Here is a 144,179-nt window from a genome sequence, read left to right as displayed (position 1 = left end):
TTGGCAATAAAAAGATCATGGGCAAGGGATGGGAACTGGAAGGGACAATAAAGGACACGGAACAGAAAATTCCTTGGAGAAACTATTTTTTCTCACTTTTAAAAATGGCAACTATACAGATGGAAATACTTAAACCAGCGTAATTTGCTACTATATTATTCACTGATGACCATGAGTCGGTTAAAGGATAAATACTATGAGAACAATTAGAATGGCAAGAATAGGACCTTCTGTTAAATGATTCCTAATAGTAGCATTTACATATTCAAAACCTTGCTGCATTGATGTTGCCCTTAAAAAAAACTAAAGTCATTTTTAAGTCAAATAATCCCAATCTAGTTTGATTTTGAATAAGTGATTATTTTAGGTAAAGAGCTACTGTTAGTGTAATATCACATAATTTAAAGAAAAACTTTTGAAATTGTTGTGGTGAGAAGTGATCATGGGATAAACTTAGTTGAAGATATTGCAGGACAATTTTGGTTTCTGAAAGATTTTTAAAAATAAATTTATATGGAGATTTTTATAGTGTAGTTATAGATATGAAGACAGTTATGAAAATACATGAAACAATAGACAGTGTTTAGTTCTGATGGAGGGAATTATATATTTTTATTTGTATTTTTTGTATTTATATTTATTTAAAAAGAAAAAAAATCTCATTTTAAATTTAAAAATCTTCTTTCTCTCAAGTTATTAGTTGAAGAGAAACAGAGGATGTAACAAAACACAGGTGTGCACTTGATCTGCACTTACTCTTGTGTCTTTCAGAAGCAGAGGTGCCTTTTAGCTGTAAAGATCTTTGGCTCCTGTAATCCCAGTGGCTTGGGAGACTGAGGCAGGAGGATCATGAATTCAAAGCCAGCCTCAGCAACTTAGTGAGGCCCTAAGCAAATCAGTGAGACTCTGTCTCTAAATTATTATTTTTTTAAAAAAGAGCTGGGGATGTGGCCCCTGAGTTCAATCCACAGTATCAAAATCTAAAAAATAAAATAAAATAATTTTTTAAAAAGGGTTAGGGATGTAACCCAGTGTTCAGACACCCCTGGTTTCAATCCTTGGTTCCTAAATAAATAACTAAAAGGTCTTTGTTGTCATCTCTATCTACTGTGAAGAACAGGGGTTTCCCAAGTAAGTATAAGATTAAAATGGTGAATGAGAATGATTATGACAAGCTTACCTGTGTTTTTAGGATAACTAAAGGAATTACATAAACTGAAGAATTACATAAACTGAGCCTATTGGAGAAGTTGGAGAAAGATCCCATTAAGTAGAGCCTGAAAAACTGAGTTTAGAAGTTTTTTCTTGAGCAGAGTTGGGAGAATGACACCCATGGTTGAGAATGACACCCAGGTCTGAACCCAGGATCAGAGCAGTGCAATCCTGACTGGGAAGGCTGTAGATATTCCTGTGGGGAGAACCCAGGCAGGACATTGACTGAAGAACAAAGGCCCTGCTCCCGAGAGCTGGGCAGTTAGGAGAGAAGGAATGTGGGCAAAGTATAGAGGTCAGCAATATCAAAGGCGGAGGCCTAAGAAAACTCTCTAGGTGGAAAAACACCGTCTCACCAGGGAAAAGCCAAAAGGCTCCAGAGTGCTTCATATGGAAATATTGTGAAATGGTTCTTAACTATTGCCCCAACAATATAACTGTATAAACACACACCTCCATATTTCCCTGTATATTGTACCTGTTGGGAAAAGAAGTTTAGAGATAAGTCAGAAAAGGAGGGGTCCCATTCTCAATAGAGGAATGATGCTTCATGAAAATAAGAACATTATGAATGCATTATTTCCTTTTACTTTTCAAAAGAACCCTGCACAACTAATATTATTCCAGTTTTATAGATACAAAAAGATGGATGTTTAATAACTTGTGGCCAAGCTAATCAGCTAGCTTAGGACCAGGCTCTCAATTCCCACCTTGCTCCACTCATAAGTGCCCTCTGATGTGGAAATGGAGAGTTAAATCTAAGTTACTCAAAATAGATCCCTCCAGTGGAAAGAAACATCTGTTTAGAGCCTTTTTCCTAAAAAGTGTGATAAAGTTTTAGCATTGAAACTAATTTCCTAAAGTTGCCTAATTTCCCAAAGTTTTCAAAAGTATCCTTACCTCTCAAGACTGAGAAAAGTAAAAGCGGGCTGGGTTTGTGGCTCAGTGGTAGAGCGCTTGCCTAGCATGTGTGAGGCCCTGGGTTCGATCCTCAGCACCACATGAAAATAAATAAATAAATTAGAGATTTTGAGTCCATCTACAACTAAAAAAATAAATAAATAAATAATAAAAAAGAGAAATTAAAATAGTAGTGGTCAGGGTGGGGGCAGGGGTGAATGAGTAATTGTTTAATGGTATAATGCTTCAGTTTTGCAAGATGAAAAGAATGTGCAGCAATGTGTATGTACTTAACAGTACTGAATTGTATACTTAAGAATGGTCAAGATGAGGGCTGGGGTTGTGGCTCAGTGGAAGAGTTCTCACCTACATGCATGAGGCCCTGGGCTCAATCCTCAGCACCACATAAAATAAAATAAATAAAATAAAGATGTTATGTCCAACTACAACTATAATAATAATAATAATAAAAGAATGGTCCAGATGGTAAACTTTACATTATGTTTTTAAATGTCAATACAGTAGTTGCCTTTGGCAAGGTAAGATAGGATTTGGACAAGGAATGGGCATATTTACTATCATTTTATCCCTTTACTATAATTTTAATGGGCTTTTGGGAGAAAGTGTGACAAAACATGAATTTCAAACATTGTAGAAAATTTGTCTTTGCTTTTTGACATTTTGGTTTTGTTTTAGGAGAAAATACCAAGAACCAATATGTGAAGGATTAGACTAAAATCAGGGAACCTGATTACAGTAGATATCAATAGGGAATGGTTGTAATAGTCAAATTTAAACACACTCAGAATCCATCTCCCTCCCACCCCTAGTCTTCATTTTGAACAAAATTCTTCATGTTCCTCTATTAACTTGGCTGGTAGCTTCTGTCCCCAGCCGTCACAAGAGGTCCAGAGAGACCATGATAATGGATCCCTCTGGGGCAGTTTCACTCTCAGGATTGTGGAAACACATCAATAAAAAAATCACAATGTGAAAGTTTAAGAGTTTGTTTGTTTTAACTTAGAGATTTTCAAACAAGGCAGGTGATGAGAGAGGGGCAGTTCCAGGTGCCCTGTAGCACTTCCCTATTTAAGGGTCACTTGGGGTGGGATGTCTTAATTTTTAGGGATTGTTTTCTACTAGGTACTTCAAACAACTCTTGCAACAAGGGCAGCTGAGCAGTTTGGTACAAAACTATGTCAAAACAGGACCCTACATCTATCACCAGGCCTAGGCAGCAATCAACAGTTATTTATCTCCTGCTCCTAAGACACATCTCTCTGCCAGCACCTCTACAACTATACAGTACACCAACAACCCAATCTGAAGAATAGTCATCTTGGTATGTTCACACTGCTGTGATTCTAATGATCTTCCAAATTATAGGATCTCACTCAGTTTCACTTACATCAAATATTGGCATTTGGCTTTAATTATTTTCTTCCCCCAAATTTAGTTCAGCCTTAATCTCAGATTAATATACAGCATTATCCAAACTATGGGTTAAGACAGACAACAAGTAAAGCTCAGGTACATGTTACCTGTGGAAGAGGATAGGCTGTAGAAAACTGGTAGATAGGAGCTAAGGCTGTGGCTCAGTGGTAGAGTGCTTGCCCTGCACATGTGGGGCACTGGGTTCGATCCTCAGCACCACATAAAAAATAAATAAATAAAGATATTGTGTTCATCTACAACTAAAAAAAATATTTTTAAAATCACAAAAAGAAAACTGGTACAGAGATGGAGGGAATCAGCATGCATTGAGCACATCTGTAAAGCTGTGCTATTCATTATAAATAGGTTATGCCATTTAATATTTGTGACAACTGTATGAGGTGTAAATGACCATTTTCTGTTTTGTAAATTAATAAGCAGAGGCTTGGAGATCTTTGATAATCAAGTTACCAAAGTTGGCTAAGTTATGCAGAATAAGGGAATATTTCCGAACATAGATAGTCTCTCTGTCTGGACATTGTCTTGTCCTTCCTAGGGTGGTTGGCTCTGAGCTGCTGAAACTTGATTGCAACCAGAGTGAAGTCAGAAGTCAGCCTTTGCTTGAGATAAAACTGTATAACTGGCACTTCTCACCCTTCATGTGCTTTTTACCAGTTGCTGTGGCAAAGATGCTTCTCCATACAGAGAACAGTTCTACAGTTTACCAGCAGGAAACAGAATTCTCTCTCAACATTTTGGCTCTGGGTCCTACATTAATTCTAACAGAAGAAAAACAGATTCAAAGTCTGTATTTTAAAATTCAGGGTTGCAGAATAAAACATCATGAATTCAGTGATGATTATGTTTAAATGTTAAGTTTATTCTCGCTGCCAAACCACAACACAAAATAATGATGATCATTGAGTTTGCATCAATCCAGACTTTGTGCTTACTTATTTATGAATGCTACTCTGATTTCCCCTAACTCATAAAAGGTTTATAAGCATACAAGAGGGAACATACTAAGGCGTTTTTAAATATTTAGTAATTGAATGGCAAGTTTTCAAATTATGCCAGAAAATTAAAGTCATATTTTTTGTTCAGAATAATAAACCTGCGTTAATGTTGAAGTGGTTGGTTGCTCAGAAAAGGTTAACATCCCTGTTTATTTCTTCAAAATTTCCTTCCATTTTATGAGAATATGAAAAGAGTGAATATATTTCTAGATCTATGTAAAGAAAATCTTAGCTAAATATCACTTCCTACAACTTCTTCACCCCAAGATGACCTACTTAGCCATCCTTTAATCCTACTTATTACAAAATGCACCTGATCATTTAGATGACTGTTAGCTCCTGGAAGATAGTCCCATGCTTTGAACTTTATTCCTTTTGATACTATAATAGTGGTTCCCCATGATTGTTGAAGGTAAGAACCAGCTGTGATGATAATTTTACATGTTAACTTTTCTGGGTCATGTGCTGTTTAGATATTTGTTTAACATTACTTCTGGGTGTGTCTCTAAGAGTGTTTCTGGATGAGATCAACAGGTTTTTTTTTTTTTTTAATGGGAATTGAATCTAGGACTTTGTGCATGCTAGTCAAGTCTCTATCAATGAGCTACCTTCCTACCCAAGGTCAACATTTGAATCAGCAGCCCAGGTAGAGCAAAATTGTGGGCTCATTCAATCCACTGAAGACAAGAATAAAAAAACTAAGTAAGAAATCTCTCTTTCTCTGCCCGTCTATCTTCAAGTTGGGCCATAAATTTTCTCCTGCCTTTGGACTTAAATCCTTTGGATTGGAAAATGCACCCAGCTTTCCAGGTTCTGATCTCTTCAGACTTAGGCTGTTTATACTGGAACTATACCATTACCTTTTATGGGTCTCTGGCTTATAGTCTGTCAATAATGGACTTTTCAGCTTGTGAGTCAACTAACACTTAGACACTCAAATCTGCATTATGATATTCCATTAGGATACATAATAATCTTGTGATTTTCTGTCTGGATGATCTGCTATTGAAAGTAGGGTTATTATTAAGGTTTCCTATTACCATTGTATTGCAGTCTGATTCCTTCATATCTGCCCATATTTAGGTGCCCTGATGTTAGGATCATATATATTTATATTTGTTATATCTTCATGTTGAAGTGACATTTTTGCCATTATATAATGCCCTCTTTAGTCTGTGACAGTTTTTGTCAAGTTTATTTTATCTTATGTAAGTGTAGTTGCCCCTGCTCTCTGGTTACTCTTTATATGGCATATCTTTCTCTATCCATTCATTTTCAGCCTGTGTATAGCCTTAGAACTAAAATGAATCTCTTGTAACAGCATTCAGTTTGGTCTTATTTATGAATCCATTCAGTCATTATATATATTTAATTGTGGAGTTTAGCCTATTTGCATTTAAAGGAATTATAGATAGGCAAGAACTTACTGTTCATAATTCTTTTCTGTCTTTTAGTTCCTTTATTTCCTTTCCTCTTTGTTTGCTGTCTTCCTTACTGATTTGATGATGTTTTGGTAGTGATGTTCTCATTCTTTTCTGTTTATAATTTGTGTATCTATATAGGTTTTCTCTTTATGGTTATCATGAGGCTTGAATAAAATAATGTATATATAATAGTTTATTTTAAGCTGATAACTTAAATTCAATTACATTTTTAAAAATCTACATTTTTCCTTCTCTCCCTTCAACTTTATTCTATTAATGTCAGGTTTTATTATCTTATAATATTATGTTCCCTTAACAAGTATTGTGGGCTGGAGTTGTAACTCAGGGGTAGATTACTTGCTTAGCTTGCTTAAGGCTTCTCAGCAGCACAAATACACAAACTGATTATAGTTATTCCTATTACTTCTTCTGTTTTTTTTTAAACTAGGGTCAGACGTGATTATGTGTCATTATTACATTATTCTGTATTTGCCTATATATTTACCTTTAATGGTGAGATTTATACTTTCATATTCTTTCATTTTGCAGTTTGACATCTTTTCATTTTAACTTAAAGAACTCCATTTAAGGGGCTTGGGTTGTGGCTCAGAGGTAGACGCTTGCCTACCATGCATGAGGCACTGGGTTCGATCCCCAGCACCACATAAAAATAAAATAAATATATTGAGTGTACCTATAACTGAAACATAAATATTAAAAAAAGAAGAAGAAGAAAAGAACTTCATTTAAAAATCCTTCTAACACAGATCTAGTAATAACAAACTCCCTCAGTTTTTGTTTGTTTGAGAATCTTTTATCTTTTTTGCATTTAAAGGACAGTTTTGCTTGGTACAGTATTCTCAGAATGCAGTTTTTTTAGCACTTATTTATTTATTTATAACTTTTCCACTCTTTTTTTAAATTTATATCTTCCCACTCTTTCATGGCCCACAAGGTTTCTACAGCGAAGTCCACTGATAGCCTTATGAAAGTTTCTTTGTATTTGTGGCAAGTTGATTTTCTCTTGCTGCTCATAAAATTATTTGTCTTTGACTTTTGACAATTTTAGAATAACATGACTCTATGTAGATATCTCTAGATTCAACCAAAATTGGGATCCTATGGTCTTAATGAATCTTGGTGTACATTTCCTTTCACAGATTTGGAAACTATTTTCAACCATTTTTTTTCTTTTTTGAACTCAGGGGCTCTCAACCACTGAACCACATCCCCACAAAAGTAAGACCTCACTTTTGCTGAGACTGGCTTCAAACTCTCGATCCTCCTTCCTCAGCCTCAGAGCTGTTGGGATTACAGGTATGCACCACTGCATCTGACATCCACCATTATTTATTTATGTAGCTATTCTTCTCATTTTCTTTCTCTTTTTCTTTTGAAAATCCTATAATGCCTATGTTGATTTCTTGATTCCTTTGATGGTATCTATAAGTTCTATAATTTTTTTACTCTCTTTAAATTATTTTTTTCATTTTGCTTCTATGAATTAGAAATTTTAGTTACTTGTTTCAAGTTCACTGGTTCTTGTTTGATTGAATATGCTGTTGAGGTTCTCTATTGGATTTTCTTTTTCTTTTTTTAAAAATTTTTTTAATATTAATTTTATTTTAGTTATCAGCGGATACAACATCTTTGTTTGTATGTGGTGCTGAGGATCGAACCCGGGCCGCACGCATGCCAGGCGAGCGCGCTACCACTTGAGCCACATCCCCAGCCCCTCTATTGGATTTTCAATTTGGTCATTGCATTATTTAGCTCCATTATTTCTGTTCAATTCTTTTTTAGTGGTTTGCATCTCTTTGTTAAACTTATAACTTTTGCTTATGCATTGAACATAGATTGTCTGTTCTCTTGTAGGTCAGTGAACTTCTTTAAGATGATTATTTTGGGGCTGTGGATGTAGCCAAGTGGGAGAGTGCTTATCTAACATGTGCAATGCTATAGGATTTAATCCGTAGCACTGCAAATAAAGAAAAAAGATTATTATTATTTTTTAAAAAAATTTATTTTTTTCAGATAGGAGATCTCCATTTCTAAATGGGCAGTGACTGGAGCCTTATTACTTTGGTGGTGCCATGTTTTTCTAATTCATCATGATTCTTGCAGCCTCATGATAATGACTGCTTTTGAAGAAATAGTCATTTCCTCCAGTCCCTAAATACTTGTTTGGGCAGAGAAATCCTCTTTGTCCAGCCAGAGACTCTGGATAGAATCTCTATGGAATCAGAGAGTCTGCTTGGCAGCATCTATTAATAAGATAACTTCCATGGTCTATAGTTAGGCAGACACACTGTTGAGATTCATAAATGGGTTGACCTCTGTCAAAAGAACTGGGTTAGACAGCCACTGGGGTGGCCACAGAACAGCTGTTTGGATCCATGTTCTAACGGTTGAAAGCCCCTGACACTTTTCTTTCTTTTCAGCTACATCCCAGGTAATCTAACTGTTCCTGTGTTCTCAGTGTTCTGGATCATGGTGACAGAAATGGAAATCCTGAAAGGCTGAGGAGGTTGAATATTTCCTTTTCTCTTTTACTTATAGAAGAATTTAGAATACTAAGGATATTTTTCTCAGAACCATGCTCAGGCTTGGGGAAGGTGAAACATGAATAAAGTGAAACTGCTCTTGTTACCCTGTTCAATAATTATTTTCTCAGGTCTGTATTCATAAGGTTACTTTAACTGATTACCTGTATCCATGAGCTCTTCAGAGGTGTTTTTGGTTTGTGGATTGCCGTCACGTTGGTGTTTCTCTAGAGAGATGTTATGGTTTGTATATGAGATATCCCCCAAAGCTCCTGTGTTAATACAGGAATGCTCAGAAACAAAATGATTAGATTATTAAGGCTATAACATAATCAGTCCATCCTACTTTGAATGGACTGACTGCATAGGCAGGTGGGGCATGGCTGGAGGAGGTGAGTCACTGGGGGCATAATCTAAAAGAGTGCATCTATGATCTCTTCCATTGTTCCCCATGTCTACTTCTATGACCCCACTATGGGTTGAGCAGCTTTCTTCTGCTGGGCCCTTCCCCCGTGATGTTCTGCCTCACCTTGGACTCACAGAAATGGAGCCAGACATCTGTGGTCTGAGACACTGTAAGTTGCTCTTACTAGGTGTTCTGCTTATGGCAACACAAAGATGACTAACATAAAATGGTCCTGAGAAGTCGTGTCATTGCTCTAACCTGACCATTTGGTTTAAGAAGTCTTTGAAAATGGTTTGCAGGAGGAGTTTGGAAAAGTTTAAAAATGCAGACTGGAGAAGGCTTAGCATGTTATAAGCAGAGCTTAATGGGTGAGTGTATTAGACCAGAATGCCGATGATAAAAAATGCAGACAGTAAAGACTGTGTTCATGAGTTTTCAGAGGGGAATGGGACTCTATTAAGAGGTGGACTGGAGGCCATACGTGTTACATTCTGGTAAAGAACTTGTCTAAGTTTTGCCCATTTCTGAGACTTTGTGTGAAGCAAAATTTAAGGTAATGACCTAACTAACTTGGAGGGGAGAATTTTAAGGCAGCACAGCACTGAGGCAATGGCATAGAGTTTGCTGGAAGCTTTTAGTCAGGTTTACCATAAGAACCAGGAACAGAAAGCAGACTTGAAGGATTTTAAAAACTTGCAGTTTGGCCAGAAAATTGCATGTAAAATTGGAGACAAGGAAGGTGGGGTCATTCAAGATAGCCATTGAAGAGATGCCAAGTACATTGCACAGACAAGAAAGATAGCTTGAGGGCATGTCAAGATTCTGCAAGACCATACCCACTGCAGGCTCAAGGGGGTAAAGTTAAAACTCCTTTAAGGGACCATAGAGCTTGGGGGGATGCTTGCACAGGGGTTCCCATAAAGTTGTTTTCTCCAGATTTATTTCACTATGTGCAGCCACTCAAGAACTCAGAGGCCATTGCAGCCTTTGTACAAGGTGCCTGATGCCCTCTAGAGCTGGCAGCAGAACTTGACATTATCCACATAGTTTTGATTCTGCAGGATGCTAGATTTGGGTGGGGGGTGGTGATTAAGGTTTCCACAGAGGTTTTAAAGGAAGGCCTTGGAGGCCAGGGAAAGTGTGGCAGGGTCAGAATCCCACAGGGATTCTGAGAGGGTGATTCATGAAGCTTTGAGAAGGAAACTAAAATTGCATAGACCCCCCACCTCCCAGATTAAGAGGTGCCAGTAACATGGCCTGTCCTCCGAGGAAAGTTACTGTCTGCAGAGAGAGCCAGAATAAGAGAGAGGCCATGAGCATTGCAAGCAGCAAGACCAAAGTCCTTTGGAGAGAACATCTTGCCACCATATGCTACAAATGCTGAATGAGGATCTATAGCATTTAATATATTCCTGGATGGGTTTCAGTCTTGCTTTTGTCCCATCCTTCTTTATATGCCCTTATTTTTTATTTTGGAGTGGGAATGTTTGTGCTATGACATTGTGTATTCATAGTAGGTAACTTGATTTTGATTTTCACAGGAGCTCATAGTCAATAATTTGCCCTGAGTCTTAGAGGAGACCTTGAACTTGGACTTTTGGGCAATGTTGGAACTGTTAAGATTATTCAGACTCTGGAAAGTGGATTAAATGTATTTTGCATTGTGAGATCGCATGAGTTGCCAGGGGGTTAGGAGTAGAATGCTATGTTTTAGATATGAGGTGTTCCCCAAAAGCTCCGGTGTTGATGCAGAAATATTCAGAGGTAAAATGATTAGATTATGAGAGTTATAACCCTCTCAGTAAATTCTAGCTTAAATGGACTGATTGGTTGGTAACTATAGACAGGTGGGGAATGGCTGGAGGAGGTAATCACTGAAGGCATGCCCTGAAAGGGTTCATCTTTCCCTACAGTCCCTTGCCCTTGCTCTCTCTGCTTCCTGGCCACCATGAGTGGACAACTGCCTTCTACTATGATTTGTTGCTTCATGTGCCCAGAGAAACGGAGTCAGTTGACCATAGACTAAATCTCTGAAACTGTGAGCCACAATAAAATTTCCCTGCTCTAAGTTGTTCCTATCAGGTATTTTGGTCACAGTGACCCAATGCTGACTAATACAAAAGATGAGAACGAGGACCTAATATTCTGACATCTTGTTGATGCATTCTTAGAATTCCTTTTTTCTTTTAAGGTTGAATAATATTACTTTATATTGTCCAATTGGGGTCCAGGTTCTTGATGTCCTGAACAAAGAATTGAGCAGAAGTAAGTCAAATCACAGATTTAATAAAGGTCAAGGTGAAAGTGGCACTCTGTAAGGTAGGATGGAGTGGGCAGAGAGAGAGAAGAGGGGAGAGGCCTCCATGTCCGGGAATTCTTGTTTTATATGCTATGAAGAATTCTCCTCCCTATACAACCTGATTGATGACCTTGCCCCATTTGCTCTCATGGTTACCTTATAATACCTGATTCTAATATTGCCCAATTTACCTCCATTGTCTACTTTAGAATACCTAATTAGAATACTGTCACTTTACCCCATTGGTTACTTTAGAATACTGAACTTGTAGTGGTAGTTGTCATGGGTGATAAGTCCTCAATGGTGGGAGTTGTCATGGTAATATAACTTATTATAAACAGGAACATGATGACTCATCTCCTTGTCTTATACTCCAGCAGTATTTTTCTCATACCCTGCCTCTGTCATCTTGGCATCCCTGAACTCTTACCTAACATTTCCCCCTAAGAAATATGATCCCAAAATTCTTTTTGGGTGGTTGGGGGACTGAAGGTCTCATAGCTGCTTGAGGCTGACAATGAACTGTTGTTCCCTATCTTGTACTCCAGCTGCATTTTTCTTGTACCCTGCTTCCACCGTTTTAACATCTTTAAACTCCTACCTAACAATATGCATATACCACATTTTGCTTATATATTTACCCATCAATGGACCCTTGAATTGTTACTACATTTAGCTATTATGAACAATGTTGTAACAAATATCTCTTTAAGACTTGAATATTATGCTTTCAATTCTTTTGGATATATATTTAGTGTTGGAATTGCTTGATTACATGATAATTCTATTTAAAAAATCTTAAGGAATCATGCTGTTTTCCATAGTGGCTGTACCATTTTACATTTTACACTCACCAACTTGCATGTGTTTCAATTTACCACATTTGGGCTGGGGATGTAGCTCAGTCATTGAGCACTCGTCTATCATGTACAAGGCCCTGGGTTCAATCCCTAGTCTCACACACACACACACACACACACACACACACACACACACACACACAGAAATAATTTTGCCACAGTCTCACCAATTCTTGTTATTTTTTATTTGCTTGTTTTTTTTATATTATAGCATCCATCCTAATAGGTGTGGAGTGGTATCAGGTGGTTCTGATTTGCATTTCCTTAATGATTCATGATGTTTGTGGCCATTTGAATGTCTTTGGAGAAATGTCTAATCAAGTCTTCCAACCTCTTTCTATTTACCAATTCTAAAGTCTCCTCTATACCTTTAAGTATAATTATAGCTGTGATCCCACTCCTCAGAACTAATTTTCTATATTAGATTTCTGTCACAAAAACAAAATGTCTGCTATTTACAATGAAAAGAGGTTTATTTAGCTCACAGTTTTGGAGACTGAAAGTCCAAATGGCATAGTGAAGACTCAGCAAAGGCCACCTGAAGGCTGTATCACCTCATGGCATGGGCAGCGATGGCAATAGTGTGTACAGGAGTAAGTGAATGATTGTAGATATCTCAAACCATCAGCACAGAGAGATGGATAGGGCAGGTTCACTCCTTTTGCAACAACCTTTTCACAAGAACTAGAAAAACATCACCCAAGAAAGAGTTACACAAGAATTACCTTGTGTTCCTGTGACCTAAGGACCTCCTACTAGATCCTTCTTCTTAGAAGTTCCACCACCATTCAACACTGCCACCCTGGGGAAAAGCCCCCAATTACATGGACCTTTGGGGGACACCCAAACCAGAGCATACCATATCTATCATGAGCAGGAACAATTAATATCATGAAAAATCCAGTCCTCCAAAAATTAATGTATAAAAGAAATCCAATCTCAATCAGAAGTTATCAATGGAACAGCATAAAATTATTCATATGGAGATTGTATTCATCAGGAATCCTTAGAGTAAAAGAACCAATAGGAGAACCACTGGAGAACCACTGGTGAGAGTCTAATTTGGAAGAATGAAGAAGTTCTAGTCTGATGTCCTTGGGTGACAGGAGCAGCAATAGATGCACCAGCTCAAAAAGAATTGAGTTTATATCTGAACGCTTCTTCCTCCTTCTGCCTTTGTTTCACCAGGGACCTCAGATGATTGGACGATGCAACTGACATTTAGGAAGGTCTCTTCCCTCAGTTTGTCATCCCTCATGTCAGTTATCTCTGTAATCACCTCATTGACACACCCAGAAGCCTCTTAATCCAAGGAATCTCTCAATCCAAACAAGTTGATAATTCAGATTAACCATCACAGAAATGTTCATATGTAAAAGTTCATATTAAAGAATATCCAAAATATCATGGATAATAGATAATCGCCAAACACTACAAAAATTACTTTAAAATATGAAACCTTAAAACTACTTTAATCAAAACAATATGATATAGGTATTCAAATAGACAATTAGAACAATCGAGAGTCAGAAACTAACCTGTATAATAAATAAATAAACTAACCTGTATTTCAATTTGGATATAAAATGGTGATTTATTTAATAAGTTGTATTTTATAGCTCACTACAGAACAATATATCTCTTGTGATTAACAAAAACAAGTGGTGTGTGTGTACACGTATGTATCTATCCCTCCCCCACATGTTCATACATACCCACATACAGTTAAAACCTGGAAGCATGCATATAAATTTTTTTGGGGGGGTGGGTACCAGGGACTGAACTTAGGGGCACTCAACCACTGAGTCACATCCCCAGCCCTATTTTGTATTTTATTTAGAGACAGGGTCTCACTGAGTTGCTTAGGTTGTCATTAAGTTGCTGAGGCTGGCTTTGAACTCCTGATCCTCCTGCCTCAGCCTCCTGAGCTGCTGGGATTACAAGTGTGTGCCACTATATCCAGCCTGAGTTTTAATGGTGATAAACTCCAGGAATTGAGATGTGAAAAGAGAGTAGGGAGAGAGAGAGCTTTCATTTTTTATTTTAAATGCTTCCATATTGTCAGTTTAGGTTTTGTTTACAAAGAGAGCAAGGCACAGTTTGACAGAATCTATAGCATACTAAGAAACAAGCATTGAATTAATTTGACTGTTTTCTGTTGAAATGTGTCACCTTGGGTCTAGCTTATTTTTTAGCACCTGCATTTGGCATATTGTTTCTTTAATAAAGACTTCAGCAATTCTAAGGTTGTCTCCAATTCATCAGTTTTCTCCAATATGACCTTTCCAGGGGACTCACGTGTAATTTAGGCTACCCTTACATTTCAGTGATAAACAATCTAAACTAATTTCAGACAATCAGTTGGTTTTAGACTGCTTGGAACAATCCATGTATAATATTTTTAGCCATTATTTCTCTATCAGTGATATCTTCATATACACGACATGTCTCCCTAATAGGTCACTAAATGCTTCTCAGTTTAGCTTTTGCTCTCTACCTCCTGGGAGTTGCTCTGAGTTAGTCAATTCATCTGAGCCTTACTTACCTCATTTCCAACTGATGTTAATGGTGGTTGTACCAAATAGAATTGTGATAAAATACTTACCATAGTTTTTGGCACACAGTAAATAAATTGTGAATATTGTGAGTCTTCTGTTTTATAGTATCTGACAAAGGTATTTTTCTTCAGAATCTTCCAAAATAATCAGCAATCTCTTTATTGAATAACAAAAATAATTAAGAATTAGGTACAAAAATAGTAATATATAGTATGAGAAAAAGAAAACAGTAGAATAGTATCCAAAATTTTATTGTGTAAAGAACTTCCATAAAAAGCTCTTTTTAGGTTGAAGGATTAGTTTATGTAAAGGAAATTTTTATGACTGATACTCTACCCCTAAGAAGATTATTTTTTAACAGTTATAGATGAAAGACATAGAACCATTTGATTGAGCCACATTAACATTTGTCTGTAAATTCTATTACTGAGTTTGAAATACTGACTTAAAAATTTGTATTCATCGTTTTTGTTGACCCAAACTGGCCACATTTAAATTTTGAATGGTTCCCCTATCAGATAAAGTAAAGGATGGAAAAACATTTTACTATCAAATGTGTCATACTCCAGGAGTTTCATCAAATTGTCCTTGCCCACCAGCAACAATAAAGCTAAAGCATTTACTCACATAAAATAGTGTACTGGTTTTGTTGAGGTTTATTTACTATTCTAATGATTATTTCAGAAAAGCCAGAGCTCTAAATGACAACCACATGGATAATTGCATTGTAATGTGTTTTCATTTCAATTTAGTCAGGTTCAATTTTGAATCTAACTGAACTAAGCCCTTACCAATGTTGTGGTTGGTATAAGATGAATAGAAAACAAGTGATTTATTTGTAAAATGTTTGCCCTTATCAATTTCTACTACCATCTACTGTTTTCATAGTAATAATGTCATTTCTTTTTTCACTTGATTAACTCATATCTGAGAAGGAATATTATACATTTATTATAAGTCCCTGTGGAGGGGAAAGGTAAGATTGTTAAATAAGATTGCCCTTTGAACTTTGAACTCTGTGACTGTTATCTTTTGAAAATGAAACTACATAGATACAAGGGCCTTGCTGAAACTCTTAACTGTCAAGAAATTGTCCATTTGGAGTCTAAAGCTTTGTTGCTTCCAGCTTCCTTCTCTTTGATATCTATTGATGAACAGAAGATCTTTATTACAATGCAGTCAAGTTTATCAATCTTCCATTAGAGCTAGTGGTTTTGTATTCTAAAAAAACTTTTTTATATACCCCAAAGTCATGAAGATATTATTTTATATTATTTCTCAAAGTTTTATTTTTTGGTTTTTCACATTTATATTTACAATCCACCTTAAATTATTTTTATGTACATGTGAGATAGGGTGAAGTTCCAGTGTTTTTTAATTGGATGGGCTTCCTTTTCCCTTTGATCTATAATACCATCTTTCTCATAAATCCAGCGTCTACCTATGTATGGCTTTGTTCTGGGCTTCCTAATTCTGTTTTACTGTTTTGTTTAAGGAGTCAGCAAACTTTTCTTTGTAAAGGATGAAGGTAGGTATTTGGGGCTTTGTGGGCCAAGAAGCAAAAGGAAGATACTGTTTATGTTCTCATATAACTAAAGAGAAAACAAATTTTTACAAATTGGTTGATGAAAATCAAAATATAATCATAAAAACTAAGTGAAATTTTTATAACATTGGTCCATTTATAATAAGAATGTAATTCCTTTTTAATCACAGGGATAATATTTTTGCTAAATTGAGTTAATGTTCTCTCTCATAAAAATCAATTGTAAATGCTCATCTGCTAATGGTGATTTAAAAACAGATTTTATGTATTTCATAATTTAAAATATACTTCCACCTATATGACTTTTTGTTGTTTTAGAACAACCATTTTCATTGCAAAGGGAGCAACAGCAAAGAAGAGTTACAGGTCCTAATTAAGTCCAAAGTTCAACAGGGCCCACCCATGATTTAATTGAGAATATTCATCAAGTGGAAGATGTTTATATAATTTTATTAGATTCTTCTTTTAAGGTGTTTGCCTTTTAGTATGCCATTACATTGGAGGTTAACTACTTCTAGTTAAAAGAGTTAGATGAAAGCTCCTTAACAACATGGTTAGATGGCTTTTGAAATACAAAAATTTTCTTTGTACAAGCATCAAAGTCCCAAACACTCTGCTGGAAATGTAGTTTGAAATTAGAAAATTTAGACAATGCAAATTTGTGTAGTAATGGAGATCTTATTTCTTGTGTTAACTTTTCACAGTGTGGAAAATATATAAAGTCACTTACCAATTTTTGTGATTCAAATTGTCAAAATGACTTCAAAATTTCAGTATAAATTTCACATGTAAGTATTGTTTTGCCTTATAATTTTAAGTTGAATTTTTTAAACAACATTATCAAGTTTGCAGCAAAAGCTAATTTCAAAGCCATTAAATGTTTAATATAGTGTTGAGATGTTTCTTTTCATTTAGAAAAACTGCATTCTCAGCCCTGAACTACCCAAAAACCACAATAAAACTTTACCATTGCTAAGCTGTAGAATTGCTGTTTGGTAGGGGAAATCTGAATATTTAATTTCTATTTCTGACAAAAAAAAATTCTTAGAAGTGATAATAGGTAAGTCCACAAGAAAAAATGAAGTTCAGTTATCCTACTAGTTCAATATCACATGATGGATTCCAATATTTTCCTCCAAGTACCTGTGGATGAATAACATAATGAAAAAAAAAAAAAACATATGTTTAAACAATTTGTATTTTCCATGTTTGCAAATTTGTCCACCTTAGCTATTTCCTTCTTTGCATGTTTTTTATCACCCTCAGTTGTTTATATCTTAGTAGATTATACTTCAGGTTTTACTGAATTAGTGTTTTCCCAATTTTTAAGCAATTGTGCACACCAAAATGCTAGTAATTTTAAAGAGATTTATTTTCTGTAGACACATTTCTTTGTCTTTCCAATCCAACACAATTTATTAACCTACCACTGGTAAATGACTTTCCTCACTTGGTTAATAAATGAGCCACTTGGAAATTTACTTTAGTTGACGCTTCCCTGTTTATCTTTGTGAACAAATTATGCTGTGATTTAATATCCTGTTTTAAAATTTTGAATTTTTTCCCTTATCACTGCTTTCCTGAGGACTGGAAATATTGTGATGAGTGCTTAATCTGATAAGCAGATATATATTATATTCTTATAGTACAACTATAGTGTTATATATCACATCAACAACATATTCCACTCTCCTTTGTGCCTTTAGAAGATGACATTTGAAGTTAAACTTTCTCTTCCTTTCTTTTTATGACATTATGACTATTCACTGATTATAATAAAATAAAATGTGGTGTGGAGGTACCATGACACTTGAAATACTGTCCAGTTAAAATGGCATCACTACAATTTATGGTGCACCATGCAGCTGTGTGAAATTATGAGAGTGCCACATACAACAATCTCTGTTGCAACTATTCAGCTCTTCCACTGCAATGTGAAAGCAGCCACACAGAATATGTAAATAAATAAGTGTAGTCATTCCAATATAACTTCATTTGTGGTCAGTAAAATTTTAATTTCATGTAATTTTCAGGAATTCTGAAATACTCTTTCCATCTCTCCAACTCCTAAAAAATGCAAAAAACATTTTTAACTTACATGCTATTCAAAAACAGGCAGTAAGACATATTGGACCCAAAGTGGGCCATAATGCATCAATTTCTGACATAGATGATCATCCAGAATAGTGTTTACTAAGATATCTTTCGAGGAACTCTATTTCTAAAGTAATGCTGACAAGAATACACAACAATATAGTCCCATTTGGAAAATAGTTTTGCAGTTTCCTTAAGAAATAAAAATATGCTTACCATGTGACCAAGTTATTCTGTTCCTAAGTATTTACCAAAGGTAAATGAAAGCATATGTTTATAGTACCTTATAATAGCTAAAAAAAAACCCAGTTATAACTTGTATTTGGTTTTCTGTGCAATACAACAGATTCTTACAAATTTAGTGGCTTAGAATAGATATTTCACTTAAATTTATTTTTTCATAGCTAATTCACAGTTTAAAATACCAAATACATATAAGAGTATAAAATGAGAAGTCTTCATCACATCCTAGACCTAAGATATCTACTTCACCTTCCTAATGGAATTCTTGTTTCCAATATTTTGAACTTTCCAAAGCTGTTTATACATATAAAGCAAATGTCTGTGTGTGTGTTGGGGGGGGCGGGGGTTGGAGGAGGAGTGTATATGTACATTGTGTACACTGACACATACATACGAATACCAGGAATGGAAGGGTATACCCCAAGTGTGGTTTGGATGTATTAGATAAGATATAGGGAACCGTGAAATGAAGGAAATATTTTAATCTTTCTTTATATATATATATGTATCATTTAGCTGGAAATAATAAGCACGTATATAATGTAAAGTGCTCAGGCTTTTGAGAGACAGGTGACCTATGGTTACCTTTGGCTAAATTCTTTTTCATGCTATGCCTAAATGTTCCCATTTATAAATGGAGATATTTATCATTTCTTTCTCATAGGGTTTTGGGAAGATTACAGCAAGTAATTGATGTAAAGTATTTTATGTCTTGTGTCTGACATGTAGCAAATGGTTAGTGAATGTGAGCTATAAAAAAAATCACCTTAGGCTCATTTTTAAAAAACATGAGTGATTCAAAACAAACTAAGTATAAAACATAGAAAATAGAGTAAAGAAGACAAAAAAAACTATGTAAATAAATCCTGTTAGGTCAAAAATCAGGTAAATTCAATACTTTGAACTCTCCTCCTGTTCTATTATGTGAATTATAGATTGAATTAAGAACAAGAAAAAGCTTTATGCATCCTCAAACATAAAATAAACATTTCTCTGAGAAACAGAAGGCAACAGAGAAGTGGGGTGGCAGAAGCCACAGCCCTGTAGATTTCCAGGTTTAGGAAGCAGCTAGAAGCCCCTGTAAGATTTTACTCCATTGATGTACCAAAAGCACTGTGTATATGGCAGGGAACCACGCGACAGCCCGGCCCTCCAAGGAAAAACTGCAATGACTGCTGTCTGAAGTTACTGTTCATGTAAACCTGCATAACTTCACTGTTAGGGTGGCACAGAGAGAACTGCAGAGAGACCTGAGCAAAGCTACCCATGGCCTCAGGTTCTGGTCCAGCTGTTACTTTGGGGAAGGAATTTCTAACTACTGAGGCCTAGTTTAGAATTAGGTTCCTGAACCACTGAAGGGAAGAAATCATGAAATTACTAGAAAGTGAGAGGTGAGCACAGAAAGAAGGAAAGGGGAAAATTTCCACTGAAAATCAATCTGTAAATGAAAATTTACAGATTTTCAAATTATATGATGAAAATAAACACTAATAAAGAGCCAAGAATAGAACTCACTGAAAATAACAAGAAATATTTTTAAATATTCCTGATTCTATAATCTGGAAAGAGAAACAAAGGTCCGGAGAAAAATGTAATGAAAGGAGGAATCCAGAGAGATGACTTTTGTTTTGAATGTCTTTGCAGAACTGGATGAATCTCAACATCAGTTTTCATAGTGCCTTGTCCCAGAAGATGGAAAATAAGATTTATGCCTATTAAAAGAATTTTGAACAAAGCAGAGACCACAAGGGTCTACTCCTTGGTGTAAGAATGAAGTAGAAATACTCACATTCTCCAACTACTAGGATTACAGGAAAAATTATCTGTCAAACTTAAGCGTATTCAGGGAAATGAAGATTTCTCCTGGCGACTTTCAAGCATGTTTTCAACCTAAATTCATATTATTTTTGTAGTCCACAAAACCTCAAATCCTGAATTTAAAGTGGTAGTGAACTAATAGTGCCTTCAGGTGCTTGACACAACCTAACCCTTTTTGGAGAAGACTTTCTTCATTCCAGGTCTCTAAGAATTACCATGTAAGAAAAATTAATACATTAGTTTACAATACAAATCAACAAACATTGGGGCTGGGGTTGTGGCTCAGTGGTAGAGCACTTGCCTAGCACGTTTGAGGCATTGATTCCTACCGCCACAAGAAAGAAAAAGAAAGAAAGAAAGAAAGAGAGAGAGAGAGAGAGAGAGAGAGAGAGAGAGAGAGAGAGGGAGGAAGGAAGGAAAGAAAGAAAGAAAGAAAGAAAGAAAGAAAGAAAGAAAGAAAGAAAGAAAGAAAGAAATTTTGTCCACCTGCAACTAAAAAAATACTTTAAAAAATCAAGAAACAGAGTGAAGAAGAGGCGAGAAGGATCCCTGGACTGACCAAAGCCGCACGCCGCTGCATCCATCGTCCAGTGCCTGTGTCCCAATGAACCACAGAGAAGATCTGCAAGGTTGTCTGCCAAACCTGCTCCTCCAAAGCCAGAGCCCAAGCCTAAAAAGGCCCCTTAAAGAAGGGAGAAAAGGTATCCAAAGGGAAAAAGGGAAAAGCTGAGGAATAACCCTGCAGAAAATGGAGATGTCAAAACAGACCAGGCACAGAAAGCTGAAGGTGCTGGAGATGCCAAGTGAAGTATGTGCGTTTTTGATAACTGTGTACTTCTGGTGACTGTACAGTTTGAAATACTATTTTTTAACAAGTATTATAAAAATACAGAATTTTGATTTACTTTTTTTTAAGCTATGTTGTTAGCACACAGAACACTTCATTGTTGTTTTGGGGAGGAAGGAGCATATGTCACTAGTAGAATGTCTCCAAAGCTGGAATGCTGTCGGGGAAAACACCTTTCCCTTCTAGTTTTGAGAGACTTCCTCTTTGTTCCCAAGAGGAAGGGATTCCCTGATGTTGGCACACATAGCCACCTTGGCACAAATGCCTTCTGGTATGGAAAAACTCAAACTCATCTGTATGTCCTCCTGTCCCTCTCTGCCATCGACATAAACTTAACTCCCCTAAACTCAGACCTTTTGGGACCTGATTCCCAATGACTGGTTTTACCAGTTTGTAGGGCAATCTGGACTTTCCAGTGACATCATTGAGAATAGTGTCCTTCAGAAGAGCAGCAGTTCCTTTTCTAGATTGTGGATCTTCAGATTAATAATTTTTGCCATTTTCATTTCATTTCCGGAAAGTCAGGGTCGCCTTGTGAAAAGTTGTTAAACAACATGCTAAATGTGAAATGTCAACCCTCACTCTATACTTTCCCTATTCAGAGCATCAAATGAAGACTTCATTGGGTTTTATAGTGGCTTTCTGATTTTGGTAGTCCATCCAAGAAGGGAGTTTGAAAGTTGTTGTATACTGTTAAGGATTGTCTGCTCATGTCCTGCCTGAAATACCATGATTGTTTATGAAAAGTATCTTTAATAAAGCTGGATACAGTTTGGCTTGGAAAAAAATCAACAAACATTAAGGAAATGAAACCTCATATGTGAAAACCAGCAGAACAGATATTGGAATATTCAGGCATAAATCAAAATAGTTTTGCTTAGTATCTTTTGAAAAGTGATGAGCTTGTAGGCAATAAGTAAATTATAAGCAACACTGAAGAAAAAAATCAAAGAGAATAACTATAAATAGATATGTAAATTAGAATTTTTCTTTTCTTTCTTTCCTTCCTTCCTTTCCTCCTCCTCCTCCTCCTCCTCCTCCTCCTCCTCCTCCTCCTCCTCCTCCTCCTTCTTCTTCTTCTTTTTTGATAATAAGGATTGAACATAGAGAAATTTTGTCACTGGGCCATATTCCAGCCCTTTTTACTTTTTAATTTAAAATAGTGTCTCATGAAGTTGCTGAGGCTGGCCTTGAACCCATGAGTCTCCTGCCTGAATTATAGGCATGCACCATCATGACCGCCAATAATTGAAATTTTAAAAATTCAATGAATGTACTCAACAACAAGTTAGATAATGAGCTAAAGATAACATATTAAAAGAATTAGTAAGTTATGCAGAATGAACATGAAAAAAAGGTTAAGAGTCATGGAGAAAGGATAACAGGAACTTAATCAGTTTTTTAAAGAGAATGGAGCAGAAGTAGTATTTGAACAGAGTGGCTGAGAAAGTCCCCCAAAGTCACCATTTCACATATTCAAACACCTTAATAAATCAAGCAGGAAAAATAAACAGAAACACATACCTAAATATATCATTATGAATCTACAGAGCATATAATAACAAAAGATCTTAAAAGAGCCCCAGAGAAAAGAATACAACTGGATAGACAATAAACATAAAAGACATAAGAAAGTAAATGGTACTTCAATATGCTGAAAGAAAATCACTGTTCAATCTACAATTCTATACTCAGAGAATTTCTTTCCCTAATGAAGACTAAAATAAAGGCATTTTCAAACAAGCAAATGCTGAAAATCTACAATTGAAAACTCCCATTAAAGAGCATTATGAAGGATGTATGTATTTCAGGCAGGAGAATAAACCCAGATGGAAAGAATGAAGAAAAGGAAAATGATAAATATGATGGTAAATCTGAGGGAACCTAACTGTGATATTTTTATCTTTCTCATGGGAAATTCTTATTCTGGAATGACATTAATTCCTCTAAAGAGAATTAAGTCTGTCAAGTATTTGCAGTACTATTTATCAAGTGGTTAAAACAAGGGATTTAAAGCACAGGAAAATTGCAGGAGCTCAACAAACATTTATTGAGTGAATGCTTGGGTAGGTGGATATTTAAACTTTTCTTTAGTTCCTAGTAGAAGCTAAAGATTGGTTGTTTGCTAGTCATTTCTAGTTTGCAAATAGTTTGTTCAGCTAACAACGTATTGAGCAAGAGAAAAACAACTAGCCATCCAGTTCAGGAGATTTTATATCAAGCATTGAGAATACATTCCTGGTTGTCAATGGTGGATTAGAAATGTCTCATAGCTGCCACTGAGAGTAGTCATCTTCCATATACGATCCTTATTTGGGAAGAGCTTAAAAATAATTGATTACTTTTAAACATTAACCAGTTAAGTATACATGGTAAAATTTCTAGAGTGGTAAGCAGAGTCTAGCAGAAGTCTACACTTCTCTTATATGAGAAGGCAAAAAGCACCACACACATAGCACAAGCCTATAATTAGGTTTTTCTGTGTGATAATAGTTTTAACAATTACTGCATGAAGCCATGATGGAATTTACACTTTCTTGAGCTTAGCAGAGGCTTTTCACTACTGGAAGGTCAACATGTTTTTGTTTTGTCCACACATTTTTTGGAGCGCACACAAAAATGAAGAGATTTCATATCCCATCCTGAGCCTACATTTCTGAATGGCACCCTTGATTACAACTGGGTAGCAGAGGCCACTTTTAGAAGGAGAGCATGGCCTCAAGTAGAATTTAACTGTGTTTAGGCCCCTGTTTGGGAAAAGGGTAAATATAATTAACTTTAGATGTTAATTACACTGTGTCCTTAATAATTAATTAGGACACAGTGTAATTCCTGGAGTATGTGTAGGGGGAAATTACCATAAGAATAAAAGAAAAGGAAAAAAGAATATAGAGTGTATAACATCCAAAACCAATAGAACAACAACCAAAAGATGTGGAAAACAAGCTTCAAAAGAAACTGAGGGGCTGGGGATGTGGCTCAAGCAGTAACGCGCTGGCCTGGCATGCGCGGGGCGCTGGGTTCGATCCTCAGCACCACATAAAAGTAAAATAAAGATGTTGTGTCCACCGAAAACTGAAAAATAAATATTAAAAAATTCTCTCCCTCTCTCTCTCTCTCTCTCTCTCACTCACTCTTGCTCTTTAAAAAAAAAAGAAACTGAGAAAGAAGATAAAAATAAAGACAAAGGCAGGATGAATGGAATGTACAAAAGTGATCATTAAATATAGTAGACTAAATGCTATAATTAGAAGACAGATTTTTCTTACTGTATTAAGATGCATATCTATAGCTATATACATTTCAATCACAGAAAGGTTGAAAGTATAATAATATGAAATGTATATCATGCAAATATTAACCAAGAAAGTTTGTGTATCCAGTGAAATTAAGCTTCAGGATGGAAGATGAAATTAAAACCTTCCATGATAAACAAAAGTTAAAAGAATTTGCAGCTAGAAAACCATCTCTTCAAAACATCCTCGGCAAAATATTATAGGAAGAGGAAATGGAAAATATCAATGAAAACCAACAGCGGGAGGTAGTACAGTAAAGGGGGGGGGGATAATCAAAGAGGAAAACAAACCAGGTTTAGTAACATAAATAAACAAATATGGCTGGAAGAACAACCCATATCTCAATAATAACCCTAAATGTTAATGGCTTAAACTCACCAATTAAGAGACACAGGCTAGTAGAATGGGTCACAAAACAAGACCCAACAATATGCTGCCTTCAGGAGGCGGTTAGGGTTAGGGTTAGGGTTAGGGTTAGGGTTAGGGTTACACTCAGGACACAGTAGCAGGGAAGAGTGCCTCTCTTGTGTGGGTGCGCAGTACATGCCTCAGAGAAGGCAAGACTAACCCAAGATCACACAGTGAATACATGAAAAAGCCAGTATCTCCAAGATCTGGGCCTTCTCAGCTCCAACAGGCCTCCTGGGAGAACACACAGTCTCTTTAGCCCAAACTGAGAGCAACAGAAAGGGGGTAGGTGTTTGAAGGATCTGGGCTATCTCTGACCCCACTCCTACCTGCCTCCCTTCCCACACACACCCAGAACTGTGCAGATGAATTTGAAACTTCTGAAGTTCCTTCTAAATGGGTCACCTATTTCCCACAGTGTGAGATTCTGTGCTTTTCACTCTTCACCAAATTCCTGCCCATCCTATAAAACCCAACTCAGAGGCACAGAAAACTACCATGTACGAAGCCACAAAGGAAGTCACATGAAATTCCAAAGGATCTCACAGACCATGATCTCTGACCACAATGCAATATAAGGAGAAGTCAACAAGAAAAACATAAACCTCTCATAGGGTGAGAAACTAAAAACACACTTCTAAATCATCCAAGAGTTAGAGAGAGGAAATTACATTGAAATTTGTGAAATATTTAGAACTGAATGATAAGGAAAGCACAAGGAGTTTCTAAGTCATTTCCTCTGTGAAGTCAGCCCTGACCCCATGTTGACACTCCAGATCTCCACCCTCCATCCAGTCCTGTGCCCAGGAAACTGACCCCTATTGGCTGTAGCAACAAGTTCTCTTGTCCTTGGCTTCTGGTGAAATTCCACTAATGAGGAACCTGGCCAGAGATGGGAGGGAGTGGGGGAGGGAAGTGAGGTCCCTTATTTTTCCCCAGTCCTTCTCCATTTGATTGCTGTGGACTGATCATGCTCTTCCCCTGTAGGCCCCAATGCCTGTCAATGGCCCCCCACCCATACATCCTAATCTTACCTGCCCTGTGCACCTTCAGCTTAGGGCTGACACCTACCCACCACCTTTGCTAATCCTTGGTGTTATATATCCTCATGGTTCTCCCACTCCACAACTCTATCAATAGTTCCTTTATTAAACTCATATTGAGAGCTCAAAATGCCCAGTATGCCCCACATGGCGGCACATGCCTGTAATCTCAGTGGCTCAATAGGCTGAGGCAGGAGGATTGAGAGTTCAAAGCCAGCCTCAGCAAAAGCAAGACACTAAGCAATTTCAGTGAGACCCTGTCTCTAAATAAAATATAAAATAGGGCTGAGGGTATAGCTCAGTGGTCAAGTGCCCCTAAGTTTAATCTCCAGTACCCCACCAAAAAAATGTCCAGTTAGGGTGTTCTGCATCTTTCCTTTAGACATCCCCATTCTTACCAAGAATTCAGCCATCAGTGCTCAACCATATTCTCACTTCTGGATGACCTGTGTTATCTGTGGATGTGTTTTCCCCTTGCTGACCTGTCAGCACCTGAATTCAGTAACTGGATAAACATCATCATCCAATCCCCTGATCTCTGTGCACAATCATGCTCAATAAAAGGTATTGGTTAGGATACTAAATAAAGGAGTAGATTTGAATTCCCTCCATAGGTGTTTCTTATTGGGGACTTGGAGTACAATAAGGCCCAGACACAAAAATATAGAGAACTTCAGACACGAGAAAAATGGGTGCTCAATAACAGAATGGATCCTCAGTTCTAAGCTGGAACTCTCATTCCCCAGTACTGGGGATTGAATACAAGGCCACAACATACACTTGGCAAGCTCTCTACCATTAAACTACACCCCCAGCCCTCAAATCCCTAAGGATCTGGGGTTTCCATGCCATTGATTAAGCAGGTCCAGACCTAAGAGGAGCCCACTGGGACATCTGTGCCATGGTATGTGCCCATCTATGGCCTCCAGCTCTCCCCTACTTGTAACTGTTTATCTCCCACTTTCCTCCAGAATGACGTCTGCAGCCCAGCTGTCTGCCTTGGCCCTCCTGGCATGGAAGACCTCCAATCTTCCTTCCCATCCCAAATAGAGCCAGGTGACTTGTTCCTGGACCTGGATCACAGCATAATTGAACACTGATGTGAGATACTTATCTGTCTCCAAGAGAGAATCCATGTAGAGGAGTAGGCAGAGCAGATCAGGTCTGGAAGGATTTGGATTTGGTTGGAAGGAAGAAAGGAGCAAAAGAAGGTATTCCAAAGAGGAAACAGGTGTAACAAAGATCTGGAGATGGGAAATGGGTGACTTTAGGTGAGGAGTGAGAATCAGTTCAGCCAGAGGAAGCCACCCTATACCCCATGCCCTGATGGGAAAGTTGAAGTCTGTTGATTTGAGCACTAGTTGGGTGTCGGTCCTCTCAGGAGATGTTCACTTCATGGGTTCCAAGACAGACGACATTCATTCATTCATTCATTCATTCATTCACTGGAGTGGATTTTCAGCGCCTGCTCCCTGTGGATAGGGCAGACAGGATCTCTTATTGATTTCAGGGACAAGTGAGGCACCAAAGATTCCAGGAAGGCAAGGAAACCACTATTTATCTAGCAGCCCTTTTGTTTGCTCCAAAAAGGAAGCTGGACATGTCCACATTACAGTCTAAAGGGCCAAGAAGACCCCCAGAGGACCGACCCCTCAGTTACTGCCTTGCTCAGCGGGAAGCTGGGAGCCTGATATGGACTTTCCGGAAAAGCGCAAGTGAAGTGTTGTGTATTGGGGTGGGGGAGTCCCTGTCCCCGCCCCTCCCCGCCCCGTGGCCACGGCGTGGCTGGGCCCGGGGCGGAGCTGGCGTCGCCCTGTGGGCAGGAGGTCAGCCACAGCGGAGCAGGGCAGGCAGGCAGGCGAGGGGAGCTGTGGAGCAGAAGGACCCACAGGAGGGCGACCCAGCGCGCTGGCATGTGACCGCAGCCCAAGGAAGAGCTTTCCCGTCGTGGCGGACCCCTTGAGTGAGAGCCCGCGCCCCAGGGTCCCTGCTTTACTTCCACTTTCATTTCTTCCACGGTCCCAGCATGGTACGGTCCGGAGAAGACTCTGGCCTAAAAGCGGGGTGACCACAGTCAACTCGAGGCCAAGGCTCAGAGTAGCGAAAGTCCGGGTTTGGGGTGGCGATGGTTGGGGGGGGGCGTGTCCTCGGGAGCGGAAATGTCAGGCTGGCTCCTCTGGGTCCCACAACCTGCTTGCCCTGACAGCTGGTGAGAGGGGAGAGGTTCTTAGAAGGTCCAGGGGGGACTGGGGTGGGCAGGCTGGCCGAGCGCTGCCAGGAGAGTGTGGAGAATTCGACTTTATTTTCTCTTGGATATCTGTCCTGCAGGCCCCCCCCCGCCCCCCCCCCTGCTGGATTCTTAATTCACTCTGGAACTATCCTTTGACTGAGTTCCCTGGCCAGGTTCAAGGAGGGGTGGGTGTGGCCCCGGCAGGGGGCTAAATGTCAGAAAACAGGCAGGGTTACCCTGTGGTCTTTATTTGGGAGTCTAGATGCACATCCAAGAGTGAGCAAGCCGCTGGCCATTTGCCCAGCATTAAGAAATAGCGACTAAGAGGGAGAATGGGTAGTGGTTCAGGGAGAGCAGGGTGGAGAGTAAAGACCCATAAGGGTCCCGGATAAAAGGGTACCTGTCCTGCACTGACCCTCAGCTTACATTTTCCTAGTAAAAGTCCAAGGCCTTGAAATTCTACAGCAGGTAGGCGGGACTTTAGCTTCCTTGTCAGGACAACCAAGTTGCCAAGGGTATTGTCAGTGTGTTGGGGGGGAAAGAAATAGGTTGGTCTGATTAGTGGGGGAAGATGTTGCCCCTCTCCCTAAACCCCACTCTCTATCCTTGTCTCCACCAGGCCAGTGACCAGCCAGTGCAGGAAAATGGTCTTTTGCTCCTTGTCATGGGCTGAATCCCTCTTTATCCCAATTCCCAGTTCTGCCTATAACTTGTTATATGAATGCAGTGTCCTCAAGTCTCCTTTCTGGACCTCAGTTTCCCTATCTTTACAAGTGGGTTGGGCCAGTTGATTTCTCAGGGCTATTTTAATACTAAAACTCCCTTAAAAACTGAGCACCAGTTTTGTGCCAGCCCCTGAATTAGGCTAGGCATGGAGTGGAGAGAGAATGGCCAAAGAGACATCTCCATACAAAGAGGAGATCAAGCTTTTTAGAGGTAGGCTGCAGGAGGAGGTGGCATCCAACTTGGTGGAGTATGGTCAGGCAGGGTGCAGCTGGAGAAAACACACAGACCGTAGAATGGGAGGTGTGTTCAGACATCAGGAAGAAGCAAAGTAGTTTGTGTAGGGAAGAGGAAGGTGGGGCTAGAGAGGTAGGGTATGGAGTTGAATGCCAGGATGTCTATAACTCTCAGTAAAAGGGGCCATGTAAAAGCAGAGCACCCAGGAACCCCCACGTAATGGCAGTGTGTGTGAGTGATTCTGGAAGCACCTACCCCAAACAGAGTTTGAAATGGAGATGAAAACTAAAGCCTAGATACCTCCTCTTCTTTGCTTCAGGAAGCTCAGGTGCTGGACTGGGGATGTAGTACAGTGGTAGAATGCTGCCCAGCATGTGCAAAGATCTGTATTCATTTCCTAGTACCTGAAAACGAGATGAGAAAAGAAGCTCAGGTCCTGGCACTTCTTCAGGAAGAAATTAATGGGTCATGATGGATGAGAGGAACTTCCACATGTTCAAGGTTTTTTTCCCAGAGGGCAAAAGCCTGCTGGGAGGCCTCTCCAAATTGCCTGTAGTAACCATCCTGGCCTGCCTATTATGGGTATAAGGAAGGACCCTTGTTCCAACATCTCCTCCATTAGTCTGATTTGTTGCCCATATGTGGCATGCCTTTAGCTACAAACAGTTGTCACCTTGTTCCCACCCTCCCTTCCTCAGTCTTGTCCCAACAATTACCAGATATGTGAGAAAGGAAAATGCTCCAATGTCACTCAGTCACTCTGAATTCAAGACCAGGCTTTGTCTTTGACTGTATTCAAGCTTCATTGTGGGCCTAGAGTTAGGGCTCAGACTGACCAGGGTCAAGGCCAAGTCAGAGCCCTCCAGCTTCAGCCTGGAGCCCAAGCTCACTGATTAGCTTATACTTGGCCTTAGGGCTCAGTCTGGGGCCAGGGTCAGTGCTCAGTTTGTGGCTAAGTTCCAGTCTCAGCAGGTATCTCAGTCTGCATTTCCCAATAGCTCACACACTCACAGGGGAGATGAGATGATGCCCTCAGATGCTCAAAAATCTGGCTGTATCAAAGTGACACAGGAATTGAATGGGTTAAATCTATGGTGCTACAGGTGTCTCTGAGCAATCCAGTGGTGAACCCAGCACTCTTGCATCTTTGTCTGGAGCTGATTGCTGCCTCTCTCCCAAGTCTATTCTGTGTCTGAGATACTTTCATTGTAGGGGGCAATGGAAAAAAGCATTGCATGTCTGAACTCTAGAAGGGCTCAGCCGGGTAAATCTGACTGCACTCTCCTACCCTTCAGTGTCAGGTGCAGTAGATGTGGTAGAAATGTTTACAGTGTTTCAGGTGCAGGGGGAAGGCCCAAGAGACTTGATCAGGAGGAGGCTGGCTTGAAAGGAAGAACCTCCAGCCATTGTCAGAGGAAGCAGTGCTCTTATAGGCTGGCCACCCTCCCCCTCCTCCAGTGCCTGTGGCCACACTCAAAGGCCACCCAGCTGGCCACATGAGGGCCCTTTCCTATTTCAGAGTAAAGAAAAAGGAAAGGACATTTTTGGTAGAAAAGTCCCTCCTGCTCCCTGGGAATCCTCAGTGGCCAGATAAACTATCCCAGAGGAAGCGGAGGCCAGGGCCCTCCCTCTCTCCACAGCACAATGCAGCTAGGCTCTCCCACATTAAACAGGTGGGGCTCCCAGAGGTCAGTCATCTCTTCTAGGGCCCTGTCTCCTGTTGAGCCTTTAGTTGTCTCTATCTTTGGAGCCCAGACCCATCCCACTATGAGATGCAGAGGAAACAAAACAAGATAAGAGGTGCATGTGGATAGTAGAAGGAGAACAAGGTAGCCTGGAAAGGGGTGGGGCCCTAGGCCTGGAGGATGAGGATTTCCATTCCAGGTGGAGGGAGCAGATCTCAGGCTGAGAGGTGAGACCCAAATATTGTGTTGAGAAGTCAGAGCCCATTTGATAAGGCCCTGACCACCGACCCCCGCCCTTGTGCTTGGCAGAGCATCCTCATATCCCTGCCCCTGGACACCTGGCCCTACCAAGCCTAGCCATGGCTCTCTGCCTGAAGCAGGTGTATGCCAAGGACAAGACGTTCCGGCCGTGAAAGCGCTTTGAGCCAGGCACACAGCGCTTCGAGCTTTATAAGAAGGCACAGGCATCACTCAAGTCGGGCCAGGACCTGCGCAGTGTGGTGAGGCTGCCTCCTGGCTAGAACATCGATGACTGGATCGCTGTGCACATGGTGGACTTCTTCAACGGCATCAACCTCATCTATGGCACCATGGCGGAGCGCTGCAGTGAGTCCAACTGCCCGGTTATGGCCGGCGGGCCCCGATACGAATACCGCTGGCAGGACGAGCGCCCGTACTGGCGGCCGGCCAAGCTCTCCCCGCCACGCTATATGGCATTACTCATGGACTGGATTGAGGGCCTCATCAATGCTGAGGATGTCTTTCCCACGCGTGTTGGTGAACACCACCTGGTTGGAGGGTCAGCAGAGCCAGGAAGGGAGGGAGCCCCCAGGAGCCCAATCCATAGCTGAGGCATTTAGTTTCATATAGCAATTCTGGAGGGTAGGTTACTTTCATTCTGCTATCATACAAGAAGAGGTTGATGACAGTGTGCTCAAGCCAGCTATTTAACTAGGACTATCTGATTCCCTTTGGGGGCTCTTGACCCAAGCATGAGTGCCCCACCAGAGACCATGCCTGCAAGACCATGATTCTCAGAACCTTCCGGAACAGGTGCCCCAAGTTATTTGTAACAGGTTTGCCTTCTTGGGCTGATCTTACTCCATCCTCTGGGAGTTCCCTCTGATTCCTGGCCCCAGGAAAGAGAAGAGATTGGAACTTGGATGAATCTAGATGATATCTTTACTGTAGACCAAGGCTCTGAGGGCAGAATTTTCCCTTGTGCGGTATTTTCTTATCTCAACTGTGCAGCCTGGGCGATGAGGGCGGTGAGGGAAATGAGTGATGTCACCCTGGCTCTGCTTCCTCACCCAGGGGCTGAGCAGGCATGACAGTGTGTGCATCACAGCAGCCCCACCTATATCCTGGGCTCCTGCTCCCACCCAGCCTCATGCTCATTTCTATTAAGGCTATAAGACTCAGAGATGGGTGTGGCAGGGTGGTCAGGCCCAGAGGGGAGAAGTCTGAATGCTGAGGAAAGCCTGGCACTGAGTCACAATTCAATGCCCACAGCTCCTCCCCAGCCAGTGGCTGCCATTTCCTGTACTATCATGCCCAACAATAGTACCTTCATTTTACATAGGAGGAAACTGAGGCCAAGAGGGAAAGTGCACTGAATTAGGAAAGAGTCAGAACCAGAGTTAATGTCTTGTGTTATGAGACCAGGACCCAATGTCTTGATGGGAAGGATAAGTGTGAGGGGCCTGGGCTGAACCTGGAAGGCTTAATCCCACCAAGAGCAATGAGGGAGAAAGGGGACTGTGGGGCTGGATGAGCCAGGTATGGTCCTGAATCTGGGCTCTGTTCCCTTCCAGCTTTATACCCTTGGGCTTGTGAGATATCCATACCCCCAGATATCCATACCTTTAACCCTGGATGACTCTGCCACAATGGAGTAGAGGATGTAAACCACAAGACCTCTGCGCTGAGCATAAGGGAGCATAGGGGGCTGTGCACAAACTACCTTTTCCACAGGTCCAAGGGCAGGGTCTTTATTATTTACTTCTGAGGGTTGCTGCCATGTAGTATAAAGAGGGTTTGAATCCTGCCTCCAGTCTGTACTAATTAATAATTATGTGGCAATGGGCAAGTGACTTAATCTTTAAGCACCACCTCCATTTTTTCATATCTAGAATGGTTATCAGACCCATCAGCCAAACTGTAAGGATTTAGAGGCCTAAGGTTCAAAAGACCCAGCTTAGGGGCAGGCTCACAGATAGAAAGTTCTTTGTGCTAATGCATATTTGAAAAAATGAGGAATATATGAACTGGTTCTAGTAATTAGTAATTTTAATCATTGGGAGTCTGGGACTTGCTGTGTGAATGTTGAAAAGAGGAGGGATTCAAGATGAGGCTGTAGAGAGAGGTCAGAATCAGATTATGAAAGACCTTGTGCAATGCCATGTTGGGAAGTTAGGACTTAGTCCTGAAGGCACAAGATTTTAAAAACAGACCCAAAACTTTTTAAATATTTTTTAGTTTTAGGTGGATACAATGTTTTTATTTTATTTTGGTGTGGTGTTGAGGATTGAACCCATTGCCTCACAGGTGCTAGGCAAGCACTCTATCTCTTGAGCCACAATACCAGCCCTGCAGACCCAAATCAGCCCTCCTTGGAATTTATATACAAGGGTGTGATGTGAGCATCCCTGCAGATACACAACTTGCTGGGGAGAGTTTGAGCCATAACTGTCATCATGATCTGAGAAGGGTTGATCAGTCACCAGCAACAAAGGTGCAAAGCCCTGCTTTAGACGATGGGAAAACTTAGAAGCTGATTTACATTTCAGCAGCAGGGAGGCACAGTCATATCTGTGCTTCATTAAAAACTAAACTATGGGAGAGGCTGGGGATAGAGCTCAGTGGCACAGCACTTGTCTAGAATGGCCTAGCAAGCAGAAGGTCCTGGATTCAGTCCCCAGCACTGGGGAGGAAAAAAAAAAAACATGGGAGATAACAAAACATGTCTGTCTGTCTGACTGTCTCTGGCTCCCGCTCCCTGTCCTCCTCTCTCTTTTTCTCTCTCTCCGGGACAAATGTGCTGAGATATGTACTGGGGAGAAAAAAAAATAGCAAAAGCTGTCTGTGTGGGGAGGGTTGGCAAAATTTTGTCAGTAGAATGTTGATCCCTCTTTCTGTCCCTCTCTGGCCTCTAGGAGTTCCCTTCCCCAAGAACTTCCAGCAGGTCTGTACCAAGATCCTGACCCATCTCTTCCGAGTATTTGTCCATGTCTATATCCACCACTTCGACAGCATCCTTAGCATGGGGGCAGAAGCACACGTCAACACCTGCTACAAGCACTTCTACTACTTCATTCGAGAGTTCAGCCTGGTAGACCAGCGGGAGCTGGAGCCACTGGTGAGGCCAAAACTCCATTGCCTCCCCTGCCAAGGCTAGCTTTTGGGAGTTTTCAGATCCAAAGGCTGCCTACTATACAGAATTCAAATAGCCAAGTGAATACGTTAGGGGAAGCAATTTGTTCGACAATGGATTCCATGCTACAGTGAATCCAGTCTTCGGGCTACAGTTGGGGTCCAGGGTGGGAGGGGCCAGGCTCAAACAGAAGAATGGTTGGGTCCTATGGTTTGGGAAGTGGCTATCTGGCAAGATGAATTCAGACTGACCCCTCCTCACCTTGTGTCTCTACAGAGGGAAATGACAGAGCAGATTTGTCACTGAGCCTAGTCCTGGACATTGTTGCTCATCAGATGGACCATCTGCATACAGCGTGGCTGGGGGAGGGCATCCTTGGGAGTCTGATGTTTGAGGAATCTGAAGGCCCTAGGACCCCTTCACATACCCAATACCTGTGGACTTCTGGTTCTCAGAAGTCTGTCTACATGTCCTCCTCGCTGCTTGTGAATAGAGAAGGGAGGGCTTCAAGTGGGCAAATGGAAAGAAAGGAGGAGTCAAACCCCCTGGCATGAAGTCTGGGAGAAGGGTGGGCTATCCAGTTTCTTCTCTGACCTTTCCATAGTGGTTCCTATTTGGGGAATGTGGGTGTGACTGTGGCTGAGGTGACAGCAAGAGAGTAAGTGGCCTCTGTGTAAGTTGGAACACAGATGCCAGTGTGAGTGTGTGTGTGATCTTGACTATGGGATGCCTATCTGTGAGAGATAGGCCCTCCCTGGCACATAGTAGACTCTCCATAGATGTTGGGTGAATGGAGAGATGGATGGATGGATGAAGAGATTGGGACCATTAGACCATGACCACTGTTGCTCGGTCAAGGATCAAGGATGCCCATGTCTCCAGAAAGCCCTGATAGAGTGCCTCCTGGGGTTTGAGAATGATCCCTAATGTTCACAAAGTTCCCTTAGATTTTAAAACCAGGAATCCTGGACTCCATTCTAGCTCCCAGAATATTCAAAACTGACTCTTAGGATCTGAAACCCAGCACAAAATAATCCTCCAGTCCAAGGATCCAGTGGATTTGAACTGGGAAATCTGAAGTCCTCTCTCCCATCCCAGGACACTGAGGATCTTATAGCTGATGGAGAGACGCCATCCTGAAAGTACCTGCATCCTTCCCACCTTATTCCTGAGACATTCCAGATGATTGGATCTCCAAGCACAGCCATCCACAAAGAGACTGGGATGTTCATTCACTGCTCAATAACTTCTTGCCCAGCCCTGTGCCCACACAACACAGGTGGGGAAACTAAGGCAGGAACAGGATTCTGCCCTCCCAAAGCCTCTATACTGGGAGGCCAGGATGGAATACCAGAGGGACCTGAGAATAATCCAGTCTGTCTCTCATTGTACAAAGGAGGATACTAAAGCTGGGAGAAGAGGGGAAAACTGTCTTTCATGGACTTGGATTAAAGACCAGGGGCTTGCCTCCAAAATGATGACCTGACTGTTACACAGAAATGCACATGGAAAAAGGGTTTCACAAACCCTCTTCAGGACACAGCTGTTCCTGCTCTGAGCAAGAATTTCTAGCCAGAGAGCCCCACCACCCCTTGGGTTGGCTGGGTTGCCTGCTGAGCCAAGCCTCCAAAATTATGCCCTTCTTGACAGCCTAGAACTGCCTGCCCAATGGGGAAACAGATGGGGCTCTTGGGGCCAGCCATCTGGGCATGGGATTTCTGCCTTTGCTGCCTCCAGAGAAGTTCCCAAGGGAAACATGCTAGCCTGGCAGCTTTGACTGCGGCTCTGGAGGGAGGGGAGTAGGACCTTCCCCCAGAGTGGACTGCAGCTTGCACAGTGGATTCTAGACAGTGGCAAGGGCTGATGGCATGGGGGCCAGGGGGAGGGAAATCTATTTTTGTGAAATAGAAGGGAGACTTTATTGTTGTTATTTTTGGCAAAGTAAAAGAGGCCAACTAAAGCATCCACTTGTGGGAAGCTGTGGTCTGGGTGCCACATGGCTCTTGGCAGACCATGGAATGTGCCAGGCCAGAATGGGGCTGGAAGGGCTTTTTGCCCTGAGAGCAAGGGCCGCGTAGTGGGCTGGCTGGTATGATCATGTCTGTTCCAGCTCTCCAGTCCTAAGGTTCTCCCAGGACTCTGAGAATTCTAGACCCTTGGGAAGCAGAGGGCTGGCCCTTGCCTTTGGAGTACTCAAATCTGATGGTGAAATTTTCTTTGTTTTAGTTCAAGTTACCTGCCATTGGCTATAGTTAAGATCTCACCCCTTCATATGGGGATTAGGGGAACTAACAGATGAAGGAACAGTGGAAATAGAGTCCCAACCCTAATTATAGAAAAGGAAGCCATTTCACAAGGAAAGTGTTTGTTGTTGGCTAAATCTCAAAGTGGTGGAGGTAGGACATGGGGCTAACTCCTTAGCTTATTCTCCAGGAGACATCTGAATCTCTTGGCTCAGGTCTTGTTATCCCACTGAACTTAACCTACAATCTTTCCAGATAGGAGTTGAAAAACAGCTTGGTACTTTTTGTTGTTGTTAACCATCTTATCCATTTGGCTTGGTTTTTATTAAGTCAGCAAAGGCCCACCTAGAGCTCCCCTTCTACATGCAACAGTGCCAGCCTGGCTTTGTACAGAAGCTTGAAAGTAGAGACCTGGGTTCCAGTTCTATCCCCCACCAAAGTTCCATAAAAGTACCAACCCTCCTTTAGACCTGTATTCCTCAGCTATTTCACATCAGAAGTAGAAGTGAAGGATTGATTGATCTTTAAGCACCTTCATTAGACAGCCTATGAATCCTTCATAATAATATTAATAATAATAGCTAATGCTTGCTTTGTTTCAGGTACAGTTGTGAGTGCTTGACATATAATAGTTTTTTGAATCAAATTTGTCTTTAGCTAGCTGGCTTCCCTTGTGGACTCCAATATCCCTTCATCCTTTCACTGCTCTAGAATCTGAAAGGCCTACATTCTTCTGTTCCTTCTTCTGGTGTTCCAGAGGAGGTCCTTAGTCCAGCATTCTAAGAGGGTGCTGTTTGCACAAATCCTATGTCAGATTGCTCACTACCTCCACAATCATTGGACATATCAGGCTGTTAGAAAGTCCATGCGCTGGGTTCATGGTCATTTTGAAATACAGTGAAGATTTATCTCAGAACTGTGTGGCCCAAGGTTTGCACCATACATGGCCTGAGTGACTTTGGACCAACTGGCAATTAAGACAGCAGGAAGCCAACACAAAAATTGCTTTGAGAGATTCAGAGAGGGATGCTTACAGGAGAGAGAAAGAAAGAAAGAACTGGGGCTTAGTGACTTGAGAAAAGAGCCTGTCCTCAGCAATAGGGCAAAACCTAGCAGAACAGAGACTTAAGAGAAGCAAAGCATTAGAAGTAGAGTAACGGGCTGGGGTTATGGCTCAGCAGTAGAGTGCTTCCCTAGCACGTGTGAGACCCTGGGTTTGATCCTCAGCACCACATAAAAATAAATAAGTAAAATAAAGGTGTTGTGTCCAACTACAACTAAAAATTAAAAAAAAAAGAGAGATAAAGTAGCAGATTGGTTGGGAAGCCAGGCTGGACTTTGTTTTCCTGTTGGCTGAAGATCCATAATCATCTTGGGAACAGGGAACAAGGGAGTAAGCCATCTTCTTCACCCTGGGACCCAGCATCCCACTGGTGAGGATGCCCCACCAACCTTCGCTCCCAGGAACACTACAGCCTCTTTTAAGTGCATTTCTGCCACTCTATGCAGGGAGCTGTTGAATATATGGTAAAATGAACCCACAAACATGGCTGGAGTTCCAGCTGCCTTGGAGGAGCCCCCTTCCTCAGAGCCCCTCAGCACCCTCTTTCAATATTAACTAAACTTGTTTGCCATGTTGGGGCATAGCAACTTTGAGAATATGGATCACAACATAGGCCTGAGTGACTCTGGACCAACTGGCAATTAAGACAGTAAGAAGAACAGGCCAGCAAGACTCTTGAAAGGTGATGCGTGGGAGAGGCTGGGTTACCCAGGAGCTTTAAGGTTGGACTGAGGAATTCTAACAGAAGCTTGGGAGAAGATTCTATGTCCCCAGTTTTCACCCAGATTGGAAAATTTAGCAAAATCTTAATGTTCCCCACCTCCTTCCATCATTCAGGTGAGAAAACCTGCCCAAGAAGGGGAGAAGGAACAAATGTTGGGGTGGGGGGCGTGAATGATGGACAGTCCAAGAAGCTCTTTGTTTTTTTTTTGGTGGTGTTGGGGATTAAACCCAGGGCCTTGTGCATGCAAGGCAAGCACTCTACCAACCAAACTATAGCCCCAATCCCCAGGAAGCTCTTTCAGTAGCATTGCTCACCAGATATTCACTACAAGCTGAGTCAGGCAGGGAAGTTTTGTTTACTTCCATCTTACAAAGAAGGAAACACTGAACGTCAGAACCTGAATTAAATCCAAGGAAACACTGTCCTCTCATGGCACCTGCAGCCTACGGAAGTGTCGTGGCGAGGTTGGTTGCGGCATTAGTCCTTTTACAGTTGTTTTTCTACAAGAAACAAACTTTTTAAATTTTTGTTTTAAAAAAATTTGCTTTAGTTGTAGATGAACATAATACCTTTATTATTTTTTAATGTGGTCCTGAGAATCAAACCCAGTGCCTCATGTACTAGGCAAGTGTTCTACCACTGAGCCACAACCCCAGCTCCCTTATTTTTTTTTATTTTTTACTAATGGAGTTAATGTTTTACTCAAACACAGAAGTGAAATTCTAGGCATCCATAGTTTTAAAGAAATTTTACAGAATTGGCCCGTTTTAGAGAAGACTAGCAGCACTTATTCATATATAAAAATCATTTAAAATTCCTTTCAGGCATGCAGAAGAGTTCAGTAAATACTGATTAAACCTGCGTCTGCCAGGTCTCGTCCCTCCAGGCCCTTCAGTGGCTTCCGGACGCTAAGACTAGGAAAAGAAAGCGTGGAAATGAGCTAAGTCCCACCCCTTAACCAGAGCTCTCCCTGCCCTTCGCATGTCACGCATGCGCAGATATTCAGGTGGAGGCCCTCTTTGTGGCCATTAGGGTGCAAGCGCAGCACCGCCCCCTCACGCCCCTCTCTGCTTGGGGCCCTCCCCCCGTGTCTAGCACCGCCTCTTCCGCATTCTCGGCAGAGAGACCTGCAGGTGGGGGAGCGCGCCACCGCTCCCTCTGTGGTCAGCTAAGGTAAAAGCGAGACAGCAGATGTCCCTCCGAGCAACACGGGGCGGGGGTCTGGAGTGAGTCGGTGTTCCTGGGAGGGAGGAGGCAGTCAGGGCCTCAGAGCGGCTAGAGGTCACGACCCGATTCTGCTGCTAAAGGACAGGCGAAGGGGACGCTCTTTTAGGACGGGTTTCAGGGCTCATTTAAGACCTGTTGAGGCTACGTCTATGCTGAGACCAAGGCTCAGTTTATGTTCCAGTCAGGGCTCAGCCTGTGCCTAGGGTCTGTCGGGGTTTGGGTTGTGACAGGTCGGATCACTGTCGGTGTCTGAGGTTAAGAGCTCAACCTGTGACCGGTATTAGCCTCAATCCTATCCGGGGAACAGAACAGAGCAAGCTTATTGCAGGGCTCAGGGCTCAGGCAGTCCAACATCATGAATAGTTTTTCATATGAGGAATTTATGAACTGTGCTTATTACATTGTTTGAAATTTAACTGTTTTCATTTATTTCACAATACAATATTCAAAGCCTTGCCATCTGCAGCTGATTGTCCAGTGGGGAGTGTCATAGCGTCAGGCCCAGTCTCTTTCCTTAGAGAACTTCCAGGCTACCTGTAGGACACTCAGTGGAAGATCATAGGCCTTTTGCAGATGACAGAAATGACAGAAATGTTGAAAGTGCTTGGCTTTGGGATCAGGCAGCCCTGGGTTCAAATTTCACCTTTGCCACTTCCTAGATGTGTGTCCTTGTTCAGTCATTTCCCTTCTCAGAGCTTGTTTCTCTTCTCTAAAATGGGCATAATAAGGCCACTGTGAAGATTGAATAGGATTATATGTAAGTCATCTAGTATAGCACCTGTCATGCAATGGGTACTGAATATGTGATTCCTGTAAACTGGGCCATTTTGGTCTGGAGTACTCTAGAGAGGCTCTGAAAGAAGAGTTGATAAGGCCTGAGCCTTGAAGCCTCAGTGGGATTTACAGGTGTAACTGACCTTGTGGCATGGGGAGGGAATTAATACTTATTGACTGCTGCCCATGTGCTAAGTGCCTGTTGGGCAGTTGGTATATAGTGTCTCACTGGATCCTCAGCCATCAGCCAGGTGCCTTCAGCTGGCTATCCTTAGCTTCAGCCTCTCTAAAGAGAGATAGGCTGAGAGTAATGTGAAGAAGAGACCCAGAGTTTTTATATGGAACTGAGCTAGCCAGAGGATTTGGTACCCTCTCTCTACCTTTCACCTTTCAATCTTCCCACCTCAGTTTTGCTCTTCTGTATTGCAGAGAACTAGCTGGGATCTTGACTTTGGGAGTCCTGTTACTCTAATGCTTTAGCAGATTTTGGTTGTTGTGGGGCTCATCAACCCATATTGCATGAAGACAAACCATGGGAGAGAGAAGCTTTTCTAATAGGAGCTGTTGGATTGCAGCACATGATTAGAAAGTGTGTGGCTTCCTATTATGTGGTCCCATAATAATTCAGTAATATGGTTCCTTTTGCATCTTCTTCATGGGTGCCCATATGATCTCCTGAGACATTGTTCTGATTGTATCTCTGCTCAGAAACCTTTGTGGACTTCACTGCCACTGTACAGTTTAGACTCTTCAGCCTCATACACAAGACCCCATAATCTGTTCCCAACCTCTTTTATGCCCTGTTTCTCTTTGTTTCCTCAAACTTGCATCCTTTGCCCCAGTCAAAATAAACTAGTCTCTGTTATTCAAACACTCTCTGCATGTTACTGCTCCAGCCTTCGCTTGCATTCCCTGCTCCTTCTCATCTTTCAAGACCAATATCTCATGTGATCTCCTTGGTGAAGCATCTTATCCTCCTGCAGGATTAGTTGCTCCCCTTCCTGTCTTCTGTAGCAGAGGCTGAATTTCTGATTGAGTTCTTATCACAGTCTGCCTTTGGTATGTCACTCCATACAGACAAGGGACTGTCTCTTTCATTCCTCCTCTGCCTGGTTCAGGGCTGGCACACAGTAGGCATCTGCAATGTTGTGGTTAAGTGAGTCAGTGACATTTCCTATTTACTCACTTTGGTCTTTGTTTTATGAGCTTTCAGGTTCAGAAGAGTACTTTGTGTTTTCCTTCTCTTTGTGGCTAAGGAGGGCCCTAGTTTAGATTAATGATGTCCTAGTTACAGGCATCAAAGGCCTGAAAGTGCAGGGATTCTGCATGAGCCATTGCTGCTGTTTTTTCTGGCTCTTGTCTTGCTTTTTCTGTGAGTTTTGTTGGGAGGGAGGTCATACTCTGTTCTGAGACCCACAGAGTTGTTGCTATAGTTCATGCAGGGGAAAACTCACAGGTGGCTGACTAATCAGTTGCTCTGCCCTTGGCCTTGGTAAACAGCTTTCTGTCCCATCTGGGGACCAGCAACTACAAATTCCATTTTTCCTTGCCAACAGCCTCAGCATATGGAACCAAAGGTTCTTTGTTGATCACAGAAAAATATACATCACGTAGAAGGATCTTGGGAACCATCTGGTTCTATCACTTTCATTTTACAGATGGGAAAAGGCCCAGAGATGGGAAAAGACTTAATAGGGATTACATAAGAAATCAGTCATGGGGTAGAGATAATTGTAGAAATGAAATGTCCTCTTTTTTTCCAATTTACAACATTGAGATTTTTAAAAATAATTTTTAACATTTATTTATTTACTTTAGTTTTTTGAGATGAAGTTTCTATATGTTACCCAGGCTGGCCTCGAATTCCTGAATTCAAGTGATCTTCCTGCCTCAGCCTCTTGAGTAGCTGGTGTTACAGGCATGTACCACCACACCCAGCACTACATTATTATTATAATATCTATATTTATTGAGTGCTATGTGCTGACAATGTTTTTAGTACTTTAAACTATTTTGTAGACTAGGAATCTGAGGCAGATAGAAATCACCCAGATCTGTTTTCTGATCCCATGGATCTGATTTTTATAATGGCAGTCATCTCCTACCTAGTGGAGTAGACCAGTTCTCCAAAGAACTTGCTCCCAAATCTGCCTTCCTATGGGAATAAAAGACATCCTCCCAACAGTGGCTCCATGCATGCTGAAAAATATAATAACAGGAGTCCAGAGTGTGTTGGAAGAATGAAAAAGGGCCAGACTTGGTAGCACCTGCCTGTCATCCCATCTTTAGGAGGCTGAAGTAGGAGGATCTAAGTTCAGGGCTAGCCTGGACAACTTAACGAGATCTTAGTTCAAAACAAACAAAAAAGGGGATGCAGATGTAGCTCAATAGTAGAGCACTTCTAGCATGTGTAAGGCCCTGGATTCAATTCCCAGTACCACGGGGGTGGGGAAATGGAGAAAGGAATGAAGTAAATCCACATGAGTATTAGTGGATCTTAGTTCTGGCATATGAATAAATGTCAATTTATTGTATTGAGGCACATGGTAAATACTCAATAAATGAATAAATTTTTTTAAATTGCCTGTATAAAGAATCCCAGTCTAGGGCGGAGAGATCCAATTCAGCAAGAACATATTGTGCTCTTGCCATGTACAAGCCCCTGCTGTTGAGAAATATACACAGAGGACAACAACACATTTCCTGTCCTCTTGTAAGTAACTGTCTTCTCCAAGCCTTCTCTCTACAGTGTCATTGGGAAGATAGATAAGTACATAAATAACTGAAAACAGACTGACTGTGGTAAATGTAGTAAGGAATGTAAACAAAGTGGGAGTTTGAGAGAAGGAAAAATCAATCCCATCTTGACCAGAGGACTCCTGAAGGTGGGGAATTTATGCTGTATGGGAGAAGGAGCAGCTTGAAGGATGGTCTAGAGGCAGAGATGCCCAGTGTGTGTGTAAGTGTGCCAGGGGAAAGAAGGAGAGCTGGTGTGGAGGGGAAATAATGGTGGATTGTGGACAAATGTAGAGAGGGGTGGAAAGAACACTGATGTTTATCAGGTGTCTGCTTGGTGGTTTCCAATGTGCCACTTGCTTTACACACTATAATTTATTTAATCCTCATAATCCCTGCAATATCCCCCAATTTAAAGATGAAGAAACCAGACCTCAGAAAGATTAAAGTGATTTCCCCAAGGTCAGGTAGCTAGTAAGTGGCATAGCTTGGTTCAGACCTACGGGGGTTAGATTCAAAGGCTGACGATCTCTCCCTTTTGTTGCAGGGTTCTAGGTGCCATGACTGGGGCTGTCTGGAGCAAATAACCTAGAATGGGGACATCAGTGAGGGGCCTTAAACTGTGAGCCACAGTTTGGAAGGTTCCTGGTCTAGGTTTGCTTGAGTGGGTTAATAAGTGAGCATTTTGGCAGCTCCTACAATACCATAAGTCAGTGCACTCTCGTCCTTAACTAGTAGAATCTTAAAATGAGTTTAGAGAGGCTTTGAGCACCCTTGTAATTCAGGAAGGGTTCTGATGTACAATTGGGAGTTTGTTCCAGAAATCTTCTGGGGAAGCCACGCATATGACACATTGTATTGCATCATTTCCTCACATTTCAACAAGAATCTATAATGGAGGAAAGAGCAATAGGAGATAAGAAACTGGCATTCAAGCCCTGATCTGCTTATCCTCATCTCAGTCCTTAGTCTCAATTTCCTTCTCTGTAACAGGGGAGATTGGGTTTCACTTCTGAGGCCTTGTCTCCTGCTAACTGTCATGTATTGCTTTGCCCTTCCTGACTTGGGGCAGATTAAGGGAAGGAACCTGAATTCAGAGATCTTAAGGTTCAAGATCCAGCCTCTCTTCCTGTAGGAAGACAATAAGTAAGGTGTAGATTCTAGAGTTGGACTGCCTGGATTTGTGTCCTGGCTCTGTGTCCTGGCTCTGTCACTGTGCAGCTGTATGACTTCAGCAAGTTATTTAACCTTGCCTAGTCTGTTTCTTCATCTGTAAAATGGGGGAGGGATATGAATGCTACCTGGCATGTGGTAGGTACTGAATGAATGTTAGCTTTAATTATAATCATTCAAATTATATTAATGTCAGTTTTAGCACTGTTTTTATAGACAATATATTCATTAGGGCCATTTCTCCTACCATTTCACTCTGATGTCACTGCCTTCACTCTTTCCATTGCCCTATTAGTGAAACTTGGAAATGTTGGATTATTCTGTCACAGGGTTACAAATCATGACACCAGAAAAAGTGCCTGTAGGAAAAGAGTCAATAAAAAGTGTGGCTTGCTGTGTGCAATCTGGAGGCTGAGGCAAAAGTTTTGCCAGTTTTCATCCTTGACCACTTAATGAGAGCCTGTCTCAAAATAAATTTTTTTTAAAGAGAGAGTGAGAGAGGGAGAGAGAGAGAGAATTTTCATATTTATTTTTTAGTTATCGGCGAACACAACATCTTTGTTTGTATGTGGTGCTGAGGATCGAACCTGGGCGAGCCAGGCGAGCGTGCTACCGCTTGAGCCACATCTCCAGCCCCAAAATAAAAAAAATTAAAAGGACTGGAATACAGCTCAGTTGTAAAGCACCCCCGGTTCAATCCCCAATACTGAAAAAAAAGTCAGTGACTTATTAGAAAAATCTCACCTGACTTGGGTTTTCTGCCATGTCTCTCCACAGTAAACAGGTCCAGATGGCATATTTGTTTCCTTTTGCACAACTTTTAGCAAAAGTGCTAAGCAAGACTCCTCCAGTTCACTTGCCAAAAACAATGCTGTATCTCTGGAAAAATCGTGCCTAATCTCGTTCTTTTATCCAGGTTAACCCCCCCTGGTCTTATCTTAAGCTAGTTCTTATTATTTCCTTTTCTATGAATATGGAAAAGTTTCTTCTGATTATAAAGGGAAGAGGAGATCAAGATTTTTCTCATGAGAACCTTTTCTATACTTAAACCTAGAATCCAGTTAGGCCTCATCATCTCTTCTCCAGGCTAAACAGCCCGGGCTGCTTTCACCTCACCCCTAAAACCTATTTTCCATCGCTTGGATCACATTGGTTATGCTTCTTTTCTTTCTCTTTGGTTTTTCTACTTCTTGGCAGTGACCCAGACTGTGCTACTCTGCTAATAAGAGTCTAAAACAGTTTAACGGGAGAAAACTTCAGAAGTTTGATTCATTCATTAACATTTATTAAGTGTTTGCCCCATGCCAGGCTTCTGTAGGGAACAGAAGGTGTAGGGAACCCTGAGCTGACTCGGACATAATCTCCTCCCTGTCCTTAGCTCAGTCTAGGGGGAAGATGTGTAATAAAGCTTTTTATGTATTGTGATTGAATTATATACAATGGCAGGAGGCTGGAAATTGTTGAGGGTAATAAGAAACAGCCCCTTTGGCTGGACTGCAGGTGGAGACTTCTTGAGGGGAGAGGAAATCAGAACACAGGAGGGCTGGTCTGGGCAAAACTTGGGAAACTGCAGTGGAGCTCCTGTATTCCAGAGACAGTGGCACCCTTAGAGGTTTTGAAATAAGGTTGAAAATACCTTAAGCCTTAGCCTTTTCTGTGCCGCACTGATGTTTTCTGTCTTAAAAGTATTGTGATGTCCCTTGTTTGTATACTTTGGGGGTTTGGGCTCTAAAACTCCCATAGCAAGTCTAGTTCTTGAGATCTGGAGAAAGTCCATTTTCAGTACAGCAGGAAGTTCATGAAGGATGGAGAGAGCTTTGGGTGCCCATCCAGGCACAGCCTATTTAAGACCCAACTACAGGCCAGTCTGTGTGTGTTTGGTCTGAATTTCCCCAGATCGAAGTAGGAAGAGATGCAGGAATGAAGAAAGGTTCCAGGGCTCACCTAGATATTTGGGGAGCCGGCTAAGAGGGGTTAAGCACTGAGCAAGTCAGAAGTTCTTGCTAAGAGGAAAAGTGGCCCAACAGAATTAGGAATGGTAGCAGAGGAATCAGGGCTAACTGGGCCCTTAGAAACTTCACCATGTGTCTGAAAACAACCAATGTCTGTCTCTCTGGCTTTGTGCTTGGCTATGGCTCTGTTCTCTCCTACTGCCCAGGTATGGCTTATAGAGTGGCAGGGTTGCTTCCCAGAGCCAGAGTTGATCTGGAGAAGCCTTATTACAAGCTAGAATCAACCAATGCCAAGCATTTGGTGCTATGAGCTTAATATATACAAATTCATTTAATGCTCACAACAGATATATTATTGCTTCTATTTTATAGATGATGACAGTGAAGTCAAAAGCAGTTAATTATGTCCCAGAAAAAAAATATATGACCAAGTCTACTTTGGTAGTAGATGATAGGGCCAGGATTAGCATCCCAGACCTCATACTCGAAAGCCCATGTGTGTTCTACTTCCTCAGCCCCAGGGTGGCTCCAAATGGCAGAATAATACAAAGTTCATAAAGGAGTTCTGAGTTTCATTTTTGTTTCTTTTCTACTATAGACCTGTGTTAGCACATTATGGCCCACAGTCTGCAGCTGGCTTGCCCCCTGTTTTTATATGAACTGTCAGCTAAGGATGTTTTTTACATTTTTTAATGGCTGGGGATAATAAGTCAACATTTTGTGACACAAGGAAAGTATATGAAATTCAAAGTTCAGTATCAATAAAGTTTTATTAGCATGTGGCTACAGTCATTTATTTACATATAATATATGATGCTTTTCCTTTGCAAAGATAAGATTGAGCAATCGCTAAAAAGACCACATGATGCACAAAGCATAAAATATTTACTGTCTGGCGTTTTGCAGAAAAAAATTGCCAACTCCTATGAAAGGCAATGAGAAGGGACCAAATAGCAAGACTAAAAGCAAAGAGTTAGAAGTTCAAAAGTGTAGCCTTCACTGGAAGTGCAGTGGTGGCAGCAGGAGAGAGAATAACCCATTTCATTTGGTCTAAGAGGTTTGGGAATAAAAAGCACAGTAGACTGGACTACCCAATCTGTTAATGTCTCTGAGGGACAATACAGAGATATTTTGAGGGTGACATAGTTTTTTCAGATTCACTGAGCCCTTTGGTGCCAGATACGGTGTTAAATGCTGGAAATACAGAGGTAAAAAAGATATCCCCGCCTTTAAGGAACTTATGGCCCTGTGGGAAGGCCACACATGCCTGTGTATGGCCAGCTGTGTTATAATGGAATTCTGGGTTGTCCATGAAATGCTGGTGAATTAGAAACAAGGTAAAGGGTGCTTCTGCAACTTACAGGGATGCTTTCTGGAACTGTCCTGGGCCTTGAAAGATGAGTAGGAGTTACTTTTCAAGAAGCTGAATATAAGAGTCAGGGAAAGCCTGACAGTGTTAGCATTTGGAGTTTATGCAGATAGAGAAGAAAGAGATACTGGAAATGACATAAAAGTTCTATGGCCGGGTAACTGGCAGAATGATGTAATCTGACAGAGCAGAAAGAAATCAGGAGGAAGGAAGCTGTGAGTAGGGGTTAAGGACATATCCAACTGGAGACGAGTAGTTCAAGGTTAAATGATGAAACATATCCAGCTTCAAGTTAGAAAGCCTTTTAAAAGTTTCTGGCACGAAGGCCTAGAATTCGGATTTAAATTGCATTTTCAGAGCTTTTTCCCAGGAAAGGGGGAAGTTAATATTTATTTAATAGAGAGAAGTTGACAAAACAACTCTTAATGTGATAGCTAGAGCCATGGGATTAAAATAGCAGTGGACACACAGAAAATTTAAGTCATTACATTGGAAACTAGCAAAAATTACACACTTGGCACAAAACCTTGTTTCCATTTGAGTCGCCTGCGTCTGCTTTATCTTCTGGTGCTGTTACTTCTTATCTGTGAGACTTGAGCCAGGCCACTAGGAGATGAAGACAGAGTTCACTTGTCTCTAAAAGATAGGCAGCACAGAAGTGTCAGCTTTTACCTTCTGCATAAGACTCCTCAGAGTGGACAGAGGGATCCATCTCTGTCATTCTGGCCCAGTTACATCTTTGGGGACCTAGAATTCCACAGTGGAAACAAAAAATGAAAAATTTTACTCGGAGTCCCATTAAATCTTCCAGTGCTTAGTGTCAGCATTTTCAGATATTCACCTGTTTACTTTTAGAGCTTGGAGATGTCTGTAACTGCCATGTGCCTGTCTACTTCCTGGGGTAATTAGCAGGACTGGGGGACACATGGGTAGATCTCTGTCTTCTCTGGGCCTCAGAGAAGTCAGCATTTTCATAATCCTTTCTACTTCTGCTTAAAGATTTTTGTGCCAGATAAGATGAAGCAGGTGGAGAACTGAAGGTCAGCTCTGTGCAGAAGCCAGGTGAACCCATCCAACAGCAGCATTGTTTCCCTTGGAATTTCACGTTCACTGAGGACTGCTGCTCAAAAGTTGGGAAAACCTTAGGTAAGATTGTGTGGAGGGCTGGGGTTGATAAAGCGCTCACCTAGCCCGTGTGAGGCACTAGGTTCGATCCTCAGCATCACATAAAAATAAATTAAAAAATGAAGGTTTGTGTCCAACTCCAACTTAAAAATTTATTTAAAAAGAGATTTGGTGGACATTTCACTTATCCTTTGAAATGTCAAATGTCAGCATTGAAATTATCTGGTATTTCTAGAGGAAGGGGTGGGCCTGAGATCAGCTAAGCAGTTGATGGTTTTCAGTGTTTAGTTGGGCAGCTGGGCTTCGCCAAGCAGCCTGGCATTCTTAAGACAGGTGCTTAGTAAGGAGGAGCACATTTTCTCAGAATAACGGAGGTTCATAAAGAAAACCATGCAGTAAGTAAAACATTTATTACTTTTAAGTTGAAAAGTAAAACAAGTGCATCATAGCAAACCAGAATCAAATACAGCAGAAATATAAAATGCAGGGGCTGGGGATGTGGCTCAAGCGGTAGCGCGCTCGCCTGGCATGCCTGCAGCCCGGGTTCGATCCTCAGCACCACATACAAAACAAAGATGTTGTGTCCGCCGATAACTAAAAAATAAATATTAAAAAATTCTCTCTCTCTCTCTCTCCCTCTCTCACTCTCTCTTAAAAAAAAAAGAAAAGAAATATAAAATGCAAAATTCTTGTACTCAGCCAGTCTCATTCCCAGGAAGCCATTGCTGATAATTCGGTTGTATCTCTTCTGTTTGTTTTTAAATTAATGTATGACACATAAGATGACATTTTGAAGTGTTCTGTGTTCTACTCTGACCTGAAGTTTTGTGATGCCTGAAAGGTTATAAAGCATGTCTTATTTGTAGATGTGCCAGATGAGTGTAGAGTGAAATGGTTTTAGCCTGGTCCCTGAGTTTCCATAGTCCTTGCAGCTTTGTGTCACCCATCTGCATCTGAAGCTTCTAGGTGGTACCACTGTCTCCCCTTGCTCTCTGTCCCCAGGCTGAGTTCTCCCCTTCTCTGATAGCAGTTTTCTTATGGTTACCTCATTTTGATTAAAAAGCATATATTCATAAACATGTGAGGACCCCCTCTGTGCCTGACTGCATACTAGGCAGTAAGGATAAAGAGGAATTACACACTGTCCCCTCCTTCAAGGAGACTAGTAGCCTTTGCTCCTCTACTGTGTTCAGTCATTTGGCAGGACACAGACTAGTTCTGCCTCTTTGGTTTCCTTCTGCCAACTGAAACATGCTTTGCCCTTCTCTTCCCTTCTATCCCTGCTATCCCTGCCCTGGCTGTAGGACTTTTTGGCCTTCTCCTGAGTGGTTGCAGTGGCCTCACTCAGTCTCCTGTCTGTCCCCAGCCTGCAATTTGTTCTACACATCACTGCCAGTTTGATAGCCCTAAGGCACATCCTGCATGGTCCCTAGTCCCTCCCCATTGCCTAGAACAGTAGTTCACAAATGTGCTATGCAGAAATGCTTCTAGGGGATCTGCAAAGTCAAGATGATTTTCATGATAGTGCAAAATAAGATGCTATTTGATGTTGCAGAGTGACAGGAAGCTGTGAGTGCCTTAGCACTAGGCAATGACACTGAACTGTGCTAGTGGCCAATGTATTCTTCACTGCTATACACTCACAGTTTTTTAAAGAGCCATTTTCATGTAAGAATGTCCTTGATGGCTGGGTGTGGTGATTCATGCCTGTAATCCTAACTGAGGAGGCTGAAGCAGGAGGATCACAAGTTTGAGGTCAGCCTGGGCAACTTAATGAGACTGTCTCAAAAAGTTGGGAGTAGGGGCTGGGGATGTAGCTCAGTGGTAAAGTGCACTGTGTTAAATTCCCAGTACCCATAGGATTATTTCAACTGCATGCTGAAGGAGCTGCTATTTTTTGTTTTCATGTGAAAGGATGACTGTTGATTGAGGGTAGAAAAAAGACAAGGACCAGGAATTGAAGGGCCTTGTAGGCCATATTTATGATCTTGGTGATCTACAGCAGCCTACGTTTTTCTCTACTTCTCACACAAGTCCAGGTCTGCTTCATTTCCCCACTTCCATGTACTTCTTGACACTCCTTCTGGCACAAAATGCAGTGTGGCTCTGAAGACTGCTGTGATCCCAAAATCAGAACAGAAGGAGAAGATGGGCCTGAATTTAGACCTTTGACCTCTGGAAATCTCAATACCCCAGCTCTGATTAGGCTTGTTGTGGCTTGCCACCCAGACCCTGGGCAGACCTCATGCTGGGTTTACCACAACTGAGTGAGATCCTGAAGTGTGCATGAGGCTGTCCAGCCTTCCTGGGCAAAAGGAATAACACTTTAGCTCCATGGTATCTCCCTTAACAGATGATCTTTTGACTGAGCTGATTTTCCCTGTGGCTTCTTGCACCAATCATGTTAAATTTGACTGGCTTCTGCTTAAATGTGCCCTTTCCTTGGCTCCTTCTAATGGCATCATTAGATGAAGACATGAATGGTGTGAAAATACTTTGTGCACAATCAGTGACTTGAAAAAATTGTGCTCTATATGTGTAATATGAAATCAACTGCATTCTGTCATTGTGTATAACAAATTAGAATAAATAAATAATTTAATTAAAAAGATTAATAATAGTTTGAATTAAGTTAAAGTTTAAAAATGATGACTGGAAATGTGGCTCAAGCGGTAGCACGCTCGCCTGGCATGCATGGGGCGCTAGGTTCGATCCCCAACACCACATAAAAATAAAAAATAAAAATATTATATTCACCTAAAAACTAAAAAAATAAATAATTTTTTTAAAAAATGATGAAACATTCACTACTGGCAAAGTAGAGATTATATTTTGGTATAATCTGCATAAAAATGTTAGCAGTAGTTACCAAAGCCTTTAAAATAAGGTTCACATGATTAAATTATTCTACATTCAAGGATTCATGATAAGGAAATGAAAGTGTAATGGAAAATTATTTACAATGGCAGAAACATTAAAACCTATATATCCAATAATAGAGGAGTGGTAAAATAAATTTATGGATAATCATGCAGTTATTAACATCAAGATTTTGAGAAATAATCAATGATATGATCCAAGTAGAATGTTCAGTAAAAAGTGAAATACATATTGACATATACAACATGATCCAGATATATTCTTCTCTCTTTTCTAAACTTTGCTCACGAAATACATATTATTTTATAACAAAATTTGAAGTATTTTGTTTATAAATTGAGGGCTGATCAAGTTTAAGAATTTTGCTTTGTTACTAACTTTCCAATTGACACAGGACTGTTAAGAAGTTATAGAAATAAGATGTAACACAAATAACATCTAGAATTTAGTACCAAAAAGGCAGATATGGATATTTGAGCCTTAAAATGTAGTTTAAAAAAATCAATAATGCCATACTGAACTATAACTAAGCAAAATTTCACTTCAATTTAAATATTTTTTCTAAATATATGCACTTTAAGAATTGAAAATTTCATTTTCTAAAATAGTTCTTTTAACATAAGTATAATAAAGTTAATGCTGTTAAACACTTTTTTAGAAGAAAACTCTGGTTAATTATCACAATTTCAGAGAGCAGGCAATCCACTAATCAACAATAACTAATTAAAATAATTCTCCAATTGAGAATTTTTAATGTATTATAAAAACAGTCCAGAAAAATGTCATATACAATAATAAGAGTAGAACAAGCACTTTACTGGCATTCAGAAGATTTGCATTTTTATTTAACTATGTAACCTTGGGCAATTCACTTCTGAACTTCAAGTTATTCATCTTCCAACAAATAACAGCCACAATTATGTTTATATGTAATTGCTCGTCATAGTAAATATATCAAGTAGTCATCACAAAAGAACTAATAAAGCCCTTCCTGCTTGAGGAAGGTTTCCAATACAGCACCATTTGTTTTGGATGGAGCCGAAATTAGAATCCTGGTCTGACCCTTAAGCAGTATCATACTAACTTTATAATAATATATTCCATCCCTGCCTACCTGAAAGAGATGATGAAATACAAAGACAGTTCATGGAAAAAGTAAACATATACACATATAAAACATGACATAAAATGGGAAACTATTAATCAATTTATTAAAACCAATGGCTTCCAAAATACAGGGAGAAAATTTCTTAAATAGGCCTCTCAATTCATTCTAGAATACACCTCTATCATTCTTAACTTTACGGAGATCTCTGGGAGTTCTTAAAAATCTATTATTTCCAGGCCCCACCCAGACCAACTGGCAAAACTGTTGTTGGTTTATTTGTTGCTTTTTTTTTAAAGAACCCAAGAATTGGGAACCACCAATTGAAGTACTTTGATTTTAAAACTAGGCCTACAAAAACACAAGAGTCCAAGTCAAAAAAATCTCTAGTTTTTAACTTTGTAACATCAAAGATACCACCTGGCTTTGTTATTTTCCCCCCCAAGTTATGTTTGAAATATTTTTACTTATAAACTTCATTAAATAATTGAGTTTTCGCTTTCTCTTTTTCCCCCTAAATGCCAAACAGCTATGACAATCATGAGAACACCATTAAGTTAATTTGATTCTAACTAACAGCAAATAATTTTTACATTCTGGGTAGCCTTCCACCTCACTTCAAGAAATAGTAGGATGCTGTCAAGATCAGAGTGGCAGATGTTAAGTTTTCCAAAATTCTAATTTTTGCCTGAAAGCTCAAATTTTACCATAATCAAGAAATACTACTATCAGTCATTTTCCTTGAGATGGCAGGTACACTGTGTTCAATTTTGAGGAAGTGATTGCCAACTACCCAAAATTAAAGAGCCGTGCCTGGCAGATATATACTAAAGTGGCCACCACAATTCCCACCTCCTGTTAATCATATCCTGTGGTGATTCCCTCCCTTTGTGTTAGACCTCTGACTTGCTTCTAACCAGTAGAATACAGCAAAAGTAATAGGATAAACATGATTTTCTATTCGTAATTACATTACTTCAGACTCTAATGACATTTTGCTAAGGATTCTCCCTTAATACCTTTGAGAAAGCAAGTAGCCAACCTGGGAAGACCCATCTGACAAAGAATGAACCAAAAAACAGTCAGATACTGAGACTCAGTTTGACAACCTGTAAGGAAATGAATGCTACCAACAACCATGTGAACTTGAAGCAGATACTTCCCCCACAAAGCTTCAGATAAGACTGCAACTTCAGGAACCACATACTGAAAGCAGCCTTGTGAGACCCAAAAGCAGAGGAGCCAGCTAAACCATCATCTGACCCACAGTAATATTACATAAGACTGTGAGATAATGCATGTGTTGTTTTAAGTACATACATGTGTGATAATGTTGATACCAAAAAAATAAATAAATAAATAATACACCATGGTTTGTCAGTCATTGTTTCAATTAAAAATGGTGTTCTAATTTTTGTTGTAATTAATCTTGGAATTTTATTCCTTTACAATTGCCAAAAAATAAAGATAAACAATAAAAACAGCACAATAAGGAAGTCTCGAGTCATACAATGTACACAAATGGGCATATATTTTTCAAATTAAATCCACCACTATATTTCTTATAAAGAATTATTTATTAGTTCTTAGGGATTACCTGAAAAATGTAGTCCTAGTCAAAAGGAAAGAAAAGATCAGATGCGGAGAATTTCTGAAGTGTGAAAGATACAATATACTTAGTTGTATAAGTCAAGATTACAGTCCCTGAACAAAGGACTGCAATCTTGTGCAAAGGACCTATAGTTTCTTCTACCAAAAGTTATCCTTTACCAGTAAAACCATCAACAGGTGCTTGAGGGTAGGGTAGGAACCACTCAAACTTGATTAGGCATATTGTAGGAAAAATTTGAGCCCAGGTTTGTGTATCTATACACAGAATTGGTCTGATTATCTATGTTTGGTGTAATGATTCCCTTTCTGCATTTTTGGAATACTATTCCTAAGTATAGGATGCTCTATCTCCAAATCACTTGAAATGGAAGACTTGTGTAAAGATATGGTAAGGGACCAGCAAGAACAACAGAAACGTAGGAGCACAATACCGTCTATTATGTGTAAAATTGGATACCCAGGGAATAGAGTGAAATGTCAAAGAAATTTCCTGGTACACAGGAAAGACAACCAAAAACACAGCCTTCTTCTATCCATGTGTTATCCAGCAAAACTCTATGCCTGTAGCCATTAAATTACCAGGTAAGGGTTCCATATACCATGCCATAAATAAGGAAAGAAAATTTAGACTAAAAAGAATATAAGACAATAAGAAAAAGATAACTCTTTTGATTCTGGGCTTAAGGAATGAGAATTTCCTAAGATATAAGTAAAACAAACTCAAACTTTCAAATTTCCATACCCCAATTCCATTTATAGTCTAGGTAAGGCATGACCAATATTGAAAGGTAATTAAAATGAAGCAGAAAAATAACTGTTGGTTTTGAAATCCAAAAGGTCATGACCTGGAAACTCACCTGGATCCCTACCCCTTAGACCATCTGGTGCCATCTACCGATTTCATGAAACTTTCAATGAAGGGCTCTGAAAAGGACTTGTCACACCGCTTGAACTGTTAGGCTTAGAAAAGAGCTAATTCTTCTGTAAGAATCTACAGTCTTTTAACAAAAGGATTATATATAATTTGGGATTAGTAATATCTAGGGAAAAAACATTCCAGTATGATGGATTAAGCAGATATCTTACACATAGTCTCCGCCTTATGGGAGAAAAGAGGGGAGGCTCATAATGGTCACCTTTTTCAGGTTTAATGAGACCAGAAAAAAACCTATATACCCTACATAGGGATCACTTACATTACAAAGCTATTATTAAATATTTAGTTCAAGAATAAATTTAGGAAATGTCTATTTAGATAAGATGTTCTATTTTTAAAAAACAGATAGTGTAGCTCATAATTCAATCACACAAGCACCAAACTTCAGACACAGAAGTACTTTATGTATACTATTTCATCATGCAAAATATTTTAAAAGACAAATATTAATGGGTAGAGTTTAAAAATTAATATCATTAATGTTTCATACTTAAACTGGTGTTAATAGATCTTAGTAGTTTCATCAAGGAAATGAGTATAACTGGAATTTTTTATTGTGAATATTTGGTAGGTGACTAATATGAATACTACTGGTACAGTTTGGTGCCACTGCTTTGATTCCCACTTAAGGCGTAAGTAGCTTACTCACACCATTGCTTCAACATCATCAATGCAAATGTCAACATAGTAGAAAAGGCAAAATTAGTATCTTCAACTACGATGACAATATCATTGATTTCCAAACCCAGAGAGAGTTTTAGGGAACCCCAGAGGACTTCACAGACTATCCATTGAGAACTGTTAGAACTAGGCAATGCTTACAATTTTTAGAAAGCAAAAATTCATTTACAATGTATAGTTATGTGTGTGTACCCACACATAAAAAATGGTTTAGCCTACAATGAAATCTCAGATCCTCGCCAGCTGTGTGATCTTGTGTGAATCATTTAATCTCTATAAGCCTAAGTTTCCTCAACTATAAAGTGGGGATAATAACAGCACATACTTCCTAGGGATGCTTAAGAATTAAATAAGGTTAATTTATGCATAGCACTTAGCATAAATCCTTATGTATATTAATAGCTCAATAGATGATAACTATTACTATTAACTATGACTTTTTATTATGATTTTAAAACTAAACCAAGAAGGTATGTTTTTAGAATAAAAAGCTATGATGGTCTCTCAATAATTTTCCCTATTAAGAACACCTGACCCAGTTTGTGATCTTAAATATTTTGCCATTATGCAATATTCATTATTAATATTTTAACTCAAATTTTGATACATATTTTTCAACATTATATCTATTCAACTTAAGCATATTACCTGACTTATTAAAAGGCTGGGGACTTAGTGCCTGCAATTATTACTTTGGGTACTATTTAAGCTATTATAAAAATGGTGACATTTTCTTATGATTTTGCTCCTACTGGATAACTACCTGTGACAGTCCAGAATTTTAACTGAGTACTGCTGATACTGATTAATAATATCAAACATAACCCTGGGCTGACTATGTAGTTTCAAAAACACAGGTTTAGAAAAAGGCTGAACAATAACAGAGCTATCTGGAGATCTAGATTCAGGATGAAAATTTACTGGCGAGGCAGCCACTGGATTTGATGTTGGGTTCGTATAGTTTTGACTTGTAGGCTTGAATGCAGCAGTAATACCTGTATTTTAAAATTACACAATATATTGAAAATGTTTCTATTAATTTTGTCAAAATACTTTATTTTAAAATTAAAATAGTACAATAATACTGTACCTCGACTGAGTATGCCATTCTTTATTCCCCTTGAATATGAGCTGGGGTTAACTCTGTTCAAAATATCTAAAAAAATTATATTAATTTTAAAATATGTACTAAGAAAATAGAAATCACAAATTGAAAACAAACAGGTTACTAGAAAGAATATATAAATTATCACTAATTTAAGAATACAGTTAATTTTGAACACATACATCTTTAGCTTCCAAAGAAACAAAAGAAACAAGATTATTAGCCTTAACTATTTTAAAGAGTAAGCACAACTGTTCTCATTAAAACTCAAGATCCAAAAGCCAGAAGAAAAAGGATGACAAATCTGATTATACACAAATCAAAACTTTCTGCAAGACGAAGAAATAGTACACACATTCAACAGCAGTCCAATACACAAAAAGAGTCTACATATTTGAAGTGTTCTAAAATGTATTTATATACAATCTATATCTTTCTTTGAATGGTGACAAGGTTGTACAGAAACTTGAGACTCATTCACACTTTTAAGCATTGCCATAGTAAGTTAAGAAAACAGTAATATGCGGGGCAAATTACATTCTTTGATAAATTCTCCTGGTTTAAAACAAATGTATAAATAAAATCAGAAAGGATCTATTTTCTCCTTCTACTTGAAATCTATGTTATTTCTCTATACTTCAGACATCTCAGAGTGGATATCTTAGCAAGTATTGGTATCTTTACTCTAACAATATAACAATGTCCAGCCCAATTACTTTATATGAAAGCTAGAAATCCATAGAGGCTATTCTTCCAAAAAGTTAAAAGGATTTAAGTGTGCTAACTGCTACATCATCAAAGTACAGTGGCTATAGGTGATGTCCCTCTTTTTCATGAATATAAGTTGCTGAAAAATGGATATGGTCAGAATCTACAACCCATCGAGGACTTAAGCCAGAGACTCTGAATCATTCAGTCTATATACAGTTTTAGCCATGTATGAATGACAATGCAATGAGGCTTAGATGTGAGAACTTCCATCTGATACTAATATACACTTAGGATATTCCAAAATTTTAATCTAAGCATTCCAAATCCTTCCTTATGTAACTGCTAAATGAGAAAAGACAGAAATAAACAGATAAACAGTTCACTCGGATAAACAGTTTCACTAGAAATTATTTCCAATCTCAGAAGACCTCCAATGCAACAAGCCAATCTAAGCCTACTTCTTTCTCACACATCTGATATTTAACCTTTGGCTTCCTTCTAGTCTCCAATCACATCCCCATTTTGATTCTCAAGTTCTTACTGGCCTCCCCCTCATCTCTCATCCCTAACTCCTTACAGTAGAATAAGTACACTGAGTCCCATAAGACATTCACAAGTTTTCCATTAAAAATAATATCTTATAAAATTTGGCTTTAGTAAAAGTAAATGCTTACTGGAAATTGCTGGTTTTGAACTCGATATCTCTCCAACAAAGATGGGCTCATCATCATCATTATCCTCAACTTCTTTTACTTTCTTCTGCCATGGTTCCAGTTCTTCTTCTTCACATTCTATAAAGAGTTCTGCCATTTTTAAATTATCTAATTTTCAAAAGGAGAGAAGTAACCTTAATTTTAAAAAGAAAAATAAAAACATTTTGCAGGGTGAGTACCAGGGATTGAACTAGCGGGCACTAGACCACTGAGCCATATCCCAACACTATTTTATATTTTATTTAGAGACAGGGTCTCACTGAGTTGCTTAACACCTCGATTTTGCTGAGATTGGCTTTAAACTTGTGATCCTCCTCTCTCGGCCTCCCAAGCTGCTGAGATTGCTGGGATTACAGGCTTGCACCACCATGCCTGGCAGTAAAAACATTTTTGTAATACCTGATATTGAAGATCTACTTTAACAATTCTAATAGCAATTTCTGAATTGATATTCGTAGTCAGTACCCTGTAATAACAGTAAGAAATTCAGATCTCTCTAGGATAAAACTAGTACAATTAAGATAGATTAAAAGGTAGATAGAAAGACAGAAAATGAAAGATATTAGTTATTTAACCATAAATAGAAAACTTAGAGATAATAAAATCCAAAGTTAGCTTCAGTAGTACATCTAATAATCTAATCATTATCTTTCTAAAGAGATATTAACCACGGGTAGACTAAGACTAAGAAATAACAGGTAGGAAACAAACTAGAATTACTACCAAATTCAGGAACATTAGGCACAGAGCAAAGCAGAGATAGGTGCTAAATTAAAATACAAGAAATGAGGGAGGCTTATACCAGCCAGGTTATATTACATTTTCTCACCTGAAGAAACCGATCAAACCAATACATACAGTAAATACTACTTCTCAGAAATTATGACCAAGTATACTGAGCTCCTAAGAAGCACTTAGATATAGGTGGAACACCAATAGCACCAGGATTTTAGGAAAACCTCCTATCCAAAAAAGAAATAAAAATTTCCAGGGTTCTGGCAATATCTTTAATACATCATTTTTAAAAGATAATTTTTTTATTATACTAAAATAATATCATTTCTACTTTTAACTCAAAATTCAAGCAATATTCTACCATAAAACTGAAAGATACCAACTGAAATTATGCTCTGGAGACAGCATACAAAGCAAATATTTCAACAAATTAGATGCCATTCTTTTATAAATATATAGAAAAGTATGTCACAAACCATTCCCTGGTCTAATATTTAAATGTTTAGTAATCTACCTATCAAAGGCCTTCCTATATTTTCAAATGTCATCAACATCACAAACTGACCCCTTTCTTTTATAATTGTACTATTTTACTAGTTATATAAGAGTTCTTTAAGTTTTTCAACTCAGATCATTAAAAATACTAAAATCTATATCACTTCTGCACAGAGTATCTTACCTTTATAGTCTATATCATTCCAGTCTACAACATAAAAAGGACATGGACTTGAAATCAAATTGAATGGTTCAAATCTTCACTGCCTTGTAATTGTGTGACTGAAGAAATTACTTGAAGCTATTTATGATATCTACCTAAGTTTTATATACATTCAAGAAAATGGAAAACACCATGTAAAACATCCTTTTTGAACTAGAAACTCAACCAATTAATTGCCTGTTTGCACTAATACTTGGTTCAATTATAACTTCCTCAATAAACCATTATATTTTTATTTTCCTTTGAATTTTGAACTACACTGACAGTCAATATCATTCAATTCAAATGTTAAAACACATGATCTCAAACTACTCTCTTTCTTCATGTCTTAATTTTACATAGCCACAGTCAAATTTAATTCACTGAGAATACATTTCCCCCAGAACATTAGATAATCAACATACCCACAGCATGAGATAACATATAGATAAGGTGAAGTAAGAGAGTACCTAATTTTGAAAAATTAGGAAAGATCCACTGTGAACTGATAATAAAAGTACTATTTATTTCCACCTGATATATGTAATGGGTTAAATTGTGTTTTCTCAAAAGCCATATGCTAAATTCCTAACACTCACTACCTCAGACTTTGGCTATATTTATAGATAGACCTTTAGAAATAATTATGTTAAAATAAGGTCACTAGGGGCTGGGTGATAGCTCAGTGGTAGAGCACATGCCTTGCATGCATGAGGCACTAGGTTTGAGCCTGAGCACCACATATAAATAAGTAAATAAATAAATAAATAAATAATATTTTTTAAAAAGGTCATGTGGGTGGCAATAAAATCCATATAACTGGTGTCTTTTAACATAAGTGAAAATTGGGATGCAGGCATATGCACAGAGAGAGGACCATGTGAAAACCTAATGAGAACATGGCTATCTACAAGCCCAAGAGAGAAGCCTGGCCCTCCCCTGTGGCCCTCTGAAGAAACCAACCCTACCAACAAGTTAATCTTGGCTTTTTAGCCTCAAAAATTATGAGAAAACAAACTTCCATCCTATAAACCACCTAGTCTGTGGTACTTTGTTGTGGCAGGCCTAGAGAACTGATAAGAGTATGCAAAGATCTTCCTTGTTCTTTGTCACAGGACTCTGCCATTGTTAAAATATCCAAAATACACTGCAGAGAGAAACGTTAAGGTCACATAGCACTTTTTAAATGTTTTCTAGAAATATTTTTTGTCTATGCATAGAAGAAACACATGAATATACTAAATTGATATTTATCTCTGTTAACAAAAAGAATAAAGTTCACTTCTACTTTACTTTTTTATATGAACATTTGCTACTCCAACAATTTTAAGTTTTTAAGAAAAAGTCCTCCACCTTCTCTTGAAGCAGTTAAAACAAAAGCCATACACACTGTCATCTGTTGTGTCCACAACAATTACCTTTTGGTTGAAAAGGGTTTTCGCCCATCAAGTTGCAGAGCTAATTTTCTGTAAATTGTCACCTAAGTACTGATACATGAGATCAGTCAATTTTATGAATCACTTTAAGGAAGACTAAATATTAAAACATGGGACTTGGGATTAAGAAATTATTGGGGAGAATTTTGATCTTAAAACTCACCATGTGACTCCAAACAAGGCAGCAAGTTATATCTGTTTTCCCTTCTGTAAAATAAAGATATATTATCATTAGGGTGGGGTAATTAAACTACAATAAACTCTTTTTTTCCTATAAAAAGCTCAATTTTTAAGTTGGATATGTTTGATATATACATAACTCATATAACTGATTCATCCCTAAATAAAGAAGTAAGCACTTAATAATTGAATAAATACAACAAATTACTAAATAAAAACAATTTTTAACCAAATTCTTTCATAAAAACTAGTAATCAATCACCTCATGATGTATTGTTTTAGTAAATCTTACTTTTCAAATGCCAGTTGGCATTCATCTTTATTACCTACTTTTCACGTTTCAGAAATGTAATAATTTCTGTAAGAAAACAAAAGTTAAAATAAATTCTAGTTTATTATTCTATTTTTTTAGCAACTGAAAAGGAACAAAAACTTGGTTGGATACATTTCATCATAGACTGATACATTTAAAATATAACTTCTGAGATCCACCCAAACTGGCCTCTGCTGCACAGGGCCCAGGCACACAGGGCCCAGGCGCACAGCCCTTTCCCAGCGGGGCAGACACTCGCCATAGCCTAGCCTCTGGTGCAGGACCACCCCGTCTGACCAGTCGACTACTGAGGAGCCCAGATCCAGCCCAGACTGCCACTCCAGCACACTGGATTTATGCTCTGAGTAGGTCAGGTTCATCTCTCCCCCAGCGGGGCAGACACCTCCCGAGCCTAGCCTTTGGCGCAAGACCACCTCTTCCTACCAGCAGACTACCACAGGAGGTCAAGCCCAGTGGCCCAGATTCACCCACACCAGCTTCTGCAGGGCCCAGATCCAGAATTCAGTAGCATCCATTGAGGGTCTGAAAGCCCAACATCAAGGTGAGGTAGAGACAGTCTGCACAGGTACCACAAGAATATAGGGAAGAAACTGTAATGTCTCAGATCCACACTGCAAGAAAGGAAGACACATAGACAACATGAAAAAACAAGAGAGGAAAGTGCCCCAAACAAGACAGGACACTATAATAACAGAACGTATGAACAGCGAAGTTGATGAAATGTCAGAGAAGGAGTTCAGAAGGTTCATAATAAAAATGATTTGTGAATTAAAGAATGACCTAAATGAGCAACTACAATCACAAATTGATCACTCCAACAAAGAAATAGGAGAGCAAATACAGGTAGCAAAAGATTACTTCAAAATAGAGACTCTGAAAAAAAAAAAAAAAAACAACAGTCAGAAATCCTTCAAATGAAGGATAGCTTAAATCAAATAAAAAACTCAATAGAAAGCATAACCAACAGACTAGATCACTTGGAAGAAAGAATGTCAGATAATGAAGACAAAGTATACAATCTGGAAAATAAAGTTGACCACACAGTGAAGAAAGTTAGAAACCATGAACAGAACATCCAAGAATTATGGGACAACATCAAAAGAACAAATCTAAGAGTTATTGAGATAGAGAAAGGCACAGAGTTTCAAGCCAAAGGAATGCACAATCTCTTGAATGAGATAATATCAGCAAATTTCCCAAGCATGAAGAACAAATTGAAAAACCAAATACAAGAGGCTTACAGGACACCAAATGTACAAAATTACAACAGATGTACACCAAGGCACATAATAATGAAAATGCCTAACATACAAAAAGAATAAGGATAGAATCTTAAAAGCCACAAGAGAGAGGAATCAGATCACATATAGGGAGAGACCAATTCGTTATCTCAGCAGATTTTTCAACCCAGACCTTCCAAGCCAGGAGATCGTGGAACAAGAAATACCAAGCTCTGAAAGAAAATGGATGCCAACCAAGAATCTTATATCAGCAAAACTAAGCTTTAGATTTAATGATGAAATAAAAACCTTCCATGATAAAAAAAAAAAAAAGTTAAAAGAATGTACAACTAGAAAGCCTACACTACAGAGCATCTTCAGCAAAATAGTCAAAGAAGGGGAAATGAAAAATAATGATGAAAATCAGCAGAGGGAGGGATTACACTAAAGGAAAATCTCATCAAAGAGAAACCAAGTCATGTTAAATATCAGAAATAAACAAAAATGGCTGGGAATACAAATTATGTCTCAATAATAATGTTAATGGCCTAAACTCACCAATCAAAAGAAATAGACTAGCAGATTGGACCAAAAAAAAAAAAAAAAAAAAAAAAGACCCAACAATATGCTGCCTCCAAGAGAGTCATAGAAAAAGACATTCACAGACTGAGGTTATGGGTTGGGAAAAAGCATACCACTCACATGGACTGCAGAAGCAAGCAGGGGTTTCTATCGTCATTTCAAATAAAGTAGACTTCAAACTAAAGTCAATCAAAAAGGATAAAGAAGGACACTACATTCTGCTCAAGGGAACCATACACCAACATGACTTAACAATTATAAATATATATGCCCCGAACAATGGAGCGGCTATGTTCATCAAACAAACTTTTCTCAAGTTCAAGAGTCAAATAGACCACAACACAATAATTTTGGGTGACCTTAACACACCTCTTTAATCACTATATAGATCTTCCAAACAAAAGCTGAACAAAGAAACTATAGAACTCAATAATATAATCAAAAACTTAGACTTAACTGAGTTAAGAATATTCCAACCTTCAATGAGAGAATATACTTCCTTCTCAGCAGCACATGGATTCTTCTCTAAAATAGATCACATACTATGCCACAAAGCAACTCTTATCAAATATAAAAAAGTAGAGATACTACCCTGCATTCTATCATATCATAATGGAATAAAATTAGAAATCAATGATAAAATAAGAAATAAAATACACTCTAACACCTGGAGACTAAATAATATGCTACTGAATGATCAGTGGGTTACAGAAGACATCAAGGAGGAGATTAAAAATTTTTTAGAGGTACCCAGATAGAATATATCAAAATTTCTGGGACACTATGAAAGCAGTTCTAAGAGGAAAGTTCACTGCATGGAGTTCATTCCTTAAAAGAAGAAAAAGTCAACAAATAAATTACTTACCACTACATGTCAAAACCCTAGAAAAGAACAAAAAATCAACACCAAAAGCAGCAGACAACAGGAAATAATTAGAATCAGAGCTGAAATCAATGAAGTTGAAACAAAAGAAACAATTGAAAAAACCGACAGAACAAAAAGTTTGTTCTTTGAAAAAATAAATAAAATTGACAGACCCTTAGCCATGCTAATAAAGAGAAGGAGAGAGAAAACTCAAATCACTAACATACATGATGAAAAAGGAAATATCACAATAGACACTACGGAAATACAGAAGATAATTAGAAATTATTTTGAAAACGTATACTCCAATAAAATAGAAAATATCGAAGGCATCGACAAATTTCTAGAGTCATATAATTTGCCCAAATTTAAGTAGGACGATATACACAATTTAAACAGATCAATTTCAAGTGATGAAATAGCAGACACCATCAAAAGTCTACCAACCGAGAAAAGCCCAGGACTGGATGGATTCACAGCCAAGTTCTACAAGACCTTTAAAGAAGAACTAATACCAATAGTCTCTAATTTACTTCAGGAAATAGAAATTGCTGATGATATGATTCTATACCTGGAACACTCTAACTAGTTTTCTAGTTTTCCACCAGAAAACTCCTAGAACTAGTAAATGAATTCAGCAAAATAGCAAGGTATAAAATCAACACCCATAAATCAAAGGCATTTCTGTATATCAGTGAGAAATCCTCAGAAAGGGAAATGAGGACAACTACCCCCTTCTCGATAGCCTCAAAACTAAATAAATAAATACATAAATAAAATACTTGGGAATCAACTTAATGAAAATGATGAAAGAACTATATAATGAAAATTACAGAACTCTAAAGAAAGAAATCAAAGAAGATCTTAGAAGATGGAAAGATCTACCTTGCTCTTGGATAGGCAGAATTAATATTATCAAAATGATCATACTTCCAAAAGCACTAAACAGATTTAATGCAATTCTGATCAAAATCCCAATGGCATTCCTCATAGAAATAGAAAAAGCAATCATGAAATTTATCTGGAAAAATAAGAGACCCAGAATAGCTAAAGCAATCCTTAGCAGGAAGAGAGAAGCAGGTGGCATCACTGTACCAGACCTTAAACTATACTACAGAGTAATAGTAACAAAAACAGCATAGTATTGGCAACAAAACAGACTGGTATTCCAATGGTACAGAATAGAAGACACAAAGACTAACCTCCAAAACTACAATTACCTTTTTTAGACAAAGGTGCCAAGAACATCATTGAAGAAAATATAGTCTTTTCAACAAATGGTGCTGGGAAAACTGGAAATCCAAATGCAACAAAATGAAATTAAACCCCTATCTCTCACAATGCACAAAACTCAACTCAAAATGGATCAAGGATTTAGGAATACAACCAGAGACCCTATATCTAACAGAAGAAAAAGTAGACTCTAATCTTCATCATGTGGGATTAGGCCTCAACTTCCTTAATAAGACTCCTATGACATAAGAATTAAAATCAAGAATCAATAAATGGGATGGAATCAAACTAAAAAGTTTCTTCTCAGCAAAAGAAACAATCTGTGAGGTTTATGGAGAGCCTACATCTAAGAAGCAAATATTTAACCTTTACACATAAGATAGAGCACTAATCTCTATTATATAAAGAACTCAAAAAACTAAACACCAAAAATACAAATAAACCAATCAATAAATGGGCCAGGGTCCTGAAGGGACACTTCTCAGAAGATGATGTACGATCAATCAACAAATACATGAAAACATGTTCATCATCACCAGCAATTAGAGAAATGCAAATCAAAACCACTCTAAGATTTCATCTCACTCCAGTCAGAATGGCACTTATTATGCATAAAAACAACAATAAGTGTTGGCGAGGATGCAGGGGGGAAAGGTACACTCATACATTTCTGGTGGGACTGCAAATTGGTGCAGCCAATATGGAAAGCAGTATGGAGATTTCTTGGAAAATTGGGAATGGAACCACCATTTGACCCAGCAATCCCTCTCCTTGGTCTATATCCAAACAACTTAAAAATAGCATACTACAGGGACACAGCCACATCAATGTTTATTCACAATAGCTGAACTGTGGAACCAACCTAGATGCCCTTCAATAGATGAATGAATTTAAAAAAATGTGGCACATATACACAATGGAATATTACTCACCAATAAAAGAGAACAAAATCATGGCATTTGTAGGTAAATGCATGAAGTTAGAGAAGACAATGCTAAGAGAAGTTAGCCAATCCCAAAAAGCCAAATGCCTAATGTTTTCTTTGATAAAAGGAGGCTGATTCATACTGGGATAGGGAGAGGGAGTATGGGAGGAATAGATGAACTCTAGATAGGGCAGAAGGGTTGGAGGGGAAGGGAGGGGGCATGGGGCAATTAACGATGGTTGAATGTGATGAACATTATTATCCAAAGTACAGGTATAAAGACACGAATTGGTGTGAATTACTATATATACAACCAGAGATATAAAAAATTGTGTTCTATATATGTAATAAGAATTGTAATGCATTCTGCTGTCATATATAAATTAAACACACACACACGCATGCGCGCACACACACACACACACACACACACACACACACTCATGGCCTTCTGTAAACAAGGTGTTATGCTAAATTCTAAAGGGAAACAGATGAATAAGTCTCAGCCACAGTCTTCAGAAATTTATGACTGAATGTCTGTCATTCATTGGACTTAAAAAAATTCTGTTACAAAAAAAAACATTATCATAAAAACCACAATTAAACTGCTTTATTTGAACCAAGAATTTGTTATCTGTGGGGGGCTGGAGATAGAGATCAGTGGCAGTGTTTGCCAAACAAGTACAATGTTCTGGGTTAAATATCCTAACACACACAAAAAATAATTTGTTATCTGTATTTTCATGTATACAGAACAACATAAATTTTATAGAAATTCATATCCCCTTACATTCCTATAAATATCCCAGTTGCCGAATACCCGTATTCATCCAGCAGAATGACTCATAACCCAAATCAAACATGATATGACCCTTAACCATACTCTTCCCTCAACCTATTTTCACATAAAAGCAGGTCCTGAGTTGATCTTGCCATACAGGTATGTAGGGAATCCTACAGCTGCTGAGAAGCTCAAAGGTAGATGCAAAAATGAACCCTGGAGCAAATGTAGGCAGCTAGGTAGTACCTGTGAGGTCTAAAGTCATCTTCCAAGGCCAACAACCCAGTCAGGATGAAGGGATGAGGCTGAATCAGCCTCTCTCTTCTCAATGCAGGGAAGATGGACACAATTAGGTCTGTGTGGATTGCTGATCCCGGGCTCCTAGGGTATATAGACCTTTATGTCTTGTGAAAATGTCACAGGAAGGTGGGGCAGCCTCCATCTCATGGGACCCTTGGAAACAACTGTTAGGACAAAGTGGTTGCCAAGGCAGTGACCTCATTCACTTCCCCAAAGGAAGTGACCTCACCTCACTTCCATGGTGATGGAACTCTCTGAACTTGGGATCCAGGAGGCGAGGCATCCAGAGGCAGTTTCACTCCCAGTGGGCTCACTTGATTGTCTGTACCAAGGCCAGAGTCATTCTTTGTTGGTACCTAGTGATGTGTGGATAGCCAAATGCCTTGAATGGTCTCAACAGGGGCCTTTCCTGAGAAAGAAGTGTTGGCTCATTGCTGGCTCCTAACAACTACACAGAGATGGCCAAGGAGACCAGAGCTGAGACAGGACAGGCCACTGCTAAGAAACATATTTCTACCCACCACTCAGAAGACAGAGTAGATAGATGCAGACCAAATACAGGGGTGGTTTGTGTGTCTCAGTGGGTGTGTGTTTCAATTTGTCGTTTTGTCTCATGTTCTGAGAACATGAAGGAAAAACGTTTTTTTTTGGTTTTTTTTTCTTGTTGTTGTTGGTTTGAAATAGACTGTTTACTAGTGAGCCATTTTATGTCAGTGGATTCCACTGGGTTGTGGTTAAAGAGAGTAAAGAGAAGAATGCAGCCGTGAATGTGTCCTGTCTAGTGGATATCTTTGCAGAACTCCTAATGGCCAATTTATGAATGGACTGCTGCTTGCCTTGCAGATGGGCAACACCTACCAAGATCCTAAGTTCCTGTATTCTTCCTGAATTTTGGCCTCTCTCTGAAGGGGTTCGTGGTTTTGTGTCCAAGATGTGTACCACATTCAAGCTCTGTGACATGGCCATGGACTGAATTGCTGAAGGTCATGACAAGCATCTCAGAGAATCAAAAATTAGCATGACTGGTTGATAGACCCAACCTGATCTTTTATTAAAATTGGGAGCCTTCTTGCCACAAAGCCATGAAAAGATAATTTCGGCTTTACTATAAATTCCTGCAAATTCTGAACCTGCTTGGAATGCCTGCCCGTGCCTTGAACTCACCCATGCCTGGCTCTCTGACCAGATAGCAGCTCTCTCTGAAACTTATTGACACCTCAAATATATTGGCTTTCCCTGGGCAGACAATGACCCTCTCTGAGGCTCTAATGGTCCTCATAAATTCTGATGTTGGGGCCAGCAAAAAATGTAAACTACCATTAGTGTGATGCTTGTCAGAGTTCTGTTATCTGTAACCCCCCTTTGTGTAACTTTCTGGGCTATAATGCTGGGCTGTAGGAAAGGTGGGTTTCTGTCTTGTTCCCGCCATTTTGGGAGGGAGAAGCAGCCCAGCCGGTCGAAATAATAAGCTTGCTTTAATTTGATTTTAATTGGAGTCAGTGGTCTTTTCTTGCGTCCTGGTCTAACACTGGTAAGGATCTCTCTGGAGAATCCCTGCTTGGATTAGATAGTAACCCAAGTTGCATGATTAGGAGCTGTCAGTGCCACAGTGTTCAGTTAAAGAAAAGTTTTTCTCCAGGCTTCTTTCTTCCCTATTGTTCTGTTCCCCTGAATGTCAGGGAGGTGTTTGCCTTAGGGCACTCCTCTGGGACTCCTCAAGAAAACAGTTTCAAATGGAAATGAAGAGGCCTAATCTGTGCCTTTGAAGTAAAGTGCTTTGTAAAAGCTGTGTCTGAATCACTCTCTTGGCCCTATGTGAGGCTGTGAATTACATTCTCAGCACCCCAGGAAACTCAAGAAAAATCCCATGTGTCCATCCCAATCTAAAAGGATGAAAAAGAAGTGTACTATTGGATGAAGTCTCTTGGCTTCCTCTGATCAGGCTCCTGACCACTATGAAGTCAGAACAGGGATCCTCTGGGACAAATGAGTTGTTGCAAGCCCTCCAGTATCTAGCACACAGGTGTTTGGGTTTTTTCATGAGTCCAGTACACATAAAGAAGCTACCCCTGGCAGGCAGGAGGCCTCTATCTTGACAAGCAGAGAAGTATTAACTACAGGCCCATTTTATCTATCCTGTTTCTCAGGAAGGGTGTCCAGGCCACCATGACATTTGGCATATGATGGGCATGAGAGCTTTGTTTGCAAACCTTCTAGACTGCTCACCCTATAGAAACCCCCAGCCAGAATGTTATGATGAGTGTCTATGTGGAAGAAGATGAGGGCCATGTGGAGTGTTTTTGTTAGAATAGTGGTCTTTTGTGTGGTGGTTGGAAAAGATGACTGGGTCCACCTCAGCTTGAACTCTGGTGTGATGCCATTAGAGAATGAGTTCTGGAACTGATCTCAGAGAACTATTGCCATGAATTGTGTTGGGATTTTAGAAGGCCAGGCATTAGAGGAGCCTTTGGAAACGGAGATCTAGGCCGAGGGTGGCTTTCTCCACAGCACTGGGAATCTCAGCCAGGATTTCACATGATTTTGCTGTTAAAGCCTTCTCAGCTATAGTTGAGAACCCAAACTCACAGGAACCTCATATTTTATACCCCAATGAGCCTGGATTCCTGTGACCATTCGCCACTCCTTGGGAACCTTGCCTGCATGTGAAATCCAGAGCTTTTACTGACAGGAGATTCCTCAACACTTAGTGGCTCCTGAATGAATCAAAACCCACAGTGTCAACTTCTTCATTCTTGAAATATGGCTAGGCCAATACCATGAAGTTTTTGAGAATCCCATGACCAGAAATCCCTGGAGAACCTTTAGATCTTCTGTTGCTCATCATGACTGAACCAGAGAGTGCCATTTTTGACTGAGTGGAATTCATGACCATGGTGAAGAAAAGAGATGCCAGTGAGTAAGAGCCAGCAGGGAACTGGGCCTGGAGCAATGGAGTGCAGGTGTGTGATCCAACATCTGTGGTGGGCCCCTGTGGTTCTGTCATTGGCTTCCAAATGACATTTGACTGACAAGGTGCATCCAGGAGACCCAAAAATATAAAGGCATGTTGTTGTGGGGAGAGGATTTGGTGCGATGCCCAGAAACAAGTTGGTAAGCTCAAGTGGGAAAGATATATGGGGTAGCAGCCCAGTTTGCGTTTTTGCCTTCAGACCCTGACTCATCCCACATGACAGAGCTCCCTCCAGCACTGTGTCCTGGTTGACATTTTTGTATTTCAAAAACAAACACCAATTTTCCAGGGAAGCTGTAAGAAATGCCATTAAAACTGGGCAGTGAGCCAAAGGCTTCACAATCCACCTAGGGAGACATTCATATCCCAAAGGCCACAGTTACCTGCATAGAGAGGATTCAGCTCTGCTGCCTCCTGTTCCTATTGGAAAATATAAACCCATGTCCTCCTGTTCACATAGACTCAGACCAAGGTTTCATGATCTCACTACAAAGGAAGCTAAAACACAAAGTTATATTTCTAGTGGACGAATGTCAGAGGCAGATAGTCAAGAAGTCATTAGGCCAGCAAAGTTCCATGTTTGTGGAATGTTTACCCTGTCCTCTACTTTTGGGATCTCTTCTGCCACACCCAAGTTTGTGAGCTCATCAGAATTTCCAATTCCAGATATGTATTCACAGATTTTTTTCCTCTTCTCCTCTCATTGTGTCTTCTTTGGGGTGATAGTAATGTCCAGGCATTGTGGTGGATGACAGTGGAAGATTTTTATGTGCCACGTGTTCTCATATGTATTAGACTCATTTTCCATTTTGCCATTTGAAATATTGAATCTCTGACACTAACCCATAACCTTCTAGGCTCTGACTACTTATTCTAACATCGATAAAAATAATCCTAAAGGAATAGAAGTAGAGGCATTTGATAGGACGCATGGTGTATACTTGGACTTGCCTTTGCTTCATCAGAGATACATATTATAAAACCTGTGACACATTTTTCTCATTTTACTTCTCCATGAATTTTCAAAATTAACAAATATGTAACTTCCTGACTCCCGGTCTCTGTCGCCTGGATCACAATGGGTATTTTTATATACATATATATAATCCTACTGCCCTCACAGGTATATTCTTGAGAGTACTCTCACTTTGGTAAATACGAATTTCATGAAGAGATCACTGCCCCCCAATACACTGAGGTAACTGAAATTTCAAGCTGTGGTTAGCTTTATACTTCAACAAGTTTAGACATGAAACAATGTAGAGGAAAATGAATATTTTGGGTACATATGTGAAGGATATATATCCCCTTATGAATTTTGATTGGCATACATACTATTACATTTTAATATATTAAATATATATATATATATATATATATATATATATATATATATATATAGTATGAATTTGCAAACATGAACTATATGTGTCATATACTTATACTACCTTGATTCTTTTATGTCCATCTGTGTGGATTTGTAATCAACTTTTCAGGAGATATTTTTCAGAAATATTCATTTTATTGACATACATATTCATTTTGGAATGCTCAAAATGAACTTCAGTGAATATTGAGTACTAACCCTAATATTTCTACAGTAAGTGACCCAGGTTAAGATCAATGGAAGTATATTCATATGGGACATGATGTGTATTTTGAATTAAATTTTTATTCAAAATTGTTATATTTCTATTTCTTAAGTATATGTACATCATAGGATGTATCATTTCATCCACAAATCACAAATTGATATGCATATGATTCACTTTCATTCACTCCCTGTATCAGATCCCATGTATTTCTCCATGTTGCTTTTCTTGCTTTTTCATGAGATTTCTTTTATATCACATAACTTTTGAATTCCATCATCATTTTCGAAGCAAAACTCAAACACAGTTGGTTATAATTAGTAACCCTAATATTACCACTACATGTATAACTACTTGGATTGAATGTTTGTATGTGAATACCAGACTTTATGTATTTTTTAAAATATAAATTCAATCCATTATTTAAAATAGTAACCTGTTATATTTTTTATTTACCATATGGTCTATTCATGCATCATCTCTATATACATAAACTCAGGGTACACCTATTTTTATTCCCAAACTCTAAATGATAGGGTTTCAAAACATGCTTTCAGAAATGGTGGAAGAAATACGCATGTCACTTGCTCCATATATTCCTTTATCACATCATGTTCTGGACACAGAATGCAAAACTCACACTTATCTTATTCTTCTCCCAAAGCCTCATTTTAACGAGAGCATGGATTTCTAAAATCATCTACGTCTGCATTGCCTATTGTTTTCAAATTTCAATCCTATGGTGAGTATACACTTGATTCTTTCAAGGATACTGTGTTCAACTATCCCCCTGTTGAAATTATCCCTGATCTTATCACTCATTTTGTACTTTGCCTGATCTCCTAACATCTTTATTGATATCTATTTCCCTAAGTGCCTTGTTGTGACTGACTCTTCATGTGTGCTGACATTCCGATTTACACTTCTTCTCTGCATGGTCAGACAGATTTGCAGGGAATTGTTGGGCGGTGTTCTAGGTAGGACTTTTGGGTGCAGGTGGACGTGGGGCAGCTGTTTTCCTGTGGACAGTGGCTGCTTCATCCACAAAAGCAGCCTGTTGTCACCCACCAGAGCTGTCCAGAGTGATGACCTTTTAATTTTATTATCAGGACCATGAGGCTTCTAGCTGGGATCACACCTCCCTAAGAGGTTGTAAGGAAACTCTGTGAATAGAAATCCACATAGTGGTGGAAAGATCTCAGACCAGCCATCCCTTGGGAGGTGGAAGTTAAAGGTTAGTTTCACTCAGTTGGCAAAAAAGTTTGAAGGAAAAGTTCATTTTCATAACGTTTCTCTTGGCTGGAGATAGGATAAATGGGGCAAAGATGAATGTGCTTTTATACATTGGGCTAATTGGGTTAGATTGATGAACGTGGTTACATATCCAGGGCACAATATGAGCTACTTTTGTATGTACAGATTCTTTTACTTCCCACTATAATGTCAGAGGGTAGACATCATCTGAGATGTGGATAGATTGAGGAGCCGCCCAGATCACCCAGATGGTAAATGGCAGAGCTAAGATTTGAACTGCAGTCTTGTGACACAGTCTCTGGTTGTGGCCAGTATACTGCATTACCTGGACATGCAGGGAGGGTCTAGATAGTATGGCTGGATATGTTCCTGAGCTCTATGGCATTCTGTGAAGCAGTGTCCCATTGGGTGTAAGTCATCAATTGCATTTCATCACTTCCAGCAGCCTCCTGGAGGGAAGGGTTCTATTCTGTGTCCTGGCACCCTGCTTGATGCCTGCCATTTAGGATCTGTATCCATTTGCAGATCTCCATGTCATCAACCTGGGTCAGAGTGGAACAGGAAGGCAGAGGGCTTCAAGTGGTCTCCATGACTCTTGTCAGCTCTTATCAGGATGAACAGAGGTAATGTCTTGGATCATTGTTTAGGGTTCACTGAAATCAAAGCTAAAAAATGATTTTAAAAAAGAAAAGCACTCATTTCTGGTGTGTTTGGTTGCTCTCCCTATTTATCATTAATGTTTTCCTTTTTCTGGAACCATGTACAGGCAGCCAACCTCCCCTGCTCCTCTGTAAAAGTTAAGCCAGCAAGGTGTTTGGTTATCATTGCCAAATAAATTAATTGAGAACTACTATTATCATCTTAAAGCTTAATTCTTTCCCTTTTACTTTCTGGATGCTTATAGGATGTTGATTCCTCTCCAATCTTCTGGGCTTCTGCAGAAGTTTCAGATTTTTCTCCCCACTGTGAGAGTTTTGTGCGCTGAGTGCAAAGCTTCAGTGCACAGCTAAACTAAGCACAGTAACCAAGTGCTTAGTTTACCTGTGGTTTGTCCACCCAGGGTTCCTGTGTTGGAAGCTTGCTCCTGAGTGTGGTGATATGGGGGATGGTGAAACCTTGAAGAGGTGGAGCTAGTGGTAGGTCACTGAGGACACTGCGCTCAGAAAGGGAGACCTGAAGATGCTGCCCTTAGAAGAGACTCTGGTTAGTTCTTGCATCTTGAGAGTCATTATGAAAGAGTAAGACTTCTCCACAGTCTCTGGCTTCCTAGCTCATCATGTGATCTCTCCTTTTGCTTGTATTCCTGCAACAATGCGATCTTCCATGATGTTATATAGCCAAACAAGGAACCCTCATCAGAGGCTGAATTAATAAGAACATCTGATTTTGATTTTTTCAGCTTCCCAAACTGTAATATATAAACCTCTTTTCTTTATAAAGTACATAGCCCACAACCTCAAATATATGGGTCACTGGAGGAACCCAGAAACACCATGGAGGAACCCAGCAACACCATCAGGGTAGTGCCCAGGACACATTATCCATCAGATCTCTCATCAGACAAACCAGAAGGAGCACAGGGTTGGACATCTGCACCTCCACCAGCACAGTACTAACACCAGAGATGGGAGTTCAAATCATTCCCACAGGAGTAAAAGGACCTCTTCCCCAAGGAACAGTAGGCTTATTATTGGGACACAGTTCTTCTACTACAAAAGGGTAATTGATCCCGATTATGAAGGTGAAATAAAAATTATAGCTAGTGCTCCAAAGGGTATATCAGTAATTTCACCAGGAGACAGAATAGCACAGTTATTAATAATACCCAGCCTACATGATAAAATTTCCAGTAGTACAATAGAAAGAGGTTCCAGGGGATTAGGCTCCACAGTTGTAGATTGGTCTCTGCTGTCTTTAAATTTAGATTCTCACCCAATGCTAAAACTAAATATTCAAGGATATGAATTTAATGGGCTACTGGTCACATGCAGACCTTAGCATCATATCTCATCAAGAATGGTCAAAACATTGACCATTACAACAAGCCAGTCAAACACTTTGAGGCCTAGGAGTGGCAACTAATCCGCAGAGAAATGCAATGGTGTTAGATTGGAAGGATCCTGAAGGATGTGAAGGAACTATACAGCCATATTTATTGGATCATCTTCGTATAAATTTATGGGGACGAGATGTCCTAGATCAATTAGGCTTGCAATTAACAAATAATAGCAATCCAAATGCGCCCACTATTAGGGCTAGACAAGATTTTAGGAAAGAAAAAAGATTAGGAGAACAAGAACAAGGTATAGCAGCACCAATTCAAATAGATCAAGGAATAAATAGACATGGATTGGGTTTTCAGAAGGGGTCACTGAGACAATAAAAATTACTTGGAATTCAGAAAGACCAGTATGGGTTTCTCAGTGGCCCCTGAGTAAAGAAAAGATACAAGCAGCCCATGACCTGGTCAAACAACAATTAACAGAGGGACATATACAACCTTCCATATCTCCCTATAATACTCCCATTTTTGTCATTAAAAAGAAATCTGGTAAATGGAGATTATTGCAAGATTTAAGAGCAATTAATAATGAGATGCTTATTATGGGACCTTCTCAATCAGGGATTCCCCAATAGTCTGCTTTGCCAAAAACCTGCTATGTTTTAGCTATAGATATTAAAGATTGTTTTTTTTTTCAATTCCAATTCATCCTGAGGATAGTCCACGTTTTGCATTTACTATCCCTGCACTAAATCATGAAGTTCCTGATCAGAGTTATGAATGGAAAGTACTCTCTCAAGGGATGGCTAACAGCCCAACTATGTGTCAAATTTTTGTTAACAAATCAATCCAGCCACTTAGAAATCAAAATCCTGAACTACAAATATTTCACTATATGGATGATTTATTATTAGCACATAAACTTAAAAACACGCTGCTAGAATATTATGCTACACTTACAAATTTAGTAAAAAATTATAATCTAGAGATAGCAATAGATAAAGTACAATTAAATTTTCCAATTAATTATTTAGGAGTTCTATTATCTTCAACCATGGTGCATTCACCAAAAATTCAAATACAAGTAGATCAACTCAAATCACTGAATGACTTTCAAAAATTATTAGAAGACATAAATTGAATAAGACCTTATCCAGGCATACCAACAGGAGAGTTGGGACCTTTATTTGCTATCCTAAAAGGTCCATCAGATCCAAATTCACCCTGCATGTTAACGCCTGAAGCAAGAGAGGCATTAAAAATCATTGAAACATACATTTAAAATATGCATTTGGATAGAATTGATATAAGTTTGCCTTTATTATTTATTGTAACACCAACAAAAAAATATTCCTAGAGAAGTATTTTGGCAAGAAGGTCCATTATTGTGGATACATTTATCTTATTCTCCTAACACTATTCTTATTAGGTATCCTGAGGCTGTAGGAATAAAAAGCAGCAAAGGGAGTGTTTGGAATTTCTCCCAATAAAATTATTACTCCATATACTATGGATCAAATTGTTGAGTTAGCTAATGAGTGAAATACTTGGGCAATAATCATTTGTAAATCTAATATTTAATTTGATAACCACTTACCATCTAATCCTTTATTGTCTTTTTGGTCTTCGCATCCTATAGTTTTTCCAAAAATGACAAGAAAAACACCTATCATGAATGCTCCAAATATATTCACTGATGGGTCAAAAAATGGTACAGCAGTAGTAGTTACCCCTGATCAAACTTTTACATTTTCAGTACCCAAACAATCAGCTCAAAAGGTAGAGCTTAATGCAGTATTACAAGATTTTGTGATGTTTAAAGATTCTGTATTTAATTTATTTTCTGATAGTCAGTATATAGTTAATGCTATATTATCCCTTGAAGATGTTGGTAGGATTTCCCCTTCCTCTACTGTTTTCTCTTTGTTTTTCACTATACAATGTCTAATCTGGGACAGAAAAGATCTATTCTTTATAGGACATATCAGAGCACATACAGGATTGCACATACATAGTCTTCGTTTTCTCCCAAATTTAATTTGCCCAGTTATACCTCAGTGTTGTAGCAGTGCTGTGTACCTGACATAGTGCTTTGATCTTATCATACCATTGTAGTGATCTGGAAGAGATTTAAGAGTCCTTTCTCTTTTTGAGTTTGAATCATAGCTTTGATGTGGTCTTTCTTGTTTTATGTTCTTGTTCCTAATGTAAAAGTGTTTAACGCTTTTTGGTTGTTTGGGTAGTAGGGGGATAAGGTTTTAACTGGTTATTCTTGAATTGCTTTTACAATAAACCAATTTTATAATCTTTAAATCCATCAACTTTATATATATATATAATTTAAGTTAGGGCTTCTTAACTCTACTTATGATTGATGGAACACATTGATTTGGAATTTCAGATCTTCCAAAGCACTATTTGTTGTAATATTATTTTTTAAATATAGTGCCTTTTAAAAATAACATAAGGAAGTGACGGAAGTGACTGTAATACAAATAATGTTGATGTTTTAAGTTCTACTCATTTTAGGTAGATGCATTCTATATAGAACATGCCAGAAAGATGAAAAACAACAGTAATTGTGTATTCAGAATTGATACCAATCAGTGGTGAAACAGTGCAAAAGCAGGAGGCAATATTCATTGATTGATTTCATAGCTTTTGTATATCTGAGAAATGAGTGCTCAGATGAATTTTATCTTTTCAAGCATGTTTTTGTAAGAATTGTGGGTGTGCCTATCTTAACATTTATTTTCTGTATTTTAAAATCAAGTATTCTCCATGTTTTAAATGTTTTATATTAGAAACTTCTCTAATGCACCCTTGTCATATATATATATATATATATATATATATATATATATATATATATATATATATATATCTCCAATGTACCAATATTGTACCTTTTGTTTTTAGATGTTAAGCACATGCTCATGTTAGGTACTTACAAAAATTGTTACATTATGTTTTCTTATGTAATTTTTTTTGGTTTGTTTATGTGATCCCAATATATTCTTTCCTTAAAAAAATCATGCTAAAATAAGTAGAGCACATCTAAATTTACATTTAAATACAAACAGAATTCTAATTTAGTGACCTGAAAAAATATGGACCTGTTCTTAAAATAGCCCCCTTTCCAAAATTAGTTATCTCTCTGCCTAAATTGTGCTTAACAATGTTTTTTAAACTTAAATATTCTGAGTTAATTTGCATATTAGTTACTTAAGAATTAAAATAACATTTTATTTATTGACATAAAATTGCTTGAACGACTAGTGTTTTTTTTTTTGCCATCCTAGATATGTTACTGTAGTTTAATAAATATTAGCAAAATTGGAGTAGAAGTTAACTTATATATGAGTGTTGTTTTAAGAATGTTGCTTTACATTTCATGGAAAACTATTGATGATTTTGCCATTTTTAAGTAGAAAGCTTAGGACTTTACTACAGCAATTTAAAGTTACCTCAGTATAAAATACAAATAGCCTTATCTGTTATTTCTTGTTTACTCAGTATGGTATTGCTAAATTCAGTGATGTTTTGAAGTTTAAAAATTATTATTCCTGAATCTATGTAAATGCACCTGAACCGGTATTTAAAATAACCCCCATGGGAACACACTTTAAGAAATACCTTATACCATGGAGTGTGGTGGTGCACCCATGTAATCCCAGCTACTGTGAGCCTGACTCACAGGTCATGTCAAGGTCAAAAGGGTAGAATTTAAATCCTGCTGAAGCAGGGTTTTGAATTTGAGGCCAGCCTCAGCAACTTAATGAGACTTGGTTTTAAAATAAACAGTTAAGGAAGGGTCTACAGGGGTAGCTCAGTGGTGGAACAACCATGGATTCAATCCCCAGTATTGTAAAAAACACAAACACATTCCATAAACATTTGTCTTCATATTTTTCTAAATATGCAACTGTTGTAACCGCAGGGCAGGCATGTTTAGAACAGTATTTTCTGCTAGATGAACAAGGAATTTCTGAGTTGTGAAGCTTCCTAAGCTGCTTGTTTTAAGAATGTAGAGCTCGGGTCCGGGATTGTGGCTCAGTGAGCAGAGCGCTTGCCTAGCATGCATGAGGCACGGAGTTCAATCCACAGCACCATATAATAATACACAAATGAAATAAATGTGTTGTGTCCATCTATAATTAAAAAAAAAGAAAGAATGTAGACCTCTTCATGAGTCTTGCTGGATAGGCCTCCTGCTTTTTGTGCCATGGTTCAGTGGTTCTGAAGCCTATCTGTGAATTAGAATCACAGTGGGACCTTAACAAAAATCTAGGTACATTTCAATAGATCCTGATTTACAGGGTATGGGGTAAGGACTGAGAATTGCTAGTTTTTAAACTGTTACCCAGGTGGTTTTAATTTGCATCCATGGGTAAAAACTATCATCAGCCTTGGAGGAGAATGTTAGCAAACAGACTCAATGTCTTTTGATTTTTAACACTCAGCTCACTTCTCCCCAGACCCCAGCAGCAGACATAGACAAGACGAAGCTTCCAGGCTCTGAGTCCTACACCTTGGCCCAAGGTTATCTCCAAGAGATGGCAGTACAGGGAATTTCATCTAAACTTATTTGTGTTTTCTTTAATAGCAGGTAATTTATTGAGGTACTGAGCTATATACTTGCTGTCAGAATCATGTTTAATTCTCCCAAAAACCCTACAAAGTAGTTAGAATTATAATTTTATAAGGAGAAAACAAAAGGGCAGAATGAACAAAGAAAGAAATATGTTCAAGCTTACACAACTAGTAGATGGTAGAATTTAAACCAAAGCAAGTCTGACTGCAGCATTTACATGATTCACCTTCACACCAAAGGAACCCACTAAGGATATTCTTGATATAAGACAGGGAGCAGAAATGAAGGTTGGACTTTAGGAAGTAGTGGGGTCTGGGGAATTCAGAGGCTCATTGCCACTCAGCTCTGGCCAGTTGTTACCAGGCCTGGACGTGATCCCCAGTATAGATGAGACATCTCATTTTCTAGGAAACAGTCTAAAGAGTTTGAAATTTTAAGCATGAATATTTTACAACTTTAAAACAAGCCATTCAACCTTTATTACAGACTACATTCTCTTCATTATTTTTCATTCTTGCTAAAGAAAGCTCTAGCCAAGACAGAGGTGCTGAATGATAGCACAAATAATACATTAAGCTTTGTACTTTCTTGGTGAGGGATAGATATTTCCCATAGACAGGGTCTATACTGACCTATACTTGCTCTTTATCTTTCTTTCTCTGGAATTGCTATAGACAAGTGTTCTGGGAAGTCAAAGTCGAGCTATGAATACTGAAAAAACATTATGTTCTGAAGGTTATGATGTCAAGGTCAAGGCCCAGTTTCCTTGCCATCTCTATGGTCAGCAAGGATGAGAATATTATAATGTCATAGACAGGTGTTAAGATATAAACCTTTAGCCAGGCTAGTGATGCAGAACTGTAATCCCAGCTACTTGGGTGGCTGAGACAGGAGGATCACAAATTCGAGGTCACCTGGGAAACTTAGTGAGAGACGCTGTCCCAAATAAAATAAGTTTCGGGGTATACTTGGTGGTAGAGCATTTGCCTCACACGTGTGATGTCCTGGATTTTAACTCAAGTACCAAGAATGTTGTAGATATGGAAACAGACACACACACATGCACATTCACACACAAACACACATACACACTCACACACACAAAGCAAACAAAAAAGAAAAAAAGATACAACCCTCTAATCAATTTACTGCAGAGCATAGATTTTGCTCTATTTTCTTGTATCATTTTCTAATTTGTGTATATTAATTAGGCATGGCTGAGAAGAATGACTAATGTTTTTCTAGCACGTATTAATTCAGTAAGCATGTAGGCTAAGAAGCATTTTAGAACTTGGAGAAATATAGCATTTGTAATTTCATGGGGCATTGCTTAAAATCTGACTTGATCAGATGTGGACCTTTTCTTTTTTCCCCTGGGTACTGGGAATTGAACCTAGCTAGTGGTACTATATGCAAGGAAAGTGTTCTACCAGTGAACTGCATTCCTAGCCATTTTTTGGAGACAGTGTCTCCTGAAGTAGATTTTGAGCCTTTTTATAAAAAGAATTTCAGACTAAAGAGTGTCAAAAGCAAATTTTAAGACATTCATTTCTTTTTCATTATAATGCATTAGGTATTTTTTAAAAACAGTCAGTATGTTGCAACAAATACATCATAAGTGGCTATATAACTACAGGATCTGAATGTTGGCACTTTGATGTTGAAGAGGACAAAAGCTTATTTCCATAACCGCTATAGCAATGGTCCAGATTCCTTTAGTTTGGGTTATTCATCTGAACATAATAGTAGCTGTCTTCTTGTTAGCAGAACCAAACTTTATTCTTTCAGGGGATATAGGGGGTCATAACTGGTACCCTCCAAAAACAGATGCAATGTAATTAGTTATTCTTAAGGAGGAACTTCAGATAAACACATTTCAGTTGAAAATTCTAAGGTAATTAAAAATTGCAGTTTTTAACTTGAAAGAAAATACATACTTGAAGAATATGAATGGCTTATTTCAGAACTTGAGCCATTTGAAAATAGTGTGGATTATGCTTAGAAGAAAATTTCAGAATGTTCTGGATTTTTTTTAGTAATGAAAAAACAATGATTTAAAGTGGTAATGGATTTTTAAGTATTTATAGATTAATGTTATAACTAATAATTCTGTACAAATCTGCATCTTTAAATACAAATAGTTTCTCAAATTAAAACCTTGCTTTGGCTGTATTTTCTAATATTCACAACCTGTTTTATTGGATCATCCACCTATGCCAGGATGCCTTTAGAATTTATGACTGAGAAAAAAAATTAAAAAAAAGAATTTATGACTGAGAATGATATATTTAATTTGTAATTAAATGTTTCAATTTGCAGTTTCTTAGAATACTACCTCTTGCAATTATTTTTTTGACATTTTAGACTGTTACTTCACTTCAGTAGCTGTTTATTGAATATTTTATACAGTGCCAAATCACCATGGGAGCAATTGAATATTAAATGATAAATAAGCATTTTATCTAATATGTTCTATCAGTGAACTAATTAAGAGAAAAATGTCTGGGTTAAGGAATTAGGAGAAATATTCATGGAGAAACTGGTCTTTGACTTAGGGATTCAGGGATGGGTTGAATGGTATATAGACAAGTGGATGCATTTGTTAATCAGTGTTTAACTTGAATAAAATAGATATTTGAAGAATTTGAATGGTTTATTTCATAACTTGAGCCACTTGAAAATATTGTTGGATTATGTTTCAAAGAAAATTTCAGAATATTCTGTAACACTGATGATGACGATTGAAGGCAGAAGTGATTAGAGTGACTGTAGGAAAGTAATTTAAAGATAATATTAAATTAGGTAATAGATAATGTTTGAGAAGGCAAATTAAGTACTGTAGAAATTGTGCATAGCAATTGTATTTATCTTTAAAATGAGTATTAATCAGTAATTGTCAACTGGTTCTGGGTGATTCCATTGATAAAGCATATTTCTAATGGACGTGTTTGCTCTGGTCCAAGATGATAGACAACACTTAACTGCCTCAGAAACATGCCTCTGCAGGTGAAGTGGCGTGATCACCACTATTCCGTTAAAGAAGAAAGCCTGTGTTAGTCCAGGTCATCTTGTTTGCATTTGGCAGACATTGCACCCTGGATAGAAAAACAAAAGTTCAGTTGTTGTAATCACCTTAAATTATTACTGGATGTGTTATTTTAAATTTGGGAGGGTAGAGTTATAAGAGGAGGGTAGAGAACAGAGGAGATTCATTGATTGCAGACTTTATATTTCAACTAGTTGGTTTCCGTATATATAGAATGAAGTATCTTTCTATACTTAAAGAAGATAAGGCTGGTTATGAACTATTGTCACATTAATAGTGCATTAAAAATTGTTGGAAAGATCAATTCAGAAAGAAACCTTAGAGAAAGAAAATATTTGCATACTGTAAATTTAGCGTGCCTGTGTTAAGCATTTGATTTTATTATCTAGTGTTGTGCTAGATTCTGTAGACAAATCAGAGAAATAGATTTAATGTTGGTCTTGAATTTTATCAATAACCTAGCATTCCTGACTACATTTTCAGGGAGACAACTTCACCATAAGGTGGAGGCAGTGAGTTAGCACAGGTAAATGCTATGTTCCAGGCACAGTCAAATTTAGGGGTAATTAAAAAAAAAATAAAGAAATAAACTATGAAAATGAAAACAAAAAAAAAAAAAAGAAAACATAACAACAGAAATAGGAAGTTTCTCTGTAGATTTCCTAGGGGTTAGTTCCCAGAAGACATTTTATACTAACAGTTCTATGAGATTTTAGATAATTCCACATGTGTATAGCTCTACCTAAAACTGAATTTTAAGCATGATGAGGGGAGGGGCTTTATTTCCTTTGTGTGTGTGTGTGTGTGTGTGTGTGTGTGTGTGTGTGTGTGTATGTGGTGCTCGGGATTGAACCCAGGGCTCTATACATGTGAAGCAAGCACTCTACCAAGTGAGCTATGTCCCCAGCCACTTTGTTTCCTTTTATTTATTTATTTTCTTTTTATTTCTCTTTTTCTTCCTTCTACAGTCTTCTCTTATTTCCCATTTTAAGACTGATTACTTGATGAAGTCTTTATGTCTACTGCTCTCCAAACACAGGGATGCCTAAGAAATGTTTTATGAATAATGAAAGTATACATTTAGAATTATGTAAAGCCAAATAGAATTTACATGGCATTTCATTATTATGTTCTTTATGTTGAATACAATGACTAATATTTTCTTTTTATAAGCCCTTTTATTACTAGTTTTAAGTTTTTATTTTCATTAATATGAATCACAAACAGAATATAAGGCCTTGATTTGAAGATAATTGATGATTGTCCCTTTAACTTATTTTTGTATTCTAAAAAAAGCCATATGCACTTGATTATGTAATACTGCAATTTGAAGATAGTTATTTTTGCACAACAGATCAAATTAGGTTGTTATTTCACTGTGTTTCATTATCCATGCTGAACCTATTTAGAGAAAACTTTATTTATGTGGAAAACTTTCAGAGTCAACATGAGTGAAAAACTATTGAGTTGTTTCATTAGATATGTAAATATTTACTTAATCATTAATAACTTAAATATATCTTAGTGGATACAATTTATGATAAAAATTGACATGCTCACTCATGTTTATAGCACATAATAAAACATAATTTACTTATTCATTCGCTATTTGACAGATGTTTATGTTGTTTCCAATTCTTATCTATTATGAATTAAGGCTTCTATGAATGTTCCAACATGAATCTTTGCTTTGATGTATATTTCTAGTTTTCTTAGGTGAATTCCAAAGAGTGAAATGGATGGGTCATACAGTAACTATATATTAAACTTTTTAAGAAGCAGTTTCTTTAAAGAGGTCATGCTTACTATTTTACCTTCTCAGCAACAATGTGTGTGAGTTCTATTTGTTCCATATCCTTGCCAATGCTTGTTATGTCAGTGTTTATAATTTTAGTTCATGGTATTTATTTAGTGGTGTCTTATTCTAATTTTCATTTGTACTTTTGATAACCAATCATCTGAAGCATCCTTTCATATACTAATTTCTATCTTGTTCTTACATTTATAAATTGGGTAGCTTTCTTTTTCTAGTATTGACTTTTAGTATTTTAAATATATTGTACATAAGGAAATGTGTGTGTGTGTATATGTATGTATATGTGTGTGTGTGTGTGTGTGTGTGTGCATGTGTGTGTGCATGCGCATATATATGTATATATGAATGATACTGATGATACTGCAATGCAATCTGTGGCCCAAAGGGTTGTTTTTCATGACAAAAGTTTTCAATTATGATAAAAGCTGTTGCACATGTTTGTCCTAAAAATATTTGCCTATCCCAAGATCACGTTATATTTTTTTACTTTTTCTTATTCTCTAAATTCTATATTTTCACCTTATTTATTTAGGTCTGTGATAACACTATGATTTTTAGTAAGGAATGAAGCAGGAGTTGAGGAGTATTTTATTTTCCACATATGAATATACACAGCTCTGACAACGTGTATTAAAGTGACATTTTCAAGCCCAGGAATCATCTAGTTTGCATTTGACAGATATTCTGTTCTATAGATTTGTCTATTCTATGCGCTTGCTACGTTGTTTTGATTATAGTACCTCTGCAATAATTCTTGAAATAATGTTTTCTAAGTTCCTAATTTTGTAAATATTGTTTTGACCATTCTAGAGCTTCTGTTTTTCCAATAAAATTTGGAAATGCTTGTCAATTAAAAAAATAACCTACAAAAATTTTGATTGAGTTTGTGGTGAATCTATAGGTCAATTTTGGGAAGATTGAGGGCTGGGGTTGTAGCTCAGGGATAGAGTGCTTGCCTAGCATGTGCGAGGCCCTGGGTCCAAGCCTCAGCACCACATAAAAAATAAATAAATAAAATAAAGTTATTGTGTGCAACTAAAAAAAAAATATTTTAAAAATCTTTGGGGAAAATTGATATCTTACTCTTAAAAATAGGTCTCTTATCTGTGAACATTGGCTGTCTCTCCATTCATTTGTATATTTTCTATGTCTTTTAGCTGTGTTTTATAATTTTCAATGTAGAGATCTTTCACTTCTCTCTTTAGATTATTTGCAATAGCTTGATTTTGCTTTAATTTAAACTATAACATTATTTTTTAAGTTTTTTAAAATTTATTTAGTTGTAGATGAACACACAGTATCTTTATTTATTTTTATGTGATGCTGAGGATTCAACCCAGTGCCTCAGTTATAGGAGGCAAGCACTTTACCACTGAGCTACATCCTCACCCCCTATTTTAAGCTTTTTATTAATGATATTTAAAAGAAGCTGTACCTTATACTCATTTTTCACTACTATCTTTAAATGTTTTGAATGTGGGTCAGGATTTCCTCTTCTGCTGGGCTTGGGCTTTGGTGTGCTATTGAGTGAGGATCAGAAGATCCCTTTGTATTTTTCAGTCCAGCTGCCAGCCTGGGAGAGTTCAGCATGCTCTGCAGTCCTGTTGTCAGTTTATTATGTAGTGTGTTAGTCCCTCAGCTGGCTTCTGCACCTTAGCAGTTCTCTTTATGTCCAAATACTCCTGAGTCTGACATTCTGAGGGCTACTGCATGGTACCTGTGAAGAACTGAAGGATTTCAGAAGGGTTCCTCTCCGCTCATCTGCCCCATCCCCTGCTTTAAGTAGGTGCCTGCCTTGCAGTGGAGAAGGCTCTGTAGGTCTTTCTCAATTTGGCTGCTCTGCCTGCAACACACTTCAGCACTTGGTGAAGGCTTGTGGAACTCAACCTGTGACTAGTACTCCTTGGGATTCCAATTTTAGATGAAGCCTATAAAAGTCCATTAATCATGTAGCTGATTACCCTGAGCCTGAGCTATAGCACGTTCTTATTCCTCTTGTTGTGTCTCCAGGTATGAGAGCAGCTATAGCTCTATGTGTACTTAGTCAGGGTGCATCACTTTCTAGAATGCATTCAATTCAAGTGTCTTTGCATCATTTAGCTCTCTGAAAATCTGTGAATGTACTGAAATATGGAAGTGTAATGTAAAGTTTTAAAAAATATTCACTTAAGATGCACAGAGAAGAAACTAATTTTCTTAATACATTTGTCCCTGTCTTGGTAAAAGTATTTGGTGCATTGCTTGTAATATGTGAGCTTATTGGTAATATATTTGTAATATGTGAACTCAAGAAATTTAGATAGCATTCTTAGGTGGATTTTTTTTGTACTGGGGACTTAAACCTGAATGTTTAGTAGAACTACATCCCAGCACTTCTTATTTTTTATTTTGAAACTGTGTCTCGCTAAGTTGCCTAGGGCCTCACTAAGTTGCTGAGACTGTCTTTGAACTTTCTATCCTCCTTCCTGAGCCTCCTGAATTGCTGGGATTATAGGTGTGCAACACTGTGTCCAGCCTTAGGTGGACTTTTACACCCCATCCAACTCCATTTTCTTTGTTCTTTTTTGTGAGCAGCATTTCCTAAAAATGTGCTGCAAAATGTATGTAGAACTTCCCAAATTTAAGAGATTTGAAAGCATAATGCCAGTTGCATGGTAGAAAACAATTTGTTTAATGCTTGGCTTGTGAAAAGTGGAAGATATTACATAGTTTGATGAGTCAGTAAATCTAGTTACATGACTGTTCAACTTATGAATTTCAAAGAAGTGCTAGTAGGTAGAGTGTGTTGTTTAAGGAACTCACATTTTAACATTGTACAGGGAACAAATAGCTCTCCAGAAGATAGATGATTACTATGATAATTATGATTAATTTTGGGGGTGTTGCCAGGAATTGAACCCAGGTTCACTCAACCACTGAACCACAGCGTCAGCCCATTTTATGTTGTATTTATTTTTTAAAATTTCTTTATTTATTCTAATTAGGTATATATGACAGCAGAATGCATTTTGATTCATTATACACAATTTCAGTTACACTTTACATTTCTATGGTTGTACACGATGTAGTGTCACACCTTATGTGCAGTCATACATATACCTAAGATAATGATATCCTTCTCTTTCCAATATCTTTCCTGCCACCACACATTCTCGCTCCCCTCCCTCCCCTTTGCCCAAAGTTTCTCCATTTTCCCCATACCTCCCCCATCCTCATAATGGATCAGCATCCACATATCAGATAGAACATTCGGCCTTTGGTTTTTTGGGATTGGCTTACTTCACTTAGCATGATATTCTGCAACTTCATCCATTTACCTGCAAATGTTATAATTTTATTCTCTTAATGCTGTGTAATATTCCATTGTGTATATATACCACAGTTTCTTTATCCATTCGACTATCGAAGGGTATCTAGGTTGCTTCCACAGTTTAGCTTTTATGAATTGAGCTGCTATGAACATTGATGTGGCTGCATTACTGTAGTATGCTGATTTTAAGTTTTTTTGGGTATAGACCAAAGAGTGGTTTGTGAATCAACTTAACAGAAGAGGTGAAAGACTTCTACAATTAAAACTACAGAACAATAAGGAAGGAAACTGAAGACCTTAGAAGATGGAAAGATCTCCCATGCTCTTGGATAGGCAACATTAATATTATCAAAATGTCTGTACTACCCAAAGCGCTTTACAGATTCGATGTGATTCCAATTAAAATCCTGAGGTCATTCCTTATAGAAATAGAAAGAGCAATCATGAAATTTATTGGAAAAATAAGAGACCCAGAATAGCTAAAGCAAGGAGAGTGCAGCAGGAGGTATGACAATACCAGACCTTACTCTATACTATAAAGCTTTAGTAACAAAAATGGCATTGTGTATGTTTTATTTTGAAACCCAATTTGCTGAGTTGATTGAACTTGTGATCCTCCTGCCTTAGCCTCCTGGGCTGCTGGGATTACAGGCATATAAAACTATGCTTGGCTAATTATGATTAATTTGTATCATTGACTTCATTGGTCTGTTTCAAAAAAGAGTTTTATATTATTTTTAATTAACTCATACATTGTTTTTAAGACTTTTAAAGACTCTTTTCTTGGTTTGAGGTTTATCCTACCTATATAGTAAACTCTTTTTATGCTCCTATATTTCTCTGTAAAAATTTCTTAATTCACACAATGGAATACTATTCTGCATTAAAAGAGAATTAAACCATGGCATTTGCAGATAAATAGATGGATTTGGAGAATGTAATGCTAAGTGAAGTTAGCCAATCCCCCCAAACCAATATGAAATGTTTTCTCTGACATAAGGATGTTGATTCATAATGGGATTGGGGGGGGAGCATGGAAGGATTAGACGAACTTTCGATAGAGTAAATGGGGGGAGGAGGGGAGGAGGTATGGGGGTAGGAAAGACGTGAAATAAGATGGACATTATTACCCTAAGTACATGTATGAAAACATGAATGGTGTGACTTTGTGTACAACCAGAGCTATGAAAATTTGTGCTCTATATGTATAATATGAATCACAATGTATTCTGCTGTTATATATAACAAATTAGAATAAATAATAATAATAAATAAGTAACATGGAGAATCCCCTCCCCCCAGAATTTCTTAATATGGTAATTTCTGATTAAAATTGTGACTTTTTAAGATCTAAATTCCTCAAAAGACATAAGATCATTGAGGTGGGGAGGGGACACCTTTCCTGGTGAAACTAGTGAGTAGTATGTTAACCAGGAAAACTTTAGCCAGCCCCTGGTAATGGCTGGAACTTATTAAGTAGAAGTAGGTGCTCAATGGCATTGTGTTTTTTAAAGTAATCTTCTTAACTTACATGCTGTAATTAAGATGAGAGGAAAGGATTTCTGGAGAATTTTCTTCTATAAGCAACACTCTGTTTCAGAAACACAAGGTTACTCAAATTCTGTAATTTTTTTTTTAATGAGAAAGTCAGTTCAACCAGTCTTGTTAGTCTTACAGAAGAATTTTTAAAAATTTCTCTGCTGCCTCAGGCAGGCATCGAATCCCGGCTGTTTGACTCATTTCCTGGTTATTTCACATTGGAGGAGTTACTTAACCTCTGTGAGACTCAGTTTCTTCATTGCTAAAAAGGAGGTAAAATGACTTCCACCTTCACCGGATTATTGAGGATTAATTGAGATAGTTTGTATAGCTGGTAAAGAAATGAGCACATTGTAATCTTTACTATGGCTAATTATGTTAGAGTAAGTTGGAATAGTCAACTTACTATTAATTTTATTTTATTAATTACTTAAATTTTCTGTAGCTGCTTTTCTTGCTTTTTCTATTCATCTAATAAGGCTGGGGCTTGCTTATTTATTTATTTATTTAATTATTTTGGGGGTGCTGGGGATAGATCCCTGCACTGTAAGCACTGTACTACTGAGATAAATCCTCAGTCTAATTTTTACAAAAAAAATTGATAGATAAAAATCATAAAATTTTTCATATTAATGGGGTATCATCTGATATTCAATATGGGTAGTTATTTCTGGGCCATTCATTTATGTGTTTTCTTTTTAAAAAAAATATTTATTTTTTTTAGGTGTAGATGGACACAACACAATGCCTTTATTTTAATGTGGTGCTGAGGATGGAACCCAGGTCCCACTCATACTAGGCGAGCGCTGTACCACTGAGCCATGATCTCAGCCCCCATTTATGTGTTTTCATTTGCCTGTTTAGCGATTGTGTGTGAATCCACTCTACCCTTCCTTACTGACTGTGTCTGTTGAAAATTCAAAATTCTTTGTTTTTGGCCACTAATAAAAGGACCATGTCAACTTATTTGAACTATTCTATTAGTTTAGATTTGCAACTTCATAGTGATGAAACAATTTCTTGATGAAAATAAGTTTTAATATTCTCTTTAATATTAGTAATTTCATAAAAATATACACAATGTTTTTCATTTCTGAATTCATATACCCTCAAGCATGGACTTTTGGTATCAGGAGGTTTCATTTATTTATGTCACTTCGGAATAAGAATTCTAAACCAAGCATGATCACATCTCATTCTCAATTTACATGTAGAAAATAAGAAATGAATTGCTATTTACTATTACTATTAATGCTATTTACTAGTAATATGTTTTGATGACTTCCCTTAATTTGGTATGTAGAACAGAAGGGTATTTTAATGAGATAAGAAACAAAACAAATGAAATAGCTATGCATCTGTTCAGTAGTTGGTGTTTTAAAAAATAATTTTTAGAAATAGAAAAGACATTCCTTGAATAAGTGCTTATTAATTGATATTATTTTTGAGTGGATTGAGTTTTCCCTGGTGATTCAGGTACTGCTTTGGCAAGATTAGATCTGTTGATGTTTTTCCCTCCAACTCTGCCATCCCCTGTCCTTCCCAGTAAATGGCTCCAGTTTTCACTAAGTTGCTCAGACCAAAAATTTAGGAGGCAACCTTGCTTTTTCTCTTTCCCTTACAAGTCTACATGAGTCTACCTGCAAATCCTTCCAACAATAACTTCAAAACACATGCAGACCACTTATCATTTAAGCCACACACAGCATCATCTCTACTTGTCTTATTTCAATTGAAACCCAGTTGGTCTCCTCCATGGTCAGTCTCTATTCAGTAGTGGGAATAGTCTTTTGACCAACTCCTCTGCTTACAGCCCTTCAATGGCTTCTCATCACACTGAGAATAAAATGCCAAGTCCTTACCGTGACCCCTTCAGCCCTCTGTCAGTTGTCCTTGTCTAACTGTTAGTTGCTTTTACCAATTCTCTCCTCCTCTCTTGAGTCATGCCTTCCATACTTGGTGTCTGCACATGCCCTTCCTTCCTTCACTTCAGTTGCTGGTACCTTTGTCCACTATTCCTGTAATTCCCTTCAATGTCTCTTCTCAAGTGATAATTCTTTAGAGAAAGCTTCTCCAGCTGTCAGATCCTCATCCTTCCCCATTAACTTGCTTTATTTATTTTTTCCAAATGTTTACCACCACCTAATCTTACATCCTCCATTTAGTGATTTATTTTTTTATACCAGTGATTGAACCCAGGGGCGTTTAACACCTGAGTACATCCCCAGCCCCTTTTATTTATTATTTTATGACAGGATCTTGCTGAGTTGCTGAGGACCTTGCTGAGTTTCTGAGGCTGGCTTTGAACTCATGATCCTCCTGCCTCAGCCTCCTGAGCCACTAGGCTTACAAATGTGTACCACTGTGCTCCACAATTTATACATCTTTTGCATGCTCCTTGAGGGCAGGTAACTGGACTTTCCATCATCACTTACCAGTTCCCAGACAGAGCCTGGCATAGAAAGAATGAATACACAATGACTGCCTTAAACAATGAGAGTATTGCTCCTTTTGATCTATGACAAGGGGTAAAATGGTTCAGATACTTCAGGACATATGCATTAGTCCTGATATATCTGTAGTCACTCACTTCTAATATATCTGAGGATATATTATTGCATATATATTTTGTAATCAATTTATTCCATAATCCTTTTGATCAGAATATATGATTTTTCAGCGGACATGGAGGGAACAGCTCCTGAGCAGTTTTCAGGTCCTGTAAGCTCTTGTGTGAACAGCTTACTCCCATGCAGAGGGTAAGAGGAGCCTCATCTAGCAGGCAAGGATCTGAAATTAGTTTTGCCATCCTGGAACATCAGGTATCCTGGGATGGGAAGAGGTCCCAATTTCACCACTGAGCTGTAAGCCACCAATCTGTCTCTATAGTGTCCATCTGGTCTCTAAAATTAGATTCTACCCTCACCCAATGTTTTATTCTAGCTCTTAAGAGCAGATCAGGGCCTCAAACCTTAGTCAGTCTGCATTGGGAAAAGATAATACTAATAATACTAATAATAATATCCTATTAGCTATTAACCCCTTGTTCACACCCATCTTACCTTCATTCTTCTTCAAGCAAGCATGTAATTCCTGTCAACATCAGCCCAGTGACCAGATGCAATCTGCTTCTTTCTCCCTGAATAGAGTACTATTACTATTTCCTGGTGTCTATTTTCAGAGGTGCTTAGGGCCTCCAGTCCACACTCCCAAAGATTGAGTCTTGTTCAGATTAGGCTTCAGTTTACCATATTCTATTACATATTATGTGCATTTACAGGTTTCAGACTCTGAAGATAATTGCCCTAAACCAGTTTAATGATCATACTCAGCCTAGGGACCATTTCATTTTCATCCCCAAATGGCTGCTGCTTGTGAACTTAAAATTTTTCAGGTCCCATTTAGACAAGAAACTATTGCTGCTAGGAGATATTTGCTTTTTTGCAGCAGTTAAGCAAATCTGTTGTATCTTTGTGGCTATGTTCAGACATGAGCTATGTATTTCCCGAATCCATAAGCAATGACCTTCTATAGGTTGTTAGTATAGTTTTTAGAAAGCAAATTATGAATAATAAATTATGAATGTCTTTAAAACAGATAAAACATAATTTACATATTGATGCATGCTCAATACCTGTTCCTCTTAGTTGGAGATTAATGCTATTGATGATGACTTGCTGTGTGGATATTGTACAAAATCATGATTCTCCTTGAAAGTATTACTTCAGAGATTGTGTCATTAATGAAAATAATGGCTAAATTGTGTTGTGTGCATGTATAAATATGGCATTATATATTCCACTATTATGTTTAATTATAATGCACCAATAAATAAATAAAATAAAATATCACTAATCTATGCCAAACTAAGTAGTTAGTTTTATAAGGTGGTAGATGAGATGGTACCCTTGTATATGTCAGTAAATAAATTTTTAAATAAATACTTCATAGGCTCCTAATAAATTTTTTAGTGTTTAAAAAAAAGAAAAAAGAAAAATAATGAAAACAGCATCCAACAAGTGTTTTTAATGATAAAAAGAAAATACAAATGAATTAGTAACAGAAAACACTTATATATTGATCCTGGATATGCCATTACTTTACATGTATTAATTATTTAATTCATACAGCAAGTTGATAGGGATAGAAGCCATATTAATTTGCAACTGTCTCAGAGGAGTAAAGTTAACTAGTATTTGGCAGAGTTGGAATTGAACCCAGAGAGCTAAAGTGGTTTATTTTTTTTTTTTTTTTGGTACTGGGGATTGAATCCAGGAGCACTTTAATAATGAGCACATCCCCAGCTCTTTTAAAATTTTTTGTTTTGAGAGAGGGTCTTGTTAAGTTGCTTACAATCTCACTAAGTTGCTTAGGCTGGCCTCAAACTTTGGATCCTACTGCCTCAACCTTTCGTGTTGCTGAACTTATAGGCATGCACCACCACAATGGCCAGAGTTTGAGCTTTTAAAAATCAGTTTTATCTTTTGTTCTATTTTAGTCAGATCTACAAATTGGATTGCTTATTTTTCCAACACCTGACATTCTTTCTCTACTGGTTTGAAATGCTTTCTGTTTCAAATACTGAATCCCTACCACCTGGGATGTTTCCAGAGCATCTTAATGCCTTTGATGTTTTGTATATAAATCATCCCAAAGATAACCATTTCAATTATCATACATTAATTCTTTTTAGGAATAGAGAATGAGTAGAATTAAGAAGGAAGGGAAACAAAAATATAGACTAAGAAACAGGCAGCATATTGAATGAAGAAAATAAAGACAATCTTTGATCATGAGAAAAGGTGAGGAAGGGATATATGAAGTTAGAAGGAGCCAGAGGGTATTGACCTGTGTTATAGTTGTGGGTTTTCAGGAAAAGGATAGGCAATTTTAGAAGTCACTTTTAAAGAACCAGTAACGCAGGTACCTAAATTTCTCAGGTATAAAACTTAGAGGCAAAGTGGATAGTAAATTTCAAAAATAAAAAAGGTCCTTTTATTAAGTGGAGCAAACATCTATCATGAAGCCATTTGAAAATCCTCTCTCTGTCCCTCACAGGATTGGGAAATGAGTTGGAGTAGAGGGAGAGAAAAGAGGGCTTCACATTGCCCTACTGATTCATTTCTTTGGGTTGTTTTTCAGCATCAAATACTTTTCCTTCCCCCTCTGCTAACATTGCCTTTTCATGGGAACCAAATTCTTGAAAAAGGACTTGAACAGGAATAGTGTTCTGCACTTTAAATTTAGAAAATGAACCATTTCCTGTGCTAGAGAAAAGTCTGTGTGTGAGAATATTATCTCTATAGTGTACTTCGTACTTCCTGCTTTGCCTTTTCTTTCATTGTGCTGTGTTATTTATCTGCTATCCATGTAAATTCCTGACCAGCACAATATAAAGTATTATATCAGAGCCACAATAGTCCACTGACATCTCAGTATGAATATTTCTGTAAAAATAAATATAAGGCTGTGTTGCCAATGTCTTACGAAGGAAAAACAATTCACAAATATGTCCATGTAAGCTTGTGAACTACTTTTAGATATCCATTTTCTTCCATGATGATTACCATCTGACACTGTGCAACACACTTTTATGTGAAATACCACCAGAATAATTATGGGGTACTTGAAATCTCTTTATTTCTTTGTGTGTGTTTTTTTTCTCTTTCTTTTTTAACCTCATTAAAAGTTTATTGTTTTCTTCCAATGTTAAATGCCTTTACAAAAGTAATGATTTGTCAGACATAAAGGAATACATTTTGTTTTAATTTTTGTAAACCAGTCTGAGCAATTGTCACTGTGTCATTGTTCTTTGGATGCTAAATAGAGAAGAACAAAGGCAATTTCCAGACTAGTGGTCATGCATTTTTTCTGAATAGGCCATCTGAGATTGGCCTGTCATATTCCTTCAATCAGCCTATGTGATTCTCATCTAAACTTAGACCTTGTAGCATCTCACTAAAATAAAAGCTGTGCTCTAGCTGTGCTTCATGTATGTTACCCAATTTTTATTAGTACATTGTACCCTAAGACCTGTCAAGGATTGAGGAGGCAGACTTCAATCTCTCTGAGATCTTTTAGTTTTATCCTGATTTTTCCCCCCTCACTTCCACTCTTGGTGAATTTCCAAATTTATGGAATGTTGAAAAATTAAATGTATGAATAGAAAGATTGATATGTATACACAATTTGGGGGGGGGGAGTTGGAATCCAATACATTGTGAAAGATCCAATATTTTAGACCACACACAGCCTCTGATTTAGAATGGTTTGATTTGGGAGTTTTTTATTTAACAATTGTGTATTCAATAGAAATCATACTTTGAATTTCAAATTTGAATCATTTCCCTGGTAGTGCTGTGCCCTCTGGTCCTCTCACCATGCTGGGCAGTGACCTTGAGCCCAGCTCCCAGGCAGCCAAATGAACCTCTGTGATTGATCATGAGGGACAACAACTCATACTGTACAAAGGACCTTGTTGTAAGCAAGGATGTTCTGTACGTTTGGTGAACGAAATAATATTTTCAAATTTACATTGGGTTTGTCAACACGTGACCCCCTCCATTAATTGAGGATATTCTGTAAATTTTGTAAAATTTTCCACCAGAGGTCTGAATTATGTTTGTTTTGATATTAAGGAATTATCCAAAAGTAAGAGTCCCTTAGATTGATTTGGTATTAACAGAGGAGCAGAGAAGAGAAAGCAGTGGATTTCCCTTGTAGGTTTGTTCTTTTCAGTGTTAGGATTAAGAAATATGGCTGTAGATGTAGATAGTGATGGTAGTGGCAGGAGCAGAAATAAGAGCTATCACTTTTTTGGGCCCCTGGCTGTGTCTTTGTACTGTGCCAAGTGCCAACTACAAAGACCTCCATGTAATCCTCTCCATCTTTCTGAAGCAGCTATTATTACTAACCTGAAATAGTAGGTGATGAATCTGAGACTCAGAGCCTTTGGTATTTCATAAATGCTTACCACAGAACAGATTGCCACCCCCAGGAGACATCTGTGTTTATGTATGTGTTGGGTGAATATTTCCAGGTGTGTTGGGGGAGAGGTAGAGTAAATTTTGAAGGGCTTCCAAAGAGTCTTCTTCACTTTCTTCCATTGAATTCTCCCTAGACTTTCATGTATCCATGGCTGTTCTGGAAAGAGAATTAATCACCCCAGACAATATAGGGAACACAGGATCTTCATGAATCAAATGATCCTTAAAATGAATATACTAAGCAGGGGTTATTGCCAACAAGTTGCCTTATTACAAACACAGTTTAAAATAAAGAACAAGAAGTTGTTCCAATCCTTGTGTAAACTAGGCATATGCACGCCTGTCAGAGATGACTCTAGCAAATATCATTTCTAAGGGTTAACATCCCACTTAATATTAGATTCATTGGGAAAGTAAAAGTTAAGTAAAATAGGCCCTGATTTTTGCAGGTTATTTTTGAGTTTTTAATGTCTTCCCTCTCATCATGGGAGTGCTTTTTCACAAACACTTTAAATTTACGTGCCATTTTAAAACTTAGAACTCTGGAATGATCAGTACTAAAAAATTGTAAGAGCAAAGAACCTTAGCAAAGACTCAAGATTGTGATTACAGAAAAATGATCAAAGCAGGCTTTGCATTAAGAAAAAGAAAACAATATTAATGTGTGATTGCATGCCATTTAACATTAAACTTTGATATAGAGTTAATAGGAAATAGTGGTGACTGTGGCAAACTAAAGTGAATATGTTACCCCCTTAGCTCTAGCCTGCTACCGTTGAGGCTTATAGATAAGCCCCATCCTGGGTTTCTCTAGGTGTTTGAAAGTTCAGAGACTGTTATTATGACTCTATGTGAATGCTTACCTCCCCTCCAGTTTAAATGGTAGCAGTTAAGTCAATATTTTAATTGCATTGTGCTATGTTTAGAAATACCTCCATTGTTTTTGACCTCTACATTAGAGTTTGTGGTTTTAGGACAATGGAAAGTTAAATGTCCTATTAAAATAATATTTTTGCAGGTTGAGTTGTGAGATGAATTTATAGGAATTGAATTTGCAGAAAACAAAAACAAATTTTAAAAAGTTAAACAAAACCAACAACAATAACAAAAGACACACTTAAGAAAAGTTTGCATTTTTGTAGTATTTTACTATAGGCATCTCAATGTTTCCCAATTTTCACTTTGACTTTTAATAATCTCATGCATAGCTGTAATTGTTTAATGTTTTGGATTTCTCTTTCATCTTTTCCAACTTCACTGTTCATTTTTTCAGTCATCTATTAAATGTCTTTAAAATTTGTGTCTTATATAAAATATACCTGTCATGTGGACAAATGGTGAATTTTTTTCTCCTGAAAACTTCTGAAGTTTTGTTACATTTATTTTTTGTCTTATTGAGGTAAAAGAGACTACACTACAAATGTTTTAATTGTCTTTGAATCCTGGCTAAGGGAGTCTTTACAAAAGAAAGTTTAAAGGATAAGATAAAAATTTATCTTTGCCCAGCTTCTGAGATGAAAATGGACTGATTATGGATTGGATGTGGACATGAAAAAAAGGGAGAGTAACTGAGTGATACTCTTCACTGAGAGAGGTTAGGCTGGGTAAAGAGGATGTGAATAAGAACATGATCAGTTTGAGATCCTAGAAGATAACCAAATGCCACTTAGGCAACTGGAGATGGAAGTCTAAAAAATGGGGACACGTTTGAAGCATGAACTGTAAGATTGGGATCATCAGCTTGGATTGAAAGACATGAAGCTGGTGGTATTCAATGAGTCCTGAGTTGTCTGCACACAGACCTCCCTAGTAGCTACTATTAGCCTCTTTGGATGAACTGAGTAAGGGATGCCCGAACAGCTGTCTATCTGCCCACTCTGTGGAAACTTCTCTGGGGTTCTGCTACCACCCAAAATCTCTTCCTCTTGGAAGACAATCAGACTAACTCTCCTGGCCTGTTTTGAAGTTAAGAGAACCCCAGTGACTAGCTCTTGCCAATGGAACATGAGTGGGAGTGGATAAAATTTCATTCCCGCTGCCAACAGGATGCAGGCAGCAACAAGGTCCTGGGAGAACTCCCAAGACCCAATTCAACCTGTGAAATTGAATTTGTGCTTTACATTGAGTGCCCTGTGCCATCCTGTATAAAGACTTCCAGTAGTTTATTGTCTAGTATTGTTACAGGGCAGGCATTCAACGGATATTGAGTACATAGGTGAGTACATGCATAAATGGTTTAGGAGGGTACAGAAAGCAACCAGGAGAGGTAAAACATGTCCCCTGCTTGGGCTATGATGAAAGCTTAAAATGTAGGGTAGAGAAAATGCAGAGAGGAATTTAAGAGAAAATATAAAGTGAAGTAATGGTACAATAAAATATTCTCACACTCTGTATTCATGTTGGCACTGCTCTGGATAACTGGTACCAAGCAGTAATGCACAGGGAAGAAACAGTCTTGCTTCCTGAAGATGTAGTGCCTGGTGCCCTCCCCTGGGAACTGCTGTACTCACACCACTGTGAAAGGAGCAGCCTTGTTATCCCATGAGCAGCCAATCCATGCTTGCCAGAACTCTCAAGATGCCCTGAATGGAAACCATGTCCCCTTAACTAACCAGATTATTTCCCTCTGTTTCTGCTTATTGTGGTTCACCTTATCGATGGGAGATAAATTCTAATTCCCTCAGAGGATTCCTGAAACAAAGGATAGGACCAAACCCTATACATACTATGTTGTTTTCTTATACATATGTACACACAAATTTAATGCCTTTTCTATCAGAATGTAATAATTATCACATACTGTGACTGTAGCTTTCTCAGTTTGAGATGTCACCTTGTAAGAAATAGAAAGTTTGGTGTTCCATTTTCACAATATAGTATTTAGCCTTAATTAGGATGTAAGATCCAATGGTAGCCATTTTAACTATAGCTCTTCCCTTTAACTGTAGCCTTTCCCCAATTTAAAATGAGCCAATCATGTAGATTATAACCCTGAGCTCCTCATATCAGAGCAAGGGGCAGTGCTGCATTAGGGATATATTCAGGTTGACTGTTCACTCACGTGTGCTTGCTTACCATAATCAGTAGCACGCCCTTCTGCAAAAGTAAAGTTTGCCTTGCCAAGCTACTTCAGTGCACATGTTTGATTCCTTGTTGGGCATGGGACAATTGGGGTGGGGGGTGTATCAGAGATTGAACCCAGGGGCATTTAATCACTGAGCCATATCCCCAGCCAATTTTAATTTTTTTATTCTGAGACAGGGTCTTATTAAGTTGCTTCGGGCCTCTCTAAGTTGCTGAGGCTGGGTTTGAACTCATGATCCTCCTGCCTCAGCCTTCCAAGCTTCTGGGATTACAGGCATGCACCATGGCACCTGGCACACCCTGGTATTTCTAACAATAGGAAAACTAGAATGAATTTCTTTTTTCTTTTTTCATAGTTTCATGGAGAGAAGATTTGTTCTTTCCATAGATCTTAGCAGCCTCAGCATATAAGTTTTTCCTTTCCTTATTAAGTAAGGACTTTCATCTTTTTACTTTAAGAGAAGCCCTTTATGGCTTCTCTTTGGCATATCTGAATTGTCAGCATTACTACTCCTGCACTTAAAGGTCATTTTTAAGTAAAATATGGGTTACTTTAATACAAGTATTTTGATACCATGACAGTTGATCTGATAACTGATCTGATAACTAAATCAGGTGGGTAGCATATAAAAAGTGGATACAGTGGACAAAAAGATGATTCACACCCTGTGTGAAACAGAATAGGATGGTAAAAGACTTCATTGTGCTATGTTTATATAATCCAAACCTTTTTCTTTTTAAAAGAATTTCAAGGCATTGTGGGTTTAGCTTAGTGGTAGAGCACCTGTCTCAAACTCATGAAGCCCTGGGTTCAATTTCTAGTAAGACAATTAACAATAACAAAAAAAAAAAATTAAAGGAAGAAAAAAAATTCAAATTCACTGGAAAAAAAATCACTGTAAGTATTCATTTGCTGTTCGACATAGTAATAGTTCATAAAACATTCCTGTTATTAAAAACTGAACATATTAAAAATTGTTTAAAAATGATTTCATTGTACTGCTTAGAATGGTACACAACTTAAAGTTTATGAATTATTTCTGGAATCATTTAATACTTTTGGATTGCAGTTGACCAGATAACTCTGAAACTTCAGAAAGCCAAACCATGTAGAAGGGAAGACTATGTGGAATTTGAACTGAGAAATTTAGGCAGAAAAATCTAAAGTTTCATAACGGAAGGTAAAACTGACAGGATGATCAGGGAGAGAGAGAGAGAGAGAGAGAGAGAGAGAGAGAGAGAGAGAGAGAGAGAGAAGGGGGAGAGAGCGAGAGAGAGATTGAATGTATCAGGCTGGAGGAAAGAAAGATTATGCTTCAGGTGTCAGTCCAATTTTAGAAGAAATCAGCAGCTACATGGAGGCAGAAGCCAAAGGCAAGGGAAAGCAACACTGAGTTGAAAATGAGTGGGTTGAGGTATCTATAGAGAAGGACCCTGAGCTACATTAATTGAAAAGCAGTAGAGTCAGATCCACAAACTCATTCTCCTGAGTTTCTCAAGCAGTCTCAAGTGGCTGTAATCCCAAATGCACTTCCAGGTTAGATCTCTTTAAGAACAGTTCTTCCTGGCTTTCTCCAGGACCCTGCTTTCCTAGAGCAATATATACTGTTACAACAAATTCCCATTTCATAGGGTGGTGGAGAGAGTTTCTGTATCCTTGCTATTGACACTTTTAGACAGGCTGGCTGAGCCCATAGGATACTATCTTAGTTGTTCAGAGCTCAGGGTAGCAGCCCCCCTGCACTCCAGCCTCTCAGCAGCAACTTTGCTTGGGAGATTTCAAATGAGCTGTTTTCATCTGACCCTGATTTCAGAGAACCATATATACCTCTGGCTCACTGCATTCAGCTCGGGTCTCTCCTGGAAACTGCCACTCAGCCACATCAAAAATTGACAGTCCAGGGCCCACTTGGGTCTGGCTCAGGCCCTCACAAAACACTCCCAGGAGAGGGGAAACCGAGTAAGCCTGGCCAGGAGCCATCTGAAACACTGGGAACCAGGTAATGACCATCACCTTGGGCTGGGCTTTAACGTGCTCCCTGCTTTATTCAAGCACCAATGACAAGTCTTCTACTTCTGTGTGTCTCTCTACAAGTACATCTCAGGAAGTAGCTCCAAGAAGACAGCACAGATGGGTGTATTGCCTCAGAGTCTACCTTTGAGGTAGGTCTGTGACATCATATACAGTGGATTGTCTGCAGAATTTCATGGCTGACTTGTAGTTGTGTGTAACATAGGAAACAAGGAATTTGGAAGCTGCTATCTTTGTCTCACATTTCAAGACATTCAGGAAAATTCTTTTAAAGAATTAACGTAACAACTTTTTGTCATCCTAGTATATAATGCCCATAATATTCTAAATGATATGGAAATATTTTATGGCCTAAGCCTTACATTCTAGGCTGGGCTTATTTGTTTTTGGTGTGTGTGTGTGTGTGTGTGTGTGTGTGTGTGTGTATGTGTGTGTGTGTGTGTGTGAAAATATTCATAACATAAAATTTACCCTTTTTTGTTTGCGGTGCTTGGGATCAAACCCAGGGCCTCCTGTGTACTAGGCAAGTGCTCTACCACCAAGCTCAAGCTACATCTCCAGCCTTCAAAATTTACTATTTAAAAAAAAAAATTCAGCCAGATGCGGTGGCAAATGCCTGTAATCCCAGCAGCTTGGAGGAGGATCGAGAGTTCAAAGCCAGCCTCAGCAAAAAGCCAGGCACTAAACGGCTCAGTGAGACCCTGTCTCTAAACAAAGTACAAAAAAATAGGACTGGGGATGTGGCTCAGTGGTCGAGTGCCCCTGAGTTCAATCCCTGGTCTCCCCACTGCAAATTTCAGACATGTAATTCAGTGACATGAAGTAAATTCAGATATTGTAAAACCTTCACCATAAGGCATCTCTACAACTTTTTCATCATCGAAAATTAATTTCTGTACCCTTTACCTAATAGCTGCCCATTAATTAATTCCCCAATTAAACTCTGCACCCTTTACCTATTAGTTGCCCCCAGTAGCTGCCTGTCCTGCAACTGCCCTTCACCATTCTGCTGTCTCTATGAATTTAACTATTCTGTTATTTTACTTAGCATAATGCCCTCAAGGTTCATCCATGTTGTAGGATGTGTCAAAATTTTATTCCTTTTTAAGACTGAATAATATTTTGTTATATGGATATACCATGTTTTATTTATTCACTTATCTGTCAATGGACATTTAGGTTATTTTCACCTTTTGGGAATTGTGAAGAGTGGTGCTATGAACATGGATGTACACATGCCTATTTTTTTCTAGAGCTCACTTTTTAAAGCCTTTAGATGCTCGTGATGGGAGAAGGTCAGTATAATGGCAAGAGTTTTGTTCCGGGTATAGAGAAACCTGTGTTTAAGTTGCAGTCCTGCCAGGTCCTGCTGTCTATCTTTGGGGATAATGTTTTTTTTTTTTTTCTCAACACTTTTGTTTTCAGATTTTTGAAACAATGATATTATCACCTTTAGGATCATGGTGAAGATTTAATTATACCACTTTGGAAAGAAACCAGATTTTGTGGGACCTGAAGAATATACAATTTGGGGGCTTTCCTTGAGAAAAGGAAAGTAAAATTGGAAATCAATGAGGTGTTAAAGTGCATGTTTATTACAAATAAGGGGGTAAAGCCATGACAGCAAATTACTGAAGCCTTGGAGATTCTAGTCCTTTGTTTTGTTTTGTTTTGTTATCACCTTAGGCAAGTCACCAGAGATGCTTACCTAAGAATGTTTCCTGATGGTAATCTAGCTTCCCATTCTCCAGCCACTCACAGGTCCCACCACTCCTAAGCTCCCACTCCTAAAATGGGGGCCCCTCTGTGGTTTTCCCTCAGGAGTTGTATTTATTTATTATTTTTTATAGTTTATTTATTTTTTTTAGCATTCATATTTACTGTAGCTTCCTTTATTAAGCACCAACAAGTGTCAGGCACTGTTGAATATTTTATTAGTATTGCCTGATTTCATTCTCGAAAAACCCTCATAAAATAGGGACTATTTCATTTTCCTTTACCAGATGAGGAAACTGAGACATGGAGAAGCTATAGAACCTGCCCACCATCACACAGCTGCTCAGGAGGCCACCCGGGTATAAGGCCACTGCTTTCCAACCTGAGTGTCGTATTCCTGTGCAAACCATCTCCCGGTGGATAAGAGATAATCATGGAGTTAAAACAAACAAAAAAAGGTGCCCACAAGAAATGAAACTCTACCAGAAACTTTAAAAAAAGGGCTGTATCTTTAGCCCTCTCATTTTATCTCTGGCCCTATTCCTGGCTGTCTCTTTTTTATTTGTTCATCCTGTGAATCATTTATTACCAAAAATGAGAAAAATATGTCATCCTGGATTGTACAATCCTTTCTTATTCCTTCTCTGCTTGAAGTGTGGTACAATCACTTAAAAACAAAATGAAACAAAACAAGCTGCCTAGCCCTTAAGGCAGCAGGAAACAGCTTCAGGAAGAATCCAGCCAGGCCTGGCACTGAGTACAGGGGAGGGCGGTCAGGGCATTTCCTGTGGCCAGGAGATGACTCAGGATTAACTCCTGGTGCTTGAGCGGCAGCCCCCCTCTGACTTCTCAGCTCCCCCAGGCCCCATGCACACTAGAGCGCAGTGTGCACAGGAGTCAGAGGAAAACCATCCTTGTGATCAGACCATTTGAGAAGTCCCTCACCTCACGGTTCGGAAATTCTTTTGAAGTCCAAAAGAACTGAGCTCTTTTTTGTCTTTTTGTTGTGGAATAAATCCAAAGATGAGGTTTTCCAGTAAATGCTAGCAAGCGTGAGTTAATCCTGACTTGACTCTGAGAAAAAGACTTGTTATGCCGCTCTTTCCCCATCTATGAAGCAAATTAGTGGTCAGCCAAGGCAAGAAGTCCATGTGAACAAACAGACATTGATTGCCAAGGGATTTACTCATACTCAGCTTGCACAAGTGATAAGCATCTCTTTTTCTTTTCATTTTAAAAGATAAGTTAAGAAATCAAACTGAGGATTAGGATTCCTTGATTTTGAGCATTTATTTTTTTCTGATAAGAACCATGTCTTCTAGGGTTGCAATGGGCAGATATGTTACAGTAAAAATGAATTCTGATTTATTTATTCATTCACTCATTCAGCAACCATCAACAGACACAATTTGTGCACAGTTCTGGGAATACAGTGCTGATTAAAGCCAACAAGATCTTGCCTCTTGGAGTTTACATTCTGGTGAAAGAGACAGACAACACATACACAGATGCTAAGAAAAATAAGGCATGGTAAGAGATGGCTGAGGTGGGATGGCTAGAGAAAGCTTTCTGCAAAGGTGTCATTTAGCAGAGCCCTGGGGAAGTAAAGGAGGGTGTCACATAGCTGTCTCTAAGAGCAGCCCATGCCATGGGAAGAGGGAGTACAAGACCTGGGGAGGAATATTTGGGGACCAGCAATGTGGCTAGTGAGGCTGGAGTGGAGTGAGATGGTGATCTGAGGAAGGTAGTAGGAACCAGGCCAGAGAGGTACAGGAGCCATCAGGAGCTCCTGAAGGAGAGTCTGGGTTCGGGTTGGGGGGCAGCGCTGTGGTCAGAACTCTGGGTTTGTATTCTGCGTGAGAAGAGAAGCTCTTGTGGAGTTTTGGTTGGGTGCGAAGGAGCTTATGTTTGAAAGGATCACTCTGAGTGAACAGTAGAGGCAGCAAGGACAGGAGGCAGGGCGCTGACCAGAGGCTGCTTCAGCATCTGAAAGTCACAGATAACGAATTACTTGAACTGTGGTGGACCCAAGGAAAGTAGTTCAAAGTGGTTGGATTCTGAGTATACTTCTATGAGACAGGATATGGAAATGAATTGCTCATGGGGAGGGAGAAAAATCAAGGGATCAGGGATGACTCAGGGAGTTGTGGAGGCCCCACCTGATAACCCCACCATCTCTGACAGTTTGCTCCAGCTGCATCAGAGAGACATGGTGCAATATCTGTCCATCATTGGAGTCACAGTGAGCTCTGTTCTCCTTCAATGACCTGTGGAGCCATGAGGAGTCATAACTGCAAAAGGTTCTCTGGGATAGAAGCAGAGAGGTCTGAATCATGCAGGCCAGTCCTCTATTGTGAGATTGCTTATATGCTTGTGCAAACATTCCTCCAGTCCAGTGAAAGTCTGATTAGCCAGCCTCTTCTGTTCTGGAATTCCCCATGACTTTGCACTGAGGGAGCAAAAGAAAATCTGGAAAATCCCTATGGTGTGTAATCCTCCATGGCTGTGATGGTAGACTCACCAAGGTCAGTAACATAATAGTGCCCCTTAACAGATTTAAGTATGTCTCTCTATCTACATGTATATTTGTCTATCACCTATCCATCTCCATTCTTCATGAGGGGATGTAAGAAGGAAGATGAGATGGAAATATTTTACTTAAAAAAAAACTTTCAGTGGAAGGACTTCATACTTCTTTTGACCTTAAAGATGGAATTTATGCAGCTGTGACAGTAGGGATGATTGTTACCCTTTCAAAAGCTGGGAGAAACGATGGCCAGTGATTGTTTGAGGAGCATCCTTGAGGAGATCGGTGGAGGATTTATTACTTTCTACTCCCATTTTATGGACTTTCCTGATTGTTTCTGATGTCCACTCACTGAATCCTGTCTGAAAGTTTACACAAAATCAAATAGAGTAAAGGATTGAGTATGATGTGAACACCCTAATTTTTAAAAAGGCTAAACAATAAATTATTCTAACAAGCTAATCAAAATGTCATTAAGCTGGTGATGTCTGAAGAATTAGAAGATGAGAAATAAGAAAAGCCTTTAAAAGCAAATACAGCTGGCATCTAATTAAAGACGGTATGTTGGGTTTTTACACTGCAACGGAAGTAAGAAATCTATATATTGTTGGGCATACTTACTTTCAGACCAAAAGTGATTTCCCTGAGCTGTCAGATGTGAGAGATTTTGAGGGAGTAGAAAACCCATCTACAGGCAGTGCTAACTGTGGCCTCCTGGCTACTCTGGTGGAGCCTCACTTGCAACTAATGCTGGAGCCCCCTCTTAGCGCCCCCTAGCTGTTGAGTGTGTAACAGGCTGCTCAACCCAGGCAATGCTGCTAAGGGCTCAACAGTGATTTCAACATTGGAGTAAGGAAGTGAATCTTTTTTATATATCAGGGAGTTCAAAATATTAAAGTCTCAACAAAAACAACAACAAAAACACCCCCCCACACACACACACAGTAAAAGCTTTTTTGATAGAAGAAAATTGCTGTTAAAATCAAATATTTGAGGAGATAGTAGGGGGCAAACTTCATTACATATTGATGAAATTGTTATCTTGAATTCCCAGTAGCATGGAATGGTGACCAATAGTGTGGAAAATGCAGTTGTCAGCTCTGGTCTCAGAACAGACCTTGGTGGATTATTGGACATTTGTTGCACAGTGTCAGTTGATCTTAAAATGGTTAATGGCCTTAACTTTAGGCAATCAAGGATTAGGAGGATGGGATTTAAATGTTAACTGACAGAATGATTTATTTTTATGTCTGTCTCTAGTGAAGAAGCATGGTTTCCCAACCTGTGTTTTGAAGGAAGCTGTTAATCCTTGTCCTGATAATGAATATGTTCCTATAGTTTATTTAATGTAGACTATTAAATCCCCCTATCAGAAATTCATGATACTCATTAATCTAGTAAACACTTCAAGAGGCTCTATAGGGAAGAAAATTGCTAATCTTTGTTTAACAATTAAACAAAATCCCATTTCCCCAGAAAAGTGTTTTTCTTTATTCACTTATGGGCATCCCTGCGTTTTTTCTCACCTAATGTAGTTTCAGAACTGCTAATGGTGAGAACAGATACACTGGAAGCATTATGGAATTCTATGTAGCCTACCATCAAGGAAACACAGAATTAAATTTAAAAGTTTTCTCATAATAGTGTAACCACATTTCTTAAGAAAAAAACCCAGGTGTGAAATCAGTTGTTCACTGCTCTCTTTCAAATACATTCTCCAATTCAAAGACCTTTCAAGATGGGTTTTCTGGGAGAAAATTCTCCAAGAGAACTCAGAAGGCAGATCCATTTTGTTGATGATTCAGACAAAGTACTTGAGGTAGTGATAGCTCATTATAAATCTCCAGACTCAGACTGGGGCTTTGACTTTGGCTACTTAAAAAGTCCAGACACTGAGAGTTTTAGTATGAATGACCTAGGATGGTTTCCCTTGAGAAATGGGCTCCAAGCACAGTCATCTGTTACTTTCTTGTGATGTCCCCTTCTCTGAGCAGAGGAATCAGTTGCTGCTTGTGCCTCTCATTGTCCTTTTTGCTATGTCCCCAAGCTCTCATCTGCCTGTGTGTCTATCTACCTGTCTCATTTATAGAAGGTCCAGAAGTGTAGCTCCCTTAAAGCAATAGCACTCTCCTCTTGGGGTAGGGCACACCATTTCAGGTGATAAAGTGTGCAAAATTTTGTTCTCAAATTGTCTCTGCTGCTTTCTTAGTATCTTAAGATGCAGACTTCACACAGGTGGGACCAATCTGCTTGAATCTGAATGTCCTCTCTTGAAACTAGATCATTCTCTTGAAAAAAGTCTTTACTTCTTAGAATGATTGGTTTTATCAGAAGTTTAATTCTTTCCTAGTTGTGGGAATCTAAGTGAACATAGGAAATGCATCATTTGTTCACTCTGTTGGATGTCAAAATAGTAATCACTATAACCCATTCTGTTTGGTTTTCTAGAAAAAAGTAAAATATGGTATAGGTGTTTTTAAAAGGTTGAATTCCATAGCAGATAGGAGGGGGAAAGCATAATGATAAGTTTCAAAGTTATATTTGCAATTTGCAAGTCTTCCTTTTTCACATCTCTCAGATAAACATGCTAGATCTTGTTCACATAAATTGCATGCAAGTAGTAGGTTGGAAGTCAGAAACACAGTTGGAGGAGATCTAAAAAACCAAGAAACCCTGAGTTAGAAAGAATGTTTAGTTATTTTATTTGGATTTACCTAGCTTTGGAACTAGGCAAAGTTATAATAGCATTTTCTAACAACTTTACTCTAAAAATGTAGTGTCATCTTACTTTTTTTTATAGCCTGTTTCATGGAATATTGCAAATATGAATTCTTTGGTCCTGTTACTAATCTTAAAATTATAATAGCTAACAGTGGCCCCTAAAATATGTCAGACACTATTCTAAATTTATCGTACTGTGAGGTGAGGTACTAATATTAAAAAAATATTTAACTTAATATTTTAGAACAATTTTGGATTCATATCATCATTGTTTTTCTTTTTTTAGTACTGAAGATTGAATCCAGGGGCACTCAACCACTAAGCCACATTCCCAGCCCTTTTTATAGTTTATTTAGAGACAGGGTCTCACTGAGTTGCTTACAGCCTTGGTAAGTTGCTAAGGCTGGCTTCAAAACTCACAATCCTCCTGCCTCAGCTTCCCCAGCCAGCCACTGAGATTACAGGCGTGCACTACCTTGCCTGGCTTATTATCCCCTATTATTAACATGTTATGGTTGGTATGGTACAGTTGTTGCAATTGATAAATCAGCATTGGATATATTATTGTTTTCTAAAGTTTTTAGTGTCTCAGATTTCCTTAGTTTTTGCTGTTTCTGTTCAAGGATCCCCTCAGGATACCGTGCTGTATTTGTAGTCATGTCTCCTTAAACTTCTCTTGAATTCTCCCCATTTTACAGAAGAACAGATGTCACATATAGGATGCTAACTGACTTGCCCCCAGCCTCAGAGTTCCTAGGAGGAAACATTGGCCTCAAATCCCTGTAGTCTGTAGGCACGTGTCTAACCTCTGTACTAAATAATTGATATCTTAATCATGTTATTTCATCTTGAATTGCTTGAGTTACTTGTCAGTTCAGGCAGCACCATGGTTGAGTGGTATGCATACCTGGCCCAGGTAATTTCATTGGTGGTCTGTGACTGGCTGGACTTACATAGACAGTTTTCAATAATAGAACAATAGTTGCTCATTCTTAGAGCCTTCGGGAAATCTTAGAGGAAACAAGGAGGCTTAAAATAACAGAAATTGATTCTCTCACACAGTTCAGGCCATAAGTCCAGAAGCAAGGTGTCTACAGGCCTGGCTCCTGTGGGAGCACTAGAATCATCCCTTGCTTCTTTTCTGGCTTCTGATAGTCACCAGCAGTCCTTGGCACCCCTTGACCTCGATCTGCGTCGCTCTGATGCCTTATCTCCACATGGACCTCTGCTCTGGTGCTCTCCTTCTCTGTCTCTTCTTCTTATAAGGACACTTATCATGAATTTGGACCCAACCCCCCCCGAAAAAAATTGGGGATGATTTCATCTTAAGAGCCACATGCCTTCAATCAGATTTCCTCTATTTGAGGCCAATTCTTCTACGTAGTATCTATGAAGCTGTGGGCAGGTTAGTTTACCTCTCTGTATGCCAGAGAAATGGGGAGAATTCAAGAGGAGCCCAAGGAGACATGGTAACAAATATAAAGGGTCTGCAAAGATCCACATCTACAGATTCTGGGAAGGCAGACACATCTTTTGGAGGCAGCCAACATTTGACCCACTTCAGGTATTAGCAACTCATAGAGGGTTGTTGGGAGAATTAAGTGAGATAAAATGACACAGGCTACCTGTGTAGTAGGCATGCCTTCAACACGACAGTCATTTTTATTAACACTTTTGATTAATACTGTTTTGTATGATTTGAGGTCTCTCATTACAAAATGTTAAATTGTGTAAATGTCCCAAATGAAATAACTTCATTCATCTGTGTCTAGTTTATGTGACTATTATTAACCCTATAATTGCTTGACATTATCGTCGTTGTAGTTTCTAATAGGATCTCCACAAGGTTGTATGAATGCAGCCTCTCCTCTTCCTTTTCTTGGTGGCAGAGGTGGGGCAGGGGGAGGTACTTTCTGCTAATAACACTTGTCAGAAACACAGAAGCTCTTTAAGCCTCATGAAGCCAGGATGCTGCTGAATGAATTTCCTGTTTGTTTGCCCATGTTGATAGACGTGCAGCAGAAAAGAAAACAGCTGGGCAGCTCAGCTGTTTCTCTGTCCTTTGGTTACCCTCTGTGGTCACTGGTTGCAGCACTTCCCTTTTCTGCTCAGGATCTTTACCCAAGGGAGAGAATTCCAGCTTGGTGCTGAGCATTAGCCTCACCCCACCCATTGCACTGCCCTGCTGCTCCACCCACTGCCTGCACTGTCTCCTGCGGTCACTCCTGGCAGCTACAGGACTCTGAGCTGGATTCAGTGAATTCCTTCTGCATTTGTCACAGTCTCAGAATTTTAGGGCCCTTAGGAGCCAAGTCCAACCCTACTTCATTGTCTCTCGGTTCCTTTCTTCAGACAGTTGTTGAGCAGAGAGGCAGTGAGCCCCAAACCCTGCAAGGTGCTCTGCTAGGTTCCAGAAGCAAGCTCCAGGGGTTGACTTCAAACCAGCAGTGGGCCTTCTCTGAGCTGCCTGAGCAGATGTCTGTATGATCTCCAGAGTGCTGATAGCCTATATCTTACCTAGAAACAATCCTTTAAATTATATATCCGTTTTTCCTGAAGTCTGTCTACTAACACAACATGTAGACTCTATGACCTTGAAAGGGGAAAAATTGCATCTTCATTTGCAGCAATCCTAGTCTGAAATTAAACATTTCCCTTCATTGTAGGCAGCAAACTATGTTAATATTACCAATACCTGGAACTTGCACTAAGATAAATCATGTCGATTTTTCATATTACTTTACAGTTGTTGCAGATATTGAGAAATGTTATCAACACTTAGCAATCTTCAGAAATCACCATAATCATTAGATCTGCCACTGGCCTTGTTATTTAAAGTGTTAATAAAAAGGTACATGTGTTACAATATTGTCAATTTGCTTTTCAATATTTTGATAACTGTTGCAATTTAATTGGATTGTTTCTGTAGTCATATATATTTTATTTTAGGAATTCAGTACTTTTTATCTGAAAAATAACATTCATTATTTTTATTCAAGAAATTTCATTCATTCAAGATTGCCAAAGGGGTCCCTGACACAGAGAAAATGTTTGGAATCCCTAAGCAAGTACCTATTCTAGACCACCCAAAACCCACTTGACATGATCATCTTCCTTTTTCCTGAATGAGATAGAGACATGATATGCAGAAGTGGGCCACACCACTGTTCTGGGATCACTCTGGGACCACTCAACTCATTGCACACATTGTCCTTGTAGGAAGTGAAATAAGTATTGCCTGGAGTTTTCAGAGTAAGGAATAGCACTGAGGAATTATGCTATATATATGTATGTATGTATGTATATATATATGATAATTTATATATATCTATTTGGTAAATAAATTATTCAGTCGTTTTGAGTATAAAATCAAGGTAGGAGTTTTTTTGTACATGTGTCCTTTGGGGTTTAACCTTACCAAAACAAAAATAAGGTGCAAGAAATGTGGAACTGTGGAACTGTGTCTGTTCATTTAAACATATGAGCATAAAGTTGTTTTGTTTCACTGCTTCTTACTTAACGTGATGAATTCTTGAATATTCTTTGGGATAAGAAAGGATTTGAAACCACCCCTTCAATCAACTTTTGAAAATCTTTGATTTTGGTTAAGCCAATACTTCCAGATCTCCTGAACCCCAAAGTTAATAGCCATCCTGAGTTTTAAAATATTACAGAAATGAATTCCAATAATGATTCCATGATTGAAAACTAAAATCTGTAAAGAAAGGTTTGAAGAATTTTATGCACATACACAGTGAATGCATTGATTTAAACTTTTGTTTAACCCACTAAATTTCCCATGGTAATTCACATTTGAATTTCTATACTCCAGTAGATGAATCAGCATCTTAATTTAAGCTATTATATATGGCTCTGTCTGGGTGGCACACATTTCCACTGGGAAGCAGTACCTTCTTTGTTTATCAAAGTTTGAAAAATTGAGTATTTTGTTAAATTAAATAAATCTGACATGTTTTCAAGTAATTGGATGGGAAAAATAAAGGTGCTGATGCTGTTTATGAGAAGAAGAGATGTCATTAACTTGGAAATCATTAGATTGAAAGCAGCACACATTTAACCTTTATTTCTTCATTAAATTGTAGATTCACTTATGAAAGAAAAGGGAAAAACTTAAAAACATAGATCAGAAATATGCCACTCATAAAAAAGAGGCATGACCAGGTGAAGGGTGGGCTGGAATTGAAGATCATAACCTTCCAACTCTGGGGGATCCAATCTCTGTCCCCTCATCTCATGTCCCCTATAGGAGAACTTTTATACCCTAATTTCTACATGAATTTCAGGAAAACAGGGCTGTGTGCTTTTGAACTAGCAACCTAAACATTTACACTTCACTTTTCCCACCCCTGCCACCACAAATGACAGTAATAATTTTTATGTCAATAAGATGAATTCTATCTTGCCCCAAACCTGCCGACTCCCACATTAATCTCAGTTCACAAGTGGTTGATGAAAGAATAGCTAGTCTGCTTTAAGTAGTCATTAAGTGGTCTCTCATCTCCCAGTCCTTGTTCCCCCACTCCCATATTATACAACTAAAACAGTACTTTCATAGGTCACCATCTTTGGTGACTCCTCATAGCTCACAGAACAAAATCCAATTACATCAACACGGTATTTAAACCTTCCAAAATTTTGTCCTAATATCTCTCTCTCTCTCTCTCTCTCTCTCTCTCTCTCTCTCTCTCTCTCTCTCTCTCTCTCTCTTTAGTACCAGAGATTGAACCCAGGGGTGATTAAGCATCCCCAGAACTTTTTATTTTTTTTTTTTAATTTTGAGACAGAGTCTCACTAAATTGCTTAGGGCCTCAGTAAATTGCTGAAGCTGTCTTCAAATTTGCAATCCTCCTGCCACAGCTTCCTGAGCTGCTGGGTTTATAAGTGCACCCCACTGTACCTGGCACCCCAATCTCTTATTGTGATTTATTGTACAGGACTCTCATAGAAAGCTATGGTTCTTGTCAAACAGAATTCCCCCATTTCCCAACAATTCATTATTTTGTTTGTGGTTACCAACCCTCTAACACCCTTTTCCTTGTTAGAAATGAGGGCACTCAACCACATCTGCTTAGATTATACATACCATGTGCATCCTTAATTGCAAAGTTCAGATCCAGTCTTTTCCCCAGTAATTTAGGCCACAATGACCATAATCCTAAAGATATTACTCATTTGGGATTTATGAACTATGCTGAAGTTGTTAATGTGTAACTGTATTTCAATTTCTTTGAATTGAGAAATAGCACATTTCCAAGCACATAGTAGGATTCAATAGCCCTAGACTTGTCATTTATTGATTATTTGATCTTGACTTCTCTAATGCTTAGTTTTCTCATTGGTAAAATTAAAATAATTGCTATCTTGTAAGACTGTTGCTAGAATTAAAAATTCTATATGTGAAGAGTGCTATATAACATCACAAATGAGATATCCCTACCCTAAAGTAGCTTTTAACTTAGCTGGATAAATAGATGATTAAGAAATTCAATCTGGTATGGGGAAGAATGCTAGCAAGAAGCTAGAAGATTCAATTCTATCTCAATTTAGCTTCTCAATAAGTCAGAGACTTTTCCGCTCATTCTTTTTCCAGGTTTCAATTTCCTCATATCTAAATCAAGGGGAGGTGATATGTGTGGAATAAAAAACTCTAAAATCTTTTCCCACAATAATACACAATGTTTCTAGAAACAAAACATAAATACAAGACCAGAAAGATGTAATTCTGAGTTTTGAGGGTTATAAAGAGGGGAGTGCAGTTACTTAAAGAAAAAAAAATTAAGTTAAGATTTGAGACAACTCTTGAAATTGAAGAATAGAAAGGGATTCAAAAAGAGAATGGGAGAGGGGAACAAGAAACAGCAAAGATTAGCATCACAAGCAAAATACTGGAGGATTAGTGAAGAAAGCCATCTGATTCTTGGCTGATCTGAGACACTGGGGCTAAGAGACAGTTGGGCATGAGGGGAAAAAGCAGTGTATGGCAGCCTTGGACACCAGGCTACAGAATTTAGATTTGAACTGGTTGGCAGTAGGGAGTTGCAGAAGAGTATAAGCAAGTCAATGCCAGGAGCATTCAGAAACGTCCATTGAAGCAGCTACTCCACCATCATGCAATATGGAGACACTAGAGGCAGGGAGACCAGCTCTGGTGGAAACGCTTCCTTCGGAGCCCGATTAGATAGATTTAATAATGTAATCTAAAAATAATTATATTAGATCTAATAACTTAGGCTCCAAGTGATAGGAACAACTATCCTTGACTAGGAAGGTGTGATAGACTGTTTTATTGATCAAAATATTCATTTAATCTCTAGAAGGATTTGTACACTCATGCTGTGTGAGTTCAGGCTTGGCCATGTGACTTGCAAGGCTCCTCATTTTAAAAGTATCATCTATCTCTTTCTCCTGAACTCAAAAATCATGTGTCTTTTCTTTAGCCAAAGAAATATGAGTAGACATGATGCATGCTACTTCCAAGCCAAAGCTTGAAGGGCTGTGTTGAGGTCCCATGTTTTTTTTTTTTTTTCTTTATGCTATGAAGCTGGTGATGTTCCGGAGAGGAGCTGCTCGTCAGCCTGGACACTGGAGTCACAGGTTGTGAAGCAGAGCTGCAGTCAACCCACAGATTCCACGCAGTATTTGTAAGGAATGCACACTGCCTTGGTTAAGCAGTGACATTCTGGAGTTGTTACTGCAGCTTATTTTAGCCTTAGCTGATGGATACAGATGATAACTGTAAAAGCACACTCTGAGAAAGAGGAAAAAGAGAGATAAGGGAGTTGCTAATTTAAAGAAGTAGAAGACAGCAGCACCTCAGGAACTCAGGGCATTAGAACTTTATCTCAGCCATTACGTCTTTTCTGTTACTTCTACCTCTTGAGTTTAAATTGATTATGTTAACAGTAAAATAATGATGCATTGAGGAATATCTTATAGATGTTTAATACAAACCTTTTAAACTAAAATATTAATAGAAAAAAAAAGAACTTTACCTCAAACTGGTGAGGACCTCATTCAAAGTTTACAGGTAGGGAAAGCAAAGGGATCCCTGGCCTCATTCTTGATGTTCTGAGTTAGGTCTGACATCAGGACATCTAAAGGGAGGTTTCCTTGGGGATCAGGCCTAACATGACTTTCTTCCCACTCCTCACTTCTCTAACTTCTAACGGTGGGTCTGGTGTGAGGAGTAGGGTGCTAGATCCAATGGGAATTTACCTTTCCAGGACTCCCCAACCACAGAATATATGACATGATAACCATTAGTTCCAGGATTTTGTCTTTAGTCAGTAAGTGCTGGCAGTTTACTGAGATAAGAACTGTGTAGTAAGAAGTATGGGACAGGTAGCAATAATTTAGGTGCTGGAGATGGGAAAAGGGAATTAATGAATCCAATCAAGGAATAGAGTGTCTGATCCCATATAAGATATGGGAATGGAGAGGGGTAGAGGTCTTAGAGATCAAATTCACATGACTAATTTATAGACTTACTACTACTAGATACCATGTTTATCCTTTGCATTACCCCTGAAGTCTTATATTCTCAATGAAACCTCCAATAAAGGAGTGTAGAAATTGGTTTCCACTTCAATCAACCTATCACAGATAGTTTGTAACTTTCATCTAACTGCCAAGCCTGCTTACTGCTACTGTTTCCTGTTAGGTTCTGCCATCAAGGGCAACAGAGGGAGCTTCTAAGTGTGGGGGAGTTAGGAGCTGCTCCTTCTTTGCTTCCTGTGCTGGTATGTGTCCCCAGCAATGCCTTCTCACCCTGACAGTGGGTTCGTTTTAGAAGCAATAGTTGAATCCACTTTGCTGGTTTCAACACTCACAGAATCAGCCTTAACACACCCACCCACAGACCCTGATGCAGCCGGGCCAGGCACCACCTTACAGGTCCCAGGCTCAGCCCTGTGGGAACCCTTCTGTCTCTAGGCTTTAACATTGTAACTCTTCCCATTGTCCACCTAGTCTTAAGGTGGCAGTTGCTGCCTCAGTGATACTTAGGCTTATCTTTTTTACCCATTTAGTTACCTAGTTAATAACTTTATACCTAGTCATCAATTCTTTATATTTAATTCTTTCTCTTGAAACAATGTGGCATTTGTGTCTCCTGCTGGGACCTTGACTTATTCTTTCATATATATATATATATATATATATATATATATATATATATATATATATATATATAGAGAGAGAGAGAGAGAGAGAGAGAGAGAGAGAGAGAGATAGATAGATAGCAACTAATGATTTCTATTAAGAAAAATTAAGTAACCTGCTCAATGTCGCTCTGCTAGTAACTGGACTCCAGTAGGGAGTCAGCCTCCTTTTAACTCCAGAGCCCTGGGCATAACTGCTCTGGTCTTTGCTTTATTTTGAGCCCCACTGTCTTGCTCACCATCATGGTCTACCTTTCTTGGTGCATGCCTTCACTTGGCAAACTATTCTGGGGCAGGAACTGCTCTTTTCCCCACCCTCTGAGTATAGGATGGAAGGCCTGGGGAGGGGGTTGTGCACAGCATCAGTGCATTGATCTCATTGGGAGCAGAGAGATGCCAAGGCCTCTATCTGCCATGCCACAAGTTCAGGACTTGGTATTATAGAAACTACCCTTTGCAGTCCTTGGCTGTGAATTCTCTCTGCCCAGCTTCCCCTGGCAGCTTTAGGTGAAGAGAACTGGGGCACCAGAGCATGTACAGCCAAGCAGCCTAGGGAGGTAATAAGCCTGGCTGGAGCAGAAGACAGCATTTTCTGCTAGGAGATCCCCAGGGTTTGGTCTGCTTATTTGGGAAGGAAGCAGACAATTTAAATTTTAGTCCTCTATGAATTAAAGCCCTTCCAATGTAATGTGTTTTTGCTCTAGGCCTTTCTTTGTTTTCTTTTCTTTTCTGTTTTTTAAGTTGTTGATGGACCTTTATTTTATTTATTTATTTGCAGTGCTGTTTGCTTTTCAAACAAAACAGAGCAATAGAAGCAGTTGGTTTTCTCGGCCACTGGTTTCCAGACCTGAGCATCTCCTGCAAGTTTGATGTGTGGCAGCCTGTGCTGTGGGTAGGGCTAATGCTAGATGGGTGCGGGGAGAGAGGAGCCTCAGCCTGGCTCTTTTCCAGGGTTCCATGCAGTGTGACCTCAGCAGAGCCTGGCAGAAAGGGAAAATAACAGTCTCAGCCAGCAGCAGGCCTAAACTGGCTGCCCCATACCTCAAGCCCCTCCCTTCTACCCCGATGGCTCTTGGCCTTAGATGATCAGGCTGACACCTGGAGGTGGTGGGGGGTAGTCTGGGAGGCAGGCAGGACTCTCATGCCACTCAAAATGCTCTTGCCCCGATTTTAAAAATTCAGTAAGAGCGAGGGGTTGAAGGTTCAGTCAAGCAAACAACTAAGAATTGTTGTTCATTGTGCTTCTGATGTTGATAGGCATTATAATTGAAAAAGCTGGTTTCCTGATTGTTTACAGTGTGCCAGGCATGGGCATGAAGGTTACTAACTCAATTTAGCTGACCCTTGCCTGGCAGGGCACTTGGGGGAAATGCAATTCATATCTTTAACATAGTAGATTTGACTCTTTATTGTGATAATTGGAGTTTGCTCACAGCAACTTCTCATGTTGCTCCTATCATTATCCCCATCATAAAAGCAGGAAGGCTTAGCTTAGAGGATTTAAGTTACCTATGGAAGGCTCACCAGTATGAAGCAGAAACTTGGATTTGAACCTCAGCAGAATGAGCCAGACTTTTAATTTTAAACCATCGGTAGATATTGCCTCTCCATGGCTAAAAACAAAACTTATTAAGCTGCAAGAACCTTTTCCTTCTAGCCTGGTACTTGGTGTGATAGCACCCTCCCTACCTGCCAAGCCCTTTCTGACCTCCCAGGGATACTGGACCCGCTGCAGCCATCCTCCTCACTGGTGGGAACACCAACCTGTCAGTGTTCCCTTGGGATACAAATGCCTTTGGGTTTAGGATCTTAGCTCAGTTTACAGAGAGACTCTTCTGGGATTCAGAGATCTAGTCCTATTAAATCATATATCTATATTTTTTTTCTTCATTAAAATCTGAGGTTTGGGAAATCGCCTGCCTGATAATGCAAATCTATAAATTCTGCTTCCTGCTGTTTCCAGGCTGACTGTAAATACCCTGAAAATTCAGCTTCATTGGAAATGTTTTGATTATTCTGCTCCTGGCTCAATGGGCAGTAATAAATAAAAAATAAAAAGTGGTGGGAGATAAACTGGATTAAATTTATTTAAGCCTTACCAGGGCTCAGTTCAGCTGGGGGCAGGGTGTTGGAGGTGGGTGCTGGGTTGGATAGTTAAGAACTTTTGGTTTGTTTCTGTCATGTCCAACTTGGCTTTTTAATTCCTAAACCTGAGTACTCAAGGTCTGTATAGCCATCTCTTGTCTTGCTGATGACTCACCTTTAGCTCTAAAGTTAGTGGGGATAGATGAGTCACTATCATTTCAGAAGCCATAGAACCTAGCTTCTATCAAAGTAGGGCCCAAGCAAAAGTGAACACCAAACCCTAAGAACTCAGGGACAAGAATTCAGGAAATTTGAGAATGGAGGTGTTCTAGGAAACTGGGTGCATGAATGACACATGTCATATAAATTAGAAGTCAGGGTCTTAGGTGGCCTGAATTCTCCAAAAAGTGCTCACTACCATTTAAGGACTGATGCATTTCCTAAAGATACATTGCTTTGCTCGTCACAGCAGCAGGAGTGATGTGACAGCGACTTTCACAGTATGGCACATAACCACAAGATGCTGCAATCCTAAGACCATCTGAGCTCATCTAACAGTCCTGGGGGATCTATTTGATGGCTTCAAGTGTGGAGATCATCAGAATTCCAGAACCGGCCTCATGCTGCCTGGGCTACACGGACCAGCATGACCATATATTCTATTGAGCAGTCCCAGGGAAGCCCATTTAGGGAAGGGACAATGAGATGCAGATGTGAGCCTCCTACTCCACTGTTGTAAACATCTGGCAAATGTGTGAATACTGTCATCATGTTTTGTCACAAAGATTTCCCTTCACCTTCCCTTCCCTACACACACACACACACACACACACACACACACACATACACACACACACACACCCAGGGCTTTGTTTTACAACTATTCAGAGGTTCCTGGGCTACTCAACAATGGCTAATAGCTTATTGCTTAAAAGTCAGCATGTACTCCCAGAACTGGGAGTCTCCAGGACTAGACAGACATGGGTGCATTTTCTTTTTCAAGGTATAAGACTTTCTCCTAATTTTGTCTTAGTCACACAGTTACTCATTACCTCGAAGGCCATTAAGGGTTTATTTATGGTCACCGTACATTTTGTGCTACTTTGTCAAACCAGGAAAAATGCAGACGGCTGAGTCATAGTTTTCAATTAGTTTTTCAATTTCACCTGAAGCTAAATTTTTCTATATCCATACCAATTTTATTGCTTTGTATGTTACTCTGATCATACACTTTGCAGGATAATTCAGTCTTTTGCTTGAGGATATTAATAATATGCACTGTAACAGAGCTGTTTTTTTTTTTCTTCTTCTTTACCTCTGGGAGAACTATTCTATACAGCTTTCAAATCTGAAATTTATTTAATTCAACAGATCTTAAACACCTATTATAAATCCAGCCCCATCATACAGAATAAGTATATTCATGCACTTAGTCAATAAAATATTTCAAGTACTACAGACACATAAAGCATTATGGATCCAAGAGCCCTGTCTTCAGTGAATCTTTGTCTAGCTGGGTAAAGAACACATGATGTAGCTCAATGACAATGCCAGGTGGAATATGAGGTGACCTCAATGAGAGGCATGAACAGTATGTGGTTGGAAGTCAAAGACTATTTCCTGCCTCAAATTGTCAGCTCTCCAACCTCAGCTAAATGATTCTTGATGGCAGACAAGATTTGAATGGGAGAGACCAAGAAACAAGGCACCTGGGAAGAAGGACCTTCATAAACACCCTCAGATGTGTTAAGTGCCTGTGCAACAGAGAGTGGTCTACTTGGTGAGAGCACACATCTGACCACTTGTTAAGTGCATGGCTAATCTTTTGAAGCAGTTCCTTCAAGAGGCTGCAGAAAAAGGTCCCTCCTGGGGACTGCTCATAGCACAGAAGCAGCTTCTGAGTTTGGAGAGAGAGAAGGCATTTTGCCCAGGGCAACACCCATCAATTCCTCTTTCTAACAAGCCCATGACATCAGGAATAAAGGGCCAAAAGGGTCTAGCAGCCAATACAGGTGAGAGTCCTTGATTATCAAGACTCATGGAGAAAGAGGGTGGGGCTTGATGGTGGAAGCCTTGTTGTGCTCTAAGAAAGGAACCCAGGAACCTCAGAGTTGGATTTTTCTGGAAGCTGCACTAGGCATCCTCCTCTCCCAAAGGACACAAATAGGCATGTACTGGCCAGAGCAAGGACAAAGGAGCACCCCTTTCCCCTCTTTCAGAAGGATAATGGTGGCAGAGACCAGGCTGACCAAGTCAAAGCTGAGTGCTGTGGTTTGGGTTCAGTTTCTGTCCCACAGAGCCATGTGCTTGGTCCTCTGTGAGGTACTGAGAGTTGGAGGAGCCTTTAAGAAGTGTGGTCGAGTGGGAGGTGATTAGGCCACGGGGGCCCCACCTTGGGAGGAATGAATGCCCTTCTCCTGCATGTGGGTAGGTTAGTTCCTGGATTGGATTAGCTCCGCATGTGGCAGTTGTTATAAAGGGGGCCTGGCAGTTCCCCTCAGACTCTCTTCCACACATCACCTGCTTGCTGCTCTCATACACGCTGCTGCTGTGTGGTGCCATCCCCCATGGCCTTCGCCCCAATGTGAACTTTGAGCCTCCAAAACCGTGAGTCCAAACTGACCTCTTTGTTTTATAATGTGTTAGTTATAGCAACATGAAATGGACTGAAAGATTATCTCTGGGTCTGTGTCCCAGCACTGAGGCTCCTGGAGGATGGTGGTATCTATGTGGCCAGTCCACAACCAGAGAAGGGTTTGGCATTGCTCAGATGAGCCCTTGAAGGGGTAGCAGATCCAGGTCTCCTGGCTGGCCAGCATCATCCCAGGTGTCTCTCCTGGCTGATATGCCTCCATTAAAGTCAGCTGGCTCTATCTCAGTGGAGAAATGAAGTCGATTGAGATTTCCTGGTAAATAACCGAACTAGGAAGATAGAGGCGAGAGTGAGACCTGGAAAACTCTGCTACTTTCACAACATGTTGCTAGATGTCTTTCTCCATGGAGTTCATGATTTCTGGGAGAGTCCCTGAAGGAAAGCTTTGGGGATGGAGCTTCCTTTGGGGACATACCTGGCCCTGCAGATGCATTTTTGTGAAATCAAGCTCAGTCCAGAGCAGCCTTGGTAGGTCTGGAGATGCCCGTGGTGCAGTGAGGAAAAGCTTGGGCTGCGTATGAAGCCAGTCAAGCTGCTCTGAATGGTGCTTATGTGTTCTTTTTGAGCATTGTTTTTATTTATTTTTTGCTGTACAATTCACATATTACGAATGATTCACAGAGTGGTTTTAAAGAGCAAATGAAGCATATGGTATGGACTCCATAAACTAAAGTGCTGTAAAGTATAATTTGATATAATTATGAGCTCACTTTTGCCTAAACTGGATCACCTAGCTTAGACCCCTGGAACTCTGGACTCTGGTGGAAACACTTGGTTTCAACATTCATTCAAATGTGAATGTAAAAGCTGCCTGCCTTTCAATAACCCAGTACATACTAGTGTTTATTAGGTGGCTGGACTATTAGTGGGATTCCAAAACAGTCTGATTGGAGCTATCAGTTGGAGCTGTAATGTGCACAATGGTCCCTAGGAAGTTGGAGTCAGCTTCACAGGGTTAGAACCACCTTAGTGACAGACAAACCCCCAAACACACCAGCTTTTTGAAATAAAGGAAATTGAGAGGAAGCAATCCCAGAGCTTCAAACTGGAAATCTTTTTTTTTTTTTTTGTCCCAGGGACTGAACCCAGGGGCACTCAACCACTGAGCTATATCCCCAGTCATTTTTTTTTTATGTTTTATTTTGAGACACTCTCGCTGAGTTGCTTAGGGTCTCACTAAGTTGTTGAGGCTGGCTTTGAAATTGCATTCCTCCTGCCTCAGCCTCCTGAACCACTGGGATTTTAGGTGTGAACCACTGCACCTGGCTCAAACTAGAAATCTAAATGGTTCCAGTACCCACAAGAATGGTTGTGCCTTGCAACTCCCTCTGGAGAGCCATGTTTAAAGCATACTCATCATCATAGATTCATGTGTTGATTAAGACCATATTATGGCAGATGATAGTCAAGTGTCTCAGAAGAAACTGAACTTTATTTCCCATTTATCAGTGATGCTATATGGACTCACTCAATTCTGCTTGAATCCTCAGCTTCTCATTGAAACAGTGGTGCCTAGTTTGAGCCTGGTATAATCTTTTTGCTACTGTCCTCCTGAGGGAGAAGGAAAAATGTGGATGTGTTCTTGCTCAGGAAGAGAGCCCTGGTGACAGCCATCTGGGCTGCCGGGCCTATAACAATTAGCTTATATGAAAGGAAAACTAACAGACCTCTAGCTTCTCTTTGAAATTTTAAGCTGGAATTGTTTTTTTTTGGGGGGGTGGAGGGGGGTGGAGGTGCTGGGGATTAAACTCTGGGGCACTGGGTCACTTGGCCACTGGGCCACTGAGCCACATCCCCAGCCCTATTTTGTATTTTATTTAGAGACAGGGTCTCACTGAGTTGCTTAGCACGTCACTTTTGCTGAGGCTGGCTTTGAACTTTCCATCTTCCTGCCTCAGCCTCCTGAGCTACTGGGATGACAGGCATGCACCACTGTGCCTGGCTTGGCTGGTCTTGTTTTTATACTGCTTTCTCTTATTTTTTTTTCAAATGAAACTTTCACACAGCAGATAACATTCCATTTGAAAGCTGATTTAAAAGTGCAAAGATTCCTCCTCTTACCCTCTGTTCCAGTAGGTTGAAGTGTTTAAGGTTCATTGTCAGTCCAAAGTCAGGCCTTCCCTTAAGCTTCTGGACTGGTGAGACATCTTTAGGTCTTCCTGGAAAGGGAGTGGGGTTTATGCCCCACTGAAGTCATGCCACCACCCCAGGAAGGGGAATCTTGGGAATGGTCACTTGTGGGGAAGAAGGCCTCTTCAACCTCAAGTGCACATAACCCCATCTCTCCTCTACCAGCTTTGTCTCTTTGCTTTTTTGGCACCATAAAAACTTGGGTGCCCTGGCAAATGAGTCTTATTCCTCTTGGATCCATGCCAGTCCCTGGAGGAGGCAGCACAGGTGACTCACTGTCTGAGCCCAGTTCTCCCAATGTGAGGCTGGGTTTGTTTCTCTAGGACATCTCGGGCACTGCCCTGAACTTGCTCCTACTACTCTTTAGATTGGGGACTGTCTCTTCCCATTCCCAGTACTTAGCACAACTCCTGGCATGTAGGAAGCACTCAGAAAATAAGTGTGGAACCAACTGAACAAATGATGTGATTTACATGGGTGTATGTGTATCACGTCAAGCTTCCCCAGAAAAACAGAAGCAATGAGATTTGATAAATGGATAAGTTTTATTGTGTTTATTGGATCACCTAATTGTGGGGACTGGCAAATCTAAAATCTATAGGGAAGGAGGCAGGCAGTTAGGACATTCAGGCAGGAGCTGATGCTGTGGTCTTGAGTCAAAATTTCTTTGTCTCTGGGAAAACTGTTTTTGCTTCAAAGGCCTTTAACTGATTGAATGAGGGCCACCTGCATTATCAAGGGTAATATTAATTTAAAGTCAAATGATTGTAACTGCTGCTAAAATTTACAAACTGCCTTCAAAGAAATACCTAGGTGATTTTGATGAAATAACTGGATACTACAGCCTACTTGAGTTGACATATAACTAGCCATCACATCCTGGTCAAATTATGTTCATAGAAACAGCCACCACAACCAGCACCACACAAAAAAACATGACAAACAGATACTACGCAACAAGGGTGCCGTGGAACAGAGCTGGCCCCTTCCAGTTAGGTGCTGGCTGCACTCAAACTCAAATGCTTACTACACCCCCTGCCCTCAGAGAGATGAGCCTCTGGCCACAGAGACAGTCCAGTATGGCAGATGGTGTAACGAATAACACAATCAAGATGTGCATGAAATTTGCTGACTGCTATTTAGAGCTGGGTGTCCTCAAAGTGGTCAGAATAACCTTGGTAGCCTGAGAGGGGTCTGAGATCAGCAGACTAATATTGTAACCTTAGCCTCTCTCTCTTTGGAGAGAGTTTCAAATACTTTAGATAAATGAACTGTGAAATAACCCAAAGGTCTTTATGCCAGCAAATGTCAAAACACCCCAGGCAGTCTTGGTACTTAGGGGAGGACCTGTAAGGCAGGCATTCTCCTCATTGCCCATGGCTTCTGAATGCCAATCCCCCCCCTGCCCCCCCACCTCCCCCCTGCCTCCCCCCATTCCCCATCCCCCCACCTCCCCCTGCCTCCCCCCATCCCCCATCCCCCCCACCTCCCCCCTGCCTCCCCCCATTCCCCCCATCCCCTTGCTAACACCACTTGGTGTTGTGAATTGATCTCTGGTTGCCTGCATACAAACATCAAGGTCATACGAATAGATGCCACTGTCCCTGCAATTCCTCTGCCAGGACATGCAGTCAGATCCTATGACAAGACTCCTAAACTGGGGTTGGAGTCTGATATTAAATTTGCTGCTCAATCTTGTGGAAGCAGACAAGATACAGAGAGTAGAGGTTCTTGTGGGTAAAGAAAAGCAGCAGGGATGTTGAGGTATCATGTTTAGAGTCAATATCTGCCTGGTCAGAAACGTATCCAAACACTGCAACCTGCAGACTGGGAAGAGTCTGGAACCCCCACCACCACCCTGCCTCAAACCTTCCACAGGACCTCAGGAGTGTGGATTGACAGGGGGCCAGAGAAACCTGCATTTTTTACTTTATAAGCTTGTATATTACTTAACTTTGATCCAATGAGTCTCAATTACTTGTGCATTTACAAAAAATTAAAAATAAGCCTGGTACTGTGGCAAATACCTGTAATCCTCATGACTCAGGAGGCTGCAAGTTCCTGGCCAGCCTCAGCATCTTAGCGAGGCCCTAACCAACTTAAGGAGACCTTGTCTCAAACTTTTCAAAAATAAAAAGGGCTGGGATGTAGCTGAGTATAATATAACACATACATATATACACAATATAAATGCATACATATTAAAATCAAAGTTGCTTTTTAGGATAATCAATCACTTTACCCTGTAACAATAGCTCAAGAGGTTCAGCTGACATGACAGGTGAATACCCTCCACCCAGGGAACATAGACCTTGTGATGGCAGATTGTAGGTGACCTTGATCATATGTTTCTTGCTTGGATTTTTAAAGTGCTCCCTGTCCAGGGCAATCCATTCAGAGATCACTGTGCTAGGAAGTCCCATGGCTGTGCCTAAACCCAATGGTGGCCTGGCCGGTGGGGATGTCCATGTGGAGAGTTTACTTGCCAACACAGACCAAGCTGAGGAGTGACTCACAGTTTAATTATCATGCAGAGCTGCAGCTGGCGGCGGCTGGAATGAGTTGGCATCTGCTTTTGCAGAGTGCAATTTCTGCAAATAATTAACCACCAGAACTCTTGATTCTCTCTAATTAATGAAGAGGAAGGCTGGAATCTTCAAAGTCCACAAATGTCATGCTGCCATTGTGTCAGGATTGATCTCCTTTGTTCTAGACCGAAAAGCGTGCCTCTCCTGCCTCTCCTAATTCTTTATAAATTAAATTTTTCTATTACTAGTTGTGACAGCTAAGGAACATGACTTCAGAAATTCACCCGCAGTTCATGCCAGTATTAGAAGCCTGAAGAATAATAATTTTTAAAAAGAACCATAATGGAACAAGCTTTCTGTCTCTGACCCAGAATTAATCATAGTGAAGAGACACCTACTGAAAAGAGGGCCGTTAATTAGCTCAAATGGATCTTGCTAGGTGGAGTCTGAATTACTGGGAAGTCTGCAACCAGCGGAGGAGGAGACTTCCTTTTCTCTCTCCAATTCTATGTGATGCTGGAATGGAACATAATGGGACTTTGCTTCCAGGAGACAGGGAGTCGTGAGGCGGGCCGTGGCAGAGCTCCATTCATTGGAGGATGCTGGTGCATGAGCCTCCCAGCACAATAATCCTGAACGTGTAGGGGAAAAGTGCAGTGATTGTTTTCAGTACAAATGGCCTGTCTCTGTGATCTCATCTGAGCATGTAATGAAACCCAACACCCAGAAAGCAAGTGGAATTCTGTTAAACCCTAGGTCAGATCAGGTCCCTCTGTACCAAGCTTCCTTAAAAGAATGCAAACTTTATAGTGAGTCTGTGAGGTCTGATTTGTCTGCCCACTGTTTCCTCTAAAGTCTCCTTTCCCCTACTACCCTCAATTCCTCTCCGGACACAACATTCAGACTTCCTTATATTCCACTGATGTTCCAGGTGTGTTCCCACCTCAGGGCCTTTGCACAGGCTATGCTGTCTGTCTGTAGTGCCATTTTCCAGATATCTGTTTGGCTCACCTTTTCTCTTCAAGATGTTGCTTAAATGTTAGCTTCTTAATGACCTACCATGTAAAATAGAACCCTCTCCCCATTCCTCTTACCCTGCTACATTTTTGTGTGATTACTTCCTTGCATACCATATAATTTTCTTGTTTTTTTAAATCTTGGTCTCCTCCACCTCCCACTGGAGTATAAGCTCCATAAGAACCAGGATTCTTGTCTGTTTTGTAGGCTGATGTGTTCTCAGCATCTAGATGGTGCCAGCTCAATAAATATTTGTAGAGTAAATGAATCCATTAGCACACTTGGAGTGTTTGCTGTTATGTGTGAACCCTGCATGTGCCCATCCGACACGACTGCTCAAACATCTTATGAAGGCCGAGGCGCGAGCTGTTCCTTTTGCTTTCACAAGTGTCTGGAGGAAGTGCTGCTGGTTCTGTTGGCTGCCAAATGTTAATAATTAAAGCAAACAGTGTATCAGAGCTAAATATTTCTTGGGCTGTTTCTCTCCCAATGGCTTCTGGTAGGAAGAAACTAGTATGAGATGGGTCAAGAATGAGGCCATGGCTGGGTGTGGTGGCACAAGTCTGTAATCCAGGCAACTCCAGAGGCCAAGGCAGGAGGATTGTGAGTTCAAAGCCAGACTCAGCAACTTAGTGAGACCCTGTCTCAAAATAAAAAATAAAATAGGGCTGGGGATGTGCCTCGGTGGTTAAATACCCCTGGGTTTAATCTCTGGCACCAAAGGCAAAAAAAAAAAAAAAAGAAAAGAAAAAGGAGGACATTATACAAAGATGTTGCATTTTAGGTTGTTTTGTTTTTGTTTTTGTTTTTTTGTTTTTTTTTGTTCCTAGGGTTCTTCCTCTCTAAGTTCCTAAGTTTTCAGAGAATGGAAGGTTTTGAGAGAGCATGTAGTAGAAATCATGGTGGTATTTTGGTGGGGGCAGGTCCTTGGAGTGAGTCAATAATGACCTACTGAAAAGAAGCATTCATGGGCACCTAGGGGGAAGTAAATACAGGTGATGATACAGGGCCAGGCCCATAGTAGGAGCCTTAGGCAAGGAGTTGCAGCAAAGCCTGAGACCTCTGCTATTTTCATGGGTTGCTTCCAAACAATGAGGCCATAGATTTCTCTTCCAGTCTTTCCATTGAGGAATGTCTACTGAGTCTTTCTTGTATCCATAACCTGATGGGGTTTAGGAAGATCTGGCAGAGGTTGCAGTGTCAATGGATCAGAACTTGGGAAGTGGCTAGATCCAACATTCCATGCTTTACTTGATCTGTACCTCATATCAATCCAGTCCTTAGCTCAGAGGACCTAGCCAAAGGGGGAAGCGCTTAAGTTAGGGTGCCCTGGTGTGAGTCACTGCACACGGGCTCCAGCAGGCTTCTGTAGCTGCTGCTGAGGGAGTTTGGACATTTATCTCCCTCCAGCAAGGCTTCTGCTGTGGCTTGAATATGGTTTGTCCCAGGGAAACCCCATGTGGAATGTAATTGCCCACGTAATGGTATGGCAAGGTGGTGAGTCAGGTCACGGGGAATCTACCCTCATGGAAGCATTTGTGCAGTTCCTGAGCAAGGGGGTCATGATCATGAGTGTTGGTTGTTGTAAAGTGGGTCAGCTCCTCTGTTCCCTTCTTCTCCTGCACTTTCTGCCTTTCTGACACGCATGGAACTGCATGATGCCCTTGCCAGAAGCCAAGCAGATGCTGGTAACATGCCCTTGAACTTCTAGAACCATGTACCAAAAAACCCTCTTTCCTTTATAAGTTACCCAGTTTCAGGTATTCTATTATAGCAAACAGAAAATGGACTAAGACAGTTTCTAACTTGGCCTTAATACTATACAAAGTTACTTTGTAGTTGCTCTTCTGAATAACTGCTACTTGATTTTAGAGAAAAAGGAGAGGCCCAGAGAGGGCAAAGTACTTGTCTAAAGTTGCACTGTTATTAAAATGTAAGCCTGGGACCTGTACTCTCCTTGAAAATCCAGTTTTTTGTCCATACTGCCCTTCAGGTCAGAATAATATCCACCCTATTTTCCTCTGGGACCTACCAATAAACTGTTCTTATGAATGAAAAAAAAGGGATTTTTTTAATCATCCCGTAGTCAATTATTACTAAAGTTGCCTCTGCAACTTAGAGGATGCTCAGAGGTCAGAGATGAGAATATGGGCTGTCTTGTGGGGGTAAAAATTATGAGTTATTGTGTTTTTTACATATTCTAAATTCAAATTCAAAGACTGACATTTAAAGCATCTCTCCAAAGCCAAGTTCGGTGTAGTTCTCTGGTTGTAAATAGCAAAATTGACCTTCCCTCCTAGACTCACACTCTAAATTATTCTGAAGAATCTTCCTCCACACCACTCCCGACAACCCACCTGAAGCCGTCTCCAGGACACTCTTGCTGATTTACAACCGCAATATTGCTAAAAGGGAATGGAAAAAAGCCAGGCTGAGTTTCTGTTAGACAGAATTACTGGCATGAAATACCAACATCACTCTGACCTGGCTATGTCTGACTGGCTGGCCGTGTGGCTGCACCCCCATCCCCACCCCATTGCACTGAAATAGGTCATTTGTTGGAAAACCGAGGAAGCCTTGTTCCCCAATTCTGGTCCCCCAAAGAACCAAGGAGGAAGGCTGTGATGGCGCTATGTGCTTGCATGTAGCTCCCGACAGCCGGCCTTGGACTAGGAAGCCTCTGCTTGTTGGGTTTCCATGTCAGTGGTTTGTCTTTGATGAGTGTCTGTGACTGCTGTGTGTGGAGCCCTTCTGCTTCCTGCCTTTCCAGAAGGAATAAAGTCGACGAGGCAGAATGCAAGCCGTGAGCTCCAGCTGTCACTGGTTAAGATGCAATGATTAGCTGTGAATTAGTCATTTGGCTGAGGCAAAATATTAACTAAATGAAGGTGATCTCCTTCCCTTGTATTTATTCCCTCCCAGAACCTTGATCCAAGCTATCCATGCGTCAAGGAAATATTTATTGATACCCTCCCCATTTTGCCCCAAATGCAGAGCTCAGTAAGATGTAAAAACCTTACAAGTTACTGAAGACTTAAGTTGGGGAAAAAAGGTATTTGTTCATCAAGAGTAGAAAACTCAGATGGCTGTGGGGGCTCAGTGGGTAGTGTGAATGGATGAATGAAACTGTTTTATCATAGCATCTTAAGGTATATCCCCCCCCCCTCAAAGACACATCTTTCTTAAGTCAGGGGTAGTGGCATATGCCTATAATCCAAGTGATTGAGAGGCTAAGGCAGGAGGATTGCAAGTCTGAGGACAGCCTCAGCAACTGAGGGTCTCACCAAGTTGCTTAGGGTTTCACTATCTCAAAAAAATAAAAAAGGGCTCAGTGGTAAAGCACCCCTGGGTTCAATCCCTGGTATTTAAAGCAAAAAAACATCCTCCTTGTATATTTAACATACAGGAATGTTCTTTCCTCAAGAATCAGAGCTTGCTGATCTATCTTTAGTTTTCATATTTTTTTTTATAGAAAGTAGAGTATCTTCAATTTGTCCATACAATAAGCTGAGTGCCTGGACAGATGGCAACCAACACATGGTTTTAGTGTGAAGAGACAATTGGAAGTGAATAAGGAGTTGATGGGACTGTCTAGCTGGAGCACTTGTGGGCTACTGGATGGGAACAGCTGCTTACTGTGTGACCCACTGCTTTGTGGCCAAGTGAGGACAGGGGCCCAGTGACACACTGTCTTCACAAGCTTCTGAAGCATGAAGCTTCACCATACAAGTCATGTGCTACCTTACCATTTCTTCCTTTTAGATTTCTTTACATTTTTCTTGTACTTCTGCTTCCCTCAAGTGGATAAGATGCTTGTCCCTGAAACCTAAACTGTTTCCCCCCATTTGTGTGCTTCCAGCTCTTTGCAAGTGGCTACTTACTATATCATCAGAGGACAGAGGACACACTTCCTGTGGGCTGGTCAAACTTGGGCAGAATGTAATGCATTCATGCCTGAGTATTGATTTTTTTTTTTTAACCAGAGATTAAACCCATGGGTGCTTAACCCCTGAGCCACATCTCCAGCCCTTTTTTATTTAGAGACAAGGTCTTGCTGAGATGCTTAGGGCCTCATTAAGTTGCTGAGGCTGGCTTTGAACTTAGATCCTTCTGCCTCAGCCTCCTGAACTGCCAGAATTACAGACATGCTCCACTGAGCCTGGCTCTGAGTATTGATTATTAAGGAAAGCAGGGGGAATTTCCCAAATGACATGCAGGCTTCATACAGATAACCATGAAAAGGTCTCTAAGGTAGATTGCAAAATGGTCACATATTCCTCTTTGCTATCCTCCTACCAAGAAGTCTATTCTCCATTCCTTGATTCTGAATTTGACTCTGTGCCTTTGTTCAACCTCTAGCAAACATGATACAGGTAGAGACTTAAAGGCATTTGCACACTGAGGTTCACACACTCCTTCTGCACTAGATCCATGGGATCACCATGAAAATAAGCTCAAATCAACCCATTAGGAGGCCCACCCAGAGGAGAATACACTTCAGATAGCCTGTTAACCCCAGACATATGAGTGACACTTGGTCTAGACCAATCGTGGCTCAAAGGAGACCTCCAGAGGAACCACTCAACAGAATACAGTCCAAATTGACAACCCACACACTCACAAACTAGTAGATATAATTGTTTGAAATCAAATGAAAACTACAACATGCTACCCTGTCAATCCAACTGAAGGTCAGATTCTGCCCACTGCTATCCGTGTGCCCCATGCTGAGCAAGTGATGGCCACACAGCAGTAGAGACCAGAGACACCCTGCATAAGGATACTGTCCCAGTTTCCTCTTCCTACACACCTGTTTGCCTCTGATTAAAAGGACTAAGAATCACTAAACAGGAAATTCAAGGTAGGAACTGTGCTGGTTATTGATTTCCAAGTCAGATTCTTCAGATTGAGCCTATACCCAATTGGGGAATTGGCATAAATAGAGTACAAATATTAAAGGAGAAGAGATAGCCTGAAGGCATACTGTGTACAAGCCAGGCATTGGTGTCCATCTCAATTTAAGTAGCCCCTTTGTTTCCTAAGTCTTCCAGAATTGGGTGGTCTGCATAGGCAGCAAGCTCCAACTCTTCTTGCTCTTGCCTCCTTCTCTGATCTAATTCCCTTGTCCTCAGGACTTTTGCACCCCATCTTTCGGCAAACAAATCAGGTTTCCTGAAGTGAATGGAGCCTTAAGGTACGACCCAGCCTGGAAACTTGTGAGTCGATTTCTTTTTAGTGAAAGGCAGAGAGGTCAAAGTGGGAAGAGTATTCACATGATGTTTTCTTGGATAAATACTGGCTGATTTGAGATTTGTGTTTTGATTAATACAACAAAATTTAATTACTTCTTTAGGTATGGTTCTAGATGTTATGAACACAAAAAAATTAGTATTAAGTTCCTATAGTAAGAGCCCCACAGCCTAAAGAGCATCAGAATGGAGAGACTAGCCAAATGGATGTGGGGAGTCAGGGAAAACTCCATCAATAAGTCACGTACAAAATGAGACTTGAAGAAAAGTGGAATATCACTAGGCAGATCTGGAGTCATGGAAGAGCACGACAGGGTTGGAAGTCAGTAAATACTCTGTCTTGTCAAAGCATGGGGTATATTTACATAATGAGGGATGCCTCCTTAATATCGGTCTCAGTGCTATGGTATAAACGTCCTCCAAATGTCATGTGTTGGACTTCCTCTTAGTAGTCTACCAAATATCAATTCTAAGAGGTGGTACCTTTAGGGTGGATTAATGCAATCCTTGTGGGAGTCAGGTCACTGTCGCAGGAGTGTGTGACTTATGAAAGGATGTGATTGGTCCCCCTTTTGATCTCTCTCAAGCTTTCTTGTTTTTCTCTCATGGGATAACCTAGCAAGGAGACCCTGACCAGATTCTAGACCCTTGATCTTGAACTTCTAAGCCTCCACAACTGGAAGCCTATATGCTATGTTCCAGTTGTTGGGTTTTTTTTTTGTTTTATTTTTTATAAATTACTCAGTCTGTGGTATTCCGTTTTAGGATGCTGATTTGTAATTCTCGAAGGTAACAAACTGCTACTCGAGTGTTTGGCATTGAAGGTGGGAAAGTCAGCTTGGAGCTATTATAGCAGTCCAGAAGAATGGATGAACTGAAATGACAGTGGATGGAGAGGACAGGATCAGTTTCATATGCTTGCAAATCTGAGTGGATAAGAGCTGGTGATGACTGGAGGTTGGGAGTTGACTGAAGAGAAGAAGGAAGCTAAATTTGAGATGTCTTGTTTAGACACTCAGTTGAAGTAATTTGATGCAGTAGATCTCTACAAGTGGGTGAACTCTGTTAAATAAAATGATTCATTTTCAATATTACAATTCGCCATATCTGTGAATATGCAGTGGGTATTATGAAGGCGAGGAGTGGCCAGTGAATAGAAAAGATAATGGTTTAAAATAGTAGAAAAGTGAATGCCAGCAGACTCAAGGACTTTTGGGAACTCCAACTAAAAATAGCAGTCTGGGCTGGACTGGCTGGATTGGCAAGCTCATGCGCTGTGGCTAGGTGGGGGCGCCATGGCTGTGAGCAGGCTGGGTGGATCCCCAGATGACCTTGGCCTATAGTTAGCTCTCACAATCAGCTGTGGCTGATTTCCAAAGTAGCAGCAATAGCAGCTGACCGCTTGTAAGTATATTTTCTTCTCTGTAAAGAAAAAGTGCTCAGGAGCCATAAATTTCCCAAATGACTATTGCTTCTGGTTTGACTAAGGGCTTCCATGACTGAAAATATCCCTTTGTTTTCTATAAGAGCATTAAAAAATTAATCACCTTTTTCTTGAGTCAAAATACCTTGAACCTCTGGGGTAACAGGAGAATCAAAGTGTAAGTTCTATCCCTGGGAAATATGTCAAAGAAATGCCTGCTTACATGCTTTAGTTCATTAGAGTATCTTTCCCCCATCTACACAGCACAATAAAAGTAAATTAGAATACAAGAATTCAAAGGCAGGGAAGGAGCATAACTCTAAGAATAAGAAGTAAATGCCTCCTTTGGGGATCTGAGGTCAGAATACAAGATTTCACTAAGTGAAGACTTTCAGATAAAAATTTTTTTGCAATCACCTAGAATTCAGGGCAAAATATCTGATGATAAGTTTGCTTTAGTATATGATATCTAGGGAAAATACTGAGAGACTGGGAAAAAAAAAAAAACTATTCTGTCTGTGAACTGAACTTCACATACTGTACTTTGTCTCAGAAACACTAGAGGGCGTGAGTCAGAGGCAGAAAGCTACAAAGGAAACCAGAGGAAGGCATTTTTGCATTTCACACTGGCACAACATTTTACTTAGTTAGACACTAATATTAATACTGGTGATCAAGTGACTTTATAGTGAAAATTCAGTATTAAAAACTTTATGATCTCTAGGACCTGTTCAGAATCTACAACAGTAAAGAACAACCATTTCTCTCTGACTAGAATCTATGTTCTGTCCATTTTAAACATTTTGAAAAGCAATACAATACAGGCTCTGTGAGTCTTTAATTTTAGAGGATATTTTATTTGCATGAATAACCTTTCACAGATATTGGATTTTTTTTTTAACACAGCACAGTGGTCATACTTACAGTTCTTGCAGTGAATAGTAATGACACCAGGCATTTCAGACCCTTATAGGAATAAAGTATACTCGCTATAGATAACCTGGATCCAAAGTCCTCCCCTCTCCATTTTCTCCAGTATCCCCATGTACTACCTCTACATCAAAGCACCAGTGTGAATCCAGAAACACTTAAATTACCTGTCCTAATACCATGCACATGTCAATGAGAACTGATATTTAATTTTCTTGTTTAAACTCCCAGTTCCTCAGTACCTTTGTGCCTCTTGAAAATGCCAAAAGAATTAATGAAGCCAAGTCTCCTCACTAACTTTTTTAATGAACAATTAATTACTACAACTAGAAACAAATATCTTAAAATCTCAACAAGAGATTATTCAACTAATTTTTAAAGTATTTTAATGAGTAGCAAACTAATACATCAATGAGAGACTGTCCTTAAACCACAGCAGACTTTTGAAATATAACTGATAAAAGCATGCATGACTCCAAATGTAGGAAAAGTCACCATGCAGCATGCCAAGTTAATAAGGATCTGCCCTTTTACAAACCTTGGGGTCAGACTCACCTGGACGTTAAAGCCAAGAGAGTAGACATGACATTATGAATTCCCCAAGGCAGAGTCTGTTGGAAACAAACAATGACTCTGACTCTGATAAGAAAACACTTGGCTCCAAAATTTGGATTTGCCTTTGTTAGTCATGCATGATACTACTTACCTCTCAGGGAAGAACCTCTAATTTCAGAAAGTGCTGACGTGCATTACTGCACCCGTTAGCAAAAGTCTTTGGCAGAAATGCCATTTATCCTTGTTGTGGTAATGAACAGAATTACAACATTCTGGTGTCACCATTCCTGAAAAAGCACAGTCACTTGAATATTTCTTCCACAGGCATAGTGAAATATTTCACGGAGGCACATGGGTGTAGAGCACTATGGAGCGATATTGCTGGTGAATGACAGAATATCTGTTTGATTTACATGAAGCCCCAAGTGCTCATATGAGAATAGGGTAGGTTTAGATTGACGAGCAAATGTGTAGCCAGAATTCTGGCTGACAAATGGCAGAGCTATGCCAGCGCATTCGCTTCTCTGGACAGAGACCAAAAGTGAAACAGGAGGATCAAGTTCACTTCATAAAGGACATTCAAACCTAGAGGATGACAGGGTGGTGAGGGCAGTAAGCACATATAGATGGGAATTCCTCAGAATAGTATTGGATGAGTTTACAACTGAACACTCATCCAAGCCAGTGACCAATTCCTTATCAAGCGTGGCCATTTCCCCTGTGTGTTTATGTTGACATTCCCTTGGAGGGATCCAAGATAATTCTATTTTATGGGCATCTTAGGTTTAAAGTCACTAACTCTAAAAATGGCCTATTTAGGTAAATTGGAAATGGAAAATGACAACTGATGAGATTATTATTAAAAACGGTGCTAAGCATTAAATGATCCAGATTGCATTAGATTTATTTTGGCTGGGCACAACTGAGAACAGAAACCTCCATACAGCATTCGGTAAGGATGAATTGTTTGGATCGCACTCTTCTTTGTAGGCTGATGCTGAAAGTTCAGGACTTTGGGTCTGCCTTCAAGGAAGTGAGAAGATAGTAATGACAGGTGCTGTTCATGGAATTTCTGTGGTGTGCTGGGCATCCTTCTTGGTACTTAATGTGTATTATCCCATTTAATTCTTACCACCATGCCATGGGGCAGGGTTTATGGTCTTTGCTTTTGTAGATGAGCCTGAGCTGTGGTGACTGTAGTTGACCTTCCAAGGTTGTACACTGCAAGTGCCCAAGTCAGGATATGAACTCTGGTGACTTCAAAGCCCTTTGCATCCTGCCACATGGCATCCTGAACATCTGATGATAGTACTTGTCAAGGTTGAGCAATCTCACTCCCTGTGGTATTTGAAGAGTTTTTAAATGAGCAGCAAAGAGAGCCATGCGACCTGGGTTTGAATCCTGACTCTTCTAGCTGTATAACCTTGGGAAATTCCCAACCTCCTTCATCTGTAAAAAGTTTGTGTGTGTGTGTGTGTGTGTGTGTGTGTGTGTGTGTATGTATTGTGTTAGAATATTTTTAAGCTCCCTTTCATTTCTAACCTTTGATGATTTCATGTGCCTTCAAGGAACTTAATTTCTTGTAATTGAGGTGCATGTCTGGTCCCTTGCTCAGTAAGTGAATTCAGATGTAAGGAAACATTTTCCACTTGCAATTGCAGAACTGATTTAATTTTTGCCATAGAGTATTATCCCTTCCATGCTGTAAAATATGTTTCCTATGCGGGTTGCCTGAGCAGAGACTATCTTCTATTTCCTGGGCAGACTACTCTGTAGAGTGTGGTGTTCAACTCGTGACTGTACAAGGCTTGTAGCACATGCTAGAAATATAAAATAGCATTTTATAGTGTCACAGTTGGATTTATCTGAAGGCAATAACTATTACAAATATTTATGTACTCATCTATGTTGTGAATTAATGGGGCTTTGTTTATTGAATTTCCCTCCGTATTTCTAATTCACAATACCACGCTGATGGTGAAAATGACTGTCTACGAGTACACCGTTGGCATACCTTGCTTGTCTGGCTTGCACCCATTCTTCTGTTGATGGGAATATGTACATTGGCTCTCCTGCCACGGACATTCATCACCCGCTGCTCTGCATTCTTGAGGATCAAATGACATGGGCTGTGCTGTATGTGAGGAGCAATATTTGAACATTCCTTTGATGTTGTGCCTTGTGACACTCAATGTTTAAATCCAAGCTTTTGCCATTTGACCAAATGCCAAATGTGCTAGTCTGAATATCTATCATCTTACATATAGCTGGATGGAATAATAGGATCAAACCACTGGGAAAAATTTCAAAACTATTTTGGAGGACTAATTAAAACAAAGCTTTGATTAATTGGAAAGTTAGTTGAGCAAGATGTTCTAGCTAATTATGAGCTAGGGTATGACACTGTAAAAAATCCATTTAATGCATGCTGAGGATCATCTGTATACATATGGTATTAAGTGTTGAAAGAAGGACAAAGGTTCATGTAGTCCTTCTATTCAAAGTGTCTTCTGGTTCTCTTCTATCAGGTTCTATTAGCTTCCAGGTTTTTAAAATGTTTGCTTTTTGTTGTAATTGTTACAAAGATGTGACTATACAGAATATATATACTTTGAATTCATTTTTCTTCATTTAAACACTGTAATAATTTAACCTATGTGTCATTCTGATAGGAGTTAAACATTCCCTTGTTTGCTTAAAATTTGGGTTGTTTCTACTGTTTTCTCCTCCATTATTTTTATTTCCTATTGCAAACTTTCAAATATAGAACTATTAAACCTAAGAGGATAATTTTAAATGTTCATTATCAATATTCATTGCAATTGCTTTCCAAGGGCGTTTACCATTTACACACTCATGAACATTGTTAGCCTGTAAATTTCTCCTTACTCTCTCCATCATCATCCGTCACTTGTTTATTTATATATTTTTGCTTATGTGATAAAGTACTTTTTTGAGGTGGGGGGATCAAATTTATACCTGTTATCTTGCATTCACACAATAACCTTGCAAAGCCAATACAAATGAATGAATAGATACCAGGAAAGACTAAGTGACTTGTCCAAGTCCATACAAGTACTATCAGAACTGGAACTTGATCTTGCTTCTTCTAAGTCTACATCTGTTTCCACTGTCCTACAGATGCCCCCTCAAGTAACATGCTGTATCAAGGGTATTGAGACCTTTAAGATAAGCTTGAAGGGGTTCAGTAGTTGGTCTGTATCAAGATAGAAAAAAAGGTCAGTGGCACATGCCTGTAATCCCAGGAGCTAGGGAGGCTGAGGCAGGAGAATCACAAGTTGAAAGCCAGCCTCATCAACTTAGCGAGGCCCTAAGAAATTCAGTGAGGCCCTGTTTCTAAATAAAATATGAAACAGGGCTGGGGGTTTGGCTCAGTGGTTCATTCAGTGCCACTGAGTTCAATCCCCAGACCAAAAAAAAAAAAAAAAAAAGTAGATGAGTGGGACTATAACCAAAACTTTCCCCCAAAAGAGCAAATAATTTTGATTACTTAGCTCATGCTGTTTCACCCTCCCACATACACATTAAAAAAATTTAAAAAGAAACAAAGCATGTTATTCAATAATGCTGGAGAGTTGGAGTATTTTAACTAAACTCAGATATACGTGAGTAACTCCAGTTGGAAGTTGTTCATGCATATCTGAAGGCAGAATGTGGCCTTTTGACTTTGTCCTATTAAACACAAGGAAATTCATAGTTAAAATTCCATTCCTAGCTCCCCAGCCAAGATGGGAATGGTCCGAGTCATAAAACATGATGGACAGGGCTGCCACCAGGCCCAATAATCTGTTGGTATTGTACAGTAGGGTGGTCCGGGCACAGTAAATCAAGGTCTCACCTTCATTTTTCAAAAAGGCAAAGGGATTAAAGGTGTGTACATCATTCTTGACAGTGGGAAGACAGACAGGTTTTGCAAGAGGCTAGAGCAGGGCGTGTGGAGTAAATGACAAACACCTTTCAGTTGGAGGGTGTTTGGACTCTCCAGGTGTTCATTTGGAAGGTCATTTTGGGAAAATGATTTGGGACCAGATGCTGCCACCTTATTTGCAGAAAGGAGAAAGGAAAACCCAATTTGGAGGCCACAGTCATGTAAAACAGCAGGATCTGCCAAACACTGGCTCCACAGAATGTGGCTTTGGGGGGAAGCAGTCTGTGCTTCATCTGAAAGCTCCTGGTGTTTAGAAGGCCCCCGGTGAGCTGGGCAGGAGGCTGAATAACGGGCACTGGCAAAACTCAGGGATGGGCTCACCTCCCTCACCATAAAATACCATTACATAATCAGACCACTCCTTAATGGAGATTAAAAGCAAAACAAAGCAACAACAAATCCCTAGTATTTGTTTTTCAAAGATGTGACTCTGAACAAAGATAGTAGGAAGAATGGCGAGTTACATCACCCTGTTCCTCTTAGATAATTGCAAAGAAGGCTGCTTTTTTTCAAGTGTTCAGACCATCTCCTCTGGAGACTTTTACAGGGCTGTGAAACTGCTCTGGGGCATCCTTCAGTGCTGAGATGATGATTTGGATTTGCCCTGCCTTTAAGGAGGAAAGCTAGAGGAAGCAGGATTTATCTGCAGAGAAGTGAACATCTCCCCAGATCTCTTGTTTTATAGCTAGATTTTAATTTTAATGAGTGACAATCCTGAAAAACAATAACACTAAGCAGGTTGGAAGCAGTTTCAATTTCAAAGTCTTGTAATGATGTCTCCACCTCATCAATGTATTTTCACAGCTATTTGCCTGAAAACCCAGGCAATAAATGAATGCATTGTTCAGAGCTCTGCCTGAATTTGGACTCATTTTGCAGGCAGCATTAGAAAGAAAGCATGCTGAGTCGAGTTCTGGGGTATTTCCCCCAGTCTAATCTGCATAGTCATTCTCTCTGACATGACTGGAGTGTTTTCTGTCACCTCCAAACACTGCATGCTGTGATAACATTCATTTCCAAGGCTCCTACCCAATATGACACTCAGGAATGGGGAATTCAAGTGGGGTTGATCAAGGTGGCTCTTCCACCCAGCCCTGCTCTGGTCTGGATGTGGAGCTGGGGAGAAGCTGACCCACGTTTGCCCTGTTGTATTTGGAAGGCTTTTCTTTAGGTATTTAACTTGTGGGTGGTCCTTGCATCTCCTACTACATTCCAAATATTTTCAAAACTTTCTGAGTGGTAGTAGTTCAAACAAATGAGCACACCATCCTGCCTGATAGGAGGAGGAGGTGAGTGCCCACCTCTTCCTTCACACCCTGCTTCTCTTTCAAGTCAGTTTGAACAAGGCAGAATTTGTGAATCTGAAGTCCTAAGATTCAGGCCACAGTAGATTTTTTTTATAGCCCCTGTGGTTTAATGTCCAGTGGTTTCCAAGTTTTTTTTTTATCTTTTAGCTGTTGATGGACCTTTTATTTATATGTGGTGCTAAGAATCAAACTTGGTGCCTCACACATGTTAGGCAAGCGCTCCACCACTGAGTCCCAACCCCAGCCCAGTTTCCAAGCTTTTTAGATAGTTCATCAGAATCAGTGAACAATTTTAAATGGATACTCCAAATCCTTGTTATTCATTTATAAATTATAAACCTATGCTATTGAACCAACATTTCTAGTAATTAAAAAGAGAAACATTTTAAAGATGAAATGAATTTAATAATTATTTTCTTGATGGCAGAAAAACAATTGGTGTTTTTACTGTCCTATTAAGTTTGTATGCTCATTTTGAATTTATGTGGGACTGAACTGAACAAGGACCATTTGAAAAACTGGCTTTAACACTTTATGATATGAATCATGAGTCTGTTTCCAAGTTCAGTTTTGTAAGGAAAGAACAGAATGAGGGAAATAGAGAGGAGACACAGCTCCACAGGCACAGGTTTAATCAAGGCACTTGCAGAGGGAGGTCCAGTGGAGGCTGGGGCCAGTCTGCCTACAGCTTGGGGTAGACATAGGAGTGTCTATGTCTACCCCAAGCTGTAGATAGAAGGATTTTGGTGGTTAGGCTAGGGAAGTTATTAGGGAAGGATCCTTGTGGAATAGCCTGGGGTGTTTTCAGGATTTCCTTTCTTACAATGATAGAGTAGGGGTTCTTTGCATGATAATGGAGTATTGATGTGGTTAGGTAAGGCTGAGAATGACCCAGAAGTGACTCTTATCCTGAAATTGAGGATATGTTTCAAACAGTGATGCTTGTGTCAATTTCTTCCTAACAAGTTTATTTTTATACCTGGTTTTAATGACTAGCATAGTTAAAGACAATGCTACAGAGAGAATGCAGGAAGGGCCTTGTTGGTTGTATTGACAAATTGTGACTCATTTTTTTTAGTCACATCTATGTTTTGCAGAGACTTTGTTGAATGTTTACTGATTTCCATCTGCCTTGGCATCAATCAAATGATCTTATAATCTAATAAAAAAAGTGTTTTTTTTTTTAAAAATCGTGTCTCCCATTGGCCAAACCTGGAGAAAACCAGAAGACAAAGATGTCCTGTCCACAGCTGGGAGGGCTGAGGCAGGAGTATCTCGAGCTCAAAGGCAGCCTCAGCAACTTAGTGAAGACTTAAGCAACTCATTGAGGGCTTGTTTCTAAATAAAATATGAAAAATGGCTGAGGATGTGGCTCATTGGTAAACACCCCTGGGTTCAATCCCTGGTACCAAAAAGAAATCTGGTCCATTCACAGACATTTAGCATTTAGATAATGGATATGTTCAAAGCTCTTTGAAATCATATATTTGCAATATTTTAATATAATTTAGAAAAATACCATTTCCCATTTTTCAATCTCAGAATTTTTAAGAAATGAAATCATTTTCAGAAAAAAATTTATACAGGGGGTGGAAACAGTTCTAAATACCTGCTTCAAAGTGTTCTCTCCATAGCATGCATTTCTTTTTTCAAAGCCGTCGCTATCTCTCTCACTCATCCAGTGTTAATGTTACTTGGCTGGACAGACTTGGTGTCATTTTTGCAGAGATACCTGCTGGGTTGCATATTCCTATAGCTTCTAGTCACCATGTAAATTTCAGAGACATGCTCTTTATCCAGTAATGTGGCAGAAGGAGGTACTCACTTGATGAGCTGGTCTGGTTTGTTTCTGTCAGTAGGAGAACACTTTAGGAACAGCTTGGACACATTTTGAGGGAAACAAATGAATCCATCTAAGTTTCTGCCAGTAACACCTGGTGGGCTGGCTCAAGGAGATGGAGAAGAGTTTAACAGAGACAGTTACCAATGCCTGGGTGCAGTTCAGGAAGCCAGCAGTGACAGGGAAGGAGGAACAAGGAGCCCTTACTTCTCTCCCAAAGCCTGGCCCCAGCCTAGGGTGAGAGCTCTTATTCCACAATGGGAGTACGATGGTGGCTGTAGTGGCAGAGGGCCATCTTGATCTACTCAGGCTCCCGTGAGGGCTCAGAAAACAGAAGCCCATTTTCCGACAGTTCTGAAATCCAAGGTTAAGGTGCTGGCCATCTTCTCCCTGTGTCTTCACATGGTCACCTCTGTATTTGTCTCTGGGTCCATATTTCCTCTTCTTAAAAGGCCACCAGTCTAATTGATCTTCCTTGAGCCTAATTACCTCCTTAAAGGCCCTTTCCCAGATTCAGTCATGTTCTGAGATATGGGGGGTTACAATGTAACGTGTGAGTGGTATGGGGTGCAATTTAGCCCATGACTGGACACTGCCAACCTGTGGCCTGTAGGGAGGGTGCCCAAGCAGTCACACCTTAACAGCTGCTGCTTCTGATCTGCCTGGCAGTGGCTGGTCTGCCAGTACCTTTCACTGGCCACACCTAAATGGTGGGAGCCCGAGACAAGCCAGCCTGTTTGCTGCCACCCTGAGAGATGGTCAGCCTGCTGGGGTCTGGAGAGGAAAAGGAAGAAACATACAGGAATAATATTTTACAAAGTCACTGTGCTGAACTTAGAAAATAGAGATTTACAACTGTTAGGATTTAACAAAGAAGAAAACAGAACTAATGGTCAGAATGGGGTGGCTAGTTTTGTAGGTTGCACAGGGTCGTTAGTTTTGGAAACTGCTGTTACTAGGTTCAGCTCTGTGTGTTGTAACAGTGTGAACATCATGCATAGAATTAGTCCTTGTGAGAATTAGAAGTCTTCCCTCTGGGCAGACAAATGAGAAAACGTGCCTTCCACCAGGCTGAGCAGTCTTTTGGGTGCATACTTTGGTGGATTCCCTATTCATCTTCATAGGCCAAATGTGTATGACCTGAGGTAACAACCCTTTGTGACCTCAGGTTGACAGTCCATACTCCACAGTCTTCAGTACCCCAGCCCCCAGGGTCACAAGCAATTGAAGGATACATTTCAATGTTGTGTCTGCCATATTCTTGCCATACTCTGAAAACTGGAGGAAGAAAATTATTAAGCCATAGCAAAATTAAAACCTGTCACTTAAATCATTCAAGCCTTATCTGGCTAGTAGTTTCTGAATGAACTTAAATAAGTGTTTAGTGGATCTTTCTCCTAGAGGGAGTAACTAATTTAGATCACTTGTTAACACTTTGGGCAACTCTATTTTCAAAAAAAAAAATTGTTTTAGTTGTAGATGGACACAATATTTTTATTTTTATTTATTTATTTTTATGTGGTGCTGAGGA

General features: G+C 39.4%; 1 long non-coding RNA gene and 1 pseudogene across 1 annotated transcript; one reads left to right on the top strand and one right to left on the bottom strand.

Annotated features, from left to right (window-relative positions):
* Nucleotides 1–31,181: 31,181 nt before the first annotated feature.
* LOC143388470 (MOB kinase activator 3C-like) lies at nucleotides 31,182–34,501 on the top strand (annotated as a pseudogene).
* A 23,826-nt stretch (nucleotides 34,502–58,327) lies between these two features.
* LOC143388471 (uncharacterized) lies at nucleotides 58,328–135,924 on the bottom strand. Its single transcript, XR_013090008.1, has 4 exons — nucleotides 135,704–135,924; nucleotides 135,553–135,608; nucleotides 61,356–61,399; nucleotides 58,328–58,402 (listed from the first exon to the last, which is right to left on the bottom strand). It is a non-coding gene; the product is annotated as an uncharacterized LOC143388471 (long non-coding RNA).
* Between the last annotated feature and the right edge of the window lie 8,255 nt (nucleotides 135,925–144,179).

This window comes from Callospermophilus lateralis, unplaced genomic scaffold, assembly GCF_048772815.1.
Source record: "Callospermophilus lateralis isolate mCalLat2 unplaced genomic scaffold, mCalLat2.hap1 Scaffold_93, whole genome shotgun sequence".
NCBI lineage: Eukaryota > Metazoa > Chordata > Mammalia > Rodentia > Sciuridae > Callospermophilus > Callospermophilus lateralis.
Note: the sequence above shows the minus strand (reverse complement) of the source record. Positions and strands in the feature narration are given on the sequence as shown.